This window comes from Erpetoichthys calabaricus, chromosome 2, assembly GCF_900747795.2.
Source record: "Erpetoichthys calabaricus chromosome 2, fErpCal1.3, whole genome shotgun sequence".
Taxonomy (NCBI): domain Eukaryota; kingdom Metazoa; phylum Chordata; class Cladistia; order Polypteriformes; family Polypteridae; genus Erpetoichthys; species Erpetoichthys calabaricus.
In genome coordinates, this window is record NC_041395.2 from 178,552,100 (window position 1) to 178,696,278 (window position 144,179).

A 144,179-nucleotide genomic window follows, 5' to 3' on the forward strand; every position below is an offset into this window, starting at 1 on the left:
ATTAAATCTGCAGGGGTTCCAGGCCAGGAGACCGCCCAGACCCCTCTGGGCATTCTACCTAACATAAATGAAATAGTCCTCTTTGTAGTTAGGGTTTTCACGGAGTCACTTGATGCTGATGGTCATACAGACTTCTGGCTTTTAATCCATCCATCATTGTTGGAACATCACGGTGCTTTGAGTAGATGGTGGTGGCTTGCACCAAAAGGACACCGGAAAAGGAAACGGAAGAGAGAGTAGGGGTTAGTACAGATTTTAGAGCCACCATGAATAGTTATTATAATGAATTGGATATACAGAGTATCAGTATTTAAATTACAGTGAAGTTATGAGAAGGCCATGTTAAAGTAATGTGTTTTCAGCAGTTTTTTTAAAGTGCTCCACTGTATTAGCCTGGCGAATTCCTACTGGCAGGCTATTCCAGATTTTAGGTGCATAACAGCAGAAGGCCGTCTCACCACTTCTTTTAAGTTTTCCTCTTGGAATTCTAAGGAGACACTCAGTTGAGGATCTGAGGTTACGATTTGGAATATAAGACGTCAGACATTCCGATATATAAGATGGGGCGAGATTATTTAAGGGTTTATAAACCATAAGCAGAATTTTAAAGTCAATCCTGAATGACACAGGTAACCAGTGTAGTGACATCAAAACTGGAGAGATGTGCTCTGATTTTCTTTTCCTGGTTAGGATTCTAGCAGCTGCATTCTGCACTAGTTGCAAACGATTTATGTCTTTTTGGGTAGTCCTGAGAGGAGTGCGTTACAGTAATCTAGTCGATTGAAAACAAACGCGTGAACTAATTTCTCAGCATCTTTCAATGATATAAGAGGTCTAACTTTTGCTAGGTTTCTTAAGTGAAAAAATGCTGTCCTAGTGATCTGATTAATAAGCGATTTCAAATTTAGATTACAGTCAACAGTTACCCCTAAGCTTTTTATCTCCGTTTTGACTTTTAATCCTAATGCATCCAGTTTATTTCTAATAGCCTCATTGTATCCATTATTGCCAATCACTAAGATTTCAGTTTTTTCTTTATTTAACTTGAGAAAGTTACTATTCATCCTTTCTGAGATACAAGTTAGACATTGTGTTAGTGAATCAAGAGGATCGGGGTCATCAGGTGCAATTGATAAATACAGCTGTGTGTCATCAGCATAGCTGTGGTAGCTCATGTTGTGCCCTGAGATAATCTGACCTAATGGAAGCATGTAGATTGAGAAGAGCAGCGGACCCAGGATAGAGCCTTGTGGAACACCATATAGGATATCATGTGTCTTTGAGTTGTAATTACCACAACTAACAAAGACTTTTCTCCCTGACAGGTAGGATTCAAACCAATTTAAGACACTGCCAGAGAGGCCCACCCATTGACTAAGGCAATTTCTAAGAATATTGTGGTCAATGGTGTCAAATGCGGCACTCAAATCTAAGAGGATGAGAACAGATAAATGGCCTGTGTCTGCATTTACCCGCAAGTCATTTACTACTTTAATGAGTGTAGTTTCTGTGCTGTGATTTGTTCTAAAACCTGACTGAAATTTATCAAGAATAGCATGTTTATTGAGGTGCTCATTTAACTGCATAATGACTGCCTTCTCTAGAATTTTACTTAAGAAAGGCAGGTTAGAGATGGGTCTAAAATTTTCAAGAGCAGAGGGGTCGAGATTATTTTTCTTAAGTAGGGGTTTAACTACAGCAGTCTTAAGACAGTCTGGGAAGACCCCCGCATCTAATGATGAATTTACTATGTCAAGAACATTATCAATTAGCACGCCTGATACTTCTGTCTGATACCAGACAGTGATGCAGATAGACAGCAGTCTTTCAATGGTACTCACCCTTGGAATGTGGTAAGGACTGGTGGGAGGAGGCTCGCTCTCTTCTGTCTCCACAAAAAGTACAGACGTTGCCAAGCCCTCTTGGCAATGGAGGTGGAGTTAAGGGATGAAGAAAGGTCATCTATGATGTGGACTCCCAGGAACTTTGTGTTTTTGACCAACAGCACAATCGATGTTGAGAGGTAGGTGAGCAGTGATGGACTTCCTGAACTCTATTATCATTTCTTTTGCTGAGACATCATTGTCCTTAATGAGATCCAATAATGTCATGTCATCTGCAAACTTGATGATCTGGTTCGAAATTAACTCTGCTGAGCAGTCGCATGTCAGTAGTGTAAAGAGCAAAGGGCTAAGGATGCAGCCTTGTGGTACTCCTGTGCCCAGTATGATAGTTCTGTGGCTGTTGGTGGTGATACAGACTGACTGAGGCCATTCCATTAGGAAGTCTAAAATCCACTTTACAAGGAGGGTGTCGAAGGCCCAGCCTGCTCAGCTTAGTTTGCAGTCTCAGTGGAATGATAGTGTTGAATGCTGAGTTGAAGTCGATGAACAGCATCCTTACATGACAGTCACTTTTGTCCAGGTGAGCCAGTGACAGATAAAGTGCAGTGGATATAGCATCATTGGTAGACCTGTTGTGATGGTATGCAAAATGAAAGGGGTCCAGTGAGCTGAGAAGGGCAGCTTTGATGTGGCTCATGACTAGTCCCTTAAAGCACTTCATGATGACTGATCTAAGTTCCATGGGTTGATAGTCATGCAAGCAAGTCACAGATGATTTCTTTGGGGTTGTATCAGGGATCTATTTTGAGTCTGTTACTTTCTATGATAGTGAAGGAAAGAAGTATGAGAAGGATTGCTATTTGAGCTCTTGTGTGCTGATAATGTTTTAATGGAAAAAGTGAAGTTGAATTTAAGGAGAAGATACAGAAATATAAAGCTAGTTTGGAAGCAAAAGACGTCAAGGTCAATGCAGGATAAATGAAAGATGATGGTTGAAAATGAAAGGGCAGGTTGCATGGAAGAGGTAGGTGCATTGCCATGTGTGGTAAAGGTGGTACAAGAAACTCAATCTAATGCATGCTTTGTCGAAAGTGGGTGCATAAAGCTTGCTCTCATCCTTTGTGAAAGATGGATGGCTGTCTGTAGCTCTGCCTGCAGCGGTGTTATTTTACTTTTTTTAGTATCATTCCAAAGTAGCCTGTATTTAGTCAGCCCAACAGAATTTAATTAGAAGTATATGCTAGTGCCCTGCCCAGGATGTGTTCCTGCCTTGCGCCCTGTGTTGGCTGGGATTGGCTCTAGCGGACCCCTGTGACCCTGTGTTAGGATATAGTGGGTTGGATGATGGATGGATATATATAAGTATATTAAAAGCATGAGCAACAGACCAGGGGTTCAGAAAGATAAGAAAAGGGCAGCTAAAGCTTCATCAATGTCTAAACCGGTCTCAAGTTCACAATACTGCCTGCCAGAGACTGACTTGGAAGAGACAACCGAAGGAACGGAACTGATGGGATCTCATGCTGCAGCATCAGCTCCAGTTGAGAGCAAAAGTGGGAGCAAAACTCCGCATGGCCTCTCAATCCCTGTTGTCAACTACTGCCAATACCCCCAATGAGTCAACAGCATCAACTCCAACCAGACTTGCAACTTTGTTTCCATGTGGTGAAGATGGAAGCAAATTGTTTGAGCTGAAGGTTGAACCCAAACCCAAAGTTCTCTCTGATAAACTAGCTGTGCTAGAAGTTAAATATAGAAGGAGCAACATCAGAATCGAAGGTCTTCCTGAAAACTATGAAAGTCATAGCTGAACTATTCTCTAAAATAACTGGAGGGGACTTCAAATCGAACACCAATATCTCAGATTCAAGCATACATGGATCAAATGCTTCAAAACTGAGAGACCTGATTGTCCTGTTTTGACAAACTAAGGGTTATAGAAAATTTGATGTCAATTATCAGACAGAAGGAGGAGATTATATTTGAAAATAACTTCATTCATATTTCCCCAAATTTCTCCCCTTCAACAGCTGCTAAATAAGCTGCATTCCACAACATTAAACAGTACTTACACAAACTCAAATTCAGATGCAGCCTCTTGTTTCCTGCTAAATTGAAAGTGATTTTCGATTACTAATTCTCCATCTTCAGTTCTCCAGATGAAGCAGAAAAAGAGCTAAAAAGACTGATCCTGACTCCTCTTATGTCCTGGTAATGCAAAGAAGAATCTGCTTCCAACTTGATCTATTTGTAATGTAACATTTACATTCTTTTTCATTTTTGGGCACTTTTTTGATTTTGTGTTTTTTTTTTCTTTTCAATTACAGTATTGAAATTTCTTCTATTAAATATATTTATATTTTGGTAACCACTAAGTAAGTAGTTATTTACAGTGTTATTAGACTTTTTTGTTTTTATTTTATTTTTGCTTAAGGGACTGTTTAACATCATACCCAAGGTTTACTGTATCTGGAATGTACTATGATAAGTTATGTCAATTTCCAAGGAGACTACTTAAAATCATAGGATTATTGCATCTGGACTATACTATCAGAAGATAGCTAAATTTTAATCTTTGCTACACCCCTGCTTGGGGTTATTTTTGTTTTGGCATGTGTTCTGTCTCTTGGCATGTCAGGAGACTGGAACTTGGCGAAGGGTGGTCTAGTCTCACTTGGGGAGACAAAATAGGGGGACTGGGGGAGAAAAAGAGAGAAAATGACTTCTTATTTATCCTTCCTACCCTGACAACTATAAGTGCCAACAAGATAATAGGCTTCATAGCCACAATATTCGAAAACAATATGAAATCAAGGTTAAGCTATTGTATGAAACAACATACTACTTTTACTTAAGTTTACAAAATGTCTTCAAAAGTTCAGAAGTAGTGTCTCTCTGACCAAACAGTGAACTTTAAGTGGTGGAATGTCAAAGGTCTCAATCACAATCTAAAGAGAAAAAAAACCAAAACTATTTTCTCACCTAACAGGTCTAAATGCCAAGATGGTATTTTTACAGGAGACTCACTTAAAAAGTAAGGACCAGTTACAGTTGCAAAGAGATTGGATTGGCCAAATTTTTCACTCCAGCTATACAAAGGAAACTAGAGGTGTGGAATCTTAATACATAAACAATCTCATTTGTAGTATGTAGTATTTTATCCTGAATGGTGATCTGGCATGGTGATGGGCAATTTATTTGATATTAAAATGATTTTGATAAATATCTATCCACCTAACATGAATGATAGAAGTTTAATCCAAAATGTTTTTGCATCTATTCCTAATGTGAGCACTCATAAAATTATAATGGCCTGAGACTTTAATTGTGTTTTAAATCCACACATGAATAAGTCTTCAACTACAATAGCGATAACACTTCAAAAATAATCACACAGTTTGTAATGGATCATAACTTATCACACCCATGGAAATTTTTTTTAATCCAAACTCAAGAGTATATACCCTTCTTCTCACCAGTACATCACAATTACTCAAGAATTGATTATTTCTTTATTGAAAATAATTTATTGTCCACTATCAAATCTTGCAAGTATGATGCTATTGTCATCTCTGACCCCACCCCTCTGATCATGGAGCTTAAAACACTATGTACTACACACTCATCTTGTAGCTGGCGGCTTAACCCCCTGTTATTAGCTGATGAGAACTTTTCTGAATTCATCTGCAAGCAAATTTATTATTTTTTTTTAAAGACAAATGCATCCTCAGAGATATCTGCAGGAATACTATGGGAAACTGTGAAGGCTTTTTTTAAGAGAATAGTTTATTTCATATCTTTCCCACAAGCTAATCAATGAAATTACCAGAATAGATCTAGAATATGTCAGGTCTCCAAATGAGGCAATTTACAGGGAAAGACACATTTTAAAATCACAATTTAACCTCTTGACAACAAAAGAAACCAAATAGCTCATCTTTAAATGGCGACATAGATACTATGAACACGGAGAGAAGACTATTAAGCTCTATACCAGTCCAGTTGCCTCTATTCGTCTTAACATTATTTCAAACTACTTCAAACTAAAATGTGGTACTTGACAAGGAATACCCCCTATCTCCATTGCTCTTTGCAGTTGCCATTGAGCCATTGGCCATTCACTTTCGAAATGTATCAGAAATAAAGATGAAGTGCCTGAACAGAAAATATCTCTATATGCAGGTGATATTGTACAATATCAGAACCATAAACATCCATACCAGCAGTCCTCAATGCACTAGCAGGTTTTCAAAAGATATCTGGACTCAAAATTAATTTGAATAAAAGTGCTTTTTCCATTGAACTCTCTAGTGCACAATATTAGATTGGTCGCCTTTCCATTTATTTTAGCAAATCTGTTCACAAGTAAATATAAACATTTTTTGCAACAAACGTATGCGATCTACATGGTAAAAAAATCAAGAAAAAAAGCAAGATGTGAACAGATGGTCTACCTTCCATCTAACATTAGCAGGGAGAATCAATACTGTCAAGATAAACATCTTTCTCAAGCTTTTACTTCTATTTCAGAGCATCACCATATATACAAATTCATCATTAATTCATCATTAACAAATCATTCCTTAAAAAATTAGATATGTTTATGACCTCATTTATTTGAAATTCAAAACATCAACACATCCAAAGGGTGTCTCTACAACGACCTAAATCAGATTAGGGCATGGCACTACCTCACTTTCAGTTTTGTTACTGGGCGGCAAATACACAAGATATAAAGACCTGGGCATCAACACAAACTGATGAATATACACAAGCCTTGTCTGCAATAGACATAAAATCTTGTTGTACTTCTTTATACGCCCTTCTTTGTTCTCCAGTAAATACAAATTATCATCAATATACTGTTAATCCAATTGTCCATTAATAACTCAGAATATGGATCCAATTTAGGAAGAAACTTTTATCTGTTACACCTCTACATGATAATCACCTTTTTATACCCTCTCATACCTACACAGTATTTAATGTCTGGAAGTCGTCCGGGATTAAAACACTTAGAGATTTGTATATAGATAATGTCTTTACAGCTTATGAACAATTAAGCTTCAAATTTAACTTCCCATCAACACTATTTTTAAACTACTTTCAAATCAGAAACTGCAAAAAGGAACCTGCTTAATTTTCCTTGCCTCCCACCCATTTCTATTCCAGAGGTAATACTGATCAGTCTTGAAGACTCAAATAGCATTTCAACAGTGTATAAACACATTTGATGTCTCTTCCTTTAAAAAGGGGATACATTGGGGAAAGGATCTTTCACGTAACATCTCTGAAAAGCAGTGGAAGGCAGTCATACATAGAATACACTTCAGCTCCATATACGCAAAACATTCAATCATTCAATTTAAAATCTTTTATCAAGCACAATTATCTCGTCTAAAACTGTCCAAAATTAACCAAAATGTATCCAGGGCAAGATTCAATATGTGAACTTTGCAATTTATCTCCAGCCTCACTGGCCCACATGTTTTGGGTGTGCACCAAATTAACATCATTCTGGACAAAAATTTTTGTATTACCTATGAGACAGCCTTGGCGTCACAAATAATTCTAACCATTAACAGCTGTGTTTGGTGTACTCCTAGAATGGCTTAAAGTGAAGGAGGACAAATTGATCATAATTAGTTATACCACACTACTAGCAATCAGACTTATCTTGATCAACTGGAAGAATCCAAGCCCACCTGTTATAAGTCAGTGGGTTACTGGTATTCTATACTATTTGAAATTGAAAAAAAATAAATTCTCACTTAGAGGATCTGTCTAAAAATGTTTTTAACTTTTTAAAAATATAGCAAGATCTAATTAATCTTAGAATAAGCATTTATATTGGGGAAAAGAAAGATTTGCCCATGTCATAGTCTCTCCTTTCTTTCTCTCGGGTAGGGGTTGAATTATGGTTTGTTGTTTTCTTCAAATAAAATCAATAAAAAAAGAAAGTATTTGTTTAAATGATCTAGTGGTGTGAAGAGTAGTTTGCAGGTGGAAATTGTGACCTTTTTTGTAGAATGTGTATGAGAAGGGAGCACAGTACTAATATGGCAAGTGTAAATTTAGATCATAGGAATGGAGTTGTTTTGGAATAAGTAGGAAAGTTCTGCTCCTTACTTGACATGTCGAGTGTGTACGAATCCAGGAGCTGGCCCTTGTTTTGACTTATAAATGAGTCTCTCTGACATTGAAAAGAAAAAGCTTTTGAAATCCGTGTGGGAAATAGTATTTTATATTGGGGTGATATATAGTTGGTGAATGAGGAACATGAAGCAAAGCTGAAAAGATTGAAGGTGAGAATGATCAGATAGATGTGTGAAATATCAGAAGAATATTTATACTAAGTTAAGTGTCGAGGTTATACTGTATGTGTTGTGCTGCGGAGAAACAGCATGCTGTTTTTCATGTACTGTATGTGGAGCATAAGACAGAGAATAACTGTGTGATATGGTTCACTAAGAGGAAGGTGGAGGACATGAGGCCCAGAGGGAGTTGAAGAGGAGGGGATATACGATGATATAAAAAGAATGGGTGTCACCTAAAAGATGTCTGGTACTGTGTAAAGTGGAGGAAAATGATTTATGGAAAAATAAGATAACCTGGTTGAATCCATAAAATGGCCATTAAGCCAGTAATGGTAATGGTGGTGGTGGCAATGATGGTGATGAGATCCTTATCTGATAATGCCTTCATTTTAATTCTTGGCTACATAGTACATTGATGTTTGGTGCAGTGGGAGGTAGTTTGAAAGACTAGGATGAAACTTTTGATTTTTCCACTGAATCAGTGATTCAGTGATCTAAATTGTTTTTCAGTTAACTGAACCAAAGGGCTCAGATTGTTTAATTGAATACCACAGAGGCCAGTCAATAGGCAGCATTAATAGGGACCTGTCACAAAATATGGGTTTTAAACAGAAAATTGCATTACATACATAACAGTGAGGTACAGTATACAGTATGTGTAATTGTAACCTCAGGGAGATAACAAAATTCAGTTATAATCAGACAAGTAAGCCCGCAATTCGCTAGCGAATTGGAAATCCAAGAATGGCAATCAGTTTATGTTCTGTCCGATATTTGGATGGATGACATATCATGGAGGGTGGTTGCGTCTGGGGAAATGTCATTTAATTAAATAAGCATGCCTGTATTAAATTGGTTTCGTTTTGTGGAGACGTGATTCCGTTGCCTTTGCTGACACCGACTGCTGGCAGAGTGGAGCACAGCAAGTTTAGTTTACAGGTTGTGGTGTTCGTATGCCAGCCACTGAGTCTGGGAAGCCACTGGGTTAGAGTTTGTGACCGTTATGTGATCTATATTACTGGCACAGTGGATTAGAGCAAGTGTAGCTCACAGGTTGTGTTGTTTGGGCACCACCTACTGACTCTGGGAAGCCGCTGCGTTTGACTCTGGGGCGGGCGCCACGGCGCATTACGTTGTGTTATTTGGGCGCCACCTACTGACTCTGGGAATCCACCGCGTTTTGGGAAGCTGCTGCATTTGACTGTACAGTTTGTGTTGTTTGGGCACTCAGAGGTTGTGTTGTTCGGGCGCCACCTACTGACTCTGGGAAGCCGCTGCATTTGACTCTGGGGCGGGCGCCACGGCGCAGCACGCTGTGTTATTTGGGCGCCACCTACTGACTCTGGGAAGCCGCCGCGTTTGGAAAGCCGCTGCGTATGACTCTGGACTCTGGGGCGGGCGCCAAGGCCGCAGTGCGCATGCGCCTCGGTGCGTCCGCCGTGCATATATTAACTGTGGTTTAGTAATATAGATGAACAGTGAATTGTGGAAAAGGTGTTCTGTCTGGGTCAGCTGACTAAGGCAGTTGTTGTTTACCCTCCAAGCTTAGGGCAGAACATGAGTTTGCATCCTGTTCTGGATTAAGAATGAGTCACAGCTAAGGAGGTCACTGTTTGAGACAGTTTTCACACCCATTTGTCACTGCCCCTTATATTGTGTGTGTGCCATATCTTAATATCATATTGTGATTGTTTGTTTTTTTTTTGTTGAATAAAAAGGTCAAGCCTAGACCTGAGCAACTTAAATCATAGTTGCCGATATCTCCTGTTTGGGAACAGTATAACTTCCCTTGTTATTTTCAATAGCAGAGAACAAAGGTATACCTCAGAATTATTGTATTGTGAATCCAGAATCAAGACACATTATCTATCATGTTGTGAGATTTCTGTATTGTTTTGTCTCGGTGAGTTCTATATTACTCTGCTTTCCCCTTTTGTATTCTTTGATGTGTAGCCTTTGTCAGAATGCATCAAATCTCATAGACTTTCCACTGTTTATAAGGTATTATACTTTATAACTTTTCCCCACCTTCCCTTCTACATCTATAACCATAGGTAATTACATAGAGTAAAAGATAAGCAGATGTTAAGTTGCAACTTTAAATAATGTATTATTGAAAATATTCATAAATAATAACAATACGCAAAGTGCAAGTGAACACTGACAACCATAAAACCTGATAAATTCTGGAATGTAGTTTCAGGTGACACACCAACTTGTTAGTTATTAAAATGTCTTTAGTTAAGTCATCATTTCTATCTTTCTTCAGGACAGGCCACATGCCTGTCTCAATATGGCTGCTGAGCTGTTCTTGTCAGTGTGGTCTCTTTTCAGTCCAAGGTGTGTGAGATGCTCCTTCATTGTGATGGGTGTTAAAGAGAGAGAGAGGGAGGGGTAAAGCAAGAAAATTTATACATTCTCTGTCCAATTATTACGGCCAGTAGGGCGTTGTGGTACAGAATCTGATTCAAAATTAAACAGCCAACTTTAGACCAATAGAACTCTAGTACGACACATCCCCAGTCTTATTTTCACACCTGTCCACAAAAACCATTTGTTGAGTGAAGCTTGCCAGCTAGGTAATTTGACCTTCCTGTCCTGTAGAGAATCACTTGCTAAACCAGTTCGAGGCACTTCCCCCAATTCTGCCATAAATTCCAAAGTCAGTCCTAAAGACAGTTTGGGAGAATGGGGAGTTTCTTTAAACATCAAAGCTTCTCACCAATGAAACACTTAAAATTACATTACTTTGTCTAAGTTACAAATAAAAACATACAAAATATTTATCAAAATTTTACACCACAACATGCATCATTATGACAGCCCTACTACATATACTAAAGTTAATTGGTCTGTTAATCTTTGTAGGATTCACCATGGCTCCACAGCCCCAGGACCAGGGCTGTCAACTGTTTTATTGTGTGTTTAACCTAATCTTTGCTTTTGCGTGTACATTAGGTAATGTGTAAAATTTATAAATTACATTTTATATGTGTTTCCTCCCACAAATCCAAAGACATGCAAGTTAGGTGGATTGGCAATACTAATTTGGCATTAGTGTGTGGTTGGTGTGTGTGTGTGCCCTGCGATTGACTGGCGCCCTGTCCAGGGTTTGTTCCTGCCTTGCATCCTATGGTGGCTGAGAGAGGCTCCAACCTCCCCTGTGACCCTTTTCAGGACAAAATGTAAACTTGTTACAGCACTCTGAGCCTGTACTCAGTGAAGATTTCTAGACAAAAATAAATTTAATTGAATTCCCAGCCACATAACTGTCTGTGTGGATTCTGCATTCTGTACCTGTGCTTGTGTGGGTATTTTCATGATACTCCAAGGAGATGTGTGTTACATCAGTTATCCTTTGAATAATGTCTAGTAAGGGATGCCCTAACTTCATTACACCTAATGATGGGGTAACAGGCTCCAGCTCCCCATGAACAGTTTGAGAAAATAAATTGATATTTGCTTTTTCATATGCTTATAAACTTAATACTGTAGATGATTTACTTTCTAATTAATCTATCAAATTAGATATTTATGTCGGTAGAAGATTCTATTTTATTGCACTTTGCATACTAGAAGACATCCAGTTTACAAAACTTATTGCTCACTATTGTTCCCTCATCATTCTCAGTAAATTACTTGTTTTAGTACTGGAAAATGGAGCTCTGAGCAGGACACTTGAGAACTTTCTTTTTGTATTTTCCTAGTTGTTTTTCAAAGTGACCTATTGTGTTAGTGACTAGCAGGCACCTGGGAAACAGCACTTAAAAACCACTGTTCTCACTTTTTGAGTGACAGATTGTATGAAAAGGAGAGTAAATGGCATACAGATGTTAAAAGCATAAAATCAGGTGACCCATTTACCTGGAGCACAACTCAAAACCTTCAAAGTGTTGGTTGTGATCTTTTCAAAGCTTTTCCACAATTTGTGCCCTAACAGTTAATCACAGACTGCACCCAGAGCTTTGAAGGCCTAATAAGAAGGCACCCTGAACATTCAGTAGGCAAGATGTAGCTTGGATATCAAGGAAATGTGAGTGGGTGACTTGCTTAGCAGTGACACATTCTTCATAAAAGACCTTTTTGCATATCCCTTACTGATTTATTTCTAAGATAAAGACACTGTTTTAAGGGAACCTTCTTTTTAAATGTATTCTGCTGTCATCAGCTAATTGCAAAGAGACACATCAAAGTCTTGACGTAAACATGTCATCTTCCAGACACCAGAAATGCTTGATATGCTCTTTCTTTCTTTCTTTCTTTCTTTCTTTCTTTCTTTCTTTCTTTCTTTCTTTCTTTCTTTCTTTCTTTCTTTCGTTCTTTCTTTCGTTCTTTCTTTCTTTCTTTCTTTCTTTCTTTCTTTCTTTCTTTCTTTCTTTCTTTCTTTCTTTCTTTCTTTCTTTTCTCTGTCTGTCTGTGTATCTTTACATATCTCTTTTTATATCTATCATGTTGTCACAGGAGCAGAAGTTGTGGATAGATATCATTATCTGGTGTCATTAATTCCAGATCTTTGGAATAAGACTAATTATATCAGAATATCTATTCTAAACTTTTAGCTTTCTCACTGTGGCAATAGCCTTTTGTTTTTCCTTCCAAGATTATGTTACAACTGTAACATAAAGCCATTTGCATAAATGAAAATCTGATCTGACTGTTTAAAGTCAAATCGTATATGGGCAATTGAAACTGAAATAGAATTCAGTATCACATATGAAAGAGGACTCAATTTTGTATTCTCAAAAAATAAATAAATAAATAAATACCTTGTGGGTTTTGGGTGTTTAACCCAAAGTCAAATATATGTCAGATATATCAAAAAATGTAAATCATATCACATCAGAGTGGATGTGTAAATGTGACCATAGATCTTGGCATTTGTTAATTGTAACCCTCATGTAGTAAGAAGTTAGGAAATGGAAGGAAGAACTACAGTATAATAAAAATACTAAACATAAAGTAACAAATAAATTGATAAGTTGATAAATGAATCAAAAAGTATAAATAATAAGACCAAAATGATCTGACCAGAATTGCTGGAAGGCCACAGTTTCATGAGTGTAAATGGGATAAAATAAATAAAAATACACTATTGCAAACATCCAGTTCAAAGATCCATCCATCCATCCATCCATTGTCTCCCGCTTATCCGAGGTCGGGTCGCGGGGGCAGCAGCTTGAGCAGAGATGCCCAGACTTCCCTCTCCCCGGCCACTTCTTCTAGCTCTTCCGGGAGAATCCCAAGGCGTTCCCAGGCCAGTCGAGAGACATAGTCCCTCCAGCGTGTCCTGGGTCTTCCCCGGGGCCTCCTCCCGGTTGGACGTGCCCGGAACACCTCACCAGGGAGGCGTCCAGGAGGCATCCTGATCAGATGCCCGAGCCACCTCATCTGACTCCTCTTGATGCGGAGGAGCAGCGGCTCTACTCTGAGCCCCTCCCGGATGACTGAGCTTCTCACCCTATCTTTAAGGGAAAGCCCAGACACCCTGCGGAGGAAACTCATTTCAGCCGCTTGTATTCGCGATCTCGTTCTTTCGGTCACTACCCATAGCTCATGACCATAGGTGAGGGTAGGAACATAGATCGACTGGTAAATTGAGAGCTTCGCCTTGCGGCTCAGCTCCTTTTTCACCACGACAGACCGATGCAGCGCCCGCATTACTGCGGATGCCGCACCGATCCGCCTGTCGATCTCACGCTCCATTCTTCCCTCACTCGTGAACAAGACCCCGAGATACTTGAACTCCTCCACTTGGGGCAGGATCTCGCTACCAACCCTGAGAGGGCACTCCACCCTTTTCCGGCTGAGGACCATGGTCTCGGATTTGGAGGTGCTGATTCTCATCCCAGCCGCTTCACACTCGGCTGCGAACCGATCCAGAGAGAGCTGAAGATCACGGCCTGATGAAGCAAACAGGACAACATCATCTGCAAAAAGCAGTGACCCAATCCTGAGCCCACCAAACCGGACCCCCTCAACACCCTGGCTGCGCCTAGAAATTCTGTCCATAAAAGTTATGAACAGAATCGGTGACAAAGGGCAGCCCTGGCGGAGTCCAACTCTCACTGGAAACGGGTTCGACTTACTGCCGGCAATGCGGACCAAGCTCTGGCACCGATCGTACAGGGACTGAACAGCCCTTATCAGGGGGGCCGGTATCCCATACTCTCGGAGTACCCCCCACAGGATTCCCCGAGGGACACGGTCGAATGCCTTTTCTAAGTCCACAAAACACATGTAGACTGGTTGGGCAAACTCCCATGCACCCTCCAGGACCCTGCTAAGGGTATAGAGCTGGTCCACTGTTCCGCGACCAGGACGAAAACCACACTGTTCCTCCTGAATCCGAGGCTCGACTATCCGACGGACCCTCCTCTCCAGGACCCCTGAATAGACTTTTCCAGGGAGGCTGAGGAGTGTGATCCCTCTGTAGTTGGAACACACCCTCCAATCCCCCTTCTTAAAGAGGGGGACCACCACCCCGGTCTGCCAATCCAGAGGCACTGTCCCTGATGTCCATGCGATGTTGCAGAGGCGTGTCAGCCAAGACAGTCCTACAACATCCAGAGCCTTGAGGAACTCCGGGCGTATCTCATCCACCCCCGGGGCCCTGCCACCAAGGAGTTTTTTGACCACCTCGGTCACCTCAGTCCCAGAGATGGGGGAGCCCACCTCTGAGTCCCCAGGCTCTGCTTCCTCATTGGAAGGCATGTTAATGGGATTGAGGAGGTCTTCGAAGTATTCCCCCCACCGACCCACAACGTCTCGAGTCGCAGTCAGCAGCGCACCATCCCCACCATATATAGTGTTGACACTGCACTGCTTCCCCTTCCTGAGACGCCGGATGGTGGACCAGGTGGTCGGTGCCTGTCGTGGCGGCAATCCCCGAACCCGCTGGTGGACACCGGCGGTGAAGGATGCCGTCAAGCTGAAGAAGGAGTCCTACAGGACCCTTTTGTCCTGTGGGACCCCGGAGGCAGCTGATAGGTACCGGCAGGCCAAGCGGAATGCGGCTTTGGTGGTTGCTGAGGCAAAAACTCAGGCGTGGGAGGAGTTTGGGGAGGCCAGTTCAAAGATGTTAAAAAAAAAAAAAAAAAATGCATTTGTTTCTGATTTTGGATATGAAAGTTAAATATGAAAATGCAGCAGAGCTTTTGAGATACTGTGCAACAGAAATGGAGATGCAAACCGAGGAAGTATGTAGGCAAAGGAAACCCTTTGTTTTGCTTTATCTTGTCTTTTGATCTTCCTTTTGCATTTTTTATATTTGATGTAAAATTAATAAAAATACTAAAACATATGTGACCTTTTTGAAGTTAGGAAAGGCAGTTCTTTAGCTTTGACCTTAACATTAGGAATTAATCATAATAGAGAGAAACTGAATTGGCTGCAGCCAAATTAGCATTTCATCAGTAGGCAGTAGAGTTCTTGCAGTACTCCCAATGAGTTATAGGCCAGACTGTTTCAGAAGTTATTAATATAGGAATGAGAATTACAGAAAGCAAGAAAGAACAGGTGGTTTCTTTAACCTCAATGTGAACTTTGACATAGCCCTAGGAAGAGACTTTAAAAGCATGAGCAATTGTCAAGAGTGCATAGGGGAGTTTTTATAGGCTTTTGCCAACAGTATCAATAGAGTGAACTGGCATTTGGAAGGGCTGGAACAAACAGCAAGAAGACAGTTCAGTATTGAACACAAAGCTAGTATGGACAAGCCAGCTCATTTCGCTTAAGTCATGATGTTGGTAGCCACACTCTGAAACCATTGTAAACAGTTGATAATTTGTACAAAAAGGAAATTGCCACAATACAGCAGAGAAATGATTAAATAGAAAAAAAAACTCTAGTAGAGGTAGCATATAAAATGGTTCTGCCTTAATTACTACAAATAAGGAAAATGTCAAATTAAAAAAAAAAAAAACTATGTACATTGAAGCTTGTGATATTCTGAACAACATCTTGGGTCTTTTCAGAAGAATTACTTTCAAGTGGATAGACAGGTTTACATACTCCATGCATTCCTAGTCACCAGATTTCAGTCCAGTGAGGTGTCATGGAATAAATAGGGAATCATCTCTGTAAGTCAGTATCTTATCTGGATTCCTGTGATGCATCAAGGTGATAAAATTATTAAGTTATAACTATAGACAAGTTGTGAAGGAACAGATTGAAAATACTCAACCGAAAACACAAAAGTAACTTTCCTCATTTAAAATATTTACTCCTTATTGCGAGAAGCATTAGAAATTAAGTGCATGAACTAGAGGTAACTGTATTAACTTGGGACAATGATATTGTAGGAATTACAGAGTCATGGCTAAATTAAGAGTGACTGAGAGGAATATAATATTAATATAATATATTAGTGGGTATACGTTTCAGGAGAGACAGACACGGAAGGAAGGGTTGGGTTATATGTGAAAAATAATATTCAGGCCCTCATATTCAAGGTGGAAGAAGGAAATAATGTTAGAATCATTGTTGGTTAAACTAGTAAGTAAGAAAGGCAGAGATCAGGTAAATGGGGTTTGCTACAGGCCATCAAATTCTGATATGTTAGATAATAACATATTTAATGAAATAATCCAGATGTGCAAAAAAGAGGACATAGTGGTCAAGAGTCATTTTAATTTTCCCAAAGATTGATTGGGAAGCCCCTATTAAGAAAACAAAAGAGGAAACTGAAATGGTGCAGTTGGCATATGACTGTTTTTTCACCCAATTTGTCTCAAGCTCAACACATGGAGCTTGAGACAAATTGGGTGAAAAAACAGTCATATGCGCGTACAAGGAAATTTAAAAAAAAAGATAATTCAGACATAGGGGAATACCAGACACTACAGCAAGAGCTCAAAAGAGGCATTCGAAATGTCAAAAGAGAAACTGAAATAAAGATTGCTAGAGAAGCCAAAATGAACAGTAAGCAATTTTTTCAGTATTACTGTACTCCAGTAAAAAAAAATGATAAAAGAGAATTTAAGAAACCTTAGGGACATGAATGGAGAAAACATTGAAAATGAAAAGGAAACAGCAAATGAACTTAACATATTCACCCAAGTATTTATAAAGGAAGCAACAAGTAGAATGACTCGTAGAATGACTCATGCAGAAGTAAAAACAAACTCTATGACTTCATAGAATTTAAAATAGAAGAGTCAGATGTGATCCAAGCCCTCAATACGCTGAAAAGTAATAAACCTCTGGACCTGAAGGATTCTTACCCATTGTATTGAAAGAAATGAAAGATGTCATCGATAAACCCATATTAGGCATATTTCAGCAGCCACTTCAGGAAGAAGTACCTGAGGACTCCAGTGTTCAAAAAGGGAGACAAAATGGATCCTACTAATTGCAGACCAATTAGTCGTACTTCTGTGCCATGCAAAATAATTGAAACTATAATAAGAAATAAATTAGAAAATTACCTAAATGAAATTAATATTCTAAATAGCAGCCAGCATGGGTTTATGAGAAGAAGGTCTTTCCAAAGTCTGTCTTTTAGATTTCTTTGAAGAAGCAACTGGAATAATTGACAAAAACAAAGCACACAACATAATTTACCTAGACTTTAAAAAAGCATTTCACACAGTCCCACATCAAAGATTAATTCCGAAAACTGTAAGCTGTAGGCATCAGGGGTAACCTACAAAACTGGATCTGTAGTTGGTAAACCTGCAGGAGAGAAAGAGTTCATATAAGAAGAGAATGCTCCTAATGGAGCAAGGTCAACAGTGCAGTTCCCCAGGGGTCTGTGCTTGGATAATTATTTTTTTCTGATTTACATTAATGACATTGATTCTGGTATAGTTAGTAAACTTGTCAAATTTACAGATGACACTAAAATTGGAGGGATGGCAGACACTGAGGAGGCAGCAAAAAGATTTCAAAATGACCTGGACAATCTTCAGAACTGGGAAAACACCTGGAAAGTGCAGTTTAATGTACAAAAGTGCTACTACGCATTGGGCAAAAGGAACACCAGTTAGGGGTTTACGTTGATGCAACATTTTCATTGACTAAGCAATGCACAGAATCAATTTAAAAGGCAAATAAAATGTTAGGTTATATCATAAAAACTGTTGAATTTATGTCAAGAGATGTTATGCTCAAACTATATAATGCACTGGTAAGACAACATCTTGGAGTATTATGTGCATTTCTGGGCACCATGGCACAGGAAAGACATAGCAAAACTTGAAGCTGTGTAGAGGAGAGCAACCAGGTGCATCCCAGGACTCAAGGACATGTCCTACTGTGAAAGACTTGGAGAATGAAGTCTCAAGTAGTGGAGACTGAGTGCAGACCTAATCCAGGCATTTAAAATCCTCAAAGGCATTGATAAAGTAGATCAAGAAACATTCATTTAGCTTAAGGGTTGAATCACATATTCAAGGACATCAGTGGTAATTAAGGGGAAGTGCATTTAAAACTGAAGCTGGAAAGGACTTCTTTGTTGTGGTACTCTGGAACAAACTACCAAGACATGCAGTTGAACCTTGCAACCTTTAAGAAAAATCTGGATGAGGTACTAGGACAGCTATTAGCTAAACTTGATGGACTGAATGGCTCCATCTCAGGTTCTTATATTCTAAGTAGAGATGGGATTTATAGGACTGGGTCTGAAAGCTGAAGATAGAGGAAGAAAAAGAATAAAGGAGACACATGTAGATGGCACAAATATATCATAAAAAGAAGGAAGCCAAGCACAAATGTTCAAGAAGCAGAGCAGAGTAGAAGGCCATTTGTATGGTCCTTTAGTTCTAAGAAAGCTAGAGAACAAAGCCTTTATTGGACACTTGGGGAGTCAAACATGGTGTTTGAAAAGAACATTTAGCAAGTCAAAGGCAAACTCAGGAAAATATAATGGGAAGTCCACTCAGCCGAAGAGGTTTCCTGTTGATTTTCATATATATATGTTATTGTTCTTAATGCTGAGGCAGATTTAGAATTTCATTATAAGAGAAACAGCCAGACTTGCATTTGTTTTATTTTGAAAGAAATGGCAAAGAAAAAGAAATGGAGGACAGAACCCGGAAATCTAGCTAAATATACAAAGCTTGCCAGAGAAGATGTTGTAATACAGGTTACTAAAGAATCAAAGTAACAGTTTCTGTTGCTAGGATTTAAAGAACCAGTAAAGAAAAAGGCATCATCTTCGATTATTTGGTTGTTATTCTAGAGAGGAGTGTGGGCTGGAAAGGATTGCTTCAGCCTGAGGACCTTTGAACTTTGCTGCCTATGTAGGATAAAGGGAGCTGTGATGTAATTAGCTGGATGCTACTGAAAAAAAAAAAAAACTAAAGAAAGAAAAACAAAAGGACAAAGGAAATGGAAATCACATGTTTACTGCTAACAAGTGGTCCAACAGTGACATAACAGATGCTGAAAGGATGAAAAGGCCAATTTGGGTCTCAGGATTTTCTTCTTCCAAAGTTGTTTAGTAAGGTGGCTTAGGGGTTAACATTGTTACATACAGTGGTAGGGTCCTGGGTCAGATTCCCAAGAACGTTTGTGTCAAGTGTGCATATTGTGTTTGTGAGTTTTCCCTGCACCTTGGAGACATGCATGTTAGATTAACTAGTGAGGTGCTTCCTCACCCACATGACCATGTAGTGTACCAAGCTGAATCAGAAAATGAACAATACTCTAGTTTAAAAATATTGTTTTCTTCATTGATGGGCAGAGCAGGTAGTGAGCACCCCATGGCCAGTTATTACATAATGAAGCCTTAAGCAGTATGAAACTCATGAGACCCCATAACATTATTAAAAATGTATTAATCTAATATATGGAGCATTAAAAGTATATACAGTAAAGAATTCTATTTATATTCGTACAGTACATGCTGTTGCTGAGGTGCAATGAAAAACTAATTATGAAACAACCTACTGAAATAATGCAGTTCTCTGCTTGCAGATTGCTGAATTAGCATGCATGAAATCTATTAATCAGCCTCTCATTTTTAAGAAACCGTGAGGCTCACTTTGTACTGAAATCCTGCCATAGTGTAAAATAATTTCAGCACAGATTTACTTGCTCTGCCAAGTCGAAACACGGTTGTGTAGTTATCGAGGTATATTTGCATCATGTCAGAGTTTTAAGATGTAAAATTAGCCAGGGTAACACTGCTTTTTGTAATTATCACTGGGTACTATGTAGTGATAAATAGGCTAAACAAACCCTGGGTTGAAGTAATTATTTATATTAATTTCCCCAGTCCCGAAAGCATGCCGTTTATGACTAGCACTGTATATGGTAGTATCATATACTGTTCATTCTGTTCAGGTGCTATAAATAAGCAGTGAGTGGGTTGATGAGCTGGAAATTAGCAGGTCAGTGTTTGACACGGGATCAGTTAGCGGGAAGAAGGAAGGTCATTGTGTGCAAAAGGTGTTTATAGTTGTTTTAAGGAAACATGAGCAGTGAAGTATTATCTGGAGTATTTTGTAGGCTAGTGGACCAACATTCCATATAACAGTCAAGATGTCTCATATATAAGGAGGTCATGTGAGGCATTAGATTCCTTATTAATTTCCTTTTCATATATTTTCTGTTCTGCCTGTTGAGTTATCCTTCCTTTATAATAACAGCCTTTTTACCTTACTTTTGACTTACCCTGAGTCTTCTTTGGATTTGGTGACCCCTAAAGGGTGCCTTGCAGTCCACCGCGACTTTCTTGTTCAAATACAGATTTAAAAATATTCATATTCCTATTCTTGGTTAGTGTTCAGAGGGTTGACCTAAGGCCTGAAGATCTTCTGTGCATCACTAGCGCCCATCAGTAAGGCTCAAAGTCCTCAATTGAATTTGGATGCTGTCTACTTGCTGTTTTGCATGAAATTCTTTTGTGCTGCCCAGCTGGGCTGCAGTCTACATGAGCTGTTTGGATGTGTGTATGGTTATGTCACTTTAAACAATATTTTATTTGTTAGATAGTACAGACATGTGTGGCAACTTCACCACTGCCTTGCCATAGTGGTCTGCACTATACCTCTGAACTGAACAATATCATCTTCTTAAGTGGTCTTTTTTCTTATGCCAGCTAATTTTCCAGTTTCTTCTTGGTGTTCTTTTTTAGGGAAGCCCACTCGTAATAACAAGGCCAGATCATGACTACTGGTGTCCTATAAGCACATCATAGTTAACAACCAGAAAATGGACTGCTATCTAGATTGTGTCCTTCTCTTGAACACATCAAGGTACAAATCAGCATCATGCAACCCTGACCAGATTACTTGTAGCCAGTTTACATAGCGGAGAGCCAGACAGATATAAGGTGCACATTATATAAAGCCATGAGGCTGGATTCTTTGTTAACAGTAGCCTTTTACTAGGATATCAGTTCACTGCACTGCACTCTTGCCCATTCAAACCATGTTAATTTGAGATGCCACTTAACCTAGCATGGCACAAGACCAGACAAGGAAAATGAAAAACCCAATTAGAAGTCAACATGAACAAAGGGGTAATGTTCAAAATTCAAATGAAAGATCCCCGCATAGGGAATGAACCAGAATCTAAATACAGTGAGGCTGAAACTGTTTGATTTAGACCTTCTTATAAATTGTGTCAACATATGCGACTCCATCCAATTCTTACCCTTGTTACCATTTTAGAGCTGTGGGTTTTATTGTCTTATGAACTCTTTTCTGCTCTTGAGTTGATTAAAAGAAAATGCATGTTTTCTTTTTTACAATCAATAGTAGTAGCTGTAGCAGTAGTAATAGTAGAAGTTGGTATTGTGGCATGCACAAAGTACACTGAAATTTATACTTGCCTATCTAACTAATATGCAGCTTAGGAAAAAATGGCAATATTTTAAACAAATTCATTTACTTCTTAAATTATGCTCTACTAGATTATTGAGCCTCTGGGATGAGTTTTGAATGTTTGAAACCAATTTAGAAAATATGCTGGAACGTAAGTGCCAACTGATGTTGTCACTAAACTTCCCAGCATTAGTAGTAGCCAGGCAAGCCAATATTTAGAACTTGAGGGCTAAACTCAGTGGTGATTCATTTTATAACCAGCGGAAGCCTGATAGAAGAAGATATCTAAACACAGGGAGAGCTTGCAGATTCCAAATTGAAGGCACAACACTGCCAAATGAGTTTAAAGGCTATTATACCATACTGCCAGCACTGTTATTGGCTTCCATGCCTGTCATGTATCATTGGGTTATGAAAGGGTCTGTGTTTCAGTAGCATCCTATCATTCTATAAATGGGACTGTTTCCTGCTTGAGACCAGTTCAACATTGCACATGACTTGTAAGCTGTTGCTTAGTCAGCTTCTTTATTGCATATCACTTCATTATACATAATTGTCTCCAGCTTCATATACAATATTGCAACAACACTTTCTGTCATCATAATTTGTACAGTTAAAATAGCTTACTCTCGTCTAGACTTTGGAATATTCATAGTCATATATAGTACAGCCAGCAAAATTTCAAATTGCAAAGGAGAAGTCAGTTTTTACTCCCATGATATGTCAGTCTTGTGATAAGCACTTGTTGTTTTGATGGTCCTGATGATCTTTCCTTATGTGTCAAGCATCTTTTGTATTCTGAATTTTTATAGTCTTCTTGCTACTATAACACAACCAATCCAAATGCAATAAAAAGAGGAAAAACTGCAAAACACTCATCACATAATTGCCCTTCTTGCTTTCTCATTTGGGGTGTTGTTGAGGAATGACAGAAGACCTCCTCAAATGGATACCTCACCACTTTTTGTGTAATGTTTTTTATTCCTAACTAGATAAGAATTATCTTCTTGTAAACTCTTGCTGAAAATGCAAAGAATTTGCAGTTCTCTTCCAGACAGCAGATGACTCAAGCATGAGGAGGAGGAGGTGGTTTAGCAATGCTCTCCCAGCACATCACGCTACTGTGAGTGAAACGCTGCATAAATAGAAAAGGGAAGGAAATGTCTCCGGTTTCCATTACTTCAGGTGACAAATGACTCACAGATTCTGCAGTTTACTATCAGCTTTGTGTTATTGGCCTTTTTTATGCTATTAAGTCAATCTGCATACAAGGGCTCTCTTGGAAGAGAAGTCAGTAACTCCAAAGAATGTCTTCCATGTGAGATATCTGCTACTGAATCTTCCAGACCTCTGCTATTTCTGCCTTTTAGCTGCAGACATAATCTTCATAAATGTTTCAGTCAGATAAACTGATAACACACTTGTTATCCGGGTTACATGCAGCTAATGCTTATCCTGGCAGCATTGGGACAAAGTGAGCGACAAGCCTGGACAAGGTTCCAGTCTGTTACAAGCGCACTCTGGGCAACTTTGACAATTAACTTAGCATTGCAACAATATCAGCTAATGTCATCATTACCAGGCAAAACCAAACTAATCAAAAAAGTTTATAATGATTCACAATAGAACCTGGTATTATGTAGTCATATAAAATCCGCGATGGAGTGAAGCCGCGAAAGGCGAAGCGCGATATAGCGAGGGATTACTGTATATGTATGTATATGTATATGTGTATGTATATATATATATGTATATGTATATATATATGTATATATATGTATATGTATATATATGTATGTATATGTATATGTGTGTATATGTGTATTTATATGTATATGTGTATATATATATATATATATATATATATATATATATATATATATATATATATATATATACACACACACACACACACAGTACTGTGCAAAAGTTTTAGAACTTTTGTATGTGCGTCCCTCAATGGATATGCCTCCCCAGACCATCACTGACCCACCACCAAACTGGTCATGCTGAACGATGTTACAGGCAGCATAATGTTGTCCACGGCTTCTCCAGACCCTTTCACGTCTGTCACATGTGCTCAGGGTGAAACTGCTCTTATCTGTGAAAAGCACAGGGCACCAGTGGTGGACCTGCCAATTCTGGTATTCTATGGCAAATGTCAATCGAGCCCCACAGTGCCAGGCAGTGAGCACAGGACTCACTAGAGAATGTCAGGCCCTCAGGCCACTCTCATGAAAGTCTGTTTCTGATTGTTTGGTCAGAGACATTCACACCAGTGGCCTGCTGAAGGTCATTTTGTAGGGCTCTGGCAGTACTCATCCTGTTCCTCCTTGCCCAAAGGAGCAGATACTGGTCCTGCTGATGGGTTAAGGGCCTTCTACGGTCCTGTCCAGCTCTCCTAGAGTAACTGCCTATCTCCTGGAATCTCCTCCATGCCCTTGAGACTGTGCTGGGAGACACAGTCTCAATTTTTGATACCAGTAGTAACACTGACTGTAGCCAAATGCAAAACTAATGAAAAAACAGTCAGAAAAGATGAGGAAGGAAAAATGACAGTGGCCTCCACCTGTTAAACCATTCCTGTTTTGGGGGTCTTCTCATTGTTGCCCCTCTAGTGCACCTGTTGTTAATTTCATTAACACCAAAGCAGCTGAAACTGATTAACAACTCCCTCTGCTACTTAACTGACCAGATCAATATCCAGGAAGTTTCATTGATTTGATGGTATACTCTGATTAAAAAGTGTTCCTTTAATTTTTTTGAGCAGAATATATATATATTTTGTCAGATAGCTGGAACCCTTACCCAGCCGGGATGCCTGGAGAATGTAAGAGCCGGGAGAGAGGCAATAGGAGCAAGAAGGCAGCCCCGCTACATTACACTGGGGTCTTGGACTTGGAGTATGGAGGTGCAACCCTGTGGGAGCCCGTGGCCACCGCCAGGGGGCATCTGAACAATCTCGGAGCCGTGGACTGCAGCACTTCCGCCACACCAGGAAGTCCTGCTGGATGAGAATCAGACTGCATCTGGAATGCTTCCAGGTGCCCATGGTGCACTTCTGCCACACCAAGAAGTTCTGCAGGAAGTTCATCAGGGTGCATAAAAGGGGCCGCCTCACTCCATTCAAGTAGCAGGAGGCAGAGGACAGAGCTTGCTAGGAGAGGATAGGAGGCAGTAGAAGAATAAAGAGAAAGACAAGTGTCATATATTTGTGATGCAGTATACTATTGTAACATTTTCCTTTGTTAAGAACGAACGAGCAGACAATGTGTGACTTCTTCTTTCTTGTCTATAATGAACAAAACCAACTAACAAAATGTGCAAGGCATTACCAATCATATCACTATGTGTCAACCCACAATCAGACATCAATAGCTGAACTGAAATGCACACTTATCTTTCTATTATAAAAAAAAATCCTGGGAGGTAGACGAGACATGATCTTCTCGGAAGACAATTTGACGTCCCACGAGACAAGGCAGTGAGACAACATTTAAAACAAGTTCACGGACATCTAACCAAGCAGTTGTTGGAATGCTTTCGGCAGACAGACATCATGTGTTCCCAGCTCTTAAAACAATGACAAGCGACAAGCAGAACACGCAGTTTGCTAGCAGCAGCAGCAGAAAGCCAGCAGATGATCTGACTGCTTCTCCTTCAGCACCACCCCCCCTTCACAATGTGAGCAGCAGAGACGCAAAGTCGCAAAAGGACAACTGTTGTACAGGCTTTTAAATGATCGACGTGCAGCGCAACAAAAAGAACATGCAGCTCACCAGCAGCAGCAGCAGAAAGACAGCAGATGATCCAACAGCATCTCCTTAGCGTGCATTCAGCTGCCCCCCCCCTTCACAGCACGAGTAGTGTTATACATCCTGCGAGAAAGATTTAACCATGCCCGGGGCTGGAAATAAAGGACAAGTATTGTTTTTACAAAAGTTTTAAAGTAAAAGTGAAAATAATGCATATGTAACAATTCCCATGAAAATAATCTCTTTAAATTGTATATCCAGTAAACCAAACCCGGGGGTGGGTGAGTGAAGCGAGCAGGGGTGGAGCACCCTAGTACTGATATACAATAAAAAGGACTGCAAGTTTATTGAGGTGATCTGTGTTGTGTGTTAAAAGAAGAAAATAAAATAAATGCGTGTTTTGGGACATTGTGAGTCTGTGTCTACCTGTAGCTACGCTGATCTTTAAACAATGATATTTAAACGGGGTCCCCTGCCAGTTACCAGGTAGGCAGTCCTATCTGGGATGCCATTGTGGAAAGATCAGCCGAGCTACAGACATGCACTGTGACACAAGTCCAGAAGCACATGCTTTTTATTTCTTTTTCTTTTCTTTTCACAGTACACAATGCCCACAATTCTCTCACAAGTAATGCTCAGTACTTCTTTCTTTCTTTCTTTCTTTCTTTCTTTCTTTCTTTCTTTCTTTCTTTCTTTCTTTCTTTCTTTCTTTCTTTCTTTCTTTCTTTCTTTCTTTCTTTCTTTCTCTTTTGCTGCCTCCACTCCTCTCCTCGCAAGCTCTGTCCTCCACCTCCCGACTCTGGCTCTCCGAATGGAGTGAGGCATCCTCATTTATGGTGCACCCAGAAGTGCTCCAGGTGCACTCCCATTAGCTTCCAGCAGCATTCCTGGGTGTGGCGGAAGTGCTGCATGGGCACCTGGAAGTACTTTGTGAGTCCTTGGAACTTCTTCTGGCAGCACTTCTGAGTGTGGTGGAAGTGCTGCTGTCCAGGGCTCCACAAATGTTCAGGTGGCCCCTACCAGTGGCCATGGGCCCCAGCAGGATTGAGCTTCCAAGCTCCAATCCCTTGGCCCCGAAGCAAACCAGACAGGCTGCCCTCTCGTGTCCCGGCAGAGGTATTATCTCTGTCCTGGTCCTTCCATGCTCAAGGCGTCCTGGCTGGGCAAGAGCCCCAGCCGTCCGCCACAATATATATACATAAATGAGTCATAACATTTTGAAAAACAGCAACAATGTATATAAAAAATTGAATGATTGATAGACCAGGTTAAAAGAGACCTTTTGAAATAAATAATAAGCTGTTTAGAAATGTGCCGTCCGGAAAAGCCTCACTATATTTTATATAGCTTTTAAAAATAAGAGAAGTTTTAAATAAAACCTGCAAAAATCAAATTAAAAGTACAACATTGAAACACTGATGTAGCATTTCATTATAACAAGTGGTACTAGTACTTACCATATATACTCGCGGATAAGTTCTCCCGCAGATAAGTTAGGACTTGATTTTATCATATAATTTCTGGTATTTTATAATGTCGGTCGTATAAGTTGAATGCGGAAAACTCACACTATTGGTCCAAGAGATGATGATATGCTAATGTCCACTGGAGAGAGTAACCACGGAGCACACTGCCTTTTTTTCTATGTGGGTGCAGCAGTGGCTCTCTATTGTGCCTACATGACCACACGGTAATACCTAAACTATTCCGAAGCAACATTTGCACTGATTTGTGTTTTTTTTTATCTCACACCCTCATACACCTTTATCATAAGAGCATTCCTTATCTACAATGGAGCATTCGATCAGAAGAAAATATGAAGCTGGTTTTAAATTAAACATCGTTGAAGTAGTGAAAGAAATTGGTAACTGCACTGCTGCAACAAAATACGATGCATCTGATAAACTGATTAGAGATTGGAGGAGACAAGAAGATGTTAAAAAAAAATAATTAAGTGTCGCATTTTTGAACGGGTGTATAAGTCGGGGTCTGATTTTATGATCAACTTTTCGGGTTTCAAGACTCATCTTATATGTGTTCGAATTTACAATTATTTTGCAAGATTTATTTATTTATGTAGTCTAGTTATAAACAATACCATTACATGCATTTTTTTTTGAAATTAACACCAATTTGATTCCATTTTAAGAAATGGAATGAGAGACAAAGCTATGCACTGAAAAATAAATGTCATTGTTTAAATATCTGGCTTGTATCTCTGTTTATTTGAACATTTTCACAAGAAACCTTTCTGCCAGGGAAATATATAAAATATTTTGAAAGTGAACAAAATGGTGAGCCAATTTAAGAAAAAAAATAAAAACTTTTTTTGAAGAAAAAAAAAAAAGACCAACCCACTCAGAAGTCTGGCTGCAACGCTGTTCTAGATTATATTTCTAAAATAGGTACTTATTTGTTTTTATAATGGTTAAGACAGTTTAGCATCCTGTCTGCTGTGGTTTGCTCACAATTGGCCATGATTCACACTTAATCCCTGTTTTAATAAAATCAGTCCTTTATTCAAATGAATAACACTTTCTAGTGACTAATGAACCTGCTAACAGAAAAAGATAAGGAGGGCACTTGAGGGAGATCTCAGGCGATTCCAAAAGATTACTAGTATGTAACCTGCAGAATCTATCTCCTTGACGATATCTCTGTTATGAGAGCCTCCTATGATCACTAGAGTCTTATACAAATTATCATTTACTAGTTGATTCAGAAATATGTTGTGCACCCTATGAATGCTGGTATCCTTTTGAGGATGCTGATGGTTAGTGAGTGCCGGAGTCATATCCTGGACTACGCTTAACCTGCTACCCTCATGAAACACCCAGGCTATATGTAGCTCATACTGACATTGACCCCAATCTTCTTTCTCATGTGTTGTGTGCTACCTGCTTACTGCTTCTAAGAGTTCATTTAATAAATAGGACATATGTTTTTGAAAACAACCAAAAGACTCGAATGGCTTTATTCTTGTGCATTGCATTTTATGAAATATTTGATCTTTTTGACTTACCTATTGTAAGTGGATTGTTTTATGAATAGTGGCTTTGTAATGACTCCTCATCTTGTACCACCAGAAAAGCTCATTCTCTGCAGAATGCTAATGCCACATTGCATTACCTGCTTACTAGGCGTTGCCAGCCCATATTCTGACTTTTCTTGTAGATCTTTACTCAAATATATGAATTCTTATTAAGGTTTTTTCAGTATTTACTTAAATTGTTCCCGTATATACTGTAAACTTTACTGCTGAATTTGACCATTACATAGGATTTATTGGCCACATGGTGGAGCAATGGTTATCTCTTCTGCTTCACAGAGCCCTCGGTTCTGTGTACAGTTTGTGTGGGTTTTTCACCCACATCCCAGACACTCAATTGTTACATTAATTTACCTCTTATAAATGAGCATGAGTGTGTCTTATGATAGTCTGGCATCTCGCCTAGAGCTGAAACCTGCTGTGCTCACAGTGCTACTGAAAATGCTTTAAGTCAGACCTTGAATAGAATATTAGGCTACAGGATGGATTTGACAGTTAATAGAGGATAAATTTTGTCATTCACTTTTTTAAGTATATGAAGCATTTTATTAGGCTTCTATCAACATGAATGTTGTAGACCACATTCTGTGCTGATCTTCAGTATAACAAATTTTATTTCTGCAGGTATGTGTTATAATTGAAATACATACCTTTGTACATGTTGTAAAATAAATGGACAAAAGAAATGTAAAAAGTGTTGGGGTAGTAGGATAGAAGACTCTGTTTATTGCCGCAAGGCTGGACGTAAAAAGGGAGAAGTATAGTTTTCTTCAACGCCTGTGCATTGGTCACGTTGGTGCACCTTTTTCACTCGGTTGACTGAATGACCAAGATATTTTGAAACCTGGAAATTAAGTGTTATAGTAACCAGATGAGGTGGGTTTAAAAGGAAGGCCCATGGTATCATCTCATTGGTTTTCCATGGTGTCTCTTTAAGAACATTTCCTATAAGGTTCACAGATTGCCCATGCAACTAACACTGTGTATAGTAATGCTAGCACAGGATAGTTATTTTTAAGATCTCCTTAGGGGTCTTCTCCCTGGCTCCAATCTTTCTTACTTTTTTTCACCTCCCTGTTTCTTTTGTCCATCATTGCCAATTGTTATCAATTTTGTCTGGAACCAAAAGGGTTTTCAATTGGTCTGTGGTCCAAAAGAGTTGCAGCAGTCACGTGAGAGAAGTAAAAGGACTGCTTGATTACCCAGCTCTTTGCTGTGGCATTACCTTCATACCCCAGTCTCCCCAAGTTGGTCTTTAAGTTTTCCTGAAATTACATTGTTCAGTCCGGACTTTTTGATTTTAAATTTTGCTTGCTTCTTGGTTAATGTATTGTTGCTTCTGCTGGACTAATTTATTAAGAGTATTTAGTGGAATGATTTCTAGCTTTGACCTTTTTCGTATTGTAGTTTACACTTTTGGGATTTTGTTCAGTTTAATTTATTTAGTGCATCAGGTTACTCTTAAGTGACTTACATACTGTAGGTGTTCATAACAAATCATCAGTACACGCTGCCCAGTCCTATTTTTTTATTGAACAGTCCATACTTAAAACCTTAATATGTTATGTAAAATGTCTATTGAGTTATTTTCAGATTTACTTTTCTGATAAGAAAGTTAAACATTTTAGAACAAAATTTAAACTGTACTGTACTGTTTGACATTTTGTTCCTCTGTGAGTCAATGTTTCCTTTTATTTCTCTAAAGTTTACATATACCAAGCTTCTTTTTGGGCTCCTGCATTCACACAAATTGACTTATTTACATGTAACGTCTAAAAACAACTTCCCTTATTTATTTGTTAATTTTGAGAGAATGTTTCTCTATTTCCTCCTTTTTCACTGTTAGATTGATTCACGGTTGTCACAGTAGTTAGCACTTCTTTCTCATACTCTCAGAGCCCCAAGTTTTGAGTCCCAGCTTGGTCACCTTTGTGTGTGGTGTGCATGTGCCTATGTATTGTCTTCCCATATCCCAAATGCATGTAGGACATGTTAATAGCTGTCTCTAAATGGTAGCAGTGAGAGTGAGTGTGTGTTTTAATACACTGGAACCTTGTACAGGATGGCTCCTACAAGCTGATGCTATTGGTCTCTTACACTATATATGGTAACTGTTTGCAGCACCCAAACACCAACTCAATTTCTCAGCAATATGCCCCTTACATGTGCTTTGTAAGAGTAGAATTTCAAACTGAACAATAATTCATTCATATTTAAAGTTGCTTTTTAGTTATAGGATTGCTGAGATTTGCATACTGTTTTTAGCAACATTCAATGCAAGACATGAAGCAGCCAAGGTTGGCATGCTTTTCACCTGCAGGGCACACACACTCATTTTCCCAGCAGGCTTTAATGGAACATCTAGGCCTCTGTGCTCTTGTGAGGCCTATGAACAAGAATCAATATAGTATACATACAAAAATTATAGAATACGAGGGACGTTCAAAAAGTTTCCACACTTTTATATTTTCGTTGGAAATGCTGAAGGCGGGAGGAGTAGTAATTGGGCATTAAAAACAATGCTGAGAAAATTGCATCACAAATTAAGGTGACTATATTCTTAATAAATAGACTTAAAAAAAAGTGCAGAAATGTTTTGAACATCCCTCGTATAAACAGAAAGAAAACACCAACTGAATTTACAAAATAATATTTACATGATAACAAATAACACAATTAAAAAGAAAGGACTTGCTGGCTATAGCAAATGAAAGCATTTTTTTACACCTCAGAGAAAACCTTCATCAACTAGAAAAACCACATAAACTGCAAAAGAATTGAGATCCATGTGCTGTGTGGAGACAGATATAAACAGTGTGTTGTATTTTTATAGGCCTTAGGCTTAGAAATGCAAGGGAAACAATTTATAAACTCATGGCATAAAGAAGCAAAACCATAATACTTTTAATAATAATGTTTCAAAATTAATAAGGAAAATATATTACAGTTCCAAAAACCCTACATTAATTCCTAATTTAAAAGAAGCAAACAGCTTATATTATCTTAGGAATAAGTAAACCATGTCCTTAAATCAGTAATCAAAGGTGCAAAACTTCCAAAAAACAAAAAATCCAAACAATAATTTCACAGGGTGCTTCCAGAAAGTGGAGTCAAAGTACACAAGCAAGAACGTCTACCGTACCTCAGTACTCATTTGTCCCATGTCTGGCCTTTACATTTGCTCACACAAGTCATCAGTTCAGCTGCAGTGTCCACATCCCACTTTCCCATTTGCTCACAAAACAGGATAATTAACAAGCTGACAAAATGGAAAAGAAAAAGAAAATTAGAAAATGATTAAAAAAATAGAAAAATACTTAATGAAAAACAGATAAATACCAAAAGAAAAAAAAAAATGCACCAAAATAAAGTCCAAAAAATAGAAAAATAAATAAATAAGGAAACTAAAGTCAAGGAAGGATCTCTGGATAAACCATAACAACACTGAAGCTACAGTATATGGTACATATATATAACATTTTCTTTGATGGCTGACAAAAAGGTACTGACTGTTTGGACATGCAAAACACTACATGACTGGCCCTGAACAGGCAGCTTTTTCATTGTGACGTATCTTTCTTTATCAGAGGCTGATTTGTGTGTGTTGTCAAATATCTTGCTTAAAAGAGTTGACTAATTCCAGTTAAACTTTGCTGCATACAAAGCATCGTTCAAAAGAGCAGCTAATACACTGTCATTCACAGCTGAGCCTGGTCACAACTTTGTAAAAAAGTCAGTTAGAAAAGATAGCAAAGCATTAACTAGAGATGAAGTGCCCACAGACTGAATGTTATGATGTCGTTATGCATTGTTGCTATTTTTCTCAGGTTTTGGTAAATTTTACATTCACAGAGTGACTGAAGAAACAGCATAATTAAGAAAATGTTTCATTGATTGCAGATGAAAATTGTGGCCACTTATTCTCTAAAGCCAAGATTAAGGATCTTGCTTAAATATAAAAATGCATTTTTAAGCTTACTAAATTAATTACAAAATTACAAAAATGAATGAAAAAAATGAAAATCTTCACAGTGTGCTGCATTGTCCTGTGATCAGGCAAATCCAAACTGCAAATCAAGGCAAAAGTATGGCTGGTATCTTATGTGAGAGAACTACCACTCCAGTGGTCACCAGAATGATTCATTGTGTTAAGCTGAACACAGTGCTGTGTGAATCAGTTATTTTAGATTAATGATTATGCTTTGGCTCAATTGCCCTTGTGAATTCCAAGAGTTCAGAGGTTAAGATATGCACTCAAATAATGCATTTTGCTCTCTATGTCGATTGTTTGTGCGATGAGAAGTATTGATTGAGCAACAGCAAGCTGAGCTATTAATATAATATATATAATAAGTTTATGATGTTAAAAAAGTGTTTGTTTTAATATATTTTTCTATTTTGAATTGCTCATCCATCATATCCATATACTGTATATGTATGCCTGATTCACAATAAAAATTAATAAATTAAAAAAAAACTTAATTAAGAAACAGAATGTTTTCTTTTTTACTTTTCTTTTTAAAAAATATACTGTATATTGTGTAGTATAAATGCAGTGTGTATTTATGGGTAAGACTGCAGTGCAGTGATTAAAACTGCTACCTCACATATTCAGGGAATTATTTTCAGATCTTGGTCCCTGTGTCTGTATGATTGTTCTCTAGATATTCTGGTTTTCCTCCCACATCCTAAATACCTGCAACTTATCTGGGAACCCTAAAGTGGCCTGGTGTGAGTGTGCCCTGAAATAGGTTAGTGTCCCTCCTCAGGAGTTTTCTCCAGCCATAACATAACATATACTTTCAAAACTATTTACAGTAATCCAGTTAAGGGCCACAGGTTACTGCAACCTATCCTGGAAACACTGGGCACAAGGTCAACACACTCACACAACAGCAATTAACATAACCTGCATGTCTGAGGAAAGAAGAGACAGAAATGATAGGTGAAAACTCAAAGACAGAGAGAACTTTCAAAATCCACATAGACAACAATTGGACATGATGTTTAAACCCAGGACACTGGATATGTAAAGCAGCAGTGCTAACCACTACACAGATATACTGTATATGACAGGGAAAAGGGAGGCTTTTATAAAACGGGTGTCATGAGTGCTTCCGGTGCTAGGTTAGCCAACCAGGGAACACTGGGGTTACCCATACACCCTCAGAGATGTGTCTACTGTAGGAATATATCATATGATGATGTTATAAATGATTTTGCTTCAAGAAAGTCAAGACATGTCTGATTTTAAAACATTACTTTTATTTGCAATGTTAAGTTCCTCCTTACTTGCGACATGTTTCTAATATTATTTATTTGTTGTACAGTACTTCCCTTTTCTGTATAAAGTTTGTAGTCTGTTAAGTTATTTACATACAAAGTGATTCTATTTTGTTATTTTATTGTTCTATATAAGTTTTGTATGTTTTAATACATATACAATTTACATGCAAAAGAGTTTTATTGTTATGTTATTATTATTTTTTTATTATTATATTTACACTTATTTTTAACTAAATAAGTGATTAACCTGTATTAGCTGCATATTGTGTGCGTGCGTGTCTGTGTGTGGTGGTGTGAAAGGGGGAAGGGGATTTTCCTGCCTGGGGAACCTAAAAGGTCAAAAATGGCCCTGGATAATTGAGTCTCTGCACCTTTTTTCATGGTTCTGCACAGCAGTTTTGAACTGCCCCTCAGCTGTTATCATGCCGCTCACTCCCCCAAAGCTCTATGGGGGAACCGCTCATTGTTCATGTGTCAGTGCTTCGTGGCAATCAATGTATACTTCATGGGGAACCCCACCATGCTCGTAGTTCATGCGTTGGTGCTTTGCAATGTTCAATACATCTCATTGTTTATTTGTTGGTGATCGATTGATATTTCACCGGGGAAATCTTGTATAGGGTAGTGGGATTGTATAGAAGCTCTGAACTGCACATAAATATTTGTGCAAAAATGTATATGTGATAAAAATTATGGGATAGCCCTTACCTCATATGTACATGAAAATATCTTGTACATATTGGCTATGTACAACATGCTTTATGTATATAGGGATACTTTTATGTGTTTACGAGATGTTTTCACATACGTATGAGATACTTTCACATATGTATAAGATAAAGTTAGATTTAAAAAATTACAAAAGTACGCTTTGGGTATCCCATATGTATGTGAAAACATCTCATATGTACATGAAAGTATTCCTTATGTACATGAAAACATCTTGTACGTACATAAAAGTATCCTGTACTTAAGGGATATGTTCACATACATATGGGATAATGATTATCCCATAATTTTTATCATTGTGTGGTACAGAGCTTCTGTAGGATTGAAGAAGATGGCCGTAAAAGTAAAGTAGCAGTTCATTTATTATTAACACTCGCTCATCAGTTAAAAAAAAAAAGATTGGAGAGAACATTGGCTATAAGTACGAAGTGTCTCAACCTGGTCATAAACCAGTGCATGACTGTATTTGACTACTGTTGTGAATTTTTACATGTATTTTTTTAAATAATTTTATTTACTGTATTTGTTTTGAAGAAAGATTTATGTAATACCTAACATCCAGTGTCATAAAATAATTGCCTCACTGGACGCAATAACTGGTTATGCCACCGTTAACAACAACCAGTCTTACTGCACCATAGTGAAATTTTGACTAAGTACTGCTTACAGATGTGGTTCACCTCAATAATATTTGTAGATTTTCAAGCATGAACTGCTCATTTCTGACCCTGCTGCAGTATCTCAGTAAGATTTTGATCTGGAATTTTAACAATTCTTTTTTACCATTCTGGTGTAGACTTGATTGTGTTTTTTCATATACTGTATGACCCACCTATACTCCTGTTTCAACTTGATTTTAAAAATGTTTATAGCAAACTCAAGTTAGCCATCAGTTCATTGTTATTTGACATACATTTTTTTTCAGGTGTGTACTTCCACAACCTGAATGTTTCAGTTCTGCCTTGGGGCTTGAAGGCTAGAGTCCTTTAAATTGACCCACTGGTTGATTTTATTGTGATGCACTTTTTAAAGTGCATGGACATGTACATCTCTTTATTTTGGACTAGTATAGGATTGAAAAAGATGAACAAATATGAGTACAGAGAAATAGGAGATTAACTAAAATTGGAGATGTTTGTGTTTCAGTAGGAAATTTAACCAAAGCATTAATTAAAATGAAGAAACTGAATGTCCTTGTACAAGCCAGACATAAAACTGACCTTAATCCCTTTAAAATCAGTATCAAGGGTTCAAAATTGCTGGCCTTTACTATTAATCATTTTACTTGAGAGAGCTACTGTAGAGCCATTTGCATGGAGGAACGGTCAGATATTTCTCATATATGATACTGTATGTAACATAAATTGAGACTTATTTGAAATGATTACTGGCATGGATCAACAAAGTATTGAACTAAGATTAATGTTTTAAAAAATCACAACGTTTTATTATTTTTACTAATTGTTTAACCTTTTTTTCTGTCAAGATGAATATTTTCTAGTCTAATGCATACAAATTACAGGGTTTCACACTTTTAAATATAAAAATACTGTTCCCAATATACTACTTTCTAGTCAGTCACATTTTACCTACAGTATAATGATTTCATTTTATTAGTAACTTTAAGGGCAGCATGGTGGCGCAGTGGTAGATAAGGGTTTACATCCTGGTCCTCCATCTGTGAAGTTAGTATGTTCTCTGATGTGGGTGTCCTCCCACAGTCCTAAAACTTGCAGGTTAGGTGGATTGGCAGTGCTGAATTGGTCGTAGTGTGTGTGTGTTAAAGCAGGTTTATGGAGATGGATAAATAGATGGAGAGTCACCTTAATAATAATAAGAAGAAGATAATGTATGTACCATACATTTTTAGAACCATGTGTAAATATATTAATGTCTATGAAAGGGTAAGAAAATTAGGTGTGTTTTTCTTCCTTTTTGTGTATGTAATATAATTACACATTTTGCCCTTAAGATTTTTGCTAATTTATTTCAAAGATTTTTAGTACTGAAAACAGAAATACTGGAGAACTCCAAGTGTTAAAACCAAAACTGCAATTTTATAGAGATCATTACCCCGTTAATGTATTCCAGTTACTGTTTCCATCTTGCAAAACTGTTTTTTTAAGGAACACAAAAATATTTTTCGTATTACACAAAAAGTAAAAATGAATGTTTAATTCATTTGAGCCATCTCTATGCAGTGTGGGCAGTGGTGGAATTTCCTGTATTGGTTTACATTTACAATTTCATCTGCTAAGCTGTTCAGACATTTGAGCCACAGGAGTCTCATGAAGATTGCCGGAGTTAAAATTTCAAACTTGATCTCATAAAGTAACAGATTGCTTGCTTTGATTAAATATGATTCACTAGCCTAATATAATAATGCTTGGAACTGCCAAGATTTTCACAATAAAATTAGATAATTTCAAATTGAAATAGAAAATGTGAAAGCGTAAGAAACCGTCTTCTAATGGTTTTATTAGTAAAATGATTGTGTTTATCACAATGTAAAGTAAAATATCAAAAGCACATAGTTACCTATTCTTAGAAAGAGATACCCAAAATATTAATTGTCAGCAGTTGACCTGCCAAAGTAAAGCAATTACAACTTAGATAGTAGATTTCCAGTCCAAAAAGTAGAATGGCCCACATAATTGAGATGAATTACTGGCCAGCCAAAGGTAATATTTAATACTGTAAGGGCTCTGAAGGTGTATCACCACAGTTGATATAATCTCATAATGAGTATTTGGGTCTCAGATGTTTTGATAGAATAGAAGAACTTTGGCTTTGATTTTAATGGTGTTGTGGCAGAGCCACAAGTGATGACAAAAAGAAACAACAAAATATTTAGAATGTTTCTATACAAAATTATTGGCTTTTACCTTTCTAAAATGTCCAGGAACAAAATCCAGAAAAAACTCTTAGTCTAGTAGTGGTGTCAGCTTTGGATCTTTAGAAATGTGTGTGAAGGATAAGTTGCAGCCCTTCCAAAAGCAAAATGACTACATGGGTACAGTTTTGACAAGATTCCCAATCTGTGGAAGGTTTATTTTCCCCAAAAATGGAAAACAGTTGTAATTAACAATCCAACTTTAACATGAAGCCTAGATAAAAAGAGAGCTCTCAAAAACGCTTTCCTATCTATAAGTATCTTCAAATGGTTATTTGTTTTTTTTTTTAAATAGATTGGTTTGTCTGCTGTAATGTACACATTTAGGCCTATATTTTATTTTTTAAGTAAAAAAATACCCTTGTAAATACTGTATTTTTACTTTTAAGTAATACTGTATTAGTATTTTTTTCTTTAATTTTTTTTAGTGAGTCTGAATTTGTCCCACTATGAGTAAATGTGTGTGTGTGTGTGTTTGTGTGTGAATGTGCTCTGTAATGCACTTTAACCCCCACAAAACACACACAAGCACCCCGGGGGAACAGGCCTGGATCGTGCCTGCTGCCTACAAAGGCTTCAGATCCTATTAGCCTAAAAATGGATTAAGCAAGTGGTGAATAAATATAATATTTATTTGAAAATTACAAAGACGTTTCTCGTGTTCATTCCTTTGAGTGGGTCTGAAAATAAATAAATGTATATTGTATGCATAGCCATACATCCCTGAAAGACATCAGGCAAGAATCATCCCTGAATAGAGAGCCAGCCCATCAGAGGGCACACCACTCACTCAAACTAAGCCCAATTAGTTGAAACAATTACATGTTTAGTCAAACAATGTTATTATATTAGACTTAATGTTGAAAGGTTGGGGATGGGTTACTGGGTTGATGATAGCCATCCATTAGTTGTGTTGGGACAGTACTGAACCACACCTTTAAGTTTTTTGTCTGCCATTTACTGTGGTTTAACCCGAGCATCTACGAATTAGAGATTATTCCTACACACCACCACACTGTACTTCCAAAGTGTAGTAAGTGAAAATCATCGGCACAGATATGATTAGACTGAAAGTTCACCCAAATGCTTTTATGAACTGTACAGTACCTTGACCGTTATTCGCGCGTCAATTTGTTAACATCCTCACACTGCTAATGCGCAAGATGCCGTGCAGCCACGTCGCTTCCTACTCAAGTGTGACATTATTTGGTTTACACTCTGGTACTTCTTATTTATATTTTGCCTTTTTTTTTGTAAAACCACCGTTGCAAAAAGATGTTACAGCTGTTCGTGACTCCGTGAGTGTGGGAGCTCCCACTCACTCGTCGAGTTACGGGAGAGTCTGTGGGGGGCGCTGTGCAGCCGACAGCCCTGAACTGCTCTTTTATCTCAAGCCTCTCGACGGTGGGCTGACATGGAAGGAAGGAAGGAAGGGGGGGAGCTGTAATGATACAGCCGTACGTGTAACCAGAGAGCACCAGCTCACTCAGTTCTATGTGTGTGTGAAAAAGAAAAGAGAGAGGGTGGAAGGGGGGGCCTGAGCTCAGCAAGAACGTGAAGGCAGCAACATAAGAGGGAGTCGGTGGATAAAGGCAGAAAGAGAAGGAGAAGCGGCAGCGAAACTGTACCCCCCCCCCCCCCTCCACCTCCAAGCGACCCTGTCCCTCCTTCCTTCCTAGACTGCAAGGCGGTGGCGACGGCCCACAGGAGAGCTGCAAGCGCACATGCACTGCACACAGTCTGTCTGAGTCGGTCTCGCTCGCGCAACAAAGAGCGGCATCACAGGCTGAGCGATCTTCCGCGGACCCAGCATGAAGAAGAACAACTCGGTGAAGCGGGTGGGTGAGCGAGCGAACGAACTAACGCACGCGTGGTGCCGCGATCTCCTCTTTTGTGTATGCCTTCTTGCACTGGAGCGTGTCTAGTCTAGCCATCTCCGGGCTGGTGCGAGGTGCGTCTTTCGCCTTGCCCAAGGATCCACCTGGGAAAGAAGCTGCAAGATTCCTTCGTGGATTGGATGCTCACGAGCGGAGGTTCCGTTGTGCTGCCACCGTCTCGCCTGCAGTCCGTAGAGCATGAGCAGATTGCCCATGTACGATGGGCATCTTGTTTCTCCTCATCCTCGTGTGCCACTACGTGAAGTTGGGTCCTGTCAGCAACTTGCATGGCACTTTGCTCGCCAGTCCTGTCTGCTTCTGGGTGCCCTGCCGCGCATCTCTCAGGAGGCATGTTTGTTTAGGAACAAATTTTAGGGTGGAGTTACCTTTTATAAGGTTCATGCCTCGGTCGACTTCATTTACACATTTTTTTGAGAATCTTTAAAGGAGCTTGAAGTAGATGGAAGAAAATCTGATCAAGGGAGTACCCGCGCTCCATTTAGGTTTAGGTTTCTGTTTTATTGTACATCCTCACTTAAAGTGATGATTTATTTCAGGGTCCCCAAGATGCGAACCAACCATCAGCACAACCTGAGAAGATCGGCTGGATCCGGAAATACTGTGGAAAAGGGATATTTAGGGAGATCTGGAAAACCCGCTATGTGGTGTTGAAGGGGGACCACTTGTACATTTCAGAGAAGGAGGTTCGTTTTTTTTTCATCTCATGTCCTTTGTATGAACTATAATTTTATGTTTATCTCTTGTGTCTGGAGAAGCCAGAATGCTAAGCTGTGCTGTCAGTTCTGATCAGACAGGCTTATATTAACCACTTATGTGCTTTATGACACTTGAGTTGCCTTTTAGTGAAGTTTGTCTGCCATCAATTGTGACATCGGCAGAGATTTGTCAGGGGTGAATTTTAAACCTATTTTTTTTTTTGTGTGTGTGTTTTTCTTTATTCTATAGTTCTTAGTTGGGTAGCAGCTTGGTGACAAAGTAGTCATTACTGCCACCTCATAGAGCAAAAGTCTTTTGTTTGAGCCCTAGTTTGTTCAGTCTCTGTGTGGAGTTTGCAGATTGCTTCTGTTTCTGTTGTTTCTTCAGATTCCACCTAAACAAGTGCACAATAAATTGTGTTATGCATGTATGCATCCATAATTGTGCTTTTAGATGAACTGATATCTGTTTTAGGGTTGTCAAGTGCTTGAGTCCACCAAGAGAGCTCATTTCTCACCATGACTGTAGTGGCAGAGTGACTTTAGAAAATGAATCCATTGTTAGTTAGAAAGTATACCTTCTAGATTGTTCAAGTTGCAGTTCATACCAGGACTTCCATGTCCTAAGTTCTTTAAATTGATTTTGTGTGATTGCCAGCGTTATTAGGCAATTTATAACTACTGTATAGTTGTGGTAGAGATAATTAGTAAATCTCTTGTATATGCTAATGTTTTTTCAGTATGTTGATAAAATCCTAATGGCAAGAACTGTCCATTATATAGAGACATAAAGGTGAAAAGGGGAGTTAATAGTGCTCTGTATTTAAGGTTGATTGTTGCCTTGATCGCTGCGACTGTACTGCAGGGGAGAGTGGATTTTTCTGGTTATTTCATGTATGTATGTGGCACAGAAGCACCAGAGTCTAACTTTAACATTTTTATGTGGCCATTTCTCCACATGCTCCTGTTTTCTTTTCCACATCCTACAAATGCACGTGTTAAGTTTACTGGTTACACTACACAAGTCCTGCACAGGACTGGCATTGGAAGACTGTTTGGGGCTGGCGTGTGTATCTTGTGCTCACTGATGCTGGGATACTTTCTGGGTGTCCATAAATCCCTTGTATTATATTAAGTAGGTTTGGAAATTTCTGGCTAGAAGGATCTCCTTTACATATTTTAGTGACCATTTATTGTTAAAAGTGAACTAATCTGTATGAAACGCAAGATTACAAAATGTTTAAAAATAATGTTTATGAATCCTTGGGACAATTGTGTATTAGCCTTTTTCTGCCCTTTTTTGAAGTTCCTACTTTTGTGTTGCAATTTGTGGTTTTTGTTTCAACATGGTTCATTTTTTTAACTTTGATGACAAAAGTGGAATTTTTTTTGTGAAAGTAAGATTGACTCACTTAGAGGTTTGTTTTGAACTTTATTTGATGATCTGATCCTCTGCTACTTTTTAAACATGTAAATGTGAAATGCATATAGTCATCCGTGGTTGTTATTAATAGCTGATTTCAGACTAACTCTGTGATAATATGCTTGCTTCTACAACATTATACATAAATAATTGTTTTTTAACTTAATATATTTTTTAAACTTATAAACGTTTATACATCCATCACTCCCTGCTGCATTTGTTTCATCACAACCCATCAATCCGCAGATACAGATATCAACTTATAAGTGAAAAAAAGTAATTCTAAATATATGGATTTAAATCGTACTTCAGGCAAACTTTAATACATCCCAGTGTCAAGGTAATAATTTTCTTTTTATTTCTGTTTGTCTGCCTAATAATATCCACTTTCAACAAACAGAAATTTAAAAAATTAAAACAGTTTTAAAGGATTTTGCCTTGTATTAAGTAGTGTAGCAAGTCTCTTGTTGTATCCAAATTGTTTCATAATTTGCTTGAAAGTACACGACAAATGAGTTGTTTTCATGGCTGCGTTTTAGTAATGTGCTTCATTGTACAGTCAAATGTCCCAGAAATTCCACCACCTCGGTGGTAACTTATTTTATCTGTAATTTTGGCAGTAGGTCAGTATTTCCTTGTCAGCCAGGGTTAAGAAATGCTGAAATACACATGAATTGTTTGTGTAAATTCATAGCTATATCTGCAGTAAAAACTGTCTGGGATAGTTTTCCCATCTGCATTTGAAAAATATCAAAATGCTAATTCTGTTTAAACATTACCTAAATTGTTCATTGGGAGATGCACAAGCTGATGGACCATGAAGAACACTCAACCTATGAGCCCCAAATCTGATTTACAGTCTGCATGCTTGGAACACGCATTTCTTTACTTGTCTTTGCTTGAAATTTAGTAGGTAGCTTTATGTGTACATTATTCAAATGTGAATTGATGACTTTGTTTTGAATTTCATTGTAGTTGTACCTATTAAAAACAACAAGATGAGTAGCAAAGTAGTCTGTCTTTACAGGAAAAAGTTAGAATGGTTTTCAGTTGTATTAATTGTTTAAGTATTTGCTGTGACAGAGAAGAAGATTCAAATATGGTATAAAAGTTTGGTTATTGGTCTCGCCAAAAATAAAAATCTGCATTATAGGTTTGGAACTCAAATGATCCGAAGGGCAGCAGAGTAATGTTGCTTTCGAAATCTGTGAATTGACATGAGTTAAAAGATGTCTTTTTTTTGAGGCTGCTTCTTAAACAGCATGCTGCCTTTGCTGCTGTCTTATCGCATGTTTAAAATAGAACACCTCCCTGTTGCTAAGCCTTTTCTCTGCATCTTTATCATGATTCAGTATTCACGTGGCTCACACACACACACACACATATACACACAGACTTGTTTTCAATAAGAGGTGGTGTCCAAAAGCAGACCAGATAGGGCTTAACATGTTAGGCACTACTCTTGTCCATTAAGAGCATATAAGGAAGGATTTAAGCTGCTATGAGGTTCAAGAAATACAGTGTATCATTTCATACACGTAAGTACTCTTCTACAGATCAAAGCTCCCCACATACCCATTCTGTTAAGATGATTCTAATTTAATACTAAGCAGGGAGGCGTTTTCATTATTATTTTTAAATGTTATCTGATTGGCCACTTTCAGTTGTCTTGGTGTGAGAGAGAGTGTGGTGTGTGTGTGTGTGTGTAGAGGTGCCAACCCATCCCTACTTTGTCTCTAATGCTTCAGGTCCCCGCCTACCCTTAAAGTGGATTAAGAGGGAGCAGAAAATAGATAGATGGATTTAAAAAAATGATGAACAGTTTCCTTGTTTTCCTTTAATCCTTTAATGAAGTATTAGTGCACTGTAGTCTCAGAGAAAGGATTATTTTAAGATACATTGTGTATATATAAAGGTTAGCTCAAAAGCAGTGCCTTGTATTTATAAAGGTGGCAGGAAATGCTTTAGTACAGTTCGCAGCTCTCTTCACGTGAGATATTGTGGCTAAATAGTAGTAATAAATTTAGTTTCCTTAATTGATGCTTTTACTTCACTATGCTGACAGGGTTAATGGATGCAAGTACCAGCAAGTTCCTCCCACAGTGCACATTAGGTTAATTGATAAATGTGGATTGGCCCTTTGTAAGTAAGTGTAGAGTTAGGGATGTGTATGCCCTGTGGTGGTCTGATGCCCCATCCATTGTTGGCCCCTGTATTGTTTCAGTTTTTGCTGGAGTACACTCTGGCCCAGTAACTCAGATACTGAATTTAGTAGATTCGGGAATGGAACAATGGATTGGTATATGATGTTTGAGCATTTCAGGTTTGGGGGTCCCTCTTAAAATGTCACATTAAGGGTAATTGTGTAATTTCAAAAGCCTCTGTTTTCTAAGACCCCATTAAATTAAGTTTTATTTCTGCATCATTTGCTAAGCTTGATTATTTATAACACATAATCCTTTTTAGTTTTGGGACAATCCTATGCAGTAACCTATCTGGTAATCTTTATATAAAATAGACAATACTGCATACTGGAGTTAAGGGGAAGAAAGTATTTAGTTCAGGAAAGGAACATAAGGTAGTTTTATGAAAAATAATTTTACATATTTCTATACCTGAAAGTCAGGAAAGTTGCATTTATGTTAATGGTTGTTGTTTTTGTATGTATGGGAGGACTTTTTTGTATTTTTTCCTTCATACCATTTAAGTGAAAACTCTTTTGATTATTTACTTATACAACTGGCTTGCCACAGATTTACCAAGTTTACAAACGTTTTTAGCAGTTTATTGAAACAGTTCAATTTCGCCTTCCCCTTCATAATGTATGTTACATTCAGTTTAATATTTTAAAATTGTTCTGATGATTTTCCATCTGCACTTGTGGCCTTACTCGTTAGGTTCTTCCTACCACATTCATTTTCTAATGCTGTTTGTTAGATTTGCAATTTTTCTTTAACTGAATCTCCAGCTCATCACTGAGTTTCGTTTTCATACAAGTGTTCTTTGTACTCTTTAAAATTGTTAATTTTATTCAGTCTTCATGTATCAAATTTTTTCCACCTCTGTTTTTCAATGATCTTTTCTTTAGTGAAAATTAAGCTCCATTGACCTTGTACTCCTCTTTCAATTATTCATTCCTATTTCTTCACAGTTTATTTTTTTACCAGTGCTTTTTCAGTATTCTTGCCTGTTGAAAAAACTCAGCATTGAACTTGGAAAGGCTATCGTAAGGGAATTCTTCTTCAGTGTTTTATTAGGTCACTACTTAGCAGCAGTCTTTATTTAATAGACTGAGATTTTTTTTTTATGTTGTGATATTCTTGATTTGTTCTTGTGCTCTTCAAGTGACTTTCATTGATACTTTCAACATTAAACTTGTCCTTCACCTTCCAAGTATAGTAACTGTAATATTGGTGAGATCATATTGTACTGGCCTGTCATCACCATCTTCCATTTAATGTGAAATTTCAATATTAGAATTTCTTTGTCTTTTCTACATACACCCTAGTCCTTTTTCAGTGGACAAATTTGAGTTTCTGTACTTTTTCCTGTAAAGGACGGTAGTGAGACCAGTTTTGTTATGGTGGCACTGACCAGAAAGCTGGAGACAGAGCTGGAGGTAGCAGAGTTAAAGATGCTAAGGTTTGCACTGGGTGTGACGAGGATGGATAGGATTAGAAATGAGTACATTAGAGGGACAGCTCAAGTTGGACGGTTGGGAGACAAAGTCAGAGAGACGAAATTGCGTTGGTTTGGACATGTGCAGAGGAGAGATGCTGGGTATATTGGGAGAAGGATGCTCAGGATAGAGCTGCCAGGGAAGAGAAAGAGGAAGGCCTAAGAGAGGGTTTATGGATGTGGTGAGAAAGGACATGCAGGTGATGGGTGTAACAGAACAAGATGCAGAGGACAGAAAGATATGGAAGAAGATGATCCGCTGTGGCGACCCCTAACGGGAGCAGCCAAAAGAGGAAAAATAAAACTTTTTCCTGTAAAGAATATGCTCAACTGGATTCTGGTGTGGTCTTTCTTATGACATCCAAGTTGCTTTATGGTTCATTATATGCTTTCAAGTACTACCATGTCAGTAATTAAGCAATTTGAGTTGATGGAATACCAGTTGGTTTCTTCCATGTGATTAATGTAGCTTGTCAGTCAGTATGGATATATTCTTTTTATCATGAAAGGTTGGTCTTGCGATATTCTGGAGTTATTGTACAGTTGTCTTGATCATAAATATCATTAAAGTAAAGCGCAAACTGTTTCTGTTAATAATATATTTGTATGTTGTCAAGAGATGTCCCAAGAAGAAACTGAAAAATTTCTAGAGAATGGAGAAAGCAGAAAAGTTCAAAAAGGTTTTCTCCTAATTCATAGATTAAATCAATGAGTTTGAGTATGTTAATTGTAGCCAATTATGAAACATGCTGAAAGTCATTCAGTTCACATTTCAGTTCATTTGATCTGCTCCTGAATTTCTTGTGGCATATGATAACCGTGAACTCACAGTCAGTCAGAGTTATACATAATTGAAAGAAAAAGTACAAAACAGGACAAAACCAATGTTACAAGTGAGGTTGTTTTGGAAAAATCAGAAACTGATGTCAAAGCTTTTTGGATAACCTAATAAAATAAGCTTAGTTATACTGATGGCATTAAGAAGTGAAAATTAGGAAATTTTGCAAACTTCTATGCAGAAGAAAATTCAAATGGTGGCCTGCTGATGGTTAAATGACAACCAAGGCTATGCCACTGACATTAATGTTCAAGCGACAGTAGTTAAATAGTAGCAGTTATTTGTGTGCACTACAGTTGCAAATAAGACTTTATAGGAAAAAGATGAAACGCTGAGATTGACTTGAGAACAATGTACAACAATCGTTTTTTGAGGTCTGTAGTATATCCAAGAGAATGTGAATCCATGAAAACAAATAAAACCAACAGCTTTGAACAGTGAAGTTAAGGATTATTGTCACTTAGTCAGCTTATAACCCACTTAGTTCTGGACAGTGTCTTGAGGCATGCTGGAGCCTATCTGAGCTAGCATAGGACACAAGGCAGGAACAAACCCTGGACAGGGCACCAGTCCATCGCAGGCACACATACAGTGCTCTCCACTATTATTGGCACTCCTTGTAAAAATTAGTAAGAAGGGTTAGAAAAAAAAAATCCCTGTTTGCTGAAGAACCGTCATCTTGCACTGAAAAAAACGAGAAACATCTGACTTTTAACTGAAACAAAGTTCATTCAAAGAAATAAATATTTTAAAATTTTTATAAGGGGTGCCATTAAATAGTGGAGGGCACGTTACCCCAGCCATACACTAGGACCAATTTATTATCACAGATCCACCTAATCTGCATGTCTTTGGACAGTATGAGGAAACCAGAGAACCCTGAAGAAACCCATGCAGCTATGGAGAGGACATGCAAACTCCATGCAAACTCCTGGTCTCCTTACTGCGAGGCAGCAGCACTACCACTGCGCCACCCTAATGATATTCTATTAGTGGGGCAAAGTGATCTGTTCCAGGTTTATAAAACCTAATTTCATACTGAGGGTAAATATTTTAAAGTAATCTTTAACTAGAGGTACCGATACTAAGTTTCGTAGCTAGTAGACGAAGAATAGAAACAAGCATGGGAATTTCTAAAGTACCACTCCAAAAATTCAATTACATCACCATTGATAGAAATGTCCTTCTGATCACCAAGAGTCCGACATGACTAAATAATTTAAACACAACATAAGGTTTTATCATCAAAACAAAATTTTTAGCATAAATGTTAAAAATAAATTTTTAGAATACTGTACTTCAATTTTACAAATTCAGAGTTAATTTGTATGTGTATATTTACTTTGTAAGTTCTATGTACTGATTAAGAGTTGTTAGTCATTTTTCTATAAATCCTGTTCACATTCATTTAATGTCAAAGAGAAGCATACTTTATGCATTTTCTGTTAGATAAAGTACTTTAACTGACACAGCTATAATATTTTCTTTTCTGGTTTAGTTAAATATGTATCCACACGGCTACTTTCTATCACTTTGAGCAGTGTAGAGAAAGCAAGTGGGTATTATGAGAAGACCATGTCAGTTAATGTCTTCCGCTTTTAGAAACAGGGCAAAATAAAACAATGTGCTCTTGCTCAGTTTTGAGCTAAGCTACAGGACTCTGCTTAAACCTCAAGTTCAAATATATGATAAGAATTCTGAATAGATGCTTCCAATTTCTACACCAAGTGTCAGCTGTTTTACAGGCATGCAAAATGGTTATGTTTTTACAACAGATGTTTCTGCACATTTACTATTTTAGAAACTGATCATTGTACAGTAATTTTCTGTTTTTTTCTTAAATGAAAAATATCTTTCTGCATTATGTTGAGCAGTTGATAATGTATCATCTTTGATTTCATTTTATTATTGATGTTTTATGTTCTGTCATGCACCACAGTGGGTTTTGTAAAGATTGTTTTTTTTTCTACACATTAGTTACTTCAGCACAGTCTGTATTTATTTAGTCACTTATGGATTGTGAGCAGAAATAGAGTTGTCTACTGCAAGAGAAAAGACAAATGCCTGTCACGTTAGAATATTGCTTCTTCCTCTTCTGGGATATGTTGGAAATATTCCATTACATGCCAGTTAATATTGACTTAAACTACCAATACTAACATTACATCATAATTTACCACCACAACACTATGAGTAATGCTTTCATGGATTTTTAAGTTGTTTAATTTTTTTTGTGTTTTCTTGAAACAGAGATAATATTTGAGCATTTACGACATACAAGTAGACAGACATGGTAGTAAAATTACACTGTGTAATTTTACTACCATGTCTGTCTACCTGTATTTCGTAAATGCTCAAATATTATCTCTGGAGCCAGTGAACCCATTTTGCATGTGTTGTTAAGGGTAGTAGTTAGTTTGTTCTTGTCATGTATTTTATTGATTTAAACAAAATACAATACAAAGCTTTTCTGTGAATTCAAGGGAGTGTATTAAGTCTAATGGTCATATTAGAATGCTTGGCCTTCTTAACCCTGTAGTAGGACATGGAAGTTATGCATGTCGATTAATTAATGAATTATGAATGTTTAGTAAAGAAAAAGTGGAAAATGTTTAAATATAATGTATCAAATTTATATAATATTTTCAGAGCTATTTAATCCATTTCAGATAGTGGGTACCTGAAGCCTTTCCCAGTAGCATGATGCATAAAACATGAGTTGACATTCTGTTCTTCTTTAGCTGTTTTAATCTATATGAGGAACATACAGTATCATAGGCTTTTTGTTTACATAGCTCACCAAACTGGGTAGGTGTTAGACTGTAATTTTGATTGTGATTTAACATATATTTTTTATGATATGCTGATTGAAACTTGATTCAAGTTTATTTTATATATTATTATGTGACCTTTAAGCTCAATAAACATAATAAAAATAAACAAAATGAGATGCCAGTCCATTGCATGGCTCACTCAAATGTACACACACTCATATGGGGACCTGTTTTGGAATGCATATCTTTAGGAATATAGGGAAGAACCAATACCTGAACAAAAACCACATGGACATTTCTAGAACAATCAAAACTAGGATGGTGGATCAACAAAGCAACAGTGCTGGTCTGTATTAATAAGCTAAATCTTCAGGTTGCATGGCTGTCTGTACAGTTCCTAGTATATTTTGTGCATTCCACTCCCTTATTTCCTTCAACCAGACCTTGGGTATGGAAGCAGAAAGATGAATGAGGTTTCATCCACCAAACTTTGAGCCCCACCAACTCTTGTGTAGTTCAGAACCCTCTTTTCGTACACAGGAAAAAACAATTACACACTAGCAAGCAACTTGAAGACATAATGTAGCCTTCCACCCCAATCACCTGCTTCTCTCAGTGTTAGTTTATCTTCTGTGAATATGCAGTGGGTGTGCAGTGACTCCTTACACTTCAAAATATGTTGGGTTGTGATTTCTGATTTATTTTTTGATATACCTTAAAAGTGGCAGTTATATTATGAAAACTAAGAAACGTAAGGAACACTCACCCTTTCATTTGTCCAAGTGTTTAAGTTTGAACTTCACAATGTCTATAATTCTTCAGCATTATCATTGTCACTTTAAAATTGAGGATGTGATTTAAGTCTGTGGGATGATTGCGCTCACAACAATAAAAGTCATTCAGTGTTTAACCTTAGTACAGATTTTGGTGTGTTCTGGTGTACACTTCAAACTTGGAACTCAAATGCTCTTAAATTGCAGTTCTCCTCTTTATGTATCTGTCTATATTACTGATGTTTCATGGGTGTCGTCACCTACTGGAAACTCAGGAAGCTATCTTGAAATATCCTAGTAGAAGTGTTGTAACGTGTACCAGTGAAATTCTTACTTGCATATCCGGCTAGTCTGCACCACATTGTCACTCTCTGGTGCCAAGATAAACAAGTCAAAATAAAGCTGAGAGAGAGGAGATAAGATGGCTGTAGGGACTCACATTTGAAATGGAGTTAGAAAAACACTAGCATCTGTATGTGTGCCAGTGACAGGTCAAAAGATATTCACAACTTCTTTCTAGAAAATGTGTGCCTTCCAAGGGCGTAAAATCATTTGTAAAATCATTTTTGAATAATAAAAAAAAACCTAAGGAGTGGTCAGTTACAGTGCATCCTATTATAAAATCTAGACTTGCCTGGGCATTAGCAGAAGTGTAATTTTGCATTAAGAATTGCTCGTTGACAAGTTTAAATGTACTCTTGTATTATATTTGCCATTTCCTCATTATGTTGTGTGTTATATTAAACACTTCTCTATTCTACAGATAAAGTAGCATGGTGGCACAGTGGTGAATGCTGATGCTTCATAGCTCTAACTTCTACCCATCACAAAGACATGCATATAAGGCCAATTGCCAGCTCTGATCTGCATGCAAGGTTGGTTCCTGCCTTATGGATAGTGTTGCTTGGATGCACCCCAGCTTCTCATGAACCTAAACCAGATTAATCAAGTTTAGGCGATGAATGCATAGATGTATATTCTTGATAGCTCAGGGGAAGTGTGTTTTACGGTATTTTGCACGTTAATGTATCACTGTCAAAGGCACTTGTTTCTGCCACACACAGTTCAAAGTCGTAAAGCCTGGATATGTTTAATCACTAAATTCAGTCCAACCGTGAGTTAGAATGTTAACATAGTTCAAGTTTAAACAGGCAGCCATGTGGCTATTGTCTCTGCCATCTCCGCAAGTCTTCACTGGTAAGAGCTGTCATATATTGCTCGGACCTCTTTAAAAAGTTATGCAGAGCTTTTTTGTTCTATCTGCTCTGGAGCTTCTCATCAAATCTTTAATAATGTGAGATGGCAGTGCTTTTGCTTATTATCTTCTTCTCATTCGGCTGCTTGAATAACATAATTCTTTTCTTGTTGGTCTGAAGTGCTACCTGCCTAGTAGCATTGACTTGCAATCAAAAGGCAATGGCAAATATGACTATAGCTAATGGGGGTTCATTCATTCATTCATTCATTCATTCATTCATTCATTCATCTTTGGATATGCATAATCCGTTTCAGAATCACAGAGGCTAGCATTGAACACAATGTAGGAAATAATTTACATTCCATAATTAGCCTAAAAGACTTGTCTCTGAGATGCAGTGGGATAACCAGAGTCGTCGTCTTCTTCTTCTGGCTGCTCCCATTAGGGGTTGCCACAGTGGATCATCTTTTTCCATATCTTACTGTCCTCTGCATCTTGTTCTGTTACACCCATCACCTGCATGTCCTCTCTCACCACATCCATAAACCTTCGCTTAGGCCCTTCCTCTTTTCCTCTTACCTGGCAGCTCTATCCTTAGCATCCTTCTCCCAATATACTCAGCATCTCTCCTCTGCACATGTCCAAACCAACGCAATCTCGCCTATCTGACTTTACCTGGAGAAAAATACCCATACAGACAAAGAGAGAATGAGCAAACTGCAAATTGACAGCAAACAAGCCGGGGTTCAAATCAAGTCTTCCTGGAACTTTGGGGCAGCACTGATAACCATTTTGCCACCATGCACCCTTACCTTTGTGATACAGAGCAATTTTTAGAATTTACCAGTTGGATAATGGCTTAAACCTTTACGTGAAAGATCAGTTTCTTTCTTCTTCCATTGTAATGCCGAAATGTTTGCTGTTCTTTTACTGTTCCTGTGTTATGCTATACATAATTTTGATGCTGTCATCCAGAGTTAAAAGGTCTGTGATACCATTGCCAATTATATAGGTCTTGTTTATAATACTTGTACCTTGCAAGACAGTAAATATTAAGCCACTGTTAACATTCAGATTACTTTTTTCTGTTAAATTGAAGATAACCACAGGTGGCTGATGCATATTCTTTTTCTCCTTGAATTCAGATCACTTTTTCCTCCTGAAGTCTATTAAAAGATATACGTAGAAAGCTAAGGGCAATAGTTACCTTTTTTTCTGATTACTGGCCATCAGGCCTAGTTTAAAAGTAGTATGCTTTAAAGGGGACCGTCATGTACACCTAGATATAACTCTCTAATCTTTCTTTCACAAAAAGATGCTTACCATTTGTTGATGCAACTGAAATGCCACATGTCATTTCCATATTTTGGTCATCATTGCTCTACTTTATACATGTTTTAATATTACCTTGTTTTGTATAGCTTTATGTATGCTGCTAAATGCTCAGTTAATGAACGGCCTTTTAAGAATTAGTCAGCGTTTTTTAAATAAAACAATTTGTGATATTTGCAATGAATATAAATCTGTCACAGATTTGTCTCTGAGATGCAGTGGGATAACCAGAGTCGTCGTCGTCTTCTTCTGGCTGCTCCCATTAGGGGTTGCCACAGTGGATCATCTTTTTCCAGATGCTGCACAGAAGCATGAGTGTTATAGAGCAAATGATAATGAAAAGTCCTGAGATTAGCAAGGGGTGACATGCATAAGGCTTATGTAATAGTATTTGCATGTGTACTTTTTTGTTGAAATTTACGAATGCAGTTGTGTGATCTTTTGCAAATAGAGCTTGCTATTTAAGTGCTTTTGGGTTTAGTAGTTTGCACAAGTTACAATTTTTTTATTTTGATTGTTAGAGTCAGAAATGAATGCACACACATATATTTTTGTCCCATGTAAAAATAGTCTTGTCATCTTTTATGTACTTGAGCTTAGCAAAGCCACATCCTCTCAGCCTGCCTTGCTGTCGCACCTTTTTGATGTTTATTCTGTTAAGACTTGTATTCTGTATCCTCATTTCTGGCATATATTTGACGATTTGTCGAATTTGGATCTAGAAGTGATGTAAAAACAGAATTCCACCTTCCATGGACTATCTAACTTCAAATTTCAGATAAGCTCTTGATGCCATTTGAACATAAATTTGAATTTGGCCAAATAATTCTTTGTTAAAGTTTGTATGGTCCCCTTCCAAAGTCCAAAGGTGTATGTGTGTGTGTATACATGTGTGTGCCATAAAAATGATTAGAGTCTCACGGGGGTGGGCACTTGGTTTATGTGTGTTGCTGGCTCAACTTATTTTTTCTTTTTTTTTTTTCTTTTTTTTAAATATTACATTAATGTTTCAGGGGTTAGGATATTGCACTTTAAATCATCATTTGGTCAGTCCAGTCCCTGCCTCTGATTAAGTGTGTTGTACCTGAGCAAGACACTTCTCCTGTGCTTCCATTGTAAATATACTGTATACTGTAAATATATATAACATTTATCCTGATCTTATAGTAATAAATTGGGGGCAGAATGAACATGCACTGAGTAAAATTTCCTAGATATAAGTTTGATTACCTCCTGAGTTGTGTGTATTTCTACTACAGACTTCTTCTGACGTTCAAGTATATGCTATTAAGTTAATTTGTGACATTAAATTAATAAGTGAAGACTGTTCTGTTCACCAATCCCAGCATATTACCCAAATGGTTTTAATTTGCTTCTGCTTGTGAGTTTCTGTCAAGGTAATTTTTGGGAAGACAAACATTTTTATTCATCCATCTATTTTCAATGTTGATTATTCTGTTTCATGGTGGGGAGCCTATTATTATATCATCATGAATAAGGCAGGAATAAAGCCTATAAAGGGGCACAGAATACCCTGAATGGAGAAAAAAACATTCATAATCTAATCTGCACATTTGGTTTGCAGTATAAAATCAAGTAACAAATTTAAATCGAGTCGCTGTCACCTCAGTTTGCTATCCATTCTTCAAGCCGTTGATTTTCTGACTGGCCTGGTACTACTACATGATTAATAATAATGGGTCTGTAATAATATATAAATTTGAATACTGTGCATTTCCATTGCTGATTATAAGTTTGATGTTTAAAATTGACATAGTTGAGTAGTCATCTAATTTTTAAGTGGCAGGCAGTGAAACATTCTCTGCCATGTGCTGGCATGGTACGTACCTGTACAAATTAATTAAACAGTGTGTCTAACAACTTCCTGTTCATGAAGTGCTTGGCCATATTTATTGAAAAAATAAATAAGTTAATTGTTACTCTAATATAGGGTCCTACCTTTTTCAATTAAAGTACTTTTATTGATGTTCATTCCATTTATATAACTTGCATTATCATAAAATTTTAAGTTTTTAATTTGTTAATTTATGATAGCTGTACAATTTAAGAGTTGTTTATCAAATATACACAGATTTGAGAGATACAATTCATATAATTTTGATTGATTTTTATTTACAGGTTTTAAAGTATTTTTACACCCAATTAACATCATACACTTTTATTTGCATGCAAGGCTGCATTATTTACTAGTGTTTTTGCACCAAATATATGTTGGTGCACTCCCATTAATGAAGAGATCTGAAGTTAATATTGCAATTGAAATGAGTTCCTTTGTAAGGAAGGTACATGTGCATCATTAGATAATATAACACACATATATGTCTCAAAATTTCTAAATGGTAATATTATAAAATTGAAAAAACAGGGTGGCATCAGGATAGTCGCATTGCTCCAGCCATTTTGTTGTAAATGAGAACTCAGAGTGCATTTGTTTAACCCCACAATTCTTAACATTATAAAGAGTAATCTTGAAGTAAGCTTAGTATATGATTAATGTCTTAGCAGGTAAAAATAAGTAAGATATAGTCTCAGCCAAGTTTTATTAAAAGCAGTACATTTTCTAAATGATATTGTACAGATACAATAGCATGCATTATCCATAAATTTTGAGCAATTCTGGGTAAATATTTTCTCAATTGGGGTTTCCCAAGGGCATGCAGTATATGACTGATTTTATAAATACTTGCATATACATATATGGTTACTTTAGGTAAAGTTATCAGCTTAGTGAATAATAATGTGTACAGTTTTACACTGTTGTATAACTATAATAAAAATATTACTAATAGTATAGGACATGGAATGCTCCAGCAGACCCCCGTAACCCTGTAGTTAGGATATAGCGGGTTGGATAATGGATAGATGGATGGATGGATGGAATGATTGCACATGGCAGTGTAGGAGGCTAAGCTGGCTATGAAAATGGATAGATGAAGGCTAATGTATATTTTGGTTTCAAATATACAAAGTAAGCACTTTTATTAAGAAGACACTTCCAAAAGTTTCAACAGCTAAAGTACAGCATCTGATAATCCATTTTTTTAATTCAGTATATTCTCATTATATTCTCATTCAAGGTGATAGAGGGACTGGAACCTGTTGTAGCAGTATTTGAATGCAAGGCAGTAGCAAACCCAGAGTTTGCCCATTCTTGTTTACTTTTTGTAATATGACCTTAGAATTTACTTTAAGAGCATTCACAGAACTGCGGTCTGGAGAAAGGTCTTGGTGGTAGTGAAGTCCTAAACCCTGACAGTGACTTAAAAGCATCAGTTTCTTAAATAAACCTGTTTATGGAGGTGTCCCAATGCTACCTATCATGATTACAGAGCCTGTCCTTCTGTGAGATCCCAGCAGTTCTTTCACATTTTGTACCACAGTGCTCCCCAAGTATATCTTTGCTTATATATACAGTACATCCATAGCTGTATAATACTAAAAATGTTCATCAAAGAAATTGATAAGAATAAGGAAAGTCATCCATTTTTTTTATCACCCATCCAGGTTAAACCACATTGTAGAATAAAGTCAGTTTCAGCTAAACAAGTCTTCTAGTTAACTATACATTTGTAGATCATCTAAAGACAGTAGTATGAGGCATGAGTGCTATTTGAAAAAATATTTTCTGAAATCTTAAGACTAAGAAACAAGGCTTCTGCCATAGCACAACATTAGCATATTGATTGTCTTGGCAATGCAGGGTTTTGTTAAGTGTATACTGTCAATAACATTCTGACATTGTCACTCTCTGTATGGAGCTTACTTTGTTGTCCTTTTGTCTGTTTTGTTTTTTTCTCTGAGTTCTCCTATCCCAGCTGACTACTCTACAATGGCCTGATGGAACGGAGTTTGAATGACGGTAGACTGGCATCTCATCCAAGTTTAATCCCTGATTTTTGTGCAGTGCTGTTAGGCTAGTGTTTGGTTTCCTGTGACTGTAAAAATGATGGATTAGATAAACTTTATTAATCCATACAACAGATACATAAAAAAACAAGGATACAGACTTGCAGGACAGATAATAGCCAATCAATCAATAGATAAGTAAAGAAATAAATAAAAATAAACTTAATGAGTACATCAGTTGGAAGCATTGTATTGTATGATAGCAGTGGGCAGAAAAGACCCCCAGAGGCACTTCTTAGCACACCATAGTGGAATGCACCTGTGGCTAGAAGTGCTTCAAGAGAGTGCCTCTTGGAGGGGATGGCAGGGGTTTTTCGTGTTGGTATCTAATTTTGCCATCATCCTCTTTTCTACAAAGATTTATAGATTCTGTGTTAGTTGGGTTATTAGTTAGATCTGTAAATATTATTACCAGTTTTACTAATACCATGGAGAGCTGAAGTGTTTGGCAATGTAAACTTTATGATGTACTAGGGGACATACCTCCTGCTCCCTTTGCTTGCCTGTTTTAATCGAGTCATTGTTGTATTTGCAGTATTTAAATTAGGCTGCTTGAAAGAGCTAAAAAGCATAGGTGCAGGCAGAAGAAATGAAGTAGATCCTTTGAAGAGACATGGGATTTAAGCGTACTTCACTGCTTTGCATGTGACGATTTTCTGGCAAGGGTTTATTTAACAATATTTTTGTCAAAATTCATGTGTTTGGGACTTTATGAACAAGCAACTTGATGTTTGGACTATGCAACTTGCATAGTTTGGAATTTCTTCATTAAGTTTCAATATGTTTAATGTTAATCAGTTATTCTTATTAGGAATTTTGTTATCTCCATTTTCCATGAAGATACAAATTTAAACATTTTTCTTGGTCATCACTCCAAATGCAATGAGTAACAGGTCCAAATATTTTAGATCCATTAAGAACTAAGACTTTAACCTTTAACTAAGTAACTTTAACCTCAAGTGACAGCCAGTAAGACCAACGGTATGCGCAGATTGAGAGGCATGGAAATCAGTTGCCTTTCCATTACCTTTACAACTCAGTGTAGTTAGAACTATTTTCTTTACAGCTGCTCAAACTGGTGGAGTAATGGTGTTTGTGGCATGATTTCCCTTTGCATCAGCTTTTAAACAAATTTTTGTTCCTTTTGCAAAGGATGTTGGGAAATTGGAGTGAACCACCACAAAATAAATGAATAGCCGTGTTGCACTGTAGAGAGCAAAGACAGCCATTTGTGCTTTTCAGTTTATGTGGTTTGTTGCAGTTAAAATTAACGTAGCCCAGACTTAGGGAAAGCATTTACAGAATTTGTCAGATGGCTTAGGGGCCATGCATTTTTAAATGGATAAGTGGATTCTGCAGAAAACTGTAGGTATGATTCAGTATACCAGGTTAATGTTAAAAAAAAAATTAGCAGCTAAATAACTTTTCTTTTCTCTCAAGTAAATGTTATGTCATATATTTTACATGCTGAAAATACAATGCATTAGTTAGGCAGCTTTTAGGCACAGAACTCCAGTGTGAATATCTGTGTTGTTTTAAACTTTCTGTTTAGTTTAAATCTTATGCATGTTTCTGAAAAAAAAACAGTTTAGTTAGTCTTTTTAGTATCTAAATTCGGTTAAGTGGTTGTGATTAAAACGCAGCATCTATGTTATAAATTGTGTAGTTATAAAGAAAAAAGAATATTTCATGTAGGCTATGCTGTCTAGCTTAATTTTAAGGTGGGGAAATGCTATTGAGAACTTATCCTAAATGTTCTTTTTCTTAGTTAATAATTCAGTCCATCCATCCATCCATTCACCTATCCATCCATCTCCTCATCATGCTTAACCCAAATGTCAATATTATACTTTGGCAAAATAAGCCCTAATTCGAACACACATTTATTCCCTGCGCTATTACTAGACTGTTTTCACAGAATATTATAAAGCCACAATGTTGAGAATGTTTGTTACAAAATAATGCAACCAAATATGAAGACTTGTGTTGTAACTATTGTGTCCTCTATGTTTGGTTTTAAATGTAAAATCATATCAGCATTCAGTATTCTGAATTCCTGTACTATTTTATATTTCTTCCCCCCCCCCCCCTTAATGACAAGTAGTTTATACTGTATGTCACACTAGCCCTGGAGTGACAAATGATTATAAAGTTGGCAGAAAATATATACTGATGTCATTGAGAAAATTCTGCTTTCACTAGAATAAAGTCTGATTCAATCTCAGGTCTTTGCAAACACCACATAATCTTTCTTCATCTAGCTAGCAGATAAATTTGTCAGGCCTGATTTTAACTTGTGTTTGTGTTTTGAGATCTGATGAAATAACATAAAGACAAGTTCCTCTTTTTTTAGAAGTGCCAGATTTAAGACTTTGACTATAAAACAGTAAATAGCAAACACTTGAAGTTTGATTAAAGATGGAAACTGACTCTGGTTTTTACCACTTTATATATATCAAGAGTTTCCATTGTTTGAGAATTTGGTCTGTGACATCTGCAGTGTTACAGTCAACGAATTAATAATTTGCCACATGTGATTTCAAGAGTAATCCTAATGTAAGACCAGAGTCTGTAATGGCACAGTACACACTGGCTAATGGATGGGTCTGCCAACTATTTTTAGATACAAGTCTAAAGCTAACTATAACTGTTACTGTTCTTTGTATGTAGACTCTTCAATGACTGAAATGATTTCAATTTAAAGGAATACTCCACCCAAAAATAATACTGTTTTTATGTTACTCACCTCTTGTAGCTTGTACTGATGCCTGAGAAAAATACCTTATGTTATGCTTTCATAGAGATCAGAGAAAGAATCTGAGCAGTGCACAAAGGGGGAAGGCATTCATATGGGAACATGCTTTTTAACTGAAGACCGGACTCTTGACCAGTGAATGATTTTCCTTAAGTATTTTTGTAACAATGCTTTAGCTGAAAAAAAATGTTATGTGTTTTGCCCATTCTGAGTATATGACTGGATGACACAACATGTGGATTATATGACACGAGTAACTCAAGATTTTTTTCATGGATGTTCTTACATTTGCTGGGGTCCAGCATTGGTTTCCACAGACACCAGTTCTTTAGAACATTTGTTATCTCTTTTTTTCCATGAACACACAAGGTTAAAAAATTTTCTTGGCCATCACAACAAACCGCATGGGGTAAGTAACATAAAAATATTTTGTGTGATGTATATTAAGGTAAAGGAACACATGTACAGATCATTATTGCTACTATTGTGGAAAATATGTTTTGTTCACTGCTCGTACTGATGATTGTGATTAATTACATCTAGTCAAATCAAATGTCACCTAATTAGGCAGATGATCTGTGGCTAGAGATGATGGTGATTCTCCAAGGGCCCATTTTATTCCAGCCATTAATAATTCATAGAGGCTTTTCTAGTTCAACCTAAAACTCGTACCTCAGGTATTCCAATTTGATTTGAGAGAATATGGAGGTGTAGGTGTTCCTTCTGCTCAAGAGCTGATATTGGTTTCTGTAGGAAGTGCTGTTTCAGTCTTAAGTGAAATTGACTGCTCCATAAAATGCTTTTTTTAATCTAATTGATATTGATTACTACAGGAAATGGACCCAAAGTGTTATCGATTCATATTTTTATCTTATTTGAACTGTTCATTGATAGCCCTTAATGCATATTATTTAAGACAATGGGGTACAAGCACCATTTGGAAAGACAACATTTTGGCAGGTTACTACATAGATGAACTGAGACACTATAATCCTGATTATTTGCTTAATCTGTAGTTTTGTACTCTTTGCTAAATTTTCCTCCTGTATTGCAGGAGCTCTTATTTAGTAATCATCCTTTCTAAGCTTGAACTCGCTATGTAAACAAATTGAGAGAATCTGAAAGAGTGCACACTGTGACAGATAAGGGCGCTATCAACCCCTTGAACCCTCAGACACCACGTCAGACACCAGATAAAAGTCCAAGAATGAATTTATTATAATAATAAATGTACACAAAGCACCCTCCACTCCAAAATACTCCAGTAAATACTCCACAATCAATACAACAATAATCAATCCTCCACTTCCTGCTGGGATCTCCCACAATCCTTTTATAGTCCGTGACCTGGAAGTGCTTCTGATCCCTCAGTCCATGTGACTTCCCAGCACTTCCGGGTCAGGTGAAAACTCCTCTTCTTCATCCCGGAAGTACATCATTCCCTCTGTCGCTGTGACTAAGACGTACTTCCAGGTTATAGGGAACATACAAGTCCTTATGCCTCCCTGCAGCGTCCTCTGGCGGCCCCCATGGTATCCAGCAGGGCTGTGAAGGAAATCTCCAATGTCCATAATTCCCTGCCGGCATTCGGGGCACCTCCATGCTGCAGGGAGGGCTCCATCTGGTGGCCTGGGGGTATTGGCCAGGATGAACGGCCGGCCATATCCCACAACACATTTAATAAATATAGCTAACTGCAGCAATAGGAATATTTAAAAGATTACATCTTGAGCTTGATACTTTCCTAAGTGGATTCAAGCTGGAATATTAGATTTGTTGTACTTTCTCTTTCCTCAGTGTTTTAGAGATTTATTGTAATAATGTGATAGTTAGAAAGAGATTCTTGTTGCTAAAACATCCATCCATCCATCCATTTTCCAACCCGCTGAATCCGAACACAGGGTCACGGGGGTCTGCTGGAGCCAATCCCAGCCAACACAGGGCACAAGGCAGGAACCAATCCCGGGCAGGGTGCCAACCCACCGCAGTGTTGCTAAAACACTTTTAATTTATTTTAGGGTATTGCCTGGTAAGTGCACTTTTCAAGAGCTTTTTTGAATATAAACCTTTTTAATCAGGGTGCTAAAAGCATAGATCTCCATTCACATAAAAAAGGCAAGTAACAGGGAGACACCGCTAGATTAGATTTGTTTGTATTTAAATCTTAATACTGTTGTGTGCATTTCTAAATGACCTTGTCAACTTAATTCTAAGATCCTGGTAGTGCTGTTTCCTCTCTTGTATTTTTTTTTGGTTACTAGATAGTTAAAGGCAGGATCTGGCACACCAGGTCATCACAGATCTCTGACTGCCCCTTTCTCTTTCATTTGTGCAGCAGTTCTTACTTTCTCAGTTGTGCATTTGTATCAGTATTTCTGGGATCAAGATTTATTAAGACAAGTACAGCAATACCTCAGTTAACAAATCCTCTGTGAATGAGAGTCCTTTGTAATGCGCTGTGACAGATGTGCAAATTCAAGTACCAGTCTATTAGAGTACCGTGGTATTCACTGTGCAGCTTCCTTAGACAGAATACTCATCATCTGTCACTGACATTGTGCATATTGTAAAACAGGATATTTTTACATGAGTGCTTAATTATTTCAAGAGTACTGTGGTTTCTTTTATAATGAATATAATTTACTTAATATTAATACATTTAGTACCATGAAAGGTAAAACAATATCTTCATGAAACTGAAATGCACTTTTTAAAGAGGGTAGAAGCTAGAGAAAAAAATGCCATGTGATAAAATCATTGGGGGTAGCACCTAGTCATGAAAAAAGCCGGTGCACAGCGTGGAAGAGGGGGTGCAGACAGACGGCACTTACCTGCAAACGCTTAGGTGGTGCTTCACCACTACTGAAATCCATTGGCCTGGGTGTGTCAAACCTGGTGGCTATTGGGAAGGTGAGGTATTTCATGTTGCCTCTCACCTAAAGTGAGATATGAGGAGACACTGGTGGAGCAACAGTGTAGACAGGTTGCATGGAAGGAGGTAATGGAAAATCCTGGCAACTTCAGTAGTAGTAATGGAGGATGGACAAGGAAGGAGTTGGCAGACGGCATGAGCCCCGCCATCCCTCTGTACTTGTCTATATTCCTTCTGTAGTAAATAGATCTCAGATAACAAAACTACTTATGAAAAATAAGTCCTGGAATTTATTTACTTTGTTAACTGAGGTATTACTGTAATGTTAAACTAATCCTAATGGAATGTGTTATCATAGCTTCCATCTACAACCATTTAAGAAAGTTGCTTCTAGGTGTGCATATACTGTCAAACTACTAAGAAAGGTAAATATGACCCTTTCTTACTTGCAGCTTAAGTTACCTTAGTGCTGATTTTTTTTCTCAAATGTGAAAACTTCCAGTACCCCTTGGGCCCACATAATTTCAGACCACTTTTTCAGTGAAGTCCACAGGTGACTATTGTACCAAATACAAGTGCGATAACTGGTCAGTCCCTGAAGCACAGCCTGATGTGCAGAAGCTGCATCTCTCAGTCTGCTTTCTGAACTGGATTTTTTTTCCATAGCGTTGTCATTAGGAATTCTGACATTATCAGTCCTCAGATTTCAACAAGTATAATATTCCTCATATATTGAAGTAAATATTCAACAGATTTAAGTGAGCTATTTTTGTAACCTGTCAATTTTTTTTTTATTCTTCAACAATGTACCTGACTAAACTGTTATAAGAAATTTCCCCCAGATTATGAAAAGTGTTTCATCTGTAGCAAGGTACTGTACCAATGTTTGTATGCATGAGACCATGTAACACATTATCCACAACCTTGAAAGATACCTCATTTTTAACGTGTAGTATCTCAGCTAAGTGTGGTCAGATTTTGGAAGAGGACAGTGGGAGAGTAGTACAGTGAGAACTAGCTGATTTACACAGAATATATGTACAGTTTTTTGGCCGTGCCTAATAAAACCATACCTTGCCTACACTGATAAGAGAATTCTCTTCAAGTGCTCAACACAAGTTGTGCTGTTCTTCATTGGCACCATTCATTAACAGTCTTTCAGACCAACTGGACCATGTTTGGCTGGAGGTTTTTGGGTAATGACTCATTCTCCATACACCCATGAGAGTAAATTCAATCAGATTTGTTATTCTTGTTACATTTATGCAGTCGCATGTGACAGCCACTACCATAAGTTCAGTGGAATGTGTCCTATTTTTCTGAATTGGCAATCTGGTATTGGGTCATTCCATGTCAAATCAACCTGATTTTCCAGAAATTCCACACATTTAAGTCTCAAAAAATTCTGAAAAAAATACCAGGTGTACCCTTGTTATCCAGGAGACACCCTATAAAATTAATCTCTCCATTATAAAAAAAAAATCCTGGCAGAGAAAGACTGGAGACGAAATGTGATCTTCACGTTAAGATCACAGAAGACACTTAAAAGACCCGCAAGACGAAAGAGAATGGCCACGGAGCGTCTCACTGAGACCTTAAACATGAGACTTTGTTCCAAGAGATTGACCCAGGACCGTCTCGGGGTGACGTAGAACATGAGATACTTGCAAGACACGCCCTACTTATAACCAATATCAAATAAGACAACAGGCAGCAAAACATTCTGTTGTCTAAAGGATTTGAGCACACACAGATCCAGGGTCATATAAAGCGTATAAGGACAATACGTTATAAATAAAATGTCGACGACTAAGCGAAGAAGAAAACAGCTTGGAGAAAAGAGACTCAAAAGTGTTGGAGAGAAAAAAGAGTAAAAAAGAAAAAAAAAATCTAGGTGCAAATTCAGAAAATAACAAGTGTAATTGAAAAAAAGCACATCTAATCGGGCTCAGAATTAAAAGACAAAGTAGAACTTAATAAAGACGTTCACAAACGTTGGCACTATACAATGCAGAGCAGGTTAGAGATTATGAAAGCAGTGGAATTCGAAAGGCTCAAAAAAAAAAAAGTTGGCGCGATACACGTGGAGAAAGTTAAAAGAATATGAAAGTAGGAAAATTAGAAAATATTAAAAAAAGAAAGTAAAGATCGCAGTAGCACAAACAAACTGAAATTATTACTCGAAAAAGGGAAAATAATCACCACGGACCAGGTGTCATTGGAAAAAAAAGCAGGACAAATCGAGGTCAGAAATAAAAGACAGAGTAGAAAACAAAGTAAAACATCATAAAGAGGTTAAAAAACAAGGGGGCCAAACACATGCAGAGCAAGTTAGAGATAATGAAAACTGGAATTCAAAAGACTCAAAAAAAAAAAAACGTAGGCGTGATACACATGCTGAGCAAGATACAGAATATGAAAGCAGAAAAAAACGACAGTGTCAGAACAAAGAAAGTAAACATTGCATTAGCGCAAAAAAAGAGAAATTATTACTTGGAGAAATAACGAAAAGGTGAATAGAGATCGAATATATGGACATAGGTGATATGTCAGAAGTATGTAAATATTGTAAGGCTTTGAAGTTTAAGTCAGAGAATTTCAAAAGCGGGGTTTACCTCACATGCATTTATTGGTTACTTTGCAAAAAAAATATTAACTGCTGATGATGTAGATCATTTTGTCTGTGCTGAAATCCCAAACAGAGAAACCTATCCTGAAAGTCATTAAACACGTCTCACTGACCTCATTTAAAAGATTCAGCATGTTGCGACTCCAAAGATTCCAAATATTATTTTTTAAGAAGTTCTGAAATAAAAGTGAAACTAATGAAATAGCAACAATTCAAAGAAAAAAAAATCTTAAAAGTGTGTATCTGGAAAACCAAACACGGGTCTGGCGAGCAAACCCCCTAGTTTGATATAAGATCAATGCATTCCAAGATGCAGACAATTCTGTGAGGAGACGGGGGGGGGGTGTCAAATTTGACACGGCTTTATGTTTTCATTAATTTCACAAGGCCGTATCTCAAAAACTAAACCACCTAGCAGGCTCAAATTTTGCATACTGGTACCATTATAGGTATAGTAGGCAACAGAAGCAAAATATTTGGCCCAGATAACACCACTTGGTAAGAGCAGATCTTACAAATTGAAAAAAAATATTTTGCATCTTTGGCTTTGCCAAGTTTAGGCTTTCAGAAAGTAGACTTCTAACTGATACGGCCTGCTGAACTACACCAGGGTTTGACAAGCATACCTCTCAAATGTAAAAAAAATCATTTTGGCTCAAATTTTCAGACCATCTTAATGCACTGGGGGAATGTCCATACATTTTTTAAATTATTTTTCCTGTATCCTACATGGTCCCTTCTTTCTCAAAAAACAAGTCTTACTTTTCTTATGTGAATCTTTCATTTTTATTTTCCATTCTAAACATGAGTTACATACACCATTTGTCAGTAATGATAATCATCACTAACTTGGGTATAGGATTAATGGAAACAGATAAATCGCCAAAGGCACATTAAACACAACACATGAAGAGCTGCAGCTTGATTTATCATTAAATACAACACTAGTTATAATGAAATGTTAACATTTTGGTTTTGCAGCAGCAGGAATGTGACTCATTTCATTTATGTTTTAATCAAAGTTCAGAGTGTAGGGCATCTTTGTCTTTGAGATCAAGATGGTGCTGCCTCACACTGACCATTGTAGGTGCACTAAGCAGTGCAATGGCACACTGTAATGGCACCCAACAAATATCATCACTAGGTGGCCAATGGAAGGACCGTACAGGATAGTTTGGATGCATGAAACATATCAGGATGTCTGATTCTGCTTCCCTCTTGTCACAGATCACATCAGTCCAACTTTTTTCATCCTACATGCACCAACATAACCACCAATATTCGGAGAGTCAGTTGACTTTCTTCACCAGACACCCGGCTGACTTTGAGTTTGCCATCTTCTGTAGGGATGTAACAATGGTATATTCTCGAGTACCAGGTACTGTTTTGGCCATGGAGTATCACATTCTTTGTTCAGCGACATGAGATAAGACATTGTCATTTGATATGAAAAAGTGTTTGACCTTTTTGATAACTTACTGATTGAAAACTCAATGACTACCATTATTTACACATGGTACAGTCAGTCTGTATTTAGGGCGGAAAATAAACATGAAAGATTTGCGTACCAAATGTAAGGTTTGTGCTTTGAGAAAGAAGGGGCAATGCAGAATAAGTTAAACATATTTTTAAAATTATTTGCACATTCCCACATGCCATTACGGTGCTCTGAAAATGTAATCCAAAATGATTTTTTGGATTTGAGAGATCTGTTGTTCAAACTCTTGATTCAGTTACTTTTCTGTTTATTGCTTTTTCAGTTATCTAAATAAGGAAAAAAAAAAAGTTTGTGTTGGTTACAAATATGTGTTTCTGAGGCCTAAATGTAGCTAGGCCAAAAACTCAAATTAAATTTTGGTCAATATCAAGGGGCTGCTTTGACCATGCAGGATCATCTGGTCCAAATTATTTTTAATTTTATCACATACTATTACAATTAGTGTACCAGCTTGCAAAGTGTGAGCCTGCTCAGACTGGTTTAGTTCTTGAGCGTTTTAACTTGTGAAATTTGATGAAAAAATGAGGCCAGATAAAATCGACACCCTCTCGCCTCAGTAAACTGGCATTATCTTGGAAAGTATTGATCTTGCATTAGAAAAAAATTACAGGGTGTCTTCTGACTAACAAGGGTACACCTCTTATTTTTTTCCAGAATTTTTTGAGTCCAGAGTGTGTGGGTCATTGGTTGTTTTGACATGGAATGACCCTAGTATGTGCATTCCTGCTTTAAGAAGCATAATTTTCATTACATACTGTATTTGACATTGCCACTGATTTTGAAATTGGTTACATGTGAAGGGCAGTGTACCTGGGGAAAAACAAGTGGCCACTCGTTGTATCCTTTGTGAGCCCATTTTGTCAACCAGAGGAAAGACTGGAATTCCTAGCATATCTAATCACATTAGTATATATGAGATGTGGGGAAATGGGTCTCTTCCAGGTAAAGGTCTGATGCATTTTAATTTTTCTCTGATAAATGCAGATATTATTACAAATCAGTGTGACATGGTAGAATTTTGATGTTCCTCAAGAGGCATTATACAGTAAATGCTACATCAAACCATGCCTTAACATAAAAATGTATAAATGTGATATAACAAAGTTTCTCATAGATTCTTGCTGTAATATAAACAGATACTACCAAGTGTACAGAGATCATTAAAAATTAAGAATCAACTGAAGTACATAAATTAAGTTTCCTATCTCATTTCTCATTATCATAACTGAGTATTTCCATATTGCATAGTCAGAATCCAGTATACACCCATTTATTATTGTTTTTACCGTGAGTCTATTACAAGTGAACGTCTGTAATCAAATGCTCAGGCAGTTTGTTTTTTTTTTCGTGGACATCACAATATTTTGATTGCTGTTTTTTGGGAAAAGTCAGAAACTCGTGTAAAGATACATGAGGGGGCAGCTTGAGGTTGTGTAAAATTCACTGCTTCACTAGTGTTGTTAATGTTATGCTGTGATTACAATTTGATTTAAATCACAATATTCAATACTGTGACAGTATCAACAATTAAGTCTAAAGAGTACCCAAAAATGCAATAATGTAAATTATCATGGCAATGAAAGTGAATAAAAGCAAATACAATATAGCAATCTTAAATGTGCTCACTAGGAGAAAGTGATATGAGATGAAATTCATACTTGGCAGAATGCTTTAATAACTTAATATATAGTGAAAGTGTCATGGAGAACAAATGAGCATCTTTGCTAAACGAGAGAAAGACTTCAGGCCTGGCCAGAAGGATATAAGGGAAGGACCAACAGAAGCTGGAGGCCAGGAGCAGTTCCATCTCCCATACAAGAGATGACAATGGTCCTCTTGTGGCACTTCAGTTTGGACACCCACATGGGGTCCATGAAAGTGCAGCCCTGTCAGGGTCCCCTGTTAGAGGGCGCTGTCAGGGGAGGACCTCCCTGCTTACCACGTGACTTGGAGGTGCTTCCAATAGGACACACCATGGTGCCAGAAACATTCCCGGGTTCTGCTTTAAAGTAATAAAAGCATTACCACCAATTGTGAGTCATGTAATGTTACATTTTTCTTTATGTTTCATTTTACTTTTGACATTGTGATTAAGCTTTTCAACTATCTGAATAAAGGTCAACATTGTTTTTTAGTTTACAATATTTCATTTTTCATACATGCCGTCTGTTGCATAGACATACACATAAGAAAAAGCTAGATATAATAAGATAAACTGTTACCTTTGAGCAGTTTGAGTTAGTCTTCTTCACTTGGAGTCCAGATGTGGTCTGTGCTGAGGTGGAATTGTCAATGTTTTGAGTTTAGGCTGGGACTGGTTCACAATGTTTGATAGATCAATGGTTTATTTTACAGCTCTCTGTAAGCACAAGGTTTTACAACAGATGTGCAACAGAGAGCATTATAAGCCATCAGACTTAAGAAAATAAAACTTGACTATGAGAATAGGAATAGGTCATTCTTTCTAAGATACAGTGCCAGATTTAATTCGTGTGACATGCAAAGTTCAGATTTGATAGCCTAAGCGTATCACTTCCAAATGCACCACTTGTTAACTTTTTCCATGTATCTATTATCCTCAGTGTGAAGAATGTCAAGGAAATTTACCCTCATCCAAATCTGCACTGTTTTACTTGTGTTAACTCATTTTAAAGTAATAGCTAGCGTCTCCTTCCCTAAATACCATCACAGTTGTACAGTTCTGTCAAGCCACCTCTTATCCTCCATTTCATCAAGTTACCAAAAAGTGTTAGAATGGTGGCCTCATAATTTACTGTACATCGTGCTTGGGCTAGGTCAATGTGAAGTTTGTCCATTCCGCTGGAGGTTCCTCCCACTCCTTTTGGACCATTGACTGGAGTGGTTGATGAACAACTCCTAATTCTCCGAATATAAGCAAGCGCGGGTGATTGTGCACATATACCCTGTAATGAATTGTTGCTACTTGCCTATAGTTTGATGCTGCCTGGATAGGTTCTGGTTTACCATGTCCCTATATGTTAAGTTGTTCCTGTATCCCTGAGATAGGACTAGTAGTGTAGCTAGTTTTTGAACTTTGTCTATCAGTTGTTTCTTTTTTCATATTTAAACAAGTGTTGCACTGCTGTGACTTTAGAAGTGTGCTTATACAGCTTATCATCTTTAACTTGCTTAGATTCACTTCAGATCAGTTTATAGTGCACACTGAACCTTTGTGATTTAGGAGCATTTGTTCCAGATACAGTTTACTGTAAATGTGTTTAATGACCATTTGTGGTTATATCAATTGGCAGGCATACTTTATTTCTGTTTTATCCTTGCTTCCTTTCATCACAGATGTTTTACAATTCATATTATTGATACTGAACATACAGCTTTTACATTTTTGTTATCACAGAAATGTAACACAAGTGTGTCCAGAATCCATCCTAAATGAGCCAAATGCTAATGTGAGCAGTGTTACCAGCTCAGCACCATTCAGTTAGGGGACAAAAGGCTTTGGTTTTACTTTGGTGGCAGTTTTAGAACTAATAATGGATTAAAGACAGATAAACGAAGTGTGACTCACAAGAAATTTTGACTATTATGTTTGTGAATGACTGACTGCTGGCTAGTCTGTAGATATAGGTGACTGAGTGCTGGGCCATAAATACTTTAACTATTGATGAACTTACTGTGTGGCTTTAGTAACAGACTATGATTATGATGACAGACTATGAGAATATGATTAAGAAAATTTAGTCTGGTATGCTCAGATATGGTCAATGTCCTATTTGTTAAGCAAATTGTGTTGATAATACTAATGTTGTTATTAGTTTGAAAACTTTGTAAATTTGATTACTGTATAAAAAATGCTACTTCCCTTTTCAGTAAAGATCTTACTTTTTTAAAGCTAACTACCTTCAAAGTTAATTTAAAAACTGTTTGATAAGTGTATGGGCATATGAATATTTGAAATAGTCACTAGTTTCCTTCCTGAGTGCCTGCCTTCAGGCGGTACCAGCCTCTTGCTAGGGCATGACATTATTTTTTGTTGTTTTTGTTGATGAGACATTTGATAGCACTGTAAAGAGTTGGGTACAGCTCACCCTCACAGGTAACATTGCCTTTTGTTCTTCACAGCTCACGATGTATGTAGCAGTAGTATTGTACTGCTGCTGTTTTATTCAGATTCCATGTGCCCTACTATATAGTCTCATTTATACCATTTTAAAACCTGACTTTATTCACTATGGGGAAAACATGGGATTCTGTTTTTTGATATCAGTCCAATGTGTATATACAAAAGCCTCTACTGTTCCTTCATTGTTGTAGTCATTATGCATGTCTCCAGATGCTTTTGTTTATTACAAGGATGCAGTGGACCGTGACTGATGCATATTTGTACAATGTTGTGATGACTACCTGTAAAAAAATAACCTATAAGAGAAACACCCATCCATGTGCATTTCCTGTAGATTTAGTCTCACAATATTTAAAAAATACAAAGTCAGCTGTGTATTTGTCAATTGCATTGTGTTCTTTAAATGTTAATTACAAAAGATAGTTAATAAAACACAGATTTGTATTAAATATAACTATACAGTATATATAAAATATAACGGCATGAAATAAAAAAAATGTATATTGTTAATGTTACCTATTATTTAGGCATTCATAAATAAATAAACAACAAACTAAACTCAAATCAGTATGTATATACCGTACTTAAGTTTTGACAAATTTTTGTAAGCTTCTTTCTTATTTAAATAATCTTCAATATTAACATGAAATATTTGAATTGCAGTAACATGTGATGTATTGCATATTAATTAGCACATGCAAGTAGGAATTTCACTCTACTCTTGCAGCATCTCCACTTAAAAATGCCTAAATCTCCCAGCAGTGTAGTGCTATTGGACATATTCAAAAAGTGCAGAGGTAGCCTGCTTGAATAATCTTCTTCCCAGCTATTTAAAAAAGATGCTGAGGGAATCGCAATTACTGTATCTGTCTGTTTTTTGATTCTGCTCATCACACATGCCATTAGATTACAACCAAAACTACAACTACCTTGGATTACAGTTTCGTTTGAATTTGCACTACAAGTGGAAAGTTTTAGAATACCTTGGTTTTTCCAGTTTTTCTTGAAATTCAATCAGTTAAAATGCAATTAATGACCTAAAATGGTGAACAGGTATTAAATTTAAAGTTTACGTTAACAAAAACTGAAAAAAAGAAATATCAGAATATTACAAATGGGCCTTCTTCAGGGAACAACTAATAGGTTACAACCTACAGAACGTCTGCATCGATTAAAATATATTAAGCCTTGTAAGTTGAAGCAAACAATTTGCACCAGTGACCCAACTTCTGTTGATTAGTTTAACATCCTCTGTCTGTCTTAAAGCAGAGTTGGAACAGACTGTGTTACTACACCCTCTGAAGTACTACTTGGACAATATTACACTGTTGAAAGTTGTAAATTCCAGTGATAATGGCAAGAAAATGGCAATTAACAAATGAAATGAGACAGAGCGTTATTACTCACAGAAGAGTAGGCCTTTCATTTAGAGAAACTGCAAAAAAAAAAAAAAAAAAAAACAAAGTGTCAGTGAGTGACACTGCAAAAAATGAACAAGAAGGTACACTTCAAAATATGGACTGGCCAGCAAAGTCTCCAGACTTAAACCACATTGAGTTAGTTTAAGATGAACTGGACAGAAGGGTGAAAGGAAAGCAACCTACAAGTACAACACATTTTGGGGAACTTCTGCAACAGTGTTGGGAAGATCTTTCTGACCAATATTTGATTTGCCATATAGAAAGAATATCACGTGTGTTTGGCTGTTCTATCAGCAAAAAGGTTGCTACTTTGATGAATAAAAACTATTAATAAAATTTTATACACTTAATGATTCCTTGAGTTATTTTATTTGCCATTGTTTATTTATTCAGTGCCTTAATTTCATGAAATATTAAGACATTAAGCTGCATTCATTTCCTTTAAAATTGAAAAAAGAGGTGTTTAAAAATTTTGACCAGTAGTGTATATGCTGTTCTGTGTCTGACTGTCCGTGTGATTTCGTCTTCGTTGGATACGTCTTCATCTGTGGAGTGCTCCCATTACGCTACAACTGGAATCTGGTAGTACAAAAGTTTATATTTCATTCGGAGGGCTGTTCACAGGGTTTTTCATGCCACATGCTGCTGCTGTACTGTACTGTATTGGACTTTATTGTGAGTGTTAATTGTTTACTAATTCGCGTCTGTTTTGTTCAGTTAGCGTATGTATTTAATTATTGCCAGCAGGGAATTGGGGAGGGCTTTTACTTACACAGTTTTGTGTAATATTGCTTTTTCTCTTCATTACTTGATTAATATGTAGTTTATTGACTTTATTATTGATCAATTCTTTGTGTTGCTTATCAGTGAGCGTGTGTATGTGCATGGTCAAGGTTGAGTGTGTTCCTGGGGTCCCCACAATAAAATAATCAAATCACCGTCTTTGGATGGTGTGAATGTTAGTGTCCCCGCAACTTCTACACTCTGTAAACTTTGTAAAATCTGTAATATATAAAGTTACTTCAGTGCAAAACCATCCAAGTTTAAATTTATCTTTTTTGTTTTCAGAGTTAATATCTTAACATTTTTCCAACAGTGTCAGTCCTTTTATTTCCTGCTTGAGTGCCTTACTGACTTCTTACATGGGAGTCCTGACTGGATTTATAAAGAACTTATAATGTTACTAGCAAATCATGCTTGCAAAAATTTCACAAGAATAAGAGCGTTAATGATGATGAGGGAGAGAAGAACATCACACGTTACAGTAAGGGGATTATTATAATAAGTAGTGACTTGTGATAGGACTCAATATTAGAATAGTCACATGATTAGTATGGGATGTTATTATAGTCACAACAGCATGAATATTTACAATGCAAAGTGTAATATGAACAGGTTAACAGAACATATTGGATAAAAAGGGCAATGCAGGGCACATGTAAGTCAGTATGTGAGAAGTGTGGCCGTCAGGTGAAGTAGTATACCGACGTCTGTAATAATTGTCAGAAAACGCAGTTTGTTGCATAAACGTTATTGTCAGCAAAAATATTCCCATGTGTTACCCGCAAGTACCTGCACGTTTAATCTGGGTTTCGATGTAACTCTGAAAAATGTAGTGTACAACTGGCCATGGGTAAAAATGGGTCTGGCAAATAAACTCCGACATTATTAAACGTTTGTCATTGTAACTTGGCAATAGTCATACAATATGCTAAATGAACGGAGAATTGCCTACGCCCTAATATAAAGGGAATATCTTGTTTTGAGTTGTCAGTGTTATGGAATCCCTGTAGTTTTTCCGTCATAATGTTTCTTGTTGTCTGGTAGTTTGCTGCTGCTCTTCAGAATGGTGGGTGTAATTCGTTTTTCATTCACTGTCTAGGTGGAAGACTTGGTACCACTGATCTTTGTATAACGTCGCTCTGTTGTTTGTAATACATTGTCTTTGTTGTTGTAAGGCATCTTGCCTGTGCTGGATGGTCTGGCGTGATGTAGATGTTTCTACTTCTGTGCACTGGTGTGAGTATGTAGGCTGGTGAGACCATTTCTGTTGGTCGCAGCTAGGCCGTATGTGCCTTTTCATTTTATCGGGAGGCTTATGTTGAAATGAAGGAAAAAGGATGTGTAAAGTGGTAGTGTCATAATGCATTTTCGATGAGTAACAAAGGGAGTAGATTTACCTTAAAGTGAGGGAAAGAGGAGGTGTAAAATGGTAGTGTCATAATGCAGTTTCAGTCAGTAACCAATTATGCACCGAATAAACAGTCAAATACCACAGTCGATAACTGGTCACATTGAAGAATTGAAGACTTGAAGATAAGCCAAGGATTCCTCGCTATTGTTGTGGAGGAATATAGTAGTTGTGGCAACTGTGGCAACGGACGGACACAAGCAAAATAATATAAGGATATGTCTTTTTGAGGAACATGACAATGTCAACATTCTGCCTAAAGCTGAGACCTTACTGCTGTGACAGTATCCTCTGCAGTTGAAAACTCACACTCACTCATTGGATTCAGAAGTAGCCGGGACAGATATGTGATTTGACCAGAAAAGCAAGCATTGGTAATTTTATGACTTTCTTGCTACTGTCCTACAGAACTGCTAAAGAGAATAATGCAAAATCCACTGCTATGGATCAGCCACAATATTAAAACCACCTCCCTAATATTGTGCAGGTCATCCTCATGCCACCAAAACAGCTTTAACCCATCGAGGCATTGACTCCACAAGACCTGTGAAAGTGTCCTATGGTATCTGGCACCAAGACATTAGTAGCAGATCTTTTAACTCCTGTAAGTTGCAAGGTGAGGCCTCCATGGATATGGCATGTCTTTTTAGGAACATCCCACATATGATAGATCAGATTGAGATCTGGGGAATTTGGAGGCCAAGTGAAAACCTTGAATTCTTTGATTTGATGTTCCTCAAATTATTCCTGAACACATTTTGCGGGGTGGTAAGGCGAGTTATCCTGCTGAAAGAAGCCACTGCCCCTAGGACATATGAAGGGGTGTTCATGGTCTGCAACACTTTTTAGGTAGGTGATATGTGACAAAGTAACATCCACATGAATGTCAGTATCCAAGACTACCTAGTAGAACATTTCCTAGAGCATCACGCTGCTTCTGCCGGCTTGCCTTCTTCCTGTAGCGCATACTGCTGCCATCTCTTCCCCAGGAAGAAGACGCACATACACCCAGCCATCTGCATGATCTAAAAGAAAACATGATTCATCAGATGAAGCCACCATTTTCTGTTGCTCTGTGGTCCAGTACTGTTGCTCATGTGCCCAACTTAGGTGCATTTGGTGGTGTACAGGGGTCAATGTGGTCATTCTGACCAATCTGTGGCTATTCAGCCCCATGTGCAGCAAGCTGCAGTGCACTGTGTGTTTTGACACCTTTCTTTCATGGCCAACATTAATTTTTTCAGCAGTGCATGCTACAGTAGCTCTTCTCTGGAATCGTAGCAGACAGACTAGCCTTTACTCCCCACATACATCAATGAGTCTTGGGCGCCTATGACCCAAGTTCACCAGTTGTTCTTCTTTGGGCCACTTTTCATAGGTACTATCCACTGTATCCCAGGAACACCCAACAAGACCTGCTGTTTTGGAGATGCTCAGACCTAGTCATCTAACTTACACAATTTGTATCTTATCTGTGTCACTCATCTCCTTATGCTTGCCAATTTTACCTTCTTCCAAGTAATCACCTTCAAGAACTAATTGTTCATTTGCTGCCCAGTATATCCCACCTCCTGACAGGTTCAACAAGATAATCAATGTTATTCACTTCACCTGTCAGTGGTTTTAAAATTGTGGCTGATTGGTGTAATTCATAGACAATATAAGCTAACTATTTCAGATTTCAGCATCAGTGAAAGGTGTATTATTATCTTGCATACTTGTTTTCACTTCTTTGGTTTGTGAGAGCTGCGATAACTGCAGCTTGTTGCTCCTAAGTTGTGTTTGAGTAATATGAGAACTGTTCGAATACGATGTTTGTTCTTTACAGTCGGTCTCAATAGAGCTTCATTTGAAAACCAGCTAGTAAGTGCATTAGTGTATTTATGAAACAATTTTGAAGTTTTCTGCACTCTTCTGAGGGTGCAGCTCACTAACTTGTGTGTGTGTGTGAAACACTGCAGTCCCACTTTTATATACAGTGATGTGTAATGTTGTGTGCTAACAAGTTTCTCATTTTTATCATTATAGAAATTGTTAATATCACATTATACCTTATTTTTTTAATCAGATTTAAAAATTCCCTGCATTTGATGAAATATGTTTTTATTTACTGTTTTTTTTCCATTTCAGTCATGTGGTAATGTTATATAATGCATGATACATTATGTATTGGTAATATTTTGTATTGCGAAAATCGATGCATTGAATTGTATTTTGTATTGTGAAATGGGGTAGTTTTTGATGTATCTTTAGCGTGTCCCTGTGTAGCAGTGCACCCACCTGTGAATGGATGTTTTCATCAGGACAGTCATCCATGCCTCAAGCCTTTAAAAGCCCTTGAATGGTTCCAGAAATATGATGGTGAATTCAGAATGATCCTGTGGCCTTCCAAGTCATTGCAGATACTTTGGATAAGATGAAGTGTACTGCAGTATTACAGTGCCAGAGGACTGAGAAGCGATAAAGAAGGCGGAAGACTTAATAATAGATAAATATCAATGATTACCACAATTTTTAAAAGCAAGTATGAGCAGCCTTATCAGTTTAAACGGGCCTTCACTGTGCTTAGAATAAAAAAAAAAAAACACTCTCATTTAACCATAGAGAGTAATGAGGCATCACTAATACCTTTTCAGATTATGGGACCTAGTGACTGAAGTGTTTTAAAGATATTGTAAATGTGTGAGTTGGAATTTGTAACCACATTTTTAAAGTATTCTGCTATCAGCTAGCTAAATTAAAAGCTTACATATTGAAGATGGTTAAAGTGATCTAAAACTGGGAAGTTTAAGGAATTTATTTATACAGGGCTGTGGAGTCATTACACAAAACCTTCAACTCCAACTCCTCAATTTATGGTAGCCCCGACTGTGACTCTGACTGCTCTGTTTGTAATTAGACTCGGATATTTACTATGTTGACTTGAGAGCACATAACATAAAAGATACAAGGAATTTCATCACTGCCTGCTTGAATCATAATTCCACTTTTTAGTACCATAAACTGCCAAAGTGTGGGTTTAAAAAGGCCGTAGCGATGCCCTTGTGGCTTTTTTTTATTATTTATTAAAGAAGTTACAAACATTGAGTAGCAGTAAACAGAAGAAAAAACTTACTAAAAAGAGGTCCTATTTTTATCAGAAGGCTAAAAAAATATGTTAAAATTTCAAATGTCATTTTATTTAAACTATCTTATTACAGTTTACTTTTAGTCAGACTCCCACTCCACAGCCCTGTATGTATATAGTCCATTTTATAAGTGTTTTACATTAGCCATGTTGTGATGTTTATAGACTTCAAGGCAGATATCTGACTGCTTTCACACCAGTTTTAAATCAAAATAGAGATTTCTGTGCAGTTTTACAATATTGTGTTACTTTTTCTTTGCCTTACAAGGGAAAAAGTGGAATGTGACACCAGAAAGGTTGAGAAACACTGAGTTAGATGACTTCTCTAAATAAGAGTTTGCTTGTTCTCATGAGTCTTCATGTATTCTTTTTTCATACGCACAATTCAAGGATGTACTTGTTACACTATACTCACAATTGCTCTAATATGAGTGAGAGTGTGCTGATAATGGTCTATTGTCTCGCTCAGATTTGGTTCCTGCCTCGGACAAAAAACTGAGAAGTGTCAGAAAATTACTCTGCATCTTTATTCTCTTCTCTTTTTTTCTCTCTCGCTGTGCACATCTTGAAATATCATGACTTTGGGTTTGGGTTTTGGTCACCACTTGTGGATCACTTCATGACAACTTTCAGAATTTTTATAGTAACCAAGAAAAATGGTAGCATTTGCTTTGTGCTTGCATTATCTTTTTTTTTTTGTTTGTCAATGGAGCATCCTTCATATTCCATATTTTGTGTCTGGAAAGCTACCCAATAAGTCTTAAGGACTCATTTGATCACATTTTTTGAAGAGATCAGTTAGTGAAGACAGCTTCCCTGAAACATATCTTTTGTCTCTTAAGGGAGCACTACCTCTACTTATCACTTTGTGATGGTGTGTCAAGCCAACCTGAGTTGTCATTAAAAATTGAAAATAGCCTTAGTTTAAAAAAACAAAACTTCAGCTTTGATACATTGCAAAATTATTTGCATAAATTCTAGGTAACAGAATAATCTGGGTGCCATTCTACTGTAACACTGTACAGAACAGCATGTTTCAGTTTCTATAGTTACCAGAAGTCAGAGTCAGTTTTAGCTATTTGTGGCATTATATTTAACTTTTTTGTTTCTTTTGTTATTGGTGACATATAAGTTACATGGCGTACCACTTTGTCTTTGGGATTCAAAAGTTTTACTTTGATTTTTACTTTCTTTTCATGTTTGCCAAACCCGTGTTAACGTGTTAACTTTTTTATTGACATAAGTGTCACAGTTTCATGTTTCATTTCTACCCATGACCTCATCCCTTTTTAGAATTCTAGAAGAATAACAACAGCAATAACAAAGGCCAGAGATTTCAGGTCACACTACACCATCAAAAATTTGTTGACAATTTAAAAACGTTTATATAAATAGATAGACACATTTATTTTATATGTGTGAGTGTGTGCATGTATATGTGTGTGTGTGTGTGTGTGTGTGTGTGTATATATATATATATATATATATATATATATATATATATATATATATATATATATATAATATAAATAAAATATGTAGATATATAAAAGATGTAAATATATAGCAAATACTGTATTATTAATATATTCATATTATTTTATGTTTTTATATATAAATGAATAAAAGATATCCATGTTTTTTTTTCTTCCTTTAAATAATTGTAGCTTGGGAAAATGTTAGGACTCTTCCTGTTGTGAAAGAGTAGTGTTCTTTGCAGTAAACCTAACGTGACTGCGGATTTCCTGCTTTGTTTTCTAAGAGAAAAGAAGTCATTCCTTTGTTAGCCACAGGTGTAGTTTTGCTATGTTCAGGCTTGGCCTTCTTGTGACCCACCTCTAATTTTAATTGCATTAGTGAGGCTTAATCCTCCACAATGAGAGACATGCGGTAAGCCCACACTCCTCAGTGATAAAAACTGCTGCCTGGTGAACAGGATGTCTGTCTGACTACATCAGGGCCATAGCAGCATGTCATTCATGATTGAGTAGTGCTGTGCTGAATTTCGCTGTGTTTTGGAAGTTATGTATGGTGGCCAAGAGAGAGCCATGGCAGTGGCAATTGCTTTGGTTTTACCCATTGTTTGGTCAGCTGTTATTTGTAATAAACTCAAGCTGCCTAAACAGTGACAGGCTTTGTAAATAGACATCTAATATTTTTTCTGTGGCAACTAGTTCACTTTTTTGTCCTTTAAAAATGACATTATCATTTAACAGTTACTACACTGCAATTCAGGTAGTTCTTAGAGACAAAATTAAGTTGAATACTTTACTAGAAATGCAGGGCAAACCTAAAACTGTTGCATAGATGGATATGGAAAGATCTACAGTGGAGACAAGAGACCATAGGATAAGCAGCTTGGGTAGAAAGCTGACATTGACATTAACAGAGAATTTTCCTGTTGTCTTGAAAGATTTGTAATGTGCTCTTATTTATTACAGATACATGGGTAACTTGTTCAACTAGGTATTATTATTATAGTAGACATTATTTTTTATGTTATGAATGCTGGAATTGAATGTTGGGCACAATTGCTAATGTTTTGCGGCTGCATGTGTTGAAGTAGTTATTCATTTTCTTTTTCCAAACATAGCGATTTATATATATAATATACAAAATATCATCAAAATAAAATAATAACTTTGCAGACTGCATGGTAGAGATGGTGCCTGTGACCACATGAATGATTGCTAGTAATACTGTATGTAGTTCCACATGTCTAGGATTATTTACAGAATTACAGTTTAGTGCTTCAGGTGTTTAACATTATTTAAATGTGGAAGACCACAGTGCAAGAAGTGTACAAGGTGATTGCATGTTGGTGCGAATGTAATAATGGTGCATCATGATGACGTCTTGTGTACATCTCAGTGAAAGCTCTTTGACAGTTTTAACATGTTTCTGGGTGCAGGTAGCAGATATGGGGTCTGCAGTCTCACAGGGCCCACTGACACTATGTTGTGTTGCTCTGTGTGATATTCTTGACATGTTCTTTTAGAAGGTCTAATGGGTCTTACTTGTAACAAATACACTAAACTGGTACTTAGAAAATAATTATAGACATATGTACCAACATCTTAAAATCATCTCAGGTGTCATATATGCTGCACCCTTGGCAAAGTTTAAATTATTTTTGCATGTACCTTGTATATTTAGTAATACGCAGTACAATGTCTACAGAAAGTTCAGCTTAAAAAGCAGTGGTTGTGCAAGCCCATTGGTGTCTGTTGAGTGGGACAGAGCAAGCAGTTTTTGAGCACTCAGTCTGTCTTCCTCCTTTTCTTTGGAGGGAGTTGATGTTTCTTCCTCAGTGTAACTCTGCATCATTCTACTTTCTCTATAAAAAATAAAGTATGTCACTCAATCATTTTTTTTCCATGCATGACCTTTTGTGAGAACCTTTATTGCACATAAAGAGGATGGATGCTAGGTAAATATAAAACTAAGTCTTTTTGAAAACGTCAGTCATCTTAACTCTTTTGTCATTAGACATTTCTATCTATAGACCCCCCCCCCCCCCCAACTGTAATTGTACTAGCTTAGCAATGGTTCAGAAATTTTGTGGTTTGCACTTTGGTTTTTGGTTCCTGTTTCAGTTCCTTCTTTAAATCAGGAGAATCTGTAAGAAATTAGAAAACATTAATCATTTATAGTTTTCATAAGTGGAAAAGGAAGCATGTTGTAACACAAGTTTAACTTTTGTAACCCTATTATAACTTACCTATCATACTGTGCAAAGAGCTGATTTAAATCAGACAGTTTTCACTACTGAAAGACTCTGTGATCAACAGATTGGCCGATCACAAGAAAAAAAAAATTTGTTTCAGCACCTGCTTTTCTAAGTTTTACGGTAATTTAGTTGTATTGCTCCTTTACAGAAGATATTATGGTAGTTTAGCTAGCCCTTGTCTGTTTTCTTCCTGTAAACAGAGACTGTAAGGCAGACTTTGTCAGAGAGAAGGGAGATTGGAATATTAGCCACTTTTGGTCACTTGTGTGTTGTTAGTGTGATTGGCTGGTTTCACTTGCATGACAATAGTAAGTTGCACAGTGGTCATAATAAAGACAAGGTACCACTTTATATCTTTGCAGAATATATTTGCAGAAAAACAGTCCCAAAGTATGATGTTTCCACCCCCATGCTTTACAGTAGGTATGGTGTTCTTTGGATGCAACTCAGCATTCTTTCTCCTCCAAACACGACGAGTAGAGTTTTTACCAAAAAGTTCTATTTTGGTTTCATCTGACCATATGACATTCTCCCAGTCCTCTTCTGGATCATCCAAATGCTCTGTAGCAAACTTCAGACGGGCCTGCAACATGTACTGGTTTAAGCAGGGGGACACGTCTGGCACTGCAGGATTTGAGTCCCTGGCGGCGTAGTGTGTTACTGATGGTAGCCTTTGTTACTTTGGTCCCAGCTCTTTGCAGGTCATTCACTAGGTCCCCCCGTGTGGTTCTGGGATTTTTGCTCACCGTTCTTATGATCATTTTGACCCCATGGGGTGAGATCTTGCGTGGAGCCCCAGATCGAGGGAGATTATCAGTGGTCTTGTATGTCTTTCATTTTCTAATAATTGCTCCCACAGTTGATTTCTTCACACCAAGCTGCTTACCTATTGCAGATTCAGTCTTCCCAGCCTGGTGCAGGTCTACAATTTTGTTTCTGGTGTCCTTTGACAGCTCTTTGGTCTTGGCCATAGTGGAGTTTGGAGTGTGACTGTTTGAGGTTGTGGACAGGTATCTTTTATATTGATAACGAGTTCAAACAGGTGCCATTAATACAGGTAACGAGTGGAGGACAGAGGAGCCTCTTACAGAAGAAGTTACAGGTCTGTGAGAGCCAGAAATCTTGCTTGTTTGTAGGTGACCAAATACTTATTTTCCACCATAATTTTCAAATAAATTCTTTAAAATCAGACAATGTGATTTTCTGGATTTTTTTATCATTTTGTCTCTCATAGTTGAGGTATACCTATGATGAAAATTACAGGCCTCTCTCATCTTTTTAAGTGGGAGAACTTGCACAATTGGTGGCTGACTAAATACTTTTTTGCCCCACTGTATATATCATGCTGTCATGTGACTTCTCATCCAGGTTACTAGTAATATAAATGTACAGAGAGGCCCACCAGCAATAGCTGATGACCTAGTATTTATGCTCTCTACTGACATTGAAGACTTAGTTTTGTGAAATTCAAATCTCTCTTCTAGTGTAATACAAAATATTAGTCTTTGACTTAACATTTTGTTGGACCTTTTAACAGCAGGTTGTATTTTACTTGACCGTAATTCCATCTTCACAAATCTTAAGTCTGAAATAAATGTAATGTTTTAGGAGAGAAGTAGCTCTGTGTTGAATGCCGATGAACCTGGTGGTTCCACAAATGTTGTGCCACAGGATTTAGTAACAATTGCTTCAGTAGAAATGCAGTAGAATTCCCGAGTACACATCTAGTTAAAAGCTTCAGTGTGCTCAGGTGGGCACACTAGCCTAGGTAATCTGGTGGTGGTTCTTTACTGGCACACCCTTAAGCCATACTGCCCTGCACATCTGATGTCCCTTCAGATCTGAATCCACTAGCTGTTGATGTGTTGCACATTCATACTGTACCAATGTACGAGTGCTTGAGGATTCCGTTTGTGGTAGCAGTTATTTTTTTCTGGGAGTTTTGCGGCATTACTTAGTTTTGCAAGACACCAAAAACGTGTGCTTAAAGTTTCTGAAAATCGGGAGATTTATTTTTAATGCTTTGTGAAATATAAAGCATTTTCTAATTTCATGCAGTGCTTTTTTTATACTGTTAGTAATTTATAACAATGGACATTTTATTTTTTAGTTTGAACAATCTCCTTGTTTGTACAGTAAGCAAGCCTGAACAGAGGTGGGGCACAGAAAATTTTAGGTAAATTGAGATTAAAACTCAACATGGTTGTTACCAGCCTTTTATAGCTGAAAATTGGAGCTAGCTCCATGGACAAAGGGGCATTGTTTCTTTTTGTTTGTGAGCTTTATTTGAAAGACTCCCTTCTTTGGCTTATTAAGAGTTTAACATTTATAATGAATCAGCATTTGGAGGAAAACGAAACATGATCGAATTGGATGATATCTTTTGTGTCTTACCAAAGGTTAAAGAATGTAAAATATAAAAGAATTAAAAAAATAAAAGCAACAACAAAACTTGCAAACGATTTAAACAGTGAGACTTTCACAAATCCTGTGTCTGTGTGGGTTTCCTCCCGGTACTCCGGTTTCCTCCCACAGTCCAAAGACATGCAGGTTAGGTGCATTGGCGATTCTAAATTGTCCCTAGTGTGTGCTTGGTGTGTGTGCGCGCCCTGCGGTGGACTGGCGCCCTGCCCGGGGTTTGCTTCCTGCCTTGCGCCCTGTGTTGGCTGGGATTGGCTCCAGCAGACCCCCCGTGACCCTGTAGTTAGGATATAGTGGTTGGATATTGGATGGATGGACTTTCACAAAACTTTAATCGTATTTAAGGACAGTTAGCATTTAAGACTTTCATGTGTATTAACGGTGCTGTTCTTTATTTTGCATCAACAGATCTCCCATGGAGATGCACTTGCTCGTCACTTAATAATAATGATTTGAAGTTGTAGGAAAATTAACATGTGCATTATAAAATTCTAAATGATTAGATTAAAAATAACGCCCTGAACTGGATAAGCAGGATATTGTTAAAGGCATTTCATGCTGTAGTCTCACTGCCTGTTCTTTGACTCCAGGACACTATTTAGTGTATTTTCCATATTTTTCATGCATATGTTTGTTTTTTTTTTTCTCTTAAGTCTTAATTTTTTAGCTTGTAGTCAGTTCCTTTCAGTTAAATCACTTGTTTTCCAGTCTATTGATTTTCCTTTATTTAGTTTTTTTCTAATTTTTACACTTTACACAAAACTCTCCTTTCCTACCTCCCTATTTTATCTGAATTTGACTATGATTGACTCAAAGTACAAATGACATTCAGCCCTGTATTTATTATAAAAAGCCTCCTTAAAATAGAAACACAAAACAAAAGTAAATCCCACTTGTGTTAGTTTTTATGGTGTGTACTCCAAAGCATAAAGAAATCATCCAAACTAAATATGCTAGATTAAAAGAGCAAATGGATGTTGAAGATGTACAACTCAAAATTCTTGCCCCCAATGAGTGTGCATTACATCCATTTGACAAAGGTTTGGACATAAGATAAATTGTAATTCAGGCAGTATGTTATAAATACAATGTCAGATTTCCAAACGGACTAAAACAGTGGTCACAAAGAGTGATTGATGGTGAAATGAGAAGCTAATGTGTTGTTTTCTTGTTTTTTTTTCAGTTGGCTGTTTGTACACTATTTAATAAGGATTATATTTCAAAATATAACAACATAAACATAACATTCTCAAACTTGCTTAATTTTGTTGGTGTTTGGGGTGAAGTGCTAGCCAGTTGCCAGTTAATCAAAGCTGCAAGTCTTTATGATGTCGAAGGTAGACCAGAGTACTGGTGAAAGCCAGGGAGGAGGGAAACACAGAGAGCAGACTAACTCCATAATGACCAGATAGATACAAGCCCAGAGGGTCTGGAGTCCTAAGTACTGTACCACTATTACTACTGATTGAAAATATTGAAAATTTCACTGTACGCTTAAGTGACATTGTTACAGCAGTAAAATAAACTGTATGCAGTCCTAACAATATTCTTTTTTTTTTTTTTTCATTCCTCACACAGTATTTGTATGACCCTCAGGGCTATCCTCGTCTTTCCCTCAGAACAAACATTCTGTACTGGTGGCTGTTACTATTTCATGTCAGTGCTCTGCCATCAGCTTTCCTGTCTTTCAGCTGTTTCAAAGCAATGTTAGTTTTACATTTTTAGTTATTTATTTGTGCTTTAATTTACTGTGACTTTTACATGTATTAATGGCCTGTCATATTTGCAGCAGCAATTAGGGAAGTATAGAGTGGCCTCTTCCATGTAGCTACGATTTACATGTATCTGTTTATCAGAACACTTTATTTTTTCCTCTTCAGTTGAATTCTGTTCAGTGGTTTTGTTGTTATGGTAACCTGCTTTCAGTGGCTATAATATTGTGTTGTGTCGAGTGTGAGTATATCTTATCTCCTACAGTTACAGGACATTTACTGACATCTGGACTTGGATTTTCTTTTACAAAAAGGGCACCTTTAACCCATGCAGTTAAGATGTCTTATGTGGAATACTGTCAATTAACTTTCATCAGTAAAAATGTGATAAGGTCAGTCTCTACATTAGCTGAAGCATTTTTTATTCTCTTTCATATGAGCACCCCATAGAAACAGAAACAAGAAAGAAAGAAAGAGAAAGAAAGAAAAGAGAGAAAGAAATAACTTTATTTGTCCCTAATTTGGCTATTTACTTAAGTTCTTTAAATAAATAAATAGAAATGAAAGGAAAAACAGTGAGAAATTTGGAGATTCTGTATAAAAAATACATCCTACTTGAGTGCTGGCTGTTGTCACATGCATACACCCACAAAATGGCTTAGGAGAGTTGATTGTAACTAAACAGAGCTTGGACATGTGGGCATGAATAAAAGAATAGCTGGGAACTCGTAAGACAGGGGAAAAGAAGTGATTAAGGAAAAAAATGGCAGACTCGGTTTTGTGATTTGTTTTTTAAGATAAAAAGCAAAAGTTTAGAATGGTCCACAAAACTCTTTTAATCTAATTAGCAGAATGGACATAAAATTATAATATGGTATATTTTGGGTCCAGGATGCATACCACAGTCCTGTCTCTGTAGCTGATAGCACCTTTATTTGGATTTGAGAAAAAGTAGCCTACATTGCATTTAATACATCAAAAGTTCTCACTAAGTAATATCTTGAACCTGTGAGCTGAGCCAATATTAAATTCAGATTGAAACAGAGTGGTATAAGATCCATGGATAATCACACTCTTAAGTTCTTATGTGGAATTTTTTATTTTCTAGATACGAAGTCCTCTGTAGTGCTGAGACTTCACGCAGGACCTTTTTTTTTCATGAGTATGACGATAACACAATTTCACTTACTTAGTCCGGTATTTCTGGCATTTCAAACAGATGTGTCTTTGATACCAGATCTTATGTTTAGCTCAATGTTCATATTTATTCAACAAATAGTGAGTAGAGTGATAGACCAACCTCTTTACCCAGGTTTGCAGGATAAATGGCTAGTGTTCACTACCAATATCTAATGAAATTAAGGGTTACGATTTCTTTTACGAGCCTGGCACAACTAGTAGTAAAGTTTATGTCTTGAAGTGGAGACCTCCAATTTTTTAATCTGCTTATCCAATTCAGGGCTGGTACCTTATTAGGCATCATAGGGTGCAGGGGAGGAACCCACCAACCAACCAGTCCCAGGGCACATTCATGCATATATCCATATACACTCAGACCAGACAAATTTAGACTCCCCAATAAACCTGCACATTTTGTGGGGAAACCAAGAGAATATCCCTGGAAGACACGAGGAGAACATGCAGACTATACTTCATGTGAGAGTTATAGTTACTTGTGTTAATTGAAATTGAAATTATTATTATTACTTTTAGATTCCAGATTATCTTGATAAGAAATACTTTTACTATCTGCATGATCATAATAAGTTATAAGTTTATTTTTTTCAATCTTACTTTGAAAAAATGTTGGAGCAAAACAGTATATGTTACAATATACTGCTAATGATTTGTTTCAGTAATGGATACAGAACTCTCTAATTATAATAGCTTGCTAGTTGAATAATTATTAATATTTGAACACTGCACTCAAAGACAAGTGTTCCCCAAACGCCACTTGAAAAATAAATAGTCACTACATTTAGAATAGCAGAAGGCATCCTTTCATAACTTAGTCATTTAGTAGGCTCATGCTCAATTAGATGAAGAAGCATTAGTAATCTATTTGTTAACAGATACCCCACAGGTGTGTGCACCTTTTTTTGGTTTGTGAATTATTATCTTTATTCGTTTTTTATGTCTGAGGTTCTGCCAACTTTGAGTCATATGTCAGTGTTAGATTTCTCCCCACCAAAACCAAACATTAGTAAGCAAATAGATTTCAAAAGTGTGAAAAACCAAAGGTAAGCCTTATGAGATGTGTTCTTAGATGTCTTTGAAATGATTTTTGTATGCTCTCCAAGTTTTTATTTTTATGTCCCCCCCAAAAAAAGTCTTTCAAATGCTGCATATGTAAGCTAATTGTTGGATGAAAATTATGCGCATGCACTGCCAATGAGCCGATTCAGGTTCCTGCCATGTGCAAAATAAACTTCTCCTTTCTGCTCTAATATTGCTTCTAGGTTTTTGATACCATGTTGAAGAAATAGAGTTAGTAAATTTGAGGCAGAAACAGGGATAAAATTAAGCAGTGTTAAAATCATGGGGCTCAGCGGCTTTCAAGCTGCAGGCCTCAAACAGCTCTTGTAACCGAGAGATCAATGCAGGCTGGCATGTTAATGTGCTTAAGAGGGAGGAAAGCTGCTATTTAAATCCAAAAGCTGGCCTGATATCCAATTTGTGTTGTTTATGTGGGGGGTGGGGTTGGATCTTAACAGCACTCTGTACGCAACTATGCCGCAAAGCCAGCTTTAGACCTGGATAAATGGAGAAGGCTGGTCTTGCACTAAAGCTGTTCTCCATATACTGTAGGTATATGGCTTTGAGTGTTTACTTTCAATATGCTCATTCTCACAAATTACAACTAGTATCAACTGTTAGTTTGAAAGATAGTGTTCATGAAGCAGACGATTCCAAATGGATCATCCCATGTTAGTGCTTCTTTCTTTAAGTACAGTATATTTGATAGTAGCAGCCCAAATTCTAGACTTGACAGATTTCCCATGCTGTTACGTTTGTAGATATGTTTCCAGGATTATTGGGTTGTATTTTTCACTTTGTACCCTCACTGTGCACAAATTATCTATCCTACAACAAAATGTCTGTTAGATTACCATTTATCAGATTTTAAATACAGTGACACATAATGGTGGATAGCAAAATCTCCTGCTCAGCATGATGTATCTGGCTTTTCAGGAGAAGGATTGTTATTGTATAGTGATAACATCAAATAGACATATGGCTTTGAATTAATTGAATGGTTTAAAGAAACTGTGTTTTTTATTTACATTTTTTTTCTTTAAAAGCATGCAGCATAACACACTTAAATGTATGACTAAAATTTATGGTCAGCTGGCATTTTTAGAAAAATATAATTAAAAATGTTATTCTCTCATGGACTTGTATACATCAGCAACTAGAAAATAAAGTTTATGGTTAAGAACATCACAACGGTTTTTATAACTATACGTCACAATGTCCCCCTCCCCTCACCCCCAGATCAAATCCCCTCCTCTTTCACTGCCATCTGTGGTTACCATTAAAGCTACTCTTTAGCTATGGCGGCTTGGTTTCTGTTCATTACAGGATGTTTATGTGTATTTAGTTTTTCTTATGAATTGTCAGAAAGTTGTATCATGTGCCCATTGATCCTGCTCCTTTCCATTATTTTACATATTATTTTGACACATGTTTTACCAACATTATATTGTATAAAGCAACTTCAAATAATTGCCATAACATTCACTCCCCAGCTAGGTTTCCCTCAAACGTGGCTGCAGTTTTGAGATTATTTTATAGTAACCTTGGACATTACAGGCACTATAATGATGGCTTTGGTGTGTGCTATACGTGATTGAGTTGTAGTTGTATTGGCTGTACTTAGAGGAGTTCTTCATATAAAGAAGAAGAGTTCTTCATATAAAGAACTCAGGAATATGGCTATGTGGAGATGAGCTTAGAGGCACAATGATTGGATGGCATTTATTAAATGGGAATCATGTGCTCTTTGCATGTGTATTAAATGAGTAGATGTGCAAGCTTGTGTGAGCCAAGATCAGCAGAAGGTTTGTTATTGTATGTTTTACCTTTAATAGCTTGATTTGGTTTATTTTTTGAAGGACAAGTCCCGTTTCCAAAACCAGCACCGTGTGTGTATTGCACTATTCAGATAAATAATCTAGTTGTGTATAAAATAAATTCCAGGGTAAACCAGATTATAGGCATATTACGTCTTGAAATCTCAAGCTCTTTGCATCATTTCTACCAAAATATATACTCATGCTTTGCTTCCGGATGGAAATATTGGACAGTACTAATGAGTAGGCAGGGCAGTAGAGTGCTTATGTAGCAAAACATATATTCTGTATAGTACATGTTTCTTTTTCTTAAGAATTCTATTTTAGGTTGACACCCCAGATAAATCTGAATCATTTGACTAATTATCCAATTTTGGACAGCAGAGTGGATTCTCAAGGGCATTGTTCTATCCGTATGTTATACATCACTTTTGCCCTGACCAACTAATGGATATGCAGTCTGATGCAACAAAGTGCTGCAGTGCCTATAGATGATATTTTATTATTGGGTGTCTTTGTGCAAATCCTTTTTTTTTACATTTTATTGATTGTATTAAAATCAAATAACATTCCATAAAAGCAAGTCAAGTTTTAACAAAACTAGGTTCGAAACAAATCATCCCCCACCCATGAGAAAGAGAGCTAGGCCAGCAGAATAAAATTGGAAACGAGTAAAAATAAGTAAATAGATACATTAATAAATAAATAAAAATAAATAGAATAAAAAAGAGGGGAGAGAATCCACTTCCTTTTTTCTCATTGCAAAATGTCCATCAGTAAATTAAAGTTAATGTTAAATACCTAACACTAGCCTCCTTTTATCTCTCTCCATGTTATTTAGGAGGTTAAACTAAAGTGAAACTTTAAGATGGAATTGTAAGGATTTATACATTCATAATGATGGAGTATAGCGTACTGGTAGCAGAGTCAAGTCTTGACAGGAAATCCCAGTTTGGTTCTTTTATATACTGGTGGAACCAGTAAGCTACAGATACCATATATCAATATTTAGAGTGTATAAAGTGGTTGAAACTATTATCCCATGTTTTTGTGTTGCAATAGACAGCTTTGGGGACTGCATTTTTCATATTTTTATTAGCTTCTGTTCTGAATAAAACAATAGGGTGAGCTCTGATGACATCCTAAAGCCTCCAAAATCCCAGAATAAGACAGCATATACATGCACAGAACTGCTGAGCTTGCTAGTACTAAAGCTCCTGAACCTATTGATGCTTTATCTACAATAAATGTAAAAGAGCAGATGTTCTTATTCACCAGTGGCTTTCTGCTTCGCTGACTAGATGAAGTGAAGCTTTAGCAGTTCATGTGGTGTAGATTCTTAAGGCCTGCGTTCTCCAGCCGTTTTTTTTGCCCCATGACTAATGCTGTTATAACATCATCGTATTCAGTTGGGATTTTTTTTTCTCCTTCCATCTTATACTGTTTGAATTTAATTTATCCAAAGCAAAATCTTAGTGTGCTGCCCTTAGTTGTGCTGACTTTGCTGCCATGTGGCCTTTACAGTGATGTATATACTAGTTACATAGATAAGAATTTACCTGATGTTTTTTCCTGCATGGAATGAAAGTGGCAGGGTGCACTTAGTGATCGGAGGATGGTGGCACCTTGTATCGGCAGATGAATGGAATGATACTGGAGGATTCCCCACTTCGTTGACCAGTTTGGTTTGCTTTTTTCATAGTTTTTGGATACTCAGCTTAAGCTAACATCCTGTTAAAACACCATAAACTGGATTTTCTTGAGATCCATCTGCATAACACATTTAACTAAGAATATCATTGAACCGATTTTGAATTAGGTATCAATCTTGAACGCATATTCTGATTAATTAAAAAGTGACCAGTACAGGTAGGTATGGAATGTGGGTGGTTGATAGTGTTTTAAACTAAAATATCACTTCTCTGTTAAGGTGAATATTACTACAAAAGCTTAATAATGAATGTTTCTATTGGGATTTGGCTGTGCTTTACAGAGTGGATCTTTAATTTGGAATCTCATCTCTTCACAGGTCAAAGATGAGAAGAAAATCCAGGAGGTGTTTGACCTGTCAGACTATGAAAAGTCAGAAGAGCTACGGAAATCCAAGAGGCGAAGCAAAAAGAATCATAGCAAGTTCACTTTACTAAGATCAAAACAGCCCGGAAACACTGTGAGTTGCTGGTATGATTATAGTCAGTGTATGGAAAATTTGAGACTGGTGGCATGGCCATGTGAAAGAGTTATTCTGAAAAACTGAGGGTGCATGATTTAGGATTAAGGTTTTGACACCATGTTTGGAGAGGGCAAAAATAGGGTCCTGACTTTGTGTTCAAATCTTTTTAGACCCTGGTAGATTTAGGAGGAAGAGATGTCAACCTGAAATATGAGAGCATTAGGCCAGTAAAATTAAATTCTCCTATTTTTTTTAAAGCTTAGAAGCTCTACAGATAGAACACAATTGCTGTGTTCTTGTTGTGCAATGAGTGTTAATTAGCTAATTGCCCCATTGTCCTTCTTGGTGACTGAAATGTTGCATGGGAGAAGGATATGTGTTGTTGTTGTTTACAGGGTCTGGTTTTCTGCTGTTTGATTCTGTCAATTTTGTGTTTCTCTCTCTTTCTGTCACTCTTGCTGTTCTTCATGATGTCTTTAGCACATATACTGACTTCTACCATCTCAGGCACTGCACTCTTATTTATGGGCATAACCATCACAGTCTTCATGCTCACTTCAGTGCATTTGCTTTGTTATTGAATGCTTACATTTTTTAATACAAAAATAAAAGGATGAACAGTTGAATGGTATACTCATAAATGTGACACTTGTAAGGTATCTTTAAAAAATATACTAAATACAGTTTTGGGTACAGTAAAGAAATAACAGCAATGCAAAATGTGTGTATTTATTTTTGAAAATGCAGGACATTTCAGTAAGAAAGGTTAAGATGAAGAGAATACTCTAGTGAAGGAGGTAAAAAAGTGTGCAGAGCTACAAGTGATTCTAGTGGACAGTTTTTAAAGACTGCCATTGTCTAGTGCTCTCACTAAAATTTAACTGCTAAAAAGTTAAATGCATGAACACAGGCTAAGTGTTTCTGTACATTGTGGAATAAGATTGCTATATTTCAATATTTATAAAAACCTGGCTTTTCAAAGGAATAGCAGATTGTATTCTACAACTAGATACCATCTCTACTGTCAGTATAAACTGGCCTACACATACAGTACAAGCAGACATGGGTGTCCTTGTGTTTTTTGAATAAAGTATATTGAAAGCAATAGCTGCCAGTGGGACACACGCTGACACAGAAGAATATTCCTTCTCCATAACTGGTTATATCAGGAAATGTTCTGAGAGAGAAATAAAGACACCTCCTAATCTGAAACCATGAAGAAACAATGTAAACCCATTCTCTGTTTATGGGCAGTGATGCAGTATTTAAACTGAATAACATGAAGTTGCTAAGAGCGGCCTGGAACAGCCCAGCTGGTATTAAAGCCACAAAACACAATTTCCCAGTTTAGCTAGGAAAGTACAGTATTTTGGTAACATTTTGGAACCAAGGCATGTCTGTTAATGTTTACAAGCAATCAACACAAATAGCTTAACATCATGTGCTAATTTTGAGTCAAACAACACAAAGAGGTAGAAGAAAGTATATACACGAAAACCTGCAGGACCAGATGACATCAATAGAAAATGTGTTGATCAGCTGGTGATCATTTTCTGTGACATTTGTAATAAGTCCCTGGCTCAGGCTACTGTCCCCACCATGTTTCTCTGCCAGAGAAACCTGAAATCACATGTGCTACTATACTACTAACCTGTGACATTCATCCTTGCCATGCTTGTATACCAAACACTGGACTCTTACCAGTTTGCCTGTCCTACAAACCTAAATGGAGGATGCGGTTTCCACAGCCTTTGATAGAGCACTAAACCACCCTGAAAACTTGTGAGAGAGTGCTGTTTATTGAATTTACCTTGGCATTGATCATTATCCCACTAAAGCTAATTGTGAACCCCTGTGCCCTTTGACTGAACACCACCCTGTGTAACCGAATCTAGGACATCACAATTAGTAGATCTCACGTGTAACATTCTCGCTTTGAACAATCTGTCAGTAGAACTGGATGTGGTCATACACTTAAGAGCACTGTTGGGATTGAAAGCGTGAGTGGATTTAGGTACTTAATGGTGTACAACACTGAGTAGCTTGAATGGTCCCTCCATCCCTGTCATGGTATGGTGACTTTTGACCAGTCAACATTTTCTATCTTTTAGTAGCAAAAAGTACTGTTTAATACAGATGTTTGTAAAAAAAAGGTAGCATAATACAATGCAGCTCTTTTCACATAAATCATTGAAAACAGTGGTCTAGTGACATCATGGTCTAGTATTGCACTGAGGGAAGAACCCAGAAACCAAAAAATGAACCAGGCTGTTGAGGGTATGGGCTCACTATGCATAAAGTAGTCCACACCACAGAGTTGATTGTAGGTGTTTTGAGTTGTTCCCCCAACACAGTGCTAGATTAGTGATGTCTCCGCTCTTTCCTGGAGATTAATATGAAAACGACTGCATCATTTCACACACCATTTCTTTTTAAGTTCCCACATGAAAGGGTTCTTTTCACAATTTAAAGATATGGAAATGTGCTTCAAAAGCATCTTCATTTTTTGTGATGGCTAAGAAATGTCAGCCTGCTCTCTCTGGATCCTGGTGAACATTAGAAAGCGTAGTGGTAGCTTAGTATGGCAACTGTGCTGTGGCAGACCACAGTAGACTAGCAGCAGCTGATGAAAATGGCTCCATTTATCACAGTAGCCAAGCTCCCATCATTCCAATAAAATGTATGACAAGATCTGTCTTATGAAAACAAGTGCCATTGTGCCAGACCCAAATTACCCTCACAGTAAACTCTTTGCCACCTCTTCACCAATCCCAGTGCACCATCATAACTTAAGACGCTGTACCAGCAGACCTACAAACAGTTATTATCTCCAAGCAGTTAAAATGTTAACACACATACAGTTACCTACTTGACCTGTCAGCAAGAGACTATTGTATCAGCAGTCAATATATACTACAGCTTTAAAGTTGTCTTTAGGCCAGTTATTTGTGCCTTCTGTTTACCTGTCCTGTCTGGTGCGTGTTGAATGATTCTATACAATCATATTTATTGATAGTAGACGTAGTATTATATTGGTTCTATTTATGGTCATAGCTTTTGTTTAGTAATCTGTGTCTGTCCCACTAAGTAGACTGCACCATGCACTGTGCTGTTGCTGCACTGTTAATAGTTTTTATACCTGCAGGGCTAAAATCAAATACTATTCATTGTACGTCAAGGTATAATGGCAAGAATTGAATCCAATCAGATGTGGTGTTTATGGACAGGCTACAGAAGTTAAACTATAGCCATGGCTGCTTTGAACAGTTATCAATACCACATATGCTTTAGTCAGGGGATAAAGTGGCTGTTAGAGCCCTACAGTAAGCATTTTCAATGTTCCACTTGCCCCACCTTAGCACCTAGTGAGATGCTGCTCTGTCTAATCAAATGTGACTCTTCTAATCGACAGGACCTAAAGACAGGACGCAATTGGTATAACCTTTTAATTTCTCTGTTAAAATCTGTTTGTAGCCCTCTGCTCTAGAGCAACCTTATGTGTTCTGTTCGCAATTTTTTTTTTCATTTTCTTGGGCAACATTTCACTGTATATACTAAACTCTGTCTGCCAGTGTGAAGAGCCCAGTTAACAAAGCCTCAGTATAAAAATATCTTTCCTTTTGAAAGGGCTTGAAAGAGAATTCATAAGGCCTGCCTATTAGAGTAATTTACTTTGAATAACTTAAAATTACAGGCAATTTAAAATAATTCTGCTACATTACTGAAAACAAGGTTTTCGGTTGAAACCTAAAGAGTCTATATGAAATTATCGATAAATTGCAAATTTTGCACTATGAGTTCACAGAGCTCAAAAATTTCCTTTTATTGTTTGACTGGTAATCTTCAGGTACGCTGCAACTGTATCACAGGTTTATTGGATTTAACAGAGTCTTTGAATGTGCTGTCTGGGCCGGTATCTTTATCTGTAATAATTGGGGAGCAAGTGATTGTAGCATCCAGTATAGATTCACCATTGCTTCTCTGTGTTGATGGATTTTACACTTCAAAATTGATGAGCGCTTAATGTCCATTTTTAAACATTGAAGCTTATGGCTCTCAAATCATTCAGTGAATTTTGTGAGCCTTCATTACTGTGTGTTCTGCTTCATGCTCTTAGCCCTGATTTGACAATTACAGTTTGATCTTTTTTCATTGGGTGTGTAATGGTGTGTGTTGCACTGCTTAACACTTAAATCTTCGTGGTTGCTGTTTTGTACCAGAATGAAAACTAACCGTTAAATGACTAAATGACACATTCATTGACCATTTGACATGTTTGTGTTTGATGATCAGTTTTTGCGTTTAAGTTTCCTTTATTTTCCATTATGTTTTTATTCTTGTATGTCTTGTTTTAGCTCTTGACCTTGTTTGATCCACGTAATACCTGAAGAGACATTATAACTTTTATCACCCTTATTTCAACGTGATCAATCAAAATAAAGAGCTTAATATTATAATAGCATCATGACCTTGCATTAAGATGCTCTACCTGCTGATTCATTCAAAATTGTTTAGCAAGGCCCAGATCAGATTGTGTAGCACCACTTGTCTACTCTAATTACCTTACAGCATTCACATATTGATCTTCTTTGTCCAATAGAGCTACAGTAGATTAATTTTCTGTGCAAGGTAATGACATGGTAAAAGATAAATTACACTGAATGCATCAGAGAAAGAGAGTAGGGTGCAATTGTTTAGGATGGATTCTTATAAAACTGTTGCATTTTTACGAACTAAGTATGTGGTGATTTCCAGCCTGTGCTTCCTGGTGTCCTAAAATCAATTCTTAGGTTGTCTCCTCAAGTGCTAATGGCTTCCTTTGCCTTTTTGCATGTTTTGTAAATTGATCACACACTACCTTTTTAGACAAGCATGACATTGTAATGTGATCTTCCTCAGAATGACACTCAATGGCTTTCCTAGTTTGACATTCACCTACACTGTAAAGTGTCTGAGTGAGTATTATAACAGCTGTCACATGGTTATTAATTCACTGATTTTTATTTATTTATTTTTTTACCTAGATGTAAGAAATTGGTAAACATTGAATGTATTAAAACAATGTCAGATGACAACTCATAACTGCCCTGTACCCTTTCCCTAAGGCCATCACAATTCAAGCAGATGCTCATCTGATTGCATAAAATGACAAGGTGGTTTTTGTAAGGGGGATTCCCGTCTTCTGAAATGACATACTGTATCAAGCAGATTCCTCTCAAGGGACCTGTAGGAAGACATTAGTCTGTAAATCTAGCATTAATTCTGCCAGAATGAGCAAACCCTTCTGCACTGGTGTGTGTGTGTGTGCGCGTGTGTGTGTGTGTGAAAGTGCATTTGCAAAGAAATTAGGTTCTAATTATAAAGCAGGTTTGGCAACCATGCAGAAATTCACACAGCCTGTTAAAATGAGATTACCACGAACAAGCTTATAAACTCTATAAAATTATGCAAATATCCATTTAAAAATTAGAAACGTTTGGGGAAAAATGCATAAACAAATTCAAAAGTAAATTAGTGTATTTCATAAATGAAATTGCCATTGGTAACTGATTAACAGGTATTCATATACTGTATTACTATTCATTTGTCCTAATTTTGATGTTGGAGTAATTGCTGGATGTCAAACATGCTTTCAGTTCCCAAGATGAAAGCAGTATATCTTAGAATTCCATGCATTGCTCCATGACACACGTGTCCCAGTTGACCCATGCATCTCTTGCACCAGACATGCTTTTGTAGTAAAACTGCACGATTTCATGCAAAAGTCAGTTCCTGCATTTTTAAGCACACTTACAATAAAAAAGCCCTGCCAGTTCGGTTTGTTGTATATAGAAAATGAGTTCATTATGAACCACAGCTGCAAAGCAGAAACAATAGAATAAGATTTATCATAAATCACTGGAGCAGCTGGAATCAACTATTTGTTTATTTTAATTAGAAACATTAAATGTGAAGAAATCTGAGAAAGATGGCAACCTAGTAATCTGCATGACACTTCTATAATCACAGAAAGACTATTAACATATTTCTGCTGACAGAGAGAAAACAAAAAATGAAAATTATATATGGTATTTTAAAAGTGTTTTTTTATATGAAAACTACTGCATTATGAAGTTGAAGGTGTATATTACACTTGATTCCAATAATCCTCCATGCTTCACTGAGACCTGTATTTATTCAACTGCCAATTAATAAAATTTCTTACTTGAAAAGGAGTTTACTCCCAGGGTGCCTGTCAGTATATTTTGAAATAAACTGCTGCAAGTAATTAGAGAGTTGTTAGTACTGTAAATGCTGTATTATGGTATCCCCTAATTCCATCTATAACACAGGATACATTTGTTGAGGTTTTTTTTTCTGTTCCTGATTCATCAGCTCAGATAAGCTAGATATTGATTGAAACATTAATCATAAGTTTCCTTAAACCCATGAGTATCATTTGTATACAGTGATTAGTAACATGGTCTTTTTTGATACAAAAACTGAAGCAGCGGTTTCATAATTTTTTTTCCATGGTTATATAATGTGCAATGTCAAAGATGCACCATATAATAAAGATGGATTATTAAATAGTTTGGTATTTATTAAGCATCATTAATCACTTTCATATTTTTCAAATTGTATTAGAATGAGTTTCATTTTCCATCATTTCACTCTGAAATGCGCCCTTTAAATTAACATCTGGTTCACACTTAATTGCACAAAAGTGTATATTTCTGTCTCCCCCTTTGGGGTCATGGTTGGAAAGGGGAGACTGCACATTTGCTGATTCCCAAAATCAAGTTGACCCTGTTTTCATAATAGGTTTAACAAGACTGACAATTAAGGTAAAATTAAAACTGTTAACATTAAACAAACACCAATGTTTAATTTTGTTTAGGAGCATTTTAAAAATTGTAAGTGAACTCTGGAGTAATCAAAATATGTAAAATATGATGTTTTTGAAAAATCCACTTCATTTAAATCACAAAGTATTTAACATATGTATTGTTTTATGTTTATGTTACAATAGCATGAGAATCTAATGTTGTTTAGTGTGAACATATTATAGATAGTCACAGTTCTGATACTGAGATGCTGTATTCTTTTCTATAGTTTTGTGCAGGCTGCTATGCCAGAATATTTTGTTAATGTGGTGCTCGGGGTTGAGACGGATGTCTAACTACATTGTCAAGTCTGTTACCTCATTTCTGTATACAGTCTTACTTCATTAAGCACAGACCCCATAATGTCCATTAAGATCCATGCAGGCAGTTTCTGTACTGAACTTCTGACTAGGTGACTTAAAAGTGTTTTGTTGAATACACAGATAAACTAATGTAGTGCTAGCCTTAACAAAACTTCATTCCTTTTAGCACATTGCACCTCTTCAGAATACTCTGCATTTGACTGTAAATATCCTTTGAGCCTACAGATTAAGCAAGTCTAGCAGACTCTGCAGATTGTAATTGGGGGCTCATAAAATGTGAAAAACATCTTTAAAAGAGTGAAGGAGAAAAATGTAGACCAGAGATCTAGAGCAGTGGTCACCTCAACAGAAAGAAGAGTTTTGCTCAGGGAAACTTTAGAATACAACTGTGATCAAAACAATTAAAACAAAAAATCAAAATCCATTTTGGCTCAAGTCCTGGAACATCCATCTAGTGTTGGGAAACCTGGCAATAACTTGCAAAGCAATGCAGTGCAATTAGTGTGGGCGTACGCGCCTTGTTCAGTGTCAAGAATTGTGACCACATCCCTTGGCAATGGGCACAGAAATCCTGAAACCTGCAGCCTTCATACTGGAGGATTTTGATGATTACATATTAAAAACGACTAAAAAAAATAAACATTTTCAAGACAAAAATGGGAGAAAAATACAGGATAATGACATATACATATGTGCCCAATATGAACTAATTCTACAATACGAAGCAGCCATTCTGACAACTGCAGTACCTCGCATTCAGGAACCTTCAGAAAGCTCTCATTCAGCACAACAGTCCTCCATAACTGTTTCCTGTCTTTTGTCTACAAGTTCTTTTGTGATCTTGGGATCATCTTTCAAGGAAGAGTTAATGCTAAAATTAGTGTTACTGCACTTCATTTCATTTCAAAGATATTTTATTGATTTTTTAAGGACTGAATTGTAGGAAGTAAATTATAAGTAAGTAAAATATAAAATATTACGTGTTATTCATCCAGATAAGCAGTTAATGCTTCATTAAAAAGTAGAAAAAAGGAGAACACTTAAATTGAAGTTATCAGTTATCACTCAAAAGATACTGAAGTATACAAAAGGTTTGCTATGGTTCATTATGCTCAGCTAAAAGAGGACTTCATTAACAAATGCCTGCTAGCTTTATAAAGAAAACTTTTGAAGGGCTCCTGAGAAAGTGATTTGTTTTTTAATTTAAGGAAAGTAAGAAATCTTTTTCCCAATGTGTGATGCCAAGTGGGTCAGGATTCTTACAGTTGAATAAGGTAAGATATGCCATCATCATGTAAGCTAAAGCAATAGATTGTTCACTAAGCAATGATGTCCCATTGTTTGCATCCTTATCAAATGCTGCACCAAACAAATATTTTAATAATCAGCTTTTGAAGAATATATTAGACTGATTAGTTGATTAAATTAGAAAAAAATTGCAATTTAGAAGAGGTGGCAATCTTGCATAATCATCTTGGATTTTGAAGATATGCCTAATTAATTCTGTTGCCCTTCTGTTTTGCTGTTTATTTTTTGTGTGTAACTTGAGATTATTGTGGTAAAAATAAATTTTATATATACTAGGTGGTTCCGCCCCCTGTTCGATTTGCTCGTCCACCCCCGGGTTTGGTTAACTAGATATACAATTTAAAGAGATTGTTATTTTCATGGGAATTGTTACATATGCATTATTTTCACTTTTGCTTTAAAACTTCAGTAAAAACAATATTTGGAATTATCTTTTCTCCAAGATCGCATTGAATTTTGATTCCGTGTTTAGACTTACATCGTGACAACACAACGTATAACTGCCCATGAGTGAATATCGTTTCTCTCTAATAAATAAACCAACTTTTTTGAATGTTTGTCCATTCTCTTTCTTTTTCGCTTAGTCATTGTTGTGTCACCTAGAACGTGTATAATCATTGTCCTGATAAAATGTATAAGAGCTGAGAGCACAGGAAGTGTGTATGCCAAAAGCATTCATACGACTGAGGTTAGATGATTCCGTGGTCTTGTTTGAAAATAGTTGTAAGTAGGGTGTGACTTGAAAGAATCTCTTGCTAAAAGTCTCCACCTCGTGGGACTTCATTCCAAAAAGTGTCTCTGAAAGTCACGTCTCGTTCCAAGATTTTTTTATTATAATAAAGAGATATTTGTCTGCTAATAATAATTGATTAAGTCACAAATTATACCTTGATTAGTAGTGCTTGTTATTCTTAGTTTCAGGATAAGTGAAGCATGATCAGAAGCAACAATAGTGTCATATTTGCAAGATTTGACAGAGGGTAGTGATTTGTTATCAGTATTAGCACCCAGTCAGTTTGTGAAGAAACTGTGATGTACTGAAGAGAAGAGGGAATATTATTTTGAGTATGAGTGCAGAATCCTTTTTGCTGTGGCTAAAAGCAGTGTGTCCTTATATTTAACTATTGAAATTTTTCACTTGCAGAACCCTGAAACCTGTACTATCTCAAAATAATTAAGCAGATAAAAAGGAAAATGTAACTGATTCTTTTAAGTTGAAGGGTCAGGCTCAGACGTGTGCTTTTGATTAATCTTCCCTTCTATTATATGAGTAGGGCAATGTTAGACTGTAACCAGAGAATGAGACAAGAAATCTTGCACTACATGTCATTCTGGTGGCTTTAAACTTACATTACATTCCGTTACCTAAGTCCTGTTCGCTGTATACCCAGTACTCGTCATGTCTCTGTGGTCTCATTTCATTTTTTCAGTTGTCTCCTTGACACTGATTCTATAAATGCAGTCTTAACATATACCAGTAACGTGTAGGAAGGAAACTCTAGACAGCGTTTTATTAATAAGCACCTGGTAATTTAAAAAATATGTAAGTAGAAAGCGATGTTTTTTTCTTAGAGTGAACATTCTGAAAATAGCCAGATACTGATGAGTCACTTTCTTCAAAGAACAAGTCCTTTGAAAAAATTCTTTTGCTATGATTTGTAAGCCTATGTCAAAGGTACAACTGTATCATAGTGCCGTGTCTTTAGCGTTTGTTGCATAAGAATCTCTCATTACTAAAGACCTTTGGAAAAAATACATATTATTCCCCACCTGGCCTTTGTTGCTATTTTTCATGTAGTATTCCAGTCCTCCTAAAAAAGTGATAGGCTTGTGCTGACAGTTCAGATCTTCTCCATGCTGGACAGAGTCATGCAGTGGTCACGGTTTGAATTAAAAACCAGCCATTCTGCATGTTTTCTGCCATTGAATGTTTCCCTCCTTGCATTTGTCAACAGCATAGCAGTCACTTGCATCTACTAGCCACATGCTTTTCTGCTTGGTATGACAGTACAGTACATTTCAGGCATCTTTCTGCTCATTAAAGCTCAGAATTTGATTTTCAGAACCTTTAATCAAGCTGTGTTCTCTTGATTTTTGCAGTGCAGCTACTTTTATAAAATGAAAAGATAGCCTCACACACCAAAAGGGGACTGAATTATCCTTTTAACTCTTCTCAAATTTCCTTTCATTTTCCTTTTACTGAAACCGTTATGGCAGTGGGCAGCAGTAATACCACTACCTTCTGGACATAGTTGGTCAAATCTGGATGCCCACCTTTTACATTGAATGAAAATGTATTTGCCTGTGCGGTTATTGAGGGTGCTTCCACAGGGATAATAACTGCTGAAAAATTCTCCAATTTTGCATCCTCATGTAAAGTGTGTTTATGATGAGAACATTTCTTTCATGTTTGTTTTCTCATTCTGTCTCATTTAACCTGTGCAGGTCCCTAACTTGGTTTTTTTGGCTGTCAGCCCTGAAGAAAAAGAGTCCTGGATTAATGCTTTGAATGGAGCAATCACAAGAGCCAAGAACCGCATCTTTGATGAAGTAAGTCAATGACAAGAAAGTCTGATGTCTAATTCTGTGCTGCTCTTAGAATCTTAGACAGAATAGGTGACAGTGGCAAGATTGTAAATGTAAAGTAATACGCTGTCTGTCAGTCTGTAACTTAAAAAATGTCCAGCTAAAGTATTTGATAGCATACTATTTGGATGCCACTTCTGCATTCACTTGATTAAAATTTACTCTGAGAAGTAGAAATGTGTGATAAGGATAGATTTCATATTTTAATTCTATTGTTACATATTAAAATATGACAAGCTCCAGATTAATCACTTCACATTATCATATGACACAATTTAAATTAAAACAAATGTAACAAGAGAATTGAGTCATCTTACTAAAAATAAAATCAAAACATGATTATATTAGACAACCCAAAAATTAGAAATATTTTAAGCAAATATTCACATTTTATTTAAGTATGGAAGCACTGTACCTCTAATAAAGCTGTTTTACCAGTCCTCAGTATGGCAGCAGACTCTTTAATTAAGTAAGGTAATGTCTCTTTTCTCATAACTCCAGCTGTAAGAGAAATAGTCTTATTATTATTGACTATAGTAGTTGTGTGCTTTTTCATGTGGCTTAATTCACCAACAGCTTTTTACTTGCAGTTGTTCCCTTGTAATTGTTGGACAGTGACTTTTGTCAAAAATAGGTGAATACTTATATGTACAAACCTTTATCTATTCTGTGGGTGGACTGGAAAACCTATTTGCAATTTTTTTACTGCAGGTTAAACCATAAGCAGTATGCCAGCATTATTTGACATGGACTTTTTTTCTATGAAGCCTGCTTATTATACTCCAAACCAGGGAAAGAACACCGTAAGGATTTTTGGTGCACCTCAAGGAGTAGTGGAGTGCAGAAAATAAAAGAGGAAGGCTGCATTGTTGGGCTGATTTACAATTCAGCTGCCTTAAGAACAGCACTGTGCTAGAAGAAATGATTTATTTTTTAGAAATGTTGTAATAAGACAGACAAAAATATAAAATAAATTCTGCTATTTCCAAATAATAAAATAAAAAATGAGTAAAAATAAATAACATCTTTACAAAATAAAGATGCAAAAATAACACAAAGTTCCAAATCTCAGTTTTTCACAACAAAGCTTTTGAAGCCAATTCACTTGCATATTCACTTGCCCTCCAAATAGCACAGTTGATAGAAAATACCATTAGAACAAGGCAGCTTGTGCACGTACAAGAAGTCTTACTTTACCTTGACTGGCCAGTCACGGATAGTTGACACAGTCACTGTATAATAGATGTAGGATGCTCTTTTTAAAAAAAATTAAAATTGAGACTGCAATTAACATGAACAAGTGTCCTTATAACTGTTCTTATTTTTAAGTTCTGTAAGACATACACTGTCAGACAGATCACTGAATAATGCACAGACAGAGAAGTTACTAGATAGATAAACTGGAAAGGCACTGCATAGTAGAAGATATAAAACTGTCAGAAGAAAAAAACAGATAGATAGATGTGAAAGGCACTATATATGACAGGTGCTGCAGAAAGGCAAGCAGGCAGTGAGAGTACATTTCTTTGAATTGTTGCTATTTCATTAGTTTCACTTTTATTTCAGAACTTCTGTAAAAACAATATTTGTAATCTTGCGAGTCCCAATATGCTGAATCTTTTTAATGAGGTCAGGATAGGTTTCTCTGTTTGGAATTTCAGCACAGACAAAACGATCTACATCATCAGCAGTTAATAATTTTTTTTTACAAAGTAACAAAGTAAGTAGAGTTCTGCATTGGACTACTGTCTGTAAAGTCGTGCTATTTTCCTCTCACAGTTCCAAAAGTACATGAGGTTACCAAGGTGATACCCCAGCTTTTGTCTAGGTTTTTGTACAAGGGCTAGACAGAACATTTTTGACTCCTGGGGTAAATTTATGTTTTTAAATAAGCATACAGATAAATATATATATACATTAACAAAGTAACCAATAAATGCATGTGCGGTAAACTCCGTTTTTGAAATTCTCAAGATTCTTTATTTGTCACATGCATAGTTATACAGGACAACACGCAGTGAAATGCATCCTGGTCCACTTATCAAAAAACTGTGCAAAGTTAGAAGAATATCAGTAAGATTAACAAAGAGTCATAGATCGAAAGATAACAGTATAGTAGAACATAATAAATAAGAAAAATTATGTGAATAAAGTAGAATTAAGTGTTAAGGTGCAATAGTGTAGTTGATATTGCTTGTAAGTAGGGTGTGTCTTACAAGACCCTTGTTCTATGTTCCCGTGAGACGCACCGTGGCAGGTCTCTTTCGTCTCGCGGGTCTCTAAATTATCTTCCGAGAAAAATCACGTATCGTAGACTATCAGGACAGGGGACAGGATTTCTTTTTATAGTAGAGAGATAATAATAAAAATAAGGTGATTATATTACTACTTAATTTCATTGACTCTGTGGTAACTTTTTCATGATACATCTGAAATTGATGGTTACAGAAGGTGGACTGGGCTTGGGATGTATTTATTCCAAATTACTTTTTTACTAAACATGTATTTGTGGTGATGATGTTTAAACTGATGGAAAATTTGGCAAATTACCCTAGGAGTTTACCTCGTAGTCAAAATAGCAAAGCAAACTTGGACAATGACTTCTTTTGGCCAATATCCTCAGTTCTTAGTTGGAAATACAGGAACATGATGGATGGTTTTCTGTACATAATTTTCCTTCTCCTTTCACGTATTTTCCTTTAACATACATTATTTTTAGGTAAGATGCTTGATTTCTTATGCAAAGCTGCATAATAAAGGTGGAGGCTCATGACTGGCTGGCGACTTGTATGCCAAGTTTTTTTAGATTACATTGTAATTAAGTGAGTGCCAAAATAAGACAGCATTTCAGCCTGTGTTTGTGAGGTCGGCTATGTTCTCTTTGCATTTTCAGTGAGTGGAGCATTGTTATTGCAAATATAAGACTGGAAAAAAGTGTTTGCCTGCTTCAGATTCTACATATCATTACATATTTTTTGAAGTGGCCAGGTGTCTTTTTGGATTTGTACAAACAGATGAGAAAGCGAGAGAGAGAGAAAACTCTTAATGTCTGTTTCATTTATTGGTTTACAATGTCACAGAAATCTGATTAGTTATTGTGCCCCTGCAGCTCATTTATAAAATATGTCAACTGCATAGCTATTTCATTTAAATATCACATTCAGATTAAATTTACATTGGTACTCTCCGTTTCATGATTTGGTCCTTACTATCAGAATGAAAATGTTAGCACAAAAGATCAAAAGGCACAAATAAGATTCTTGAAAAAGTTTATTGATGCCTTTCTGTCTGGAATCTGCAAAAATTTACAGAACCGTTTGTAAAGCTACATCCACAATACTATGCTTTTATTTCAAGGATTTGATTTTAAATGAAAATGATCTCCATCCATATTAGTGTTTTTACAATTTTTAAGTGATCAAAAATGCTTATGACGCAGAAATCATTAAAGGGAAATATCCTTGATGGGTCAAAATGACACCGGCCATGGAATTTATTACAAAACTGTACTAACCAATATAAATTATTTGCCTTTTGCCGTTGTATGCAGCATTCAAACTGTACAAAACACAATTTACATGCATACAGGTAAACAACACAACAAGTGCTATGGAAAGCAACTCTTCTTTGTCTGCTATGTTTGAATATACTTTTCTTTCATGAAGGGTCACTAGTCAAGGAATTGGATATTGTAATGAGCTGGATCCAATCAGAAAAGGGCTATGTAATAAGCAAAAACAAATCAGAGGTGATTAGTGTCTATGCTTTCAAAAGTCTCTCTTTTTACCTGTCAACATTGCAATGCCGAGCCAACATTTTCAAGGTTATACAGCTCTGAAGAGAGTTTTCAAAATTCTTCATTTTTCAGGGTTAAAAAATCTGGGGTAATGTGACAACAGTCATGGTCAAATTGTCCAAATGGAAAAAGGTTGCAACAGACTTTATAGGAGTCGCCAAAATTTAGGTGTAAAATAATCAATGATGTCAAAAAGAACCCTAGAACAAAATTTGGGGATCTTCAGTGTTCACAATTTCACCATTAGGAGGAGAGAGGTTTGATACATGATTCTCCAAAGATTTCATCAGAGCAGAGGTGGGCTTTCCCTCCACAGACTTTCACAATCAATAATTGTTTGTACTGTAATTACATTTTTACACATGGCACTGGTTATTACATAACATTCTTTAACAAATGACTTCAATTAAATATGAAAAAGTTCTCTTACTTGGTGTCTCTCATATTTAATGTTTGGTCTTCATAGTATTCACTATGAAAAAGATGAAGTCATGCAGAAATTCAGATGAAATACCTTTTTCATAGGTTTTTAAGTTCCCTTCAAAGGAACGTAAAAAATGTTTATCAGCCTTAATTGTTTTTGATCAAAGCAATCTTGTCAGTGAAGTTTGTGAAGTAATAATATATGGTACTTGTATGATATGTGTACTGATGATGTTTCTAACTTGGCAGGTCACTGTAGAAGAGGACAGCTACCTCGCCCATCCAACTAGGGACCGCGCCAAGATCCAGCACATCAGACGCCCACCCACTCGGGGGCACCTCATGGCTGTGGTATGTGTGCCGTCTTTTTCAGGCTAGCTGCCATACACAAATTTTTAAAAGTTCAAAATTTGACCATACAACGCAGCTTTCGTTTTCTAGACTATTTTTTATTGTAATCCAACCCTATGTACTGGGAACATCTGAGAATCTCCAGCTTGTTTGCAACACCAGTCCATTGTGGCCCCTTCACAGTACAAGTTGAACCCCAACTAGAAACCGATTTAGGATAATGCTGCCTTTTGCATCATGATTTGTAATCTTTGGTTATATAAACTATAAACAAAACATTAACAGTGTAACTTTTAAAGAGATAGCTTTTAAATCTGTTAACATACATTTTAATTCTTATGAATTTGTATTCTATTGAAACATTTTTTCTTTTATATTAAGTTCATAGGATTAGTAATATTTTTGGTCTGAATAGCTCAATATCCTCCTCTGAAGATAGACATTCACTTTATATGTACTCTTGTGTTCTATTCCTGTTTGTTATATGTAGGCATCTACCTCAACTTCAGATGGCATGTTGACCTTAGACCTCATCCAGGAAGAAGATTCTTCCTCTGAGGACCATGGAACATGTGAACAAAGCTTCCGGGTGGACCTTGACAAGTCAGTAGGCAAGATGGCATCAGTGCGACGAAGATCAGACAGTGAAAGCTCCAAACCACTTGCCCAAGGAAGTGATGCCAGTGTAGCGAAGTTGGATGGCCTACTACGGAAGAATGAAATTTCCTGGGAAAAAAAGCAGGGTGAAAGCAGACCATATACCCCGCAAGTAGTTAAAAAACCTTGCCCAACTGAGAAAAATAGATGTGCCTCACTGGAGGAGATTCTCTCACAAAACGACTCGGGTGTGCATACGGGGAGTACTACTACCGCGCCTCTGAAACTACTGCAGGAACTTATTGATCAGAAACTGGAGAGGACTCAGGAGCTGCTTGCCGAGATAAAAGTGCAGGAACATGGACGGAAAGGAAAGGCCAAGGACTTGCCAGCGAGTAAGGCATTGGACTGTGAAAGCAGCCGTCTAGAGGCAGAAAGGCTTCTTCAAGAGGCTGCCTCTAACTGGGGCCAGGCCAAAGATGTTCTGGAGGAGGTAAAAGAACTGCGGGCTTTGTATCGGCAAATGGACCTGGACAAGACCCAGCCTCTCTCACCAGTGAGAGGAAAGCTTAAGAGCCCCCACCAGAGTCATTATAGGAAAAGTATGATGTAGTGAAAAAGGACAAAAAGACAAAAAAAGAAAAACAAAAACAGACACAAGGGCACTCTGCCTCATGGCCTACTTTTCTCTCTTTCTCTCTCTTTCTTGCACTCTTTTATATCTGTCTTTTTCTGAAGTGCAATCCAAGGTACTGTATATTTGTTACTAGCTAGTCATCTCTCTTAATCTGAGGTTTTTTTTATTTTAAAATCACAAACGCTGTTAGCCAGTTGTATTCAGTCTTCTTACTTTCTCTGTGTTTTTTTTTTTAATGTTTACTATGTGCAACAACAGTATTTTGAATTTAATTTACATGTAGCAGAGGTTAATGGTGTTATAGTGGTGTCCATGCTGGATCATCAGCTCTATTTTGTAATAATTTGTAGTCATTTTTGAAAGTCTTTTTAACTTTTTTTAATCATTATGGCTAGAAAAAAAGGATTTGGAAATGCTGAGGACTTTCTGATGTGTAGTGCTTCAGATGCAGCGGCTTTTTTTTTTTTTTTTTAAAGTAAAGCTTTTAACTTTCATAAAATTACTAGTAAATATGTTTATGTAGCTTGGCTGCCCCAGCCTTTTTACTTATAAAAGTGCAGACTAAACAAAAAAAAAAGAAATCTGACAGTCTAAAACGGTAATCTTGTCTACAGGCTATCAAAAAAGGACATCAGTGCTTACAAATGTGGGTGAGTCCCTTGAGTCTGTCAGGAAGGACGTCTTCTGAATATAAGAAAATCCACTGCACTTCCTAAAGAGGAGACACTGGGGTTCTGTCTCCCATACTAAGTTGTGATGCCCCATGGGGCTTTGAGTGCACAACCATCTGGTGACCATCTGAGTCATTCTAAGTTTATTAGTGGTGATCACTTCTCGAGTTGCACATTGGGGAATACTGTGAAATGCCACAAATTAGCAACAGATGCTGTCTGCATGGGCTTGTCCAACAGACATTTTATAATTGCAGTGTCTAGTTAGCCTCCGAGATCAATATTCCCTGGCCAACAGGTGATAAGAATATCCATGACGGACAATACCATTTTAGGCATGAAAGATGGGAGAAACTCTCCAGAGTTCCTCTTATACGTCTTCTATCTATTGTTTGTGCTACTTCTAAAATAAATGTTGCCAAGAAGAGTGGACAACAAGTGCAAAGTGAGTCCCATGTCATCTGTAAAGAGAGTGCGGCCAATGTGTTACTGTACTTCCAAATACAATTTCAGCCTCCTGCAGCTCTTACTTAGTATGTCTACTGGGGAGGAGATGGCATGACAGGTTTACTGTCACAGCCAAACAGCTGTGTGACCGGATTTAAAAAAAACAAAAAAAAAACTAAAATGACGTCCAGGTAGCACTTGGCTTCTCTTAAAGGTCATCTCTGCTGGCAGCCCTTGCTAATATCTGGTAGTGTTACATTAAAAAAAGTCTCATTCCCAAATAGTGTGGTCCACTTGGCCTGCTTCTCATGTCCTCTTGACTGTTTCTATTTTCTCACAACATCCACCTCTTGAAAACAAAACAACGAAAGCAGTCGGTGAAGAGGAAATTGCTGACTACTGAATAGTGAGAGCTGTCATTTTTGATTTAAAATCTCGTAATCGGGGAGAAGGTCTAGTCAGCCTCACTCGTTTTTCTTTCTTTCTTTCTTTCTTTCTTTCTTTCTTTCTTTCTTTCTTTCTTTCTTTCTTTCTTTCTTTCTTTCTTTCTTTCTTTCTCCGACTGTCTGTCTTTCAGTACCTTGGGTTGCACAGTTTTTTCCACTCAATCCTTCCAAATGCTGTGTTACTTTTCCCATTTTTTGGGAGGATGATGACGATTAATATTTTTTTAAGTCTTTTTAAATACCTGATTGCCTTTCTGTGTCTGAGAGGAGCACTTTTTAAAATCACAGCACAGAGAACAAAACACCACAGAAGAATGGAGGGAAATGATAGAAAAAAAACTAATGTGGATTGTACCATTAAACAATAATTGTGTGGAAACGTAGCTGTTGATTACTGCAGTTTTTGAGCCAAGCAGACAGAGATAGCAGCCTGACTCCCTGGGTGACGTAGGGAGCTGTGGCACCGCTTGCTTTAAAAGTTGCACCAGTTTGACTCTGTTCAATGCCCAGTGGGGCTGCCGCTGACAAATCTTTGATCACTGGTGAATGTAATAGAAGCGGAGATACTGCTGTGAACTGGAGAGCAGATTCAGTGTGGGAGAAGTAAGCAGATTGTGGAACATTATGAAAAGTGCTATTCTTTCCAGTCTTTCTCCAAAACAGAATGTATTACAAATCTCATTGCCTTTTGAATTTCTTCCCACTAACATGCCCCCCTTTTCTAACATTTAAGCAATGAATGTGAAGCTCCGCAATCTAACTACAGTGTGGTGAAAAAAATGGCAGACATTTCCTTCTTCTAAAACTGTTAGTGTTGAAGAATTAAAGGCTGCTACCCACCAAGCATCATGGGACAAGGCACAGTTTTGGATAGGGAAACACTGTTTTGCATAGAGAGAATTCAGGGTTCAGAAATCATAATGTGATGAAGTCATCAGCCACCTTTCTATAATGGATTGACTGGAATGTACCAAAGAAAGACTTTTGGATAGTGACCAATAAACTACACTGAAAGCAACCTATCAGATACTCTTTATTGAAAACCAGTGGCAGGCCTAAGGACATAAAGGTCGCACATTTTGGACTGTCACCCAGTTGATGAGGCCACAGTCAGTAGGTTGTTATTCTTTGATGAAGAGAAGCCTTAAAGGTTTTGCACACTGAGTAACGACTCATAAATAAAGAGTATCAAGCAGCTTTTTAACAAAAGAGGCAGTTTTTTTGGCACACATTTAAATACACTCCCTCAGTAGGTATTAATATACTTTTGCCAACAACTTAACCTTCCATCTAATTTTTATTCATTTATTTTTACCCTGTAGTAGATTCTAATACTGCTTTTTTCTGTCCACTGCAATGACAACCCATCCTTTGCCCATAACATTGTGTTTTGTTGCCAAACCATTTTGCCTATTTTTCTAGTTAATGGCGATTCCCCACTTGCTTTTTATTTATGTTTTCACTCCAGTGAAGAAGTTACCATTGTCAAGTTTGCTCTGAATTTGCTTCTCGATGTAGTTTGAAGCACTCCTTGCACTTTTTAAAAATAATCAGTCTAATGATCAGATGTGTTAAACACTTCTGTCGCCCCTCTCATGAGCTGAGCCGCCACTGATACTGTTTTATTTTTTTCCTAATGTATGCTTTTTTATTTTGAATGTGCAGACCTCTTCAAAAGCTTGCTCCTCACCATCCATTTTCACAGAATGCAGATTTATATCGGCTTTATTCCGGACAGTTAAATATTTGTAATAAAAAAGTAAAATTTTAAAGCGTGCGTTATTCGAGAGATCATTTGCTTTGCTAGTCAGGAAGGATAAAGTATTTAGTTGCACAGTAGGCCATTTTGGGACTAGTAAAGGACTGTTAGAACAGATTAGATATACTAGTGCACATAGCACAATAGGCGAAACACCACAGTTTGGTTTTCTTTGGCAAAGTGGTGGGTGCCCATATTTTGCTTCCAGTAACGTGTAGCAAAGTGGGCCTTCCAGCTGAGAACTACTGCTTTGAGATGGTGCTTCTTAGTAAAGATGCTATCTGATGTGTAAGATGCTAAAGATTGGTTGACTGCATACTTAAGAAATGCTAAGAGGATCACCTTCTCATTATTTTTGTTCTTTTCACATTTGCAGCAAAGAAAGCACTTGGTGAGTTGAGACTTTCAGGGGACATGTAGATCTGTAAGTTAAGCCTGATGCTGAATTTTGACATGCATTCATTGGATGTTTTCACTTCCAAATCATGTGAAGTAGCCAAGTGCAGACGTCTCATCATGTCTGAGTTGGTGCAGCCAGTTACTGCTTCAAGTATTGCAGTATTCACAAACCATGTTTCCACACAGATTTAACACCGAATACGAGAAAATGATGTCAAAACAATCTTTCTGAGTATATTGTCTCTTTTTGGTTTTAACTGTGTCAACAATCATAAGATTTCAGTTTTATTTGACTTGTTGCAAGTTTGTTTTCAATGATGATGGTCATATAATATTAGATTTTTTTTTTAACTGCTTAGATTACCTGAAGGCACAAAGATGCATTCTTAAAATTTTCTAGGATGCAATTAATTGTATTTATTTTGTTGTTTTGGTTTTTTTTTCTTTTCCTCTTTAACTGGAGAACTTGGAACTTGTGAGCAAATATTTCCAGCATTGAGTTGCGTCACCAAATACATAAGGGATGATATTGCTTGAAACATTTGGAAGCTTGTAGTTTACAGAAATGAAAAAAAAATGTGTTGCACTGAACTTGTCTTTTATGTTGCTGTTGATTGTAAATGCAGATTCAGTCATTGTAATCTTCAGAGGTGGACAATTCTGAAGGAAGTCGTTACATTTCTTTGGTCCTGAAAGTAAACTGGCCATCAGTGCTGAGTTCACGCAAAGCAGAATATTATCAAGCTGCACTTTCACTTTTATGTACCTTTACAGTTCTAAAACGTCATTGAAATGTAATGAATCACGGTGCCAGAGATGCCACTTTCTCTCATGGCTATAATGCTGTAACACTTTCACAGTGACTTGGCTTTGGGATAGAAATGTCATCGATTACTTGATTTCTTCACAGGAGGTGGTGTAGAGTCGTGACACTGAGCCATTTTTAAATGTTAAACACAATACTGCTGTCTGCTTCAGCCCCACAACAATGTGTGATTTAAACAACTACGCCAGTGGTGACGTTTGATCAGACCTTCACACAGTGGGTATCAGCGGCTTCTTTCCTGCCCTGCAGTTCATACCATTCAAAAAGGTGTTTTTTTCTGGCAATCAAAAATTGTACTTCTGGACCTGGCCTGATCTTTAAAAGAGCGGGTCTTTGCCATTTTGGTAACTAGACAGGTGAAGAGAAGTGAACTTGTGCCATCAGAAGTCTCTGCAAGGAATAAATGGTGGACTATTCGTTTTTGTAAGCTATGCCTTCATTTAAGAACTGTAGAACTATGCAGAGTTTGTCCTTTACAGTTTCCTTTAAGGTTTAAGTAGAAAAACCCGATTGAATTGGCTTCACAGACAAGATTTCACCTTTTCTTTTTAATGCCATATTATGTTTGTTGATTTGGGACAAATATGTCCCTTTGCCTTTTTTCTTTCTAAGTTGTTTTAAACATTCCCAATTGGCACACACAGCGGCCCAACTTGTTACTATCTTTCTATACTCCTGTTTTAATTATTCACTATTGACATCATTAAAAAATTTACCAAACGTTCACAGGATTGCTATGATGGTGAGGTTTGTGGGACACCAGCATACTTCCAAAATTTCAGATTTGTCTACACTGAAGAATATTTTGATTGAAAGAAAAATGATATGATCTAGTCTTCCTTTTGGGGCATTTATATCCCCTGTTGCTTTTATGCATTTATGCATTTAATCCTGTTGTGACATGAACTGCGAAAAGCAAATGGACTTCATGAAAGTGTGGCCCATTGACCTCTTTTTTTTTTGTCCTTTTTCTTCTATGGACCCTCTTTCCATATCCAATATTACTTTGTACCATTGTTGTTGTTTTCATTTGGAGAAAATGCAAGTACATACAGAGAAGCTGCTAAACAATTCCCTTGTATTAAGTTTTCAAAGTTTTAAATGCATTTTTAATTAAATAATAGTAATCTGGATGGTTATTTTTTTTTCTTTATTTATATTAGTGCTCTGAGATGATTGAAGGTCTGAGTGTTTGAAGCATAATACACTGAAGAGACATTTAAACAGTACACAGTTCCAAATACGTAGAAGGGTTAAATGGTGCCTTGTGGTCAATGGATTTAAAGCTCTTGTAGTTATTCAGTGATTTGTACCTTATTAATGCATTTGATACATTTTATCTTAAAAGGCAAAAAAAGAGACAAAAGTAAAGAAATAATGGGAGTAAAATGGGTTGCTTTTCTGAAGAGTCTCCCTGCTCTAAAATGCTAATCGGAGTATTCTCTCTTGGCTCACTAGATTCTTCTTCTTCTTCTTCTTCTTTCGGCTGCTCCTGTTAGGGGTTGCCACAGCAGATCATCTTCTTCCATATCTTTCTGTCCACCTGCATGTCATCTTTTACCACATCTATAAACCTCCTCTTAGGGATCCAAACCTCTTGAATTAATAGCAACCTTAAATATTTTATTCTGGTAAATAATACTAGTCAGAATCCTTGTAAACCTTATAAATTAATATCTTTGACCACGTGTTCATGTACATTTTGCTGTTATTTTGTCCTAACAAAGACATAGATTTGTCTTACGGTGGAGACCTCTCATCAGTCAGTGTGTTTACATGCACCATTATTAACCCGGTTATTCACAGAAACCTGGTTTCCAAAATGACAAAGTAACCCTTATTCTGATTAGAGAAACCGGGTTAATAGTGTTCATAGGTTTGGTGGCCATGTAAACCTTTAACTGTGTTCCAATTAAGGATTCTGTAGTATGTGCCTGTCTGCTGCTTTGTTTGCCTGCTTAGCTTCACAAACTCTCTTAGCAGCCACAGGTAGAAGCATCTACAAAGATCAATTTCCTGCTTACCAGCTGCGCTTCAGAACAGGTGGTCCATTTCAAGCTAAGCTTGTTAAGCCTGGCCAGTACTTGGATAGGAGACCAACCAAGAAAGCTTGGGTTGCTGTTGAAGGAGATGTTGGTGAGGCCAGCAGTTGGTGCTTTCTCTATGGGCTCAGGGTGGATCCCAATGTCTCAGTGCAGTGACATGAACATAGTGCTCAAGAAATGTTGTCGTCCTTCAAATGAGAGGTCCTCTAACTCTCTTTGGTCATAAAAGATCCCTGGGCATCCTTTGACAAGAGTAGGGTGTGTATCCTGATGTCCTGGTTGAACTGCACACCATGGCCTAGTCATTCTGACCCTCTAATCATCCCCTGTACCTTTGTGGCTACCCGGGGGCACCAGCTCTCCAAACACCCAAAGTGTTTCTCACCACTACAGCCACAAGTACAATAAATCGCAGGCACAAGTCTCTGTCTTCTTCCTTTCTGTCCCTCCTCTCCTCATAAACATTTCTCACCTTCCTCCTGACACTTGACTCATCCATGTGCGGCAGGCAGCTCCTTTTATCTCCCTCTTCTGGTTCTCCATAGATGTGGTCCGAAAGCACTTCTGGGTGAAATGGAAACCATATGAAGTAGGTCTCCCCAGTCTCTGTAGCATCCCCAGGTGACACCCATGGAACCCAACAGGGCTGAATCGAAGAACTCTTTCCCATGCTGCCCTGTGGAAATCCAAGGCACCACTACAGCCCAGGGGGGCTGTGATCTACCGCTCTGGGGGGATATAATGCCCTGTGCATGCTCTCTGCCCAGGTCTTATCATCAAGAGGGCATCCTGGCCAGGTAAGGACACAGGCTGTCCCTCACACCTTATTGGCTATCTCTCTCACCCCCTCACCACCTAATAACTTACAAAAGAATGGCTTTCCTCACATAATGCAGGTGGATGCTGCACATTGGTGGTGGTTGAAGTGTTTAGAAAGCACTACACAAATGTAACTGTCTACAGAACTGACATTGGGCATATTTAGTAAGATTAAGAAAAAATGTGAGGGTTCCTTTACCAATAGGATTAGACGACACATTCATGTGATACTTAGTTGCTGAGCAAGACATTTTTAAAAGTGTTTTTTTAATAGGTAAATGTAAAACAAGATTTTTTATACATATAAATTATATATTTTATATATAAACACATAAATGCGCACATACAGTATATACTGACAATTGTAAAGTACTCTGTGTGTTATATATATTTATATATACACACACGCACACAGTATACTCACACACATTTACACATACAGTATATACCTAAAATAATCCTGATTTACTTTTTACTCATTATCTGAATTGTCTTTTTTTTGTTGTTTTTTATGGTACACATACCACTCGCCCTAGACATTGATCCTCACCCAGCATTAAACCTGCGACTTAGATTTGTTTTCTATTCCCTCCCATCTACTGGCCGTTTTGATTTTGTTGATGTCCAAATTAAATCATTAGACATATGAAGAAACGAACCTGGGGGGAAATGTCTTCCAGAGAAATAAATGCCTGCTGTAGTGTTTCTCTGAATTCCCAAGCAAGTTGTGCGCTCCTGGGGTCTGGAGAATTGTTACACAAGGATGAGCTTTGCCATTAAACTCATCCGAAAGGGTGAAGGATAGAAACAATCAAGTCGTAAAAAAGTGAAAGAATAGAATGCGCCATGCTTATGTCCTTGAGCTCACTGCAAGTACAGAGCCATCATTAGTGGAGAGAGTGGGAACTTGAACATCTTATCTTTGCGGAGTGCAGGTGATGCAGGCTTTCATTAAATATTTAGCAGGACAATGAAATCAGAATATGTCAGTATCTTAAAGGGGTTTGTAAGATTTGGAATTATACACCTTACATTTATCTGGCAGATCCTTATGAGAGCCGGTGGAGTTCATAGACTAACTTTCTGCTGTACTCCAGTTTGTTCCCATTTCTAGACTGCGATGTTTATTCTGCCAGGCAGGATGTTAGTCCTCTTGCTCTACGCAGATTGATTTTGTTTCTTTTCCATTAGTCAACTGTAAGCTCCCTTTCCATTGAAGGTACAACTGTTTGGGGCTTTCACCTCATGGATTTCTCCTGAGTGGCAGGGAAGCACATTCGCCCTCTGGGATTTAAACCTATCATTGTGGTTACTTTAACCTTCCTTCATTTCATGGAAAGCAAGGAAATTAGTCATTCCAGCTAGTACTGGGGTTTAATATACATAATGCACACACATGGACTGTGCTGTCGGCACAAGGCCTGAATCAATGGAGCACAAATGCTACTCACTTACCGGCTTAAACCAAACTTCAAGCGAGTTTTCACCTTTTGACTTGATGTCACTCCCCTGGTTTCCAAACCACGTTTAAGTCCCATGGTGTCTCAGTATTTCCTTTGGGACCTCCATTTTTCCCTCTTTAGTCTCAATACTAAATTGTCTTGGGGAGTGCACTGTGGACGGGTGTTCTGTTTTTTTTATTTTTTTTTAACTGTTTACCCTATTGTTCCCAGCAGTACTAAATGGGGTTCAATCAAATAATTTCATAATTTCTATCACGCACTGTAATAGAATCCACTCCACTTGACAAACTGAAGGCCACTTTCTCAGTCTAGGAAGAGCAGCTCCATCAAAATGTATTTCCAGGCCACTTCTTAGATTATCTAGCACTTCAAATTCTGGCATGCAGTGTTTAAATAGAATAAATAAGGCCATCTGTGAAAGGCTTTTTTTGGGAACTTGGGGATTTTCTTCAGTTTCATGGATTGCTTTCAGTTGAAGAAAATGAATTTGATCCAAATGCTGCATTAGCACCAGTTTATCTCATCTGCTTGTGTGCGCATTATTGGATCTTCAAGCATTAACAGTTGCTACATTTTGAAAGTTTTTGTTTGAGGACCCTTTGTATAGAGCTCACTTGGTGCAGAATGAAAGGCAGTAAATTTGTTTTGCTGTCTCAGCATGGCGCTTTTAAGCCTAAACTCTACAGTCTAAAAAGGAAAACAAAGCGTGGAGAGGTCAGAAGAGGTCTGTCTTCCGTGAACTTTGGCTGCCATTAAGCAATGCCAAAGAAATCAACCCTTGAGGTCCGTGCAAGTGTCTAGGAATAATGAAGAGGTCATTGTGGCACCTAGATGGCTCCTATGGCTTCATCTTTCACACAGGCCGCCACACCACCTTGGTGTGTCGTGATAAAGCCATGCTTGAATGAGATTTGTCTAGAAATGTGCACAGTGTGAGACTTCATGCGTCTAGGCCGTGGTGCCTGTCTGACTGCAACAATCTCTGTCAGTCTTAAAGCAGGCTCCGTGGGGATGGGTTGGTTAGTAAAGTTTTTATCGGGCATTCAGATACAAATAAACCTCATCAAGGGAAAAAAAGTCATCCATCAGCCACAAGAGCTTGTAGTAGTGTCAAAAACGAAGCGTTGTTCTCAAATGCAGAACATTTACTGGCCATTGCTCTTTCTCACATATATACAGTCAGCCGCCACTTTAGTGCGCAGACCTCTGGTACTTGGTAGGACCCCCTTTTTACCTCCAGAATGAGACAAATTCTTTGAGTCACAGATTCAATGAGCTCCTAAAAGCATTCCTTAGGGCTTTTCACCCATGCTATCTCGATAGCATCATACTGCTCTACAATTTTTGTGACTACACATTCATGCTGCAAACCTCCTATCCCGCCTTATCTCTAAGATGCTCTACTGAATTAGGATGTGGAGGAGTAAACTAAGGTCTAGGTCCACTTGAGATGATGCATATTTTGTCATATTTTGTCGTTATTCTGCTTAAAGTGTCAAATTTAAAAAGGGTGTCTGCTGTGAACACACGGGGAGGCCTGTGGTCTGCATCAATGCCTTGCTCCACTCAGAATTCAGATGTATGAAGAGGCTTGATGTGTGAAGAACATTCCCTTCATCCAAACACTGCTAGCCAGTACCATCGACACAAGGATGGAGGCAGGGATTCCTGCTGTCAAATCCACACCCCACCTGAGTGTTGCAGCAAAAATGGACTTTTTGTTAGAACAGCCAACGCTTTTCCAGTCTTTAGTCATCCAGCTTGTAGCTGTGAAATGATCAGAGAGGCTTCGCTGAACTTCAACAGTGTTTAGTAGCAACTGGTAACAGCATGTGATTGCAGCGTACACACACAACCCCACATAGAGCCCGTCTTTGGTTACTGTGCCATGTCTACCGTAAAGCACATAGGAAATGCACAATCTCATTTTAACTACCATATGACAGCAGTCACATCTTCTTGTTTAAGTTACCTGCCCCAACATGGTGGTCTATTGGTATAGCCCACCTGCTTAATGGATAACACTGCAAAAAATGAAATCTAAACAAGTGGAAAAGTATTGATGCTATAACATTAAATCTTGTTTTCCTTAATGTAAGATTTATTGACTTATAAAAACTTTGTATCTACGATTATTTAGCTTACTTTAAGAAATATTGTCAAGTGGATTTTGCTTACCACATTGCCAGATTTTGTTTTGCTAAATACAAGCAAAACAACTCCAGTTTAAACTTTTTTTGTCTAGTTTATGCATATGTATTTTTTGCAGTGAAGTTCAGTATTTCTCAAGTCAAAGTTTCACAAAAATGGTATATATGCATTTCCCGTGCACAATTGTGTTAAAAAAAATGAAGTGCTTTCTTTCTATAAATTTCTCTTGCCCAGTCTGACGCTTTACATTGAAGGGTATGTGGCACAGAGAAAAAGCTTAAAAACGTTTTCAAGCCAAGACAGTTGTTGAGTATTAATCCGCACCTTCTGTGTTTCTGACACTTTTGTGGCAACAAAAGGATCTGAAAAATCTCATTTTATTGCATATTCCCAGTACTGTTTTTCTAATGGTGAGGATACGTTTTCTATTCTCTTTTGTGAGTTCTCATATAAATATGGACGTAAAGCAGAACATAACCAGCCATGTGGCACAAAACATTTGTTACACTTTAGTTTAGGTACTGCAAAAATGCATCTAATACTTGTTTACTATAATGCTGAACAAAGGCTTCTTTTAGTCTTCATTATGGTTATGCAGCATCAGTAAGTGGCTGTTCATCTCTCTAGTGTATGGCATTTGAAATGCTGGTAAAGTCATTGATGCTTTGTACAGTAAGCACCAAAAGGTCTTCTTACATAATAATAATAATCACAATGTGAGGGACGTTCAAAAAGTTTCTGCACTTTTATATTTTCATGGTAATTAGTCGTGTCTGAGAGTGTCATGTGACTAGTTCTGTCTGGCAAGCCGGCTGCCCTTGCAGTTTAGTATAAGAGTTGTCATCCTGTGGTGAAGATGGCTGTGAAACTTATAAATTGCACCAAGGAGGAACAGCGTTCTGTCATACACTTTTTGTGGGCAGAAGGTGTGCCGGCAGCATAAATTCATCTCTGCATGTGTGCTCACTATGGGGATAAAGTTCTCTCTCGTACAGTCGTCTGAGTGAATCGAAATGTTCGAAAATGGCTGTACTAGTGTGACGGATGCAGAGCGCTCCGGATGTCCAGCTACAGCCACGACCAATCAAAGAAGCTTTAAGCAACAGAATGTAATTGCAGACTGCAGTACCTACGAGGTCAGTCATGTAATGCCCCAATATCACGAAACGCCGTCAACTTCAGTCACGTAACACCCATCACATTAGACTATGATTAACATTAGGGTCCCATTACACTATGGTTAAGATTAGGGTTGTAGGAGGGTTATCTGAGTCAAAGGGCGTTGTGTGACTGACGTTGTGGGCATTAGCTGATCTATAACATAGTTATTGCAAGCTCCAGCTAGACCCTTCTCGCTTTAAGGGGAAGAAGATTTTCATGTGATGATGATGTGAAAGCAGCAGTGGCTACGTGTTCAACTAAAAACATTTTTTGCTGATGGCTTTTAAAAGTTGGTACGAGGCTAGGAAAATTGCATCGCAAAGGAAGGTGACTATGTAGAAAAGTAATGAAATTTGTTTTTAAAAATTTTTTAATAGAGTTTAAAAAAAGTGTGGTAACCTTTTAAACGTCCCTCATAATAATAATAATAATAATAATAATAATAATTCATTTTATTTAAAGGTGCCTTTCATGGCACTTGAGGACACCTTACAAAAGTAAAAGAAAACAATACAATAAAAACAATCAAAATAACACTATGTAGATAAAATAACAAATGTGCAAAAAACATATAGTCAAGGAGCAAAATCAGTGAAGTAGACAAGTCTAAAAAGGTACATTTTAATTCTGGACTTGAAATTGGAATGTGTATTTGTTCAAATAAAGGGCTTTAAATCTGAGAATGCAGTCGTTACTCAGGGAGTTCCACAAGGTTCTGTTTTGGGGCCGCTTCTTTTTCTCATTTATATCTTCCCTATAGGTAATATCTTCCTGCACCATGGTATTAAATTTCATTGTTACGCTGATGACACGCAGCTATATCTACCCACTAAATCCACTTCTGTTTTCCCTCCAGATACTCTTACAGCATGTCTCCAAGACATAAAGACAGGGATGACTCACAATTTTCTCCAACTAAACAGCAATAAAACTGAGGTGCTCCTCATTGGTTCTAAATCCACACTTGCTAAGGTTAACCAGTCTTCTATTTTAATTAACAATATTAACACAAACATTTCTACCCAGGTGAAGAGCCTGGGCATCATTCTAGACAGTACTCTCTCTTTTTCTTCCTGTTGCACAAGAAGACTATCCATATTACTAACCGAGAATGGTAAACCGGATGGCATGGACGCAGGTACACGGCGATGGGACCATGAGACATACTGCGCAAGGCGCGTACAGCGCGCGTCTCATAAACCGCAAGCGAAGTCGTATCCACCGCGAACGAAGGAGTCACGGCCCAAAAACGAAAGAGCACAACTGACATGAATGAGAAATGAAGCAACAACGCGCCCATAGCTAACAACTAACGACACAGCCACACAAAAAAGAGGATTCTGCGCTGCAGCCCAGTTTCAAACGGAAGAGGCTACAGAGGCCCCACAGGTCCACAAAGATAGTACGGAAGGCACGGGAAAGTACGAAAGGCAAAGGCACCTACACAGCGTAGTGAAACCCGACATAGTACGGAAGGCGCAGGCGTCACCGCCATATTGTGAGTGGCATTATTGCGGAGTGAAGGCACAGGCGTCACCGCCATATTGTGAGTGGCACTACTGCAGAGTGAAGTTAGGAATAATGTGCTGCTTGGGATTGTACAAACCGCTGAACGCTTTACACCAAATTCAAACACAATACAGCTCAACGATACAAACACGAGCCCACCTGGATAAGATCAATGAACGCAGGTGCCTACAACGCGCGTCTGAAACTGCGGAAGCAAAGCAGGCATGGGTTCAAAATGAACGAGCTCAACTGACGGATATACAAACACGAGCCCGGCTGGATAAAATCAATGACCGCAGGCGCCTACAACGCACGTCTGAAATGCCGCGGGCAAAGCGGGCACAGCTCCAAAACGAACGAACTCGACTAATGTATTTCAGGATACCCAACGCCAGGGGTAGGCGAGCGAAGCGAGCAGGGGGCGGAGCTCCCTTGTGTGCTGAGATATCGTGAATGGCTGGCCTTCTTTTAAAATGACCTAATATCATAATATTAGTGTGTGTGTAATTGCAAGACGTGATCAATACTGATTGCTGTCTTGGCTTGGAAAATTGACATATTTGGTAAGATTTTCCTCCATGCCCCACAGCCTAGGCACTGATGCAGACAAGATATTTTTTTAAATTTTGAAAAAAGAAATTAACTTTAGAACACAATTTTGTGTGGCAAATGTATATACAGCATGTCTGTGAAGAAAAAACTTCAACTTGAAAATTACCAAACTTATCCTTAATAGTTCCAACACATTGTGTTCCCAGCCTTCTTCACCCCATTGTTATAAAGAGCTGTAATTTGTAGTCTTTATATTTTTATATTAACACTACAAGAACCCCCAAACCCCCCCCAAAAAACACTGACTGCAGTGCCTGCTTCTGAGATGCTGTGACCACCACTTCTGGAACCAACAATCATATTACAATCATGCACCCCCTCCTTTTAAACGTTTAGGTCATTGACAATGAAACTTCTTGGCCTTGTATTGGGTATTGGGGTCGTGGCTGTTTACAGGTATCCCTAATAAAGGGGCCACTAAACATGCAGTATATCCTAATTCTCTCACATCCTGGATACGTACAGCCCAAACTAAAGGGTTTGGCTGATGTTTCCTTGGCTGTATATTAAAGTTTCGGTATCACTTTAGATTAAGTGCCCCTAATTATGCTGTACTTTCCAGGTAAATACCTGCATAATTACTGAGTAACTGTTATTACCTTGTACTTACTATGTAATCCATTGTAACACTATAATTAAGTACTCAAGGTAATTGTTATTCTACAATTTTTATAAGTACGTATGTGTATAAATTGTGGAATTACAATTTCCATTGAGTGCTTAACCACAGCATTACATTGTATTACACAGTAAATACAAGGTAATAACACCTAGTTACTCTAATTGTACAGGTAATTACATGGTAAGGTACAGCTTAATTAGGGACACCTAATCTAAAGTTATACTAAAGTTTCTCCTAATGTCTGGTGTAGATGATGGCTTTTCTGAAAGTCAAGGTTTGTTGACAGCCATTTCAAATTTCAAAAGTTGTCCTAATTTAAGGAAATATTCTATAATTGTTTAGTAATACTGGCTGGACCTTTGGTATTTGGCAAAATATCCAAAACAGTTAAACAGCCAAAACGTCAATCTTGAAGTGCTACTCCACATGCTGCTCCCCTTGTCTGGTGAAGAATGTCTTGTACCCACCTTGACCCTGAAGCGGTTTTGAGACCTTTTGTCTATTGCAGTGAATATGAGTTACTGTACTCCTTTTATTTTTTTTCTCCACTTAAATTTTTAATACATTTTTTAGGTGAATCAAAACTGAAATTAAAAAAATAAAAAAACTTCTACTGTTCAGAAGCTTTATCATCCGGTAAGGCAAAACACTCTGAAATTCTCCTTTAATCATCTTAACTCTGATTCTAAGCTACAGAAATAAATTTTTTATGAAAGCATTTACAGATTTAAAGATTTCTTCTCTCACTTGTTACTTCCTGATGACTGGGTGGCTGCTTGCTATCACATCCGTGGGACGGCCTTTCCTATTGCAGCCCCTCTTCTTTTGCTGATAATTTGTAGCTCTGGATTGTTCCACCTTGCCTCGTCTTCAACAGTCTATTCTGACTTTGATTACGTTTGCTTCTAGGAATGGCAGTATACACAAAGCACTTTCAGCGAGTGGTAGTTGTGCACTTTTCCACTGGGGTCATATGAATTCTGTAGCTCTGTGCCATCATGCCCACCTCCAGACCACCAAGGCAGTATTAAATTAACAGACAAGCATTAACAGACCCCAGCTGCAGAAATGGTATCCATTTTGAATCAATGCAGCAATGATTTACTGATTTGTACAGTTGTAATGTGGCATTTGGCTATCCGAGAAGTGTCCTGAGCCTGAGAAATCTGAATGTTACTCCACAAATGATAAAAATGACTTTGCCTTAACCACACTTTGTTGGCTGGAAAGTGCAGAATGAATGCACAGCAGCCCTCATGTTCAGTATGGGCATTGTGCCCTGGCAGAGTTTTGAAGGGTGTGCTAACCACGTAATAGCACTATAAGAGGTCACTTTTGATTACATCACTGACTAAAATTTTTTTTCTTTAAGTTGGACTTCTTGATGTGCAAAATAATTCCAAGAGGAGCGGTTTTTGATGGAGATATAAGTAGGCTCAAACGTGGAAGGTACAGAATACAAAAAAGGAAATCATGCATTAGAATTCCTCAAGAACCAGGGTGCAGGAATATTGAAGCTTTCCCTAGTGGCAAGAGGCAGAAGGTAGGAGTTAACATTGCACCACTCCATTAGCAGACATGCCTGGGCACAGCAATGCTAACTGCTGCACCATCGTGCCATTCTAATGAGAAAAGAGGAAACTAAGTAAAAATGGAAAAGTTAAATTGTGGAATACAAGCACCACATTGTCAGGATGCCAACGGCACCGATTATTGCAACGGATTAAAATTCATTGTCTTAATCTCTGCAGATAACTCTCTGCTTTATCAGCCACAATGAAAGCTAAATTGTAATTAATGTCACAGAAGAAATCCATCAAAGTATTCAGCCTACTAAAATCAGAAATTGGATGACGCTGTGTCTGCACATATAATGTCAGGCCTCCGGTTTAGGGTAACAGAACTGTATGGCAACAAATGTCAGCTTAGAGGAGTGTGCCACATTCCTGCTATGGAGGTCCGTCACAATATTGTCTGCTCCCTAAAAGTTAAGTTTTGGTCTTAGCAGCCCATAACTAATGAAGCACACGGGGATGTGAACACTTGGAGTGAAGACAGAGACCTCAGCCGACCAGCATTTAAACAAAAATGGTTTGTGGAAATGCACCTTCAACTGCATAGAATAATATATCTCGTTTTTCATGGCAATCTGGGAGGATGGACTCAGTTTTCAGAGCCCTTTTACTTTCTGTTGTAGATTTAATTTTAATTGATACATTTAACATTTTTGCCTATCAATCTACACTCAATAATTCATAATGAAAAAATGAAAATGTTTTCAGAAAGGGTTTACACATTTATTAAAAATCAAGACTTGAACTCTTTCATTCATATAAGTATTTACACCCTTAATTCAATATTTTGGCAACAATTACAACATCGAGTCTTCTTGAGTAAGTCTACAAACTTTTAACACCTCAATTTTGGCATTTTATCCCATTCTTTGTGGCTGATCCTTTGAAGCTCTGTTAGATTAGATGGGAAACTTCTGTAAACTGCCATCTTCAGGTCTCTCCACAGAAGTTCTTTGGGGTTTAAGTCTGAGCTTTCGCTTGGCCCAGAGTCACTCCAGCGTCATCTTGCCTGTATGCTTCATGCCATTATCATGCTGAAATGTGAACCATTGCTCATGTCTGAGGTCACATGCACTCTGGAGCAGGTTTTCCCTGTCTGGCTGCATTTATCCTTCTCTCTCACGTCTCCTAGTTCCTGCCGCTGAGAAGCATCACCATAGCATGATATGCTTCATCCTAGGGAGGTGATAATCAGTGTTTGGAATTCATCAGGTATAATGCTTGGAGTTCTGCCCAAAAAGTTCAGTTTTTTGTCTCATCGTCAGGCCAGTGAATTTTTTCTCTCATGGTCACAGAGGCCTTTAAGCTCCATTTGGTAAACAGGCTGCTATATGCCTTTTCGGTTCAGCCACTCTACCATAAATGCCTGACTGATGGAGTGCTGCTGAGATAGTAATCTTTCCATTAGGTTCTCCCATCTCAGCAGACGGCTCCTGAAGCCCAGTTAGAGTGACTGTTGGGTTGGGTCCCTAACACCCTTCTCGCTTGATTACTCAGTTTGGCCAGACAGCCAAATGAAGAAAGAGTCCTGGTGGCTCCAAACGTCTTCCATATCAGAATTAACAAGGCCACTGTGCTTCTGGGAACACTCAAAGCTTGAGAAATGCCCTCATCCTGATCTGATCTGATCTGATCTGATCTGATCTGATCTGATCTGATCTGATCTGAAACTTGCCACAATTTGATCACAGCGGTTTCCTTGAGACTTCATGATTTGGGTTTTGTCCCAAAGAGCAGTGTGAACTATGCAACCTTATATACACAGGTGTGTATATAGCCAATCAATTCAATTTGCCACAGGTGGACTCCAATCAAGTTCTAGAAACATCTCAGGGATAATTAAAGGAAACAGAATGCACCTGACCACAATTTGGAATGCCGCAGCTAAGGTTTTGAATACTTATATAAATGAGACATTTCGGTGTTTAATTTTTAATAAATTTCTAAAGCAGCCTGACTTTACTTTGTCATTATGGGTTACTTGAGTGCAGTTTGTTGGACAAAAATGTAAATTAATCCATTTAAAAATGAATCTACAACACAATAAAGAGTGCAGTAGGTTAAGGGATCTGAATACTTTCTGAAGGCACTGTATCAGTACCATCCTAAAAAAGGAGGATAAAATGGGCTGGAGCACTCAGTTATATACCAAATGAAGGGGCACCCAATAATCAAAACTGACTGATTAAATTAAAGGAACCAAGTTGAAATAAAATCAAAAATTGTATATACAGTTGTGTTAAAAAAAATCGGTACAACATCAGCAACTTGATGAACCACTGTTACTAGTAGTAATTAGTATTAGTGATATTTCCACATGGCAAATAATTTACTAGTGTAGTAGAAAAATTACAAATGCAACTGTCATGACGTGCACACTGCTTGATCTGAGTAATCAACTCATTCATTGTTCCAAAATAATAGCAGTGTGGAGTTTAATTAGAGAATTCATTAATTCTGTGAAAAAACAGGTGTCATTAATTGTCCTTTATTAAGGAAGAAGGGAAACAAATGCTTCACGGACGCATTGTTATAAAATACAGTACATCTCCTTCTGAATTGCTAAGTAAAACAGACCGTTCCAAACATCGTTCGGAGGAACAATGTAAGTTGATTAAAAAGTTAATTGGAGAGGGGAAAACGGATAAAAAAGTGCAGCAAATTATGTGATGCTCATGGCAACAAATGGCAACAAAAACCCAAAACGCACGGAAGAAAATTAGCAACTACTAGTAAAATAGATAGAAGAATAGTCAGAATGGCAAAGATTCTGCCAATCATCACCTCCAGAAAGATGAAAGATAATCTAAAATTGCCTGTACTGTTACAATCAGAAGATATTTAATCGAAGCTAATTTATCAGCAAGAAGCCCCCATAAAGCACCATTGTTGAAAAGCCAGCATGTGCAGAATCGGTTCAAATTTGCCAAGGAACACATTGATTGGTCCAAAGAGAAATACTGTTAACATTCTGTGAGAATAAAATTGTTCTTTTTTGGGTTTGACAGTACGTCAGATGACCCCCAGGTACTGAATTCAAGCCAATGAGGCATGGTGGTGCAAAAGTCATGGTGTGGGGATGTTTTTCATACTACGGTGTTTGTTACCTATTTACTGTATACCAGGGATCATGGGTCAGTTTGAAAATATAAGAATACTTGAAGAGATTTCCAGAAGCAGAAGAGGAAAAATAGATACGAGGGACATTCAAAAAGTTTCCGCACTTTTTCATTGGAAACGGTGAAGGCGGGAGAATTGCATCGCATATGAATGTGACTATGTAGAAAAGTACTCGCAATTTGTTTTTGAAATTCTTAATAAATAGAGTTAAATAAAAGTGCGAAAACGTTTTGAACGTCCCTCGTATTTCTGAGGAGGATGCTGTCAGTCACTTTTTACAGTTGCTGTGAGCCCTTCCGTGGCTATCTTTATTAGATTGTTCTGCTTTTTGTTTACTCCCATTACTGCTTTTATCCTGATTTAATGACACTTTTGTGCATTGATTGCTTATTTTAAGACAACACACATGGCTCACTAGCAGAAGACATCCATGCTCCGTGACCTCTGCCTCGCTCGGCAGTACATTGTGGCGTCGCTTTTAACCAAACCTTTTTCCTTGTTGCATTAATTGGATTTTCTCTGCACCTGGGGCTATCTGTCCAAAAATGGATCTCTGGGGTGTTTTGATAAAGCCTAATGTTTCTAAACAAGACATTTTTAACAGGAGAGATGGGCAGAACGGGAGTGACAGGTTGAAAAGGAACAAGTGAATCACCAGAAAACAGAAAAATTATACACATATTTAAATGATTGTAAATGAAAAGAGAAATGTGGTGACTGCTTTTACTAAAGGTTTAACTGGCCTGAATGATTAGCGCATTGAGAGATTTTAAAGAATTGTCATGCATGGCTTCTGTACTGACTGTGGAGGATGATAAATGTCTGCCGTGGCTTCATAATGCTGCATATTTAGGACTTGATAGCAACACTCCTGAGCACTGCTAATGTATCACAAGTGGTGACAGTTTTAACTCTTCTAAATGGATCTTTTTCTTCCAATGCACTTGCTGTAATGATTGATCAGGTTTCTAAAGCTACATTTTCCATTAACTGATCAGACAAAGTTCAAGTGTGTCTTCAGTAAATAAAATGACCAAACTTTAGGATTAATCAGGGGCTGGTGAAGTAAATACAACAACTTAGTGGTACTCCCATCTCCTCAACTTAGATTTCAGGGTATTTTTGGGAGATGGCATTGGTGAAAAAGGGGGACACTGCAATGCACAATGCAGGAGAGAGAGGCACAAATGTCGTAGCCCCCATATACACATAAGCTGCTCCCAAACTGCTACAGTCCCATTTTTATGAACACTACTGATAAGTAATCATATACTGTAACTGTCCTATTATGGAACGAATAAATACAAAATGTACCTGAGATCTGGACATGGACATGATAATGAAATGCCAAAAAATAGGAGAGCTAGCTGCCTGTCCAAGACCTTTAAATCACGCGTATCTTGTAGTTCAGGGGGAATTCGCAATCAAAAATACTTCACTACAATGTTCAGTTTAATGTAATAAAACTGTGAATTATTATTACCTGCCCTAATTCAGGGTGTTCGTAAGAATGTATTGATTTACTTCAAAAATAAAATAAATTCTCAATTTTAATAGAAATATGTCATTTTCCACCTTCTGATAAAGGTCCATGAAGGTCTATACCTCTAGTAGAGGATCAGAAATTAAAAATAATATTCATAATTCATAATCATTGACCTGGAAGTAGTCTAAAATGATACCCCACATGCTTATGTTTGAAATTTTTAACCTTTTGGGAGTGAGTGTTAGGTCCACTGGAAAAGGATAAATATCAAAAATATTATTGTTTTCGTGACCAGCAACCTCAAAACGACACTCCACATTCATATTTTACTGATTCACATTTTTTTTAAAGTTTTCTGAAAAGAAGTAATCATCAAAAAGCTTAATGTCTTGCATAACCAGACATCAAGATGGGTCAAATGGTATATCATATGTGGGGGTTTTCATGAGGCAAGAGGGGATGCACAAAAAAGACACAAAGTGATTCTATAGTGTTCAGAAAATACCATTTCCTAAAAGCAGTATTAATTCATTCATATGCTATATGGTGGGAAAAATTTCCTCCATCCATTTCCCTGAATCTGCTTGTCAGGGTGGTGAGAAGATGCAGCCTAGTGTGGTAGCATCAGACACAAAGCAGGAGCCAGCCCTGGTGTGCACTGCACTTCAAACTCATGCACATTAGGGCTGCCACTTCATTCAAACTGCATGTCTTTCAGATGAGGGAGGAAGAACCATTTAGATATGAGAAGAACATGCAAATACCCCATGGGGCAGTGAGGGCCTGGTAGTCGAGCTGTGTGGCAGCAGCAACAGCAAACACTCCTTTGGTGGGTAAGTGTGCATTACACGATGCACAAGAAATAGGAGATGCCATGCGACTGTAGATGAGAGTTGTTTTTTTTTTTTAATCACTTGTGTTTATGAGCTCTTCACTTGTGATGGTTCCTTTGTCACCTTGTCCTGTAACAGTTTCTTCAAAGTACTTGTTAGACTCCTCATGTTGACCTCTACTGCATTGGATAGAAATGACTTGCCATTCGAGTACCTGTAAATGCATAGATTTTGAACTATCCATTTCAAACACCCTTTGAAGTGATAAAATTATTTTTAGATATTTATACTCACAGAACAAATCCATAGCATTGGTTAGTCGCCTCTTCTTACTGAAGAAGCAGTGCCTTCCTGGGCTTTAGGAACATTCTTCAGTTCAGCAAGTCAAATCTCTTCAGACCATGAGGCTGCCAATCTGTGATCAGCACAAGGAGAACCTGCTAATATACTAAATAAATGTCTTGGTGTGCATCATAAGGGTAGCCAGGGTGGGGAATTCCAGGTTTAAACCCCTGATGTATATGTTATGACAGTTCCAAATGATTGATCAGAGGGAATCTCTGATCTGCCTGATTTTAATTCCTGGCTACATTTCTGATGTGCACCACTTCATTCAGTCAATAGCCTCATTCCACTGGCTTACTGTTACATTATTCATTATTACCGTATATATACTCGCGTTTAAGTTCTCCCGCGGATAAGTCGGGGCTTGATTTTACCATATAATTTCCGGTATTTTATAAGGTCGGTCATATAAGTCGAATGCGGAAAACTCACGCTATTGGTCCAAGAGATTATGATATGCTAACGTCTGCCTGAGAGAGTAACCATGGAGCACACTGCCTTTTTTTTCAAAGTATTGTGCCTACATGACCACACGCTAATACCCGAACTATTCCGAAGCGACGTTTGCGCTGATTTGTGCTTTTTGTATCTCACACCCTTAAACACCTTTATCGTAAGAGCATCCCTTATCTACGAAGGAGTGTTCGATCAGGAGAAAATATGAGGCTGGTTTTAAATTAAAAGTCGTTGAAGTGGCGAAAGAAATTGGTAACTGCGCTGCTGCGACAAAATTCGATGTGTCTGAGAAACTGGTGCAAGATTGGAGGAAGCAAGAAGATGTAAAAAAAAAAAAAAAATTAAGTGTTGTATTTTTGAACGGGCATATAAGTCGGGGTCTGATTTTATGATTGATTTTTTGAGTTTGAAGACCCGACTTATACGCAAGTATATACCGTAATTTTATGCTTCTTATATATTTTTTTATTTATCTATTGTTAATAACCCTACTCCTTTTTGTAATACGTGCTTTGAGTTGCAAGATTGTATGAAAGGTGCAATATAAATAAAACGTATTGTTATTGCTATTATAGCCAGCAGCCATACCACATGCACTTCAAAACACGTAATCCACTTGAAATTAAGTATATTCAGGCCTGGCCAGTACCAACCAGGAAAAACTGAGCTAAGGCCAGCATGGGGCGCATACCCTGATGTCTGAATGTGGGATCCATTGTCCCAGTGCAGTGATGGGAGCACTGTACTGCAAAAATGGTGTCATTTTTTAGGAGAGACGTAAAATCGAGGTTCTGACTCTGTGTGGTCATTAAAGATCCCTGGGCATCCTTCCTAAAGAGTAGGGTGTATCCTGATGTCCTGGTTAGATTGCCCACCATGGCCCAGTCATTCTGGCCCCCTAATCATCCCCTGTCTTTAACTGGCTAACTATCTTTCACCCCTTCACCACCTAACAGCTAATGTGTAGTGAGCTACTGGTGCAGAATGGCTGTTGTTGCATCATCCAGTGCCTCGCTATGTAAAGTGCTCTGAGCAATGAGAAAAAAGCTATATAAATGTAAATAATTATTATTATTATTGTCACTACCATAAAGAGAAGAACTGGAAAAATGTCAGCCTCTGCAGCTGTCTACATATTCGTCAGTCCCTGACTTATATTACTTACTTTATTTTCTCCTATTATACCTTATGGTGTCTTGTCATAAGTATCAGTTTGCAGCATTTTCAAAGTATGCCTCAGGGTTGAACACTCTATTATTTATTACATAGTGACAATAAAAATTGCCACTGAATGACTTTGGATGTCAAAAATGGTATCACTCATCCATCCATTTTCACTCAGTGAGAGCCAGCATCAGGCACAAGGCAGGAACCAACCCTGGGTGGGATGCCAGCCCACTGCCAAGCCCACACCTACACGTGTTCATAGTAGGCCTTTTCTGAGTCAGCCATTAACCTCTCATGAACATCTCTGGGATGTGGGAGGTTAACTGGAGTACTCAGGGAAAACCCACGCACCAGGCTGAAAGTGACATGCCGAAGGCCCACTGTTATGCTGCCTGCAGTTTCAGCGTGATGATAAATGAGCTTTTTTTTTAAAGCCTGCCTGTTCTGCCCACTGGGAGATGTTATTGGTGAGATTTCATCTTCCACTGGCCGTACTGTCACTATCTCTTTGGTCCTGTGTGACTCATGCCGTTGTGTGTGAATGGTGTCTCTTACTCAACTGCTTGGGGATGGCTTCTGCTTCAGCACAAGGCACTTTCAGAAGGTTAGTTATCGACAGGATGGTTTCTGGGAAGCAAAGCAGATTTTTAACTGAATGCATAGAAGCACCACATTGCAATGGTCGTACAGCATGTTCAGTGTGAATTGTTTGTCAGCAGTTGCTGTGCTGGGTGGTTTCGCAAACTCAGAAGGGCACAGAGACATTTTTATTTTGTTTAGTTGGTGTCTTTAGCCCAGATTAACTCATTCCTTACATTTACAGCAGGTTTCACAAACTCGTCCCTGGGCCATGCGATATGTTTTACGAATATCGTGGTGACTACATTCACATAAGAAGCTTATTCAATCCAGAGGTGAAGCCACAAATTGCAAATTGGAGAGCCCTGGAAACAACTGGGTGGGCAAGCCACAAATTACAACCACAGAATGAAGTTATAGAACTATCATTAAAAGCACATTATAAATACGGTGAACCACTGCTAACCAGTTAGTACAAAACAGCTGACAATATCTTTGAAGTTGAATTAAAATTGTGCTTGATCCTTGCATCAACACTTGCTTGCACATCCATGATGCATTTTACTAACCTGGAGATGTTTCTAATCTCTGAATCCGTCTTTCATGAATGTAGTTTGCCTACTACTGTTTATCTCAGGGAAAATGTCTACACAGTGTGGCCTGCAGGGAGCACACCAGCTCCCCAAACCTGACACCGACAGACGCAGACACAAGTTCAGCAACACACACTGCCTTTATTCAGTGGGAAACTCTTTCCCAAATGTTTCCCACAGCACAGTACAAAGTTCAATATAGCACACAGCAATCAATGCCTTTCTCTTCTCTATCTCTGTTTCTTCTTGTCTCTCTGTCTGCCTCCACTCCTCCTCCAGCAAACTTCGCCTACTTCCTCCTGACTCTGGCTCCTGGAGCAGTGGCAACAGACTTCTTTTATCCAGCACCGGTGTTAGCATGATCCGGAAACACTTCTGGGTGAGGCAGAAGCCCGACAAAGTAGGGCTCCGCAGTCCCTGCAGCAACCCCTGGCGGCACCCACGTAATCTAACAGGGTTGTGCCAAACTCTAACTCCCATGAAGCCCTGTGGGAATTTGCCGCATCATTGCACCCCACGGGGGCTGCCATCTAGCACTCCAGGGGAAGTAGTGCCCTTTGCATGCTCTCTCCCCCAGTGCTTCTACCATGGGGCCTTCCTGGCCGCGTAAGGGCCCTGGCTGTCCGCCACAACAGTTTACAATATACTGCTTCTCTAACCATCATGTATTGCAGCCAGTCATACTTAAAATACCAGAAGGAAGAAAAACTGAAGGATTTTCCAAATATTATGATAAGTAGAAATTTTTCCAGCCTTGGTTATGCGGCTTGTTTGTCCAGTGCTGCCACATTGGATGGCCGAGTTAAACTAAGAACATCAAGTTTCCAATGTTTCTTCAGTGAGTGTGGAGTTGGACCACCAATAGTGTGACTTTTGATTTTGATTTGGTATACTTTATTAATCCCCGTGGGAAAATTGTCTTCTCGTATGACCTTTGGAGGTCAGAGTGCAGGATCACCCATTGTAACTTTACTAGCTCTTTTAATATTATTAGTTGTCAGTATTCAATTAACAATATCTCATGATTGAGGGGCGGCATGGTGGCGCAGTGGTAGTGCTGCTACCTCGCAGTTAGGAGACCTGGGTTCGCTTCCCGGGTCCTCCCTGCGTGGAGTTTGCATGTTCTCCCCGTGTCTGCGTGGGTTTCCTCCGGGCGCTCCGGTTTCCTCCCACGGTCCAAAGACATGCGGATTAGGTGGATTGCCGATTCTAAATTGGCCCAAGTGTGTTCTTGGTGTGTGGGTGTGTTTGTGTGTGTCCTGCGGTGGGTTGGCACCCTGCCCGGGATTGGTTCCTGCCTTGTGCCCTGTGTTGGCTGGGATTGGCTCCAGCAGACCCCCGTGACCCTGTGTTCGGATTCAGTGGGTTGGAAAATGGATGGATGGATGTCTCATGATTTGGGTGGGTCAGGCTTCTGAATGGGGAGGGGGCTAGGGCCATCTAGGACTCCATAGGCACCCCCATATCTTGGTCCTGATTTAATTCTAACGACAACAATTGAGCGGAAAACGCCGGTGAAATGTCGGTGTTATAGCATTCAATGAGAAGATCGGCAGAACCATACAATTCGTTGTCCGCCATTGAGGTCAGAGTTGATGGTAACAAGGCATGGAACGTTGAAGCCACTGCATCGAGACTGTGAAACCGCTGTTTTAGTTAAGTAATTAAAAAAACCAAATCTATACAGCCCTGATTGGGCCCCCCAAGCTCGTAGGCCCTTGTGCTTTGCACAATCTGCACAATCCATTGCTACACCAGTGCACCCACAGAAAACACCGAGCTGTAAATCGGATTAAGAGTTCAAGTGTTCAACCGCCACCTTATCGTGGTGGAGGGGTTTGTGTGTCCCAATGATCCTAGGAGCTCTGTTGTCCAGGGCTTTATGCCCCTGGTAGGGCCACCCAAGGCAAACTGGTCCTAGGTGAGGGATGAGACAAAGAGCGGTTAAACAAACCTCCTATGATGAAAAACAATTTTGGGCGGCGTTTTCCCTTGCCCGGGCGTGGGTCACCGGGACCCCACTCTGGAGCCAGGCCTGGAGGTGGGGCTCGATGGTGAACGCCTGGTGGCTGGGCCTGCACCCATGGGGCTCGGCCGGGCACAGCCCGAAGAGGCAACGTGGGTCCCCCTTCCCATGGGCTCACCACCTATGGGAGGGGCCAAGTAGGTCGGGTGCAGTGTGAGTTGGGTGGTGGCCGAAGGCGGGGACCTTGGCGGTCTGATCCTCGGCTACAGAAGCTGGCTCTTGGGACGTGGAATGTCACCTCTCTGAAGGGGAAGGAGCCTGAGCTAGTGCGCGAAGTTGAGAGGTTCCGGCTAGATATAGTCGGACTCACCTCGACGCACAACTTGGACTCTGGAACCAATCTCCTTGAGAGGGGCTGGACTCTGTACCACTCTGGAGTTGCCCCCGGTGAGAGGCGCCGAGCGGGTGTGGGTATTCTTATTGCCCCCCGACTTGGAGCCTGTACATTGGGGTTTACCCCGGTGGACGAGAGGGTAGCCTCCCTTCGCCTTCGGGTGGGGGGACGGGTCCTAACTGTTGTTTGTGCGTATGCACCGAACAGCAGTTCGGAGTACCCACCCTTTTTGGAGTCCCTGGAGGGGGGTGCTAGAGGGCATACCTTCTGGGGACTCCCTTGTTCTGCTGGGAGACTTCAATGCTCACGTGGGCAATGACAGTGAGACCTGGAAGGGCGTGATTGGGAGGAATGGCCCCCCCGATTTGAACCCGAGTGGTGTTTTGTTATTGGACTTCTGTGCTCGTCACGGATTGTCCATAACGAACACCATGTTCAAGCATAGGGGTGTTCATATGTGCACTTGGCACCAGGACACCCTAGGCCTCAGTTCGATGATCGACTTTGTGGTCGTTTCGTCGGACTTGCGGCCACATGTCTTGGACACTCGGGTGAAGAGAGGGGCGTAGCTGTCAACTGATCACCACCTGGTGGTGAGTTGGCGTCGATGGTGGGGGAGGATGCTGGTCAGGTGTGGTAGGCCCAAACGTGTTTTGAGGGTCTGCTGGGAACATCTGGCAGAGCCCCCTGTCAGATGTAGCTTCAACTCCCACCTCCGGCAGAACTTCGACCATGTCCCGAGGGAGGTGGGGGACATTGAGTCCGAATTGGCCATGTTCCGTGCCTCTATTGTTGAGGCAGCTGACCGGAGCTGTGGCCGTAAGGTGTCGGTGCCTGTCGTGGTGGTAATCCCCGAACCCGTTGGTGGACACCGGCGGTGAAGGATGCCGTCAAGCTGAAGAAGGAGTCCTACCAGTCCCTTTTGTCCTGTGGGACTCTGGAGGCAGCTGATATGTACCAGTAGGCCAAGCAGAATGCGGCTTTGGTGGTTGCTGAGGCAAAAACTCGGGCATGGGAGGAGTTTGGGGAGGCCATGGAGAACGACTTTCGGACGGCTTCGAGGAGATTCTGGTCCACCATCCGGCGTCTCAGGAAGGGGAAGCAGTGCAGTGTCAACACTATATTTGGTGGGGATGGTGCGCTGCTGTCCTCGACTCGGGACGTTGTGGGTCGGTGGGGGGAGTACTTCGAAGACCTCCTCAATCCCACTAACATGCCTTCCAATGAGGAAACAGAGCCTGGGGACTCGGAGGTGGGCTCCCCCATCTCTGGGACTGAGGTCACCGAGGTGGTCAAAAAACTCCTTTGTGGCAGGGCCCCGGGGGTGGATGAGATACGCCCGGAGTTCCTCAAGGCTCTGGATGTTGTAGGGCTGTCTTGGTTGACAAGTCTCTGCAACATCGCATGGACATCAGGGACAGTGCCTCTGGATTGGCAGACTGGGGTGGTGGTCCCCCTCTTTAAGAAGGGGGATCGGAGGGTGTGTTCCAACTACAGAGGGATCACACTCCTCAGCCTCCCTGGAAAAGTCTATTCAGGGGTCCTGGAGAGGAGGGTCCGTCGGATAGTTGAACCTCGAATTCAGGAGGAACAGTGTGGTTTTCGTCCTGGTCGCGGAACAGTGGACCAGCTCTATACCCTTAGCAGGGTCCTGGAGGGTGCATGGGAGTTTGCCCAACCAGTCTACATGTGTTTTGTGGACTTGGAAAAGGCATTCGACCGTGTCCCTCGGGGAATCCTGTGGGGGGGTACTCCGAGAGTATGGGGTACCGGCCCCCCTGATAGGGGCTGTTCGGTCCCTGTACGATCGGTGCCAGAGCTTGGTCCGCATTGCCGGCAGTAAGTCGAACCCGTTTCCAGTGAGAGTTGGACTCCGCCAGGGCTGCCCTTTGTCACCGATTCTGTTCATAACTTTTATGGACAGAATTTCTAGGCGCAGCCAGGGCGTTGAGGGGGTCCGGTTTGGTGGGCTCAGGATTGGGTCATTGCTTTTTGCAGATGATGTTGTCCTGTTTGCTTCATCAGGCCGTGATCTTCAGCTCTCTCTGGATCGGTTCGCAGCCGAGTGTGAAGCGGCTGGGATGAGAATCAGCACCTCCAAATCCGAGACCATGGTCCTCAGCCGGAAAAGGGTGGAGTGCCCTCTCAGGGTTGGTAGCGAGATCCTGCCCCAAGTGGAGGAGTTCAAGTATCTCGGGGTCTTGTTCACGAGTGAGGGAAGAATGGAGCGTGAGATTGACAGGCGGATCGGTGTGGCATCCGCAGTAATGTGGCCGCTGCATCGGTCTGTCGTGGTGAAAAAGGAGCTGAGCCGCAAGGCAAAGCTCTCAATTTACCAGTCGATCTATGTTCCTACCCTCACCTATGGTCATGAGCTATGGGTAGTGACCGAAAGAACGAGATCGCGAATACAAGTGGCTGAAATGAGTTTCCTCCGCAGGGTGTCTGGGCTTTCCCTTAAAGATAGGGTGAGAAGCTCAGTCATCCAGGAGGAGCTCAGAGTAGAGCCGCTGCTCCTCCGCATTGAGAGGAGTCAGATGAGGTGGCTCGGGCATCTGATCAGGATGCCTCCTGGACGCCTCCCTGGTGAGGTGTTCCGGGCACGTCTAACCGGGAGGAGGCCCCGGGGAAGACCCAGGACACGCTGGAGGGACTATGTCTCTCGACTGGCCTGGGAACGCCTTGGGATTCTCCTGGAAGAGCTAGAAGAAGTGGCCGGGGAGAGGGAAGTCTGGGCATCTCTGCTCAAGCTGCTGCCCCCACAACCCGACCTCGGATAAGCGGGAGACGATGGATGTATGGATGGTGTTATAAGGCTGCATTGCCACTGAGTACACATGCTGCTCATGATTACAAACTCCTTTTCTAAATTTGAACAAGCAATTTAATTGAGAATCCTCAGAAGCAAGTGTTTAAAACAGGCAACAGGACATACATAGTGAGAGTTCTGTGCTGAGGGTCTAGAAGAGCATTTACATTCAGTAGTACAGGTGCTGGTCATAAAATTAGAATATCATGACAAAGTTGATTTATTTCAGTAATTCCATTCAAAAAGTGAAACTTGTATATTAGATTCATTCATTACACACAGACTGATGTATTTCAAATGTTTATTTCTTTTAATGTTGATGATTATAACTGACAACTAATGAAAGTCCCAAATTCAGTATCTCGGAAAATTAGAATATCAATTAAGACCAATGCAAAAAAATGATTTTTAGAAATGTTGGCCAACTGAAAGGTATGAACATGAAAAGTATGAGCATGTACAGCACTCAATATTTAGTTGGGGCTCCTTTGGCCTGGATTACTGCAGCAATGCGGCGTGGCATGGAGTCGATCAGTCTGTGGCACTGCTCAGGTGTTATGAGAGCCCATGTTGCTCTGATAGTGGCCTTCAGCTCTTCTGAATTGTTGGGTCTGGCGTATTGCATCTTCCTCTTCACAATACCCCATAGATTTTCTATGGGGTTAAGGTCAGGCGAGTTTGCTGGCCAATCAAGAACAGGGATACCATGGTCCTTAAACCAGGTACTGGTAGCTTTGGCACTGTGTGCAGGTGCCAGGTCCTGTTGGAAAATGAAATCTGCATCTCCATAAAGTTCATCAGCAGCAAGAAGCATGAAGTGCTCTAAAACTTCCTGGTAGACGGCTTCGTTGACCTTGGACCTCAGAAAGCACAATGGACCAACACCAGCAGATGACATGGCACCCCAAACCATCACTGACTGTGGAAACTTTACACTGGACCTCAAGCAACTTGGATTCTGTGCCTCTCCTCTCTTCCTCCAGACTCTGGGACCTTGATTTCCAAAGGAAATGCAAAATTTACTTTCATCAGAGAACATAACTTTGGACCACTCAGCAGCAGTCCAAAGGCGAGACGCTTCTGATGCTGTCTCTTGTTCAAAAGTGGCTTGACACAAGTAATGCGACAGCTGAAACCCATGTCTTGCATACGTCTGTGCGTGGTGGTTCTTGAAGCACTGACTCCAGCTGCAGTCCACTCTTTGTGAATCTCCCCCACATTTTTGAATGGGTTTTGTTTCACAATCCTCTCCAGGGTGCGGTTATCCCTATCGCTTGTACAGTTTTTTCTACCACATCTTGTCCTTCCCTTCGCCTCTCTATTAATGTGCTTGGACACAGAGCTCTGTGAACAGCCAGCCTCTTTAGCAATGACCTTTTGTGTCTTGCCCTCCTTGTGCAAGGTGTCAATGGTCGTCTTTTGGACAACTGTCAAGTCAGCAGTCTTCCCCATGATTGTGTAGCCTACAGAACTAGACTGAGAGACGATTTAAAGGCTTTTGCAGGTGTTTTGAGTTAATTAGCTGATTAGAGTGTGGCACCAGGTGTCTTCAATATTGAACCTTTTCACAATATTCTAATTTTCCGAGATACTGAATTTGGGACTTTCATTAGTTGTCAGTTATAATCATCAACATTAAAAGAAATAAACATTTGAAATACATCAGTCTGTGTGTAATGAATGAATCTAATATACAAGTTTCACTTTTTGAATGGAATTACTGAAATAAATCAACTTTGTCATGATATTCTAATTTTATGACCAGCACCTGTATATACAGAATATTGGCCCATGTTCTAACAGTGGTGAGCAATGCCAGTCCTTGTTTCATCATGACTACAGGTTTTTGTTCCAACCCAGCTGATAATTAGAAAACAATCCTTGCCAATAATAGATCTTATTTTATTTCATGGCTTGTTACTGTTTTAATTCTGCCATGTCAGGTCATTCTTAAATTGCAGATTTTTCTCCTTTCCAAGGATATCATCCAAATGGTTTGAAACCTTAAACTGATGCATAATTCTCAGTCCTTCACTTTTTTTCTGAAGAGTTTCCTTCCAAATATTTGATTCAACCTGATAGTACATGCTGAGTACACACAGGTGTAAATGGGGACAAGTTAGATAGAGAACTGCTGGTTCCTTTGTCATTATTGCTAAATTAAAAACAGTGAATGCAGCTGTTTAAGTCCATAATAAGCAAGCCAGGGGGGCAAATCTTAGTGTGAGCTCTTTCTAACTTATCGCAGTGACACAAACAAATAATGGGTATGTTCTATTAGCTTAAACTATCTGGCATTGTCTGGGTTTCTTACATCTGGAGCATTAGCATTTGTGGAAATGTGAAAATGAAACAATAACATATTAACAGGAATTTGTGATGCTTCATTTACAAATTCATGTAGTGTATTATTTTGTTCTTCTGTACTAAGCAAATATGTGTACTATTGCAATATGGCTAATTACTTAATCGGATGCTTTGCGAAGTATTTTTGGTTTTCCCTGTTGGCCTCCAACAGCCCCAAAGCTTTCAGTCTGTGCCAAGTGGTGGGAGTAGAGCAGCATGGTGAGAGGTGGAGGGAAGTGCCCAGAGGTGTTAAAGACAGAAGCATCAGTGACCTGAATGTCACCTACATCCATATGTTAAGAATCAGTAATGAAGCGAACCTTTGGGTGCATTTTAAACAGCAGTGTAAAGTCGGTGGTATGGAGAAGAGGCCCCAACAGAAAAACACTTTATGAAAGAACCATATCTATGAAATATTGGTTAAATTTAAAAATAAATAAATAAATAAATAAATAAATAAATAAGTAATGCCCCCCCAATACAGTTCCTACATTTTTAATGTTGAAAAAGTTTGGTCTGCCATATTGGATCTGCCATTTTGAATTTTGAAAAAACAATTTCAAATTTGTAATCTGCAACTCGGAAGAAACCCAGGTACCAATTTTGGTTGAAATCAGTTAAAGAAACATTACCTACAGTATTCCCGCATCAAGGAGCCTTAACCACTTGTTTCTTCAATTGTCATTTTAAATCTTGCTTTCTTTTCTTTTTCTTTTTAATACAGAAGCTGTTTTGTTAATACATATACCACAGGACAAAAAAAGAGGTGTCATTAAATCATCATTTTATTAACCAATGACAGTTCATTATGAAGTGATTTCTTAAAAGATATTCAGAAAGAAAGAAAAAAATTAAAATCTAAAGAAGTGCAGCAAATAGAAACCTCAAGACCCCAACTTCATGTGTTTTTTGTACCACCAGTAGCAGAATTCCAAGCAGAGATGCATCAAAACAGCACATTTTAATAAGGAAACATTTTAATCTAAAGCAAATCGAATCTCTAAAGTTGCATGTTACAGAAGCCATCAGCCTCATGGGCTCCTCTAGCAGCCCTTCTCTTCACGTCAACTGTCCACTAAATACAACCTGCAAAGAACTTAACAGAAATCTGGCTTCAAGCCTTACATTAAATATTAATAAACCAAGTTTGGAAATAGCTAATTTAATGAAAACTCAGCTCGGAGTTTACATTTATTATTAAAATACAGATGAGGATAAGGCAGTGTGGTTTTAAATTCCAAACTTTTTAATCTTTCTATTTACAGTGAATCCATAAAGTATTCAGACCCCTTCACTTTCTGCACACATTTGTGCCCATCAAACCACCCTCAATAACCCATAATGACAAAGTGACAACATGTTTTCAGAGAGGTTTGCACGTACAGTGTCCATTTTTGTATATTACAAAAATGCTGACTGTTACAGCCTCTTTATTCTGCTTGGGGCTGCTTTAGAGTCAAGCGGCTGCTTCCGGACCTGCTGTATCTCCATCAGGCAGCAGAAACTTGAAGAGGTCATTTTTTTTTGGTTTAAGCGTTAGAATCACCAAAGCTGTGAGCTGAACTCAGGCTTTATCTTTCACCTCATTACTAGGACCACATCAGGATCACATTGTGAAGATGTGGGTTCAGCCCCTTGCTCCCTTCTTACATTTCAGGGAGCCTCTTGAACCCAACACCGTCGATAATGGAACCGGATGAGCTGGATAATGAGGACAACAAAGCAAGCAAGTGGAATGTGGAGGTTAAAATAATTTCAATAAAAACTAGTTTAAAATAGCTGGCTGGAAGCAGTCCTTTTAAAAACAAAACCTGGCCTCTCCATCCGGGTTATGCACCTGGAGTCGCCCTACCTGCAGCTGACATTCTCCACGTCCAGTTGCCTTTCGTCCTCTGGCTCTGTATGGCATCACTACTCGGGCCGAGACTTGGGTTCCACCAATGGCCAGGGCACTCATGCTGGGGTTCCGATCCCAAATCTGACTCTCGCTGCCTTCCTCGGCCTTCTGTGGCGAGCCAACTGCCTTCTGGTCACTCCTACTCCTCTCAAGTGCTCAGCAGGAGCGACCCAATCAAACTGCCCCCAGGTGCCGGCCAAACCCCCCACTAGGGCTCACTTTTCCCAGCTGCCTGTTCTTATAGCAAACCTGCTCTCACTCACTCGCTCACACCGGTGTTCTAATGAAACATCCTACCCATCGAAATGATCTACTCACTGATACTACGCATGCGCAGACCAAAATTACACAACTTTTCTACCTAGTGTTGAAGTTTGAAGTAAGTGTTACTGTATTTCAGTAATATGTATGCTTTTCTTATCCTTACTACATTAATGCATTTATTACAGTTTACTGCATAAGTATTTACTGTCAACATTTTATAAGTTGTATATTTTGCATGTGTGACTTTTAATCTTGTACAGCCCTTTGTATCCATGCATGAGTAATGACCGTCTTATGAAATCTTTGCATCAGGCTGTGTCTCTTTTGGGCATTAAATGATGCATATAGAAAAAATTGAGAAATGTTAATATTTCCATAAATAAACTACGGTAGGATACTTCGACAAAGTAGGACAAATCGTCAGAACACCGGCTCCTTCTCTTCCTGCCTCCCTTTCTTCCTCTGTTCTCTCTTTCTGATCTTTTTTTTTCTTTTTTTTTAAAACCTCCTCCACACTCGTGCTCCAACTATATATATAATGGGGACATGGCTCAGGTGTGGCAATTACCAGTTCCCGGCTTCACTTACAGACGAACCTCACCTATGCACTAAAGTGAGGAAACGCCCGCATTACACAGCGTCCAATAACTGCTCAAGCCACACTACCATGTCCCCTCTATAAGTCGCGATTATTTTTTCTTCTGAGCCTTGGATCCGCTATACTGCACATATTTAAATGAACCATTATTCCAAACCACACAATTGTGGTGAAAGTGCTGGGATGGTTCATAGAAATGTGGTTGTAGTTGAGTTTAGTCAGCAGATCTCAATCCAGTCATGAAACTGTTTAGAGCCGAGTTGACCACCAGCTAATCAGAGGTGCCCTGTGTACAGCATGGGCCAGCATTTCTGAGCCGGTGCTTTGACTTCTTGCTGCGTCAATGGTGGACTTTACTCTTAAGAATAAAGATGCTAGAGTGATTCCTGAGAACGACGCCATTGCAGGACTATTTTTGGTTCCCAAAAGACCCATCCACATGAAGGTTCCAGAAAGAAACTTTATTTATTTAGATAAGTAACAGGGTCCATACAGCAAATAACCACAAATAGATGGTATCAGATTCCTGAAATACCAATGGGTCATCATTTTAAAAGGACTCTTTCTACACATAATAATACCACAAGCTAAGTCCAGGTTCTCTTAACCTGTTAGTGTCCAGCTAGGTTGCCTACCATACACTAAAGATTTCAGTTATGGTTTTAAATATTAGGAAACTTTTCAAAAAACAAAGAACCAACTTCATATTGAAAGAACCCTTCCCAGAATGAAATAGTGCTTTGTCAAACAGTGATTCTCACGAAGAACAATAGAAGGCCATTAAAGAACCATTATTTTTCAGAGTGTAATTCAGGGTGTTATAAGGATTAATAGGGACCACCTTCCTGAAAAATTTGTCATTCAGTGTAATTATTAGTAAAATGCATCACACACCCAATGGGTGGGGTAAGTAATAAGTCATATATACGGAGAAACTGGTGAGCTCTTCTGAAAAGAGGGGAGCAAAGCCTGCTGGAACTCTAGTCTTATATAATAAATGAACTGATATATTAATACACAGTTAAGTACAGGTAATAATAAATGGGGGGGGGG

General features: G+C 38.2%; 1 protein-coding gene across 1 annotated transcript; it reads left to right on the top strand.

Moving 5' to 3' along the window:
- Nucleotides 1–39,040: 39,040 nt before the first annotated feature.
- On the top strand, nt 39,041–113,450 carry LOC114646584 (pleckstrin homology domain-containing family O member 1-like). The gene is made up of 6 exons (XM_028794843.2): nt 39,041–39,480; nt 40,077–40,223; nt 90,739–90,879; nt 101,825–101,929; nt 106,434–106,535; nt 107,026–113,450. The coding sequence occupies exons 1-6, from the start codon at nt 39,454–39,456 to the stop codon at nt 107,743–107,745; spliced, it is 1,242 nt and encodes a 413-aa protein (XP_028650676.1). The 5' UTR covers nt 39,041–39,453; the 3' UTR covers nt 107,746–113,450.
- Nucleotides 113,451–144,179: the final 30,729 nt, after the last annotated feature.

Excerpts from the sequence above, each read along its gene's own strand:
- LOC114646584 (XM_028794843.2), top strand. The coding sequence starts at position 39,454 with ATGAAGAAGAACAACTCGGTGAAGCGG. Across the intron at positions 40,224-90,738 it reads TGTACATTTCAGAGAAGGAG|GTCAAAGATGAGAAGAAAAT; the intron begins GTTCGTTTTTTT and ends ATCTCTTCACAG. Across the intron at positions 106,536-107,025 it reads GGGGGCACCTCATGGCTGTG|GCATCTACCTCAACTTCAGA; the intron begins GTATGTGTGCCG and ends TGTTATATGTAG.